The sequence below is a fragment of the Loxodonta africana genome, chromosome 1, assembly GCF_030014295.1.
Source record: "Loxodonta africana isolate mLoxAfr1 chromosome 1, mLoxAfr1.hap2, whole genome shotgun sequence".
NCBI lineage: Eukaryota > Metazoa > Chordata > Mammalia > Proboscidea > Elephantidae > Loxodonta > Loxodonta africana.
The window spans coordinates 27,736,835-27,881,013 of NC_087342.1; the positions used below are offsets into that span (position 1 = coordinate 27,736,835).

General features: G+C 43.9%; 2 protein-coding genes across 8 annotated transcripts in view; one reads left to right on the forward strand and one right to left on the reverse strand.

Annotated features, from left to right (window-relative positions):
- The first annotated feature begins 35,379 nt into the window (after positions 1-35,379).
- On the forward strand, positions 35,380-111,637 carry MASP1 (MBL associated serine protease 1). Of its 3 annotated transcripts, XM_023551595.2 has the most exons (15): positions 44,779-45,020; positions 65,765-65,942; positions 68,880-69,011; positions 72,237-72,433; positions 75,676-75,823; positions 77,069-77,187; positions 78,321-78,399; positions 86,369-86,506; positions 87,931-88,005; positions 101,643-101,780; positions 105,004-105,117; positions 106,044-106,229; positions 108,276-108,343; positions 110,446-110,545; positions 111,074-111,637. In XM_023551595.2, exons 1-15 carry the CDS (start codon positions 44,862-44,864, stop codon positions 111,262-111,264), a joined length of 2,022 nt encoding a protein of 673 aa, XP_023407363.2. In that variant the 5' UTR covers positions 44,779-44,861; the 3' UTR covers positions 111,265-111,637. The 3 variants fall into 3 exon arrangements, with proteins under 3 accessions (XP_010591138.1, XP_023407363.2, XP_023407360.2); XM_010592836.3 differs by lacking the exons at positions 101,643-101,780; positions 105,004-105,117; positions 106,044-106,229; ... (1 more) ...; positions 110,446-110,545; positions 111,074-111,637 and adding exons at positions 35,380-35,399; positions 93,255-95,649 and having other exon boundaries at positions 44,789-45,020; XM_023551592.2 differs by lacking the exons at positions 101,643-101,780; positions 105,004-105,117; positions 106,044-106,229; ... (1 more) ...; positions 110,446-110,545; positions 111,074-111,637 and adding an exon at positions 93,255-95,649.
- A 10,127-nt stretch (positions 111,638-121,764) lies between these two features.
- Positions 121,765-144,179, reverse strand: part of RTP1 (receptor transporter protein 1) — a 23,438-nt gene continuing 1,023 nt past the window's right edge. The window contains exons 1-6 of one of the 5 annotated variants that reach the window (XM_023551591.2): positions 143,681-144,179; positions 135,811-136,120; positions 129,688-129,848; positions 126,298-126,355; positions 125,371-125,568; positions 121,765-123,448 (exon numbers count right to left, since the gene is read on the reverse strand). The exon at positions 143,681-144,179 is cut by the window's right edge and continues 1,023 nt beyond it. In XM_023551591.2, the coding sequence (XP_023407359.1) occupies positions 122,929-123,448; positions 125,371-125,534 (684 nt within the window). In that variant the 5' untranslated portion in view covers positions 125,535-125,568; positions 126,298-126,355; positions 129,688-129,848; positions 135,811-136,120; positions 143,681-144,179 and the 3' untranslated portion in view covers positions 121,765-122,928. Of the gene's footprint in view, positions 123,449-125,370; positions 135,788-135,810; positions 136,121-143,680 lie in introns of those variants that run through there. The other 4 variants (XM_064274754.1, XM_023551590.2, XM_064274548.1 and 1 more) reach the window with 4 other exon arrangements.

The window sequence follows — 144,179 nt, forward strand, 5'->3', positions numbered from 1 at the left end:
TGTGCCAAAATATTCTCTTTCCCTTTTCCTGCCCCATCACCTCATCACACACAGTATAATTTGCTTATTTATGTTTATCGTATAGCTTCTGTCTCCCTATGTATGCCAGAATGTAAGCTCTGAATTTATTTTTCTGTTCTGTTTACTTGTATATGTAGTAAGTGCCCAATAAATATTTGTTGACTGAATATAAAATGTTTGGATTAGAATCTGCTACAAAGCAAGTGCTTAATAATTATTGGCTCTCATCAGTATTACCACCCATTATCCAGACCAGATTCTGTACCATCAAGATCTGGGAACTTGGCTGACAGAGCTCCCTTTAAAGGAGCAGGGTTGGGTGAGAGAGAAAAGGCAGGGAACAGTTGCAGGTTTAATGAAGCTTATTCAAGATCCACTTATTTCCATTTGACTTTGCATGGGCTCTTTCAGTGTTCCCTAGCTGCTCTCTTGTGCCAGCCTTGGATGGATCCCCTGGAACTATCCTGGCAAGGCCCTACTAAAATTGCTGCTTTGGGCTTCTTGGAAGAACCACAGGCCCAATTTAGCTAGCAGGAAATAAAAATTAATAACCTCAAAGAAATCTCAGCCTATTTCTGCTGTTTTTTCATTTCCAGGATTTTTCAGCCTTTAAGAGTAAATCAGAGAATTAAGCCCAAGTGCATGAGCTGGTATTGGTTAATTCTACTAAACAAGGGACAGCAGAGCCTGTTATTCTGATGGTCAGAAGAGTACAAATGAGTCTTAATTTTCTTTTTCTGATGGCAGGGTTATTCAAGGGAACTGTCTTCACCTGACGTATGCGTTACAGGACTGCTCTGGCTATAACTTTGAAAACAGAGAGCAGGGTGCAAGGGTGGAAGTAGGGAGACCAGACAGGAAGCAGTTGCGCCATCCTGGTGAGAGGTGATGATGGTTCAGTCACAGATGTGCCAGTCAAGGAGATGGGAAAGGGCTGGATTCTAGTTATGCTTTGAAGTTGAGTCAACAGGATTTCCTGATGGATTGGATCTGTGGCATGAGAGAAAAAGAGGAGCCAAATGTGACCACGTATTGTCTGAACTGAGCCCCTGGGAGGGTGCAGGTGCCCTTAGCTGAGATGAAGGGAGCCTTCACAGCACCTCACACAACATCCAGGTGATGTTCAGAAAATTTGGGGTGGGGGGATTACCTTAAACGCACTGTTTTGTGCATAAGCATTTTACCTATGTCTTTATTTACTTATTTATTTTTAAGCAGAATAGGAAAACACTCTTCCATTTGCTCAGAAACAAGAGAGGAAGGGTTCATTCTTAGAGTCCCTGATCATTCATTCCTTCTTACCCTGTCTTTTTACTCCGTCCAGGAAAATTAGTTTTCTGAGTGATTTCCATGGGACAGAAATAGCTCAGGTCTGACAAACTCTTCAATAAAAACACAGATGTTAGTGACTTCCACACACTCAAACCCTCCCCTGAGGGACCACAGGCTCTCCACAAGCATGTCTTTTCTGAAAGCCCCGTTGTCAAATTAAAGCCCACTCACTAATGGGAAGTGGGCATTTAAATGACTAAGAGGGGCTGTGGGGAAAGGATAAGGAATCATATTTGTTATGGACTGAATTGTGTTCCCAAAAAATGTGTGTCAACTTGGCTAGGCCACGATTCCCAGTATTGTGTGATTGTCCACCATTTTGTCATCTGATATGATTTTCCTGTGTGTTGTAAATCCTACCTCTATGATGTTAATGAGGTGGAATTAGTGAAAATTATGTTAATGAGGCAGGACTCAATCTACAAGATTAGGTTGTATCTTAAGTCAATCTCATTTGAGATATAAAAGAGAGAAGCAAGCAGAAAGACAGGGGGATTTCATGCCACCAAGAAACAAGAGCCAAGAGATCTCATTTTTTGAACCCAAGATCCCTGCACTGAGAAGCTCTTGACCAGAGAAGACTGATGACAAGGAAGTGGAATGAAAGCTTTAAGCCGGAAATTTTTGTGACCCTGGGAAGTTCCATGGGAACAGGTCAGTCAAATGGCCCTCCCATGCTGCGTTTTAAGGACGGCTGTCTCAGGAAGTAGAGGTCCAACCAACCTCTCAAACTTAAAGGGGCCCGGGCTTATCTCTAGGGAGAGCAAAGGAAAGCAGGGGAAGGGTGGATTGGAGTGCTGGGGGAAGCTGTCACTTTGTAGAGGTGTCTCTGGGAACCCCTGCTGCTTAGCATTGCATGGGGAGCAAAGGAGGAAATGCCAGCCTAGGGAACCCTTCTGTTCTCGGGCAACCACACTCCAGACTCCCCTGGTATTTGGTAGAATATCTGAACTTCCAAAATGGTCCTTGGTGAAAAAAAAGTAGCCATTTTCTACCAGGAAACCTGATATGAGATGGACACTTGACAACTGTAAGAAGGAAATGAGTTACTCTGAGCAGGCAGCACATTTCCAGTGCAGAGAAAAAGACTCAAGCAAGGAGTCTAGAGATTTAGATTCCACTCCTATGGTCTTCATGAAGTGGGACAAGTCACTTTACATCTCTAGGTCTGTTTTCTCATCTGTGAAATGGACAAGATGACCTTTATGGCCTCTTCAGGTAGTAATTCCGTTCAGTCCAATAGTAACATGATCAGATCACTGTGACTGAAGGATGGAGGATGGAGGAATGTGGCCTGGAGGCCAGAAGATGAGTTATCATTGAGTTACCAATGAGTTACCATTACTACAGCCAAGGAAAGACATACAATGACCTGAACAAGACAGTTTATCAGCTAGCTACTGCTATGTAACAAGTCAGCTTACAGGTCGGCTGGGTGGTTCTGCTTCTCTGGGCTGGGCTTAGCCAATTTGCCTGGACTCGCTCATGTGTTTGTGGTTGGTCAGCTGGGCAGATGGCTGGAGACTCTCTCCATTTTACATATGAGGCCCAAAGTCCCACAGTAAATAAATGGCAAAGCCAAGACCAGAACTGAGTCTCCTAATTCCAAGGTCATTGCTAGTTATTTCATCCTGCGATGCCTCCAGGGTGCTGGGAAGTGAGGAACCCCAAAGCATGAGTGTAGGGAACAGCTATACCATGGAGAGAAAAACAGGCAGAACCCTGAAGACTTCCAGCACAGAGACAGACTGTCTTAGGCTGGGTTCTGTAGAGAAGCAAAACCAGTAAAGCATATGAATATATATAGAGATTTATATCAAGGAAATGGTTCACACAGTTGTAGAAGCTGGAGCTTCCCAAGTCTGTGGATCAGGATAAAGGCTTCTCCTGATTCACATAGCCACAGGGGCTGGCAAACCCAAGATCAACAGGTCAGAGAGAAGGGCTCTTGCTCTCAGGCTATGAAGATCGACAGATCCCACGATCAGCAGACGAGACTGCAGGCAAGCTGCTAGTTCAAGTCCCAAGAACTGGAGGTCAGACGAACAGGAGCCAGATGCAGGATCCAGAATGAGCACAAGCTCTCGGGCCTTGCCAGGATGTCCACTTATATTCACATGCTTCACACATGCCCAAGGAAACTCCCTTTCAACTGATTGGCTACTCACAGCAGATTCCAGCATGGGGGTGACCACATATCAGATCTCAACAGGGAAGTGATCAAAACATTATAAGACTGCCAAAGAAGGCCCATTCCCCCCTCCTGTGCAGCAAGGACACCTCCCCACAGGCAGGCCTTGGCTGGAGAGCCTCAGAACACAGCTTCTCTGCACAGCTACAGGGGATCATTGGAAAACCCAGTCCAAAGGACAGAGCAACAACACATGATAGTTATATCTAAATGATCCTTGTCCCTGGTGGTGCAAACAGCTAACTGAGAGGTTGGAAGTTCAAGTCCACCCAGAGGAGCCTTGGAAGGAAGGCCTGGTGATCTACTTCCAAAAGCTGCTGAAAGCCCTATGGAGTACAGTTCTCCTCGGACACAGGTGGAACCACCATGAGTTGGAGCTGACTTGATAGCAACAGGTTTAGCAGCTTTAACGGTTCCTTGGACGGCTCACTATATAGGTGTTATCCATCTTAAGGCTCTTCGCTCATCACCCTCACCAAGAGTTTGAACTTAGTGTAAATTAGAAGCTAATATACCCACCTCATTGGGGAGAGAGATTACACATTAAGTTATTAAGGCCTTAGCCTGGGCTCATAGAGCCTGGGAAGCTGCTGAGATAACATGCCTGTCAGTAGTATTCTGGAGGAGAGAGACTCTACCTTTCATCCAGTCCTCAGATGGGTCTTTCATTCACAATCAGCCACACAAGGATCTAGAATTACCTCTTCAGCACCCCCGACCAGAAGACTGTCCAGCTTCACTCAAAGCCCCCCGGATGGGTAGTGAGAGCTTGTCCTGTGATTAATGCCTGGTACCCACAGAGTGAGGGATTGGCAGGTGGTCCCAGTAGGACAGAAAAGGACATCTCTCTCTCTCTCTCTCTGTCCATCACATGGGGTCGGAACCAGAGCTGTGGGGGAAGAATGATGGGGCAACCTCCAAAACCTGCCAGCAGCCCTGTAAGGGGGTTGCTTTTTAAATTTATGCAAAGAAAGCTCATGACTCGTTCCCTTGCTTCCCCAAAGTGAGGCTTTCTAACGGGAATTTCTGCTTATGTACCTCAGAAAAACCTTACACAGAGCCCAGGCCTAAAGTTGGAAGCACCCACCAGACCCAAATTCTGGTGGACCACCCTCCAGAATGTTAAGTACTGGAGGCAAAGAGTTGGCGCGGAAAGAGATCCTCTAGTGCCCTCTGGTGGATAAAACTTGTTATTGCATCTTCCACAATACATCAAGTTCCTATTTCTGATCTTTCTAAGGATTTTAAAACTGAAATCAGTTCACACTCCTCCCTTTACTTGCATGTAATATGGGGGCTCAGAGATTGACTAAGTAATACGTCATACAGATTGTCAGGATGGTGGCAATATTGGGGCTCAGGCCTTCCCATCCTTACCCGGAGCTCTTTCCCCCTGTCTGCCTTGCTGCCGCTTCACCTTTCCTACCTTTTCGCTCCTTCCCTGGGATGAGAATTTTCCACATGAGATCCAGGTTTTCCTTTATGCTCTCACCAAACCAGAAAACCAAACCCGTTGCCTCCGAGTCGATTCTGACTCATAGCAATCCTACAGGACGGAGTAGAACTGCCCCATAGGATTTCCAAGGAGCGGCTGGTGGATTCGAACAGCTAACCTTTTGGTTAGCAGCCAAGCTCTTAACCACTGCACTACCAGGGTTCCTATGCTCTCACAGTTCCCTGCACTTCCCTCTGTAGCAGCATTCTCTACCCAAGTTTGCACTGTGGAGTTTTCTGTCCTTCACTCAGCAAGGAGCCCTGGTGGCACAGTGGTTAAGGGCTGGGCTGCTAACCAAAAAGTCAGCAGTTCAGACCCACAAGCCACTCCTTGGAAGCCCTATGGGGCAGCTCTACTTTGTCCTATAGGGTCACTGTAAGTTGGAATAGACTCAGTGACAACGTGGTATCAGTCACTCAGCTGGAGATGAGTGAATCTGATGAGTGAATCTTTCCCACCACCCAAGTGAACAGTCTGGGCCAGGACATCCCTTGCCACGCCTGTCACCATGACCATTTTAGACAACTGTGACCTGTGCTAAAAAAAAAAAAGAAGAAGGAGCCCTGTATTTCTGGGGTCCCAGCAAAGTAAATCATTGATCAAGGGACTGTGTACACGGTGCTCCAAGGGCAAAGAGCAGAGGCACTGGGATGAGGCTGTGAGGCTCAGGGCGGTTTCGGAGCAGAGGTGACTTAACTGAGACATGAAGATGAGCTTGGGTGAACCTTGGTGGAGGGCATTCTAGCAGCAGGAAGCAGGAACAGCCAGGCGCAGAGGTGTGAACGAGCAGATGTGTTAGGCATACACCTGGGACACAGTGTGCATTTGAGAGTTGTGGGGGAGAAACGCCCACCTTGAAAGATTCACGGAGAGCCAAAGCATAAAATACCCTTTATGCCAGGATATGGACCTTAGCCCGTCTCTCGAGTGAGATTCTCAAGAAGGATTTTAAGGAGGAGAGCAAAGGGGTGAATGGGGTCTGGGCAGCAGTAGGAACAATGAATTGGAAAACATTAGAATAAAGGATGTGGCCCCAGGGAAGTCCATAGAGCAGTTATTCTCAAACTTCAATGTGCTTTAGGAGCTCCAGGAAAGATTGTTATAAATGCAGGTTCCCAGGCCCCCTCCAGAGGTTCTGATTCACTAAAGTGAAGAGCTAAACACTAATTTCAATAGCGTAAACATAAAGTCTGCACTTGGCTTAAAAATTAGCTTGCACAAGTACGGGAGGATACTTGACCTAGTGGCAGCCAACAATTAAAATGATTAATTGATGATACTCTCCATTTGATTTAAAAAAAAAAAAAAAAGGCTATGAGATTTTAAGCTAGCATTGTGAGGTTACCATTGTGGGCTCTTAGAGGTTTACGAAATTCTAGCCTACAGCTGTGACTCCCCCTCCTTCTAAAGGTATGAAGGCAAGGAAGAGCAAGTGGTGGTGCCCTGGATGTAACGTGGACTCTACTCGGCTTCATAGACTATTTTAAAAGTCACTCATTTGCACACCATGATGTATTAAGTGTCACTGGAAACCAGTTCTTTGTGCTCTATCTCACAACGGGTTACACCACAGGGCAAGGCTCCAAATCAGGCTCCCAATCCTCTCGGACCACCTGGAGAAGCTTTGTGAGAATGAAGAGGCTAAGATCCTCCTCAGAGGGGTGCAGGCCTACGGTTGGGTCAATGACTACTTTCTCCCTCAGATCATCCTGATGGTCAATTAGGTTTGGAAACCACTGAACTTATTAGGGAATCCTTGGATGTGACTGGTTGCCATGCTATGGGGGTGACCATTCCCATTCTAAGCTACCAAGGAGAGACAGAACATTCTTCCTTATGCTTCACAACCTTTTAAAACCATTAGAATGTACCTTCAGTGAGTATGATAAACTTATATGCTTACAACTGTGGCTAATTATGGTCCAAAAAAACCCAAACCAAAACATCGCTGTTGAGTCCATTCTGACTCAGCAACCCTATAGGACAGAGTAGAACTGCCCCATAGGGTTTCCAAGGAGCAGCTGGTGGGTTAAATCGCAGAGTTTTCAGTTAACAGCCATAGCTCTTAACCACTGCACCACCAGGGCTCCAGTTATCGTCCACTAGCATCACTTGTGGAGCCCTGCTGGCGTAGTGGCTAAGAAATTGGCTGCTAACCAAAAGGTTGGCAGTTCAAATCCAGCAGCCGCTCCTTAGAAGCCCTTTGGGGCAGTTCTACTCTGTCCTATAGGGTCACTATGAGTCGGAACCCACTCAACGGCAATGAGTTTTTTTGTTGTTGTTGTTTTGGTTTTAGTGACTTATGTCCGTATTCAGTATAAAAATGTAGGAAGGCTTGTTGAGATGCATAAAACTCCTTTTCTTAAAACAGTTTAGTTTTCAATATAAAACTGGTCAGTATTGTATCAACTCTTTTCAAGTCTTTTCAAATGACTAAAAAAAAAAAAAAACTGTAGCTGTAGAGCCGATTCTGACCCTATAGACAGAGTACAAAGGCTCCATAGCGTTTTCAAGGAGCAGCTGGTGGATTCAAACTGCTGACCTTTTGATTAGCAGCCGTAGGGCACCGTAGCTCTCAACCACTGTGCCATTGGAGCTCCTTTCAAAAGACTAGCCCTATACAATCAATACTATGTATAATGACGCTGTGGGTGTTATGAAGACACACTAATAAAGTAGCAAGAGATGGTTTGGAACTCATCACGCCCCCAAGAAACACGGCTCAAGTGAAGGAATCATTCATCATCTTTATCCTTTAGGTTGTTTTACTAGCTGTCATGTCTGTTAATTGTGCTGTAATTTACATACCATAAAATTCCCCCGTTATAAGTATGCTGCTTGATGATTTACAGTAAACGTATATGGCCGTGAAACCGTCACCAGTTTTCGAATGTGTCCTTCACCCCACAAAGTCCACTCATGTTTGTGTGAAACCTTTCTGCCCCAGTCCACCACCAATCTGCTTCTTGTAGCATTTTGCCTTTTTTAGAAACCTCATAAATGGAACCGTAAAATATTTAGTCTTTCATCTTTGACTTCTTCCACTTAACATAGTGTTTGTGCAACTCATCCCTGTTGTTACATGTAGGAGCAGCTCATTCTTTCTAACTCTTACGTTTCACCATATGATCCCTTTTGAATTACCTTTTGGGTCTCATGTGAAGTAAGTGTCTAAGTATACATGTATGTTGTTGTGTGCCATCAAGTCAATTCCGACTCATAGTGATCCTATAGGACAGAGTAGAACTGCCCCATAGGGTTTCCTAGGCTGAAATCCCTATGGAAGCAGATTGCCAGGTCTTTTCTCCTGAGGAGCAGCTGGTGGGTTCAAACCTCTGACCTTTTGGTTAGCAGCCAAGAGCTTAACCATTGTGCCACCAGGCTCCTGTATGTATATATGTGTATACATATATATACACACACACACACAAATGTATGTATGTGTATATATGTATGCATGCTTTATGTACATATGTATATATATATATGCAAGCATGTATGTATGTATTTTTGCATGTGGATATCCAATTGTCTCACCACCATTTGTTTGAAAGACTGTCTTTCATCTTTAAATTGCCTTGGGGACTTTGTTGGAAATCAAATGGCCATAAATGTGTGGGTTTATTTCTGGATTCTCTATTCTGTCCACCGACCTATATATATATGTCTATCCTTGTTTGTCGTTGCTGTTAGATGCCATTGAGTCAGTTCCAACTCATAGCAACTCTATGTACAACAGAACTAAACATTGCCTGGTCCGTGCCATCCTCATGATCACTGCTAAGTTTGAGCCCATTGTTGCAGCCACTGTGTCAGTCCGTCTCATTGAGGGTCTTCCCCTTTTTGGTTGACCCTTTACCAAGCATGGTGTCTTTCTCCAGGGACTGATCTCTCCTGATAACATGTTCAAAGTATGTGAGATGAAGCCTCGCCATCCTTGCTTTTAAGGAACATTCCGGCTGTACTTCTTCCAAGACAGATTTGTTCATTCTTTTGGCAGTCCATGGTCTATTCAATATTCTTGGCCGACACCATAATTCAAAGGCGTCAGTTCTTCTCTGGTCTTCTTTATTCATTGTCCGGCTTTCACATGCATATGAGGTTATTGAGTACACCATGGCTAAATATTGACTTGCAAAATCTTTACATCAGTTGCATATACCGGGCTACTGTGTGAGAAGCATCTCCTACTAAGAATTGTGGTAAAATAGTTTTTGGAAAAACACTTGTCTAGGCAGTGCCAGATAATATTCACAATAAGACACACATTGAAAAAAAGATTCCAGAATAGGCTCAGTCCCTAGAGAAGGACATCATGCTTGGCAAAGTACAGGGTCAGTGGAAAAGAGGAAGACCCTCAACAAGATGGATTGACACAGTGGCTGCAACAATGGACTCAAGCATAACAACGATTGTAAGGACGGCACAGGACTGGGCAGTGTTTCATTCTGTTGTGCTTAGGGTCTCTATGAGTCGGAACTGACTCTACAGCACCTAATGACAACAACTGAATAGGCTGTTAGGACCACAAAGATCATGGAGCAAAGCACAGCCTCCCACTTTGCAGAAAGGGACACGGAGGCCCATGAGGAAGAAATATCTTACCCAAGGTTATGCCAGAATGCAAAGCCCTGACTGGGACTCCCACCCTCATCCCATCTTCCCAAGGCACCAGGTGTCCCCTGAAGATCCCTGCTCTTCGGCAACTACTTCAGCTATTCCGCTTCTTCCCTTCTAGCAAGGTCCTGCTGTTAGCTGCTGGAAAAGCCCACTCAGGCACATGCCTGGGCAGGAGTCCCAGGGGCAGGAGCTCACTGGAGTCCCTGTCTTTCCCTCTCTCCTCTTCCTCCCCTTTGAAACTCACTAAAAACCACCTCCCAGACAAAACAGTTCCCTCAAGGGTCCAGCCCCAGAGTGACTTTTCCCTGAACACCCACCCCTCCTTCTTCAGGGATGGTGGAGTTGGCATTTCTTCAGGGACTCCTCTCAGAATGGAAAAAAGAAAGCAATGCCATCAACATCAAATGGCTCTTACACAACAGAGGCATCTTGCTGAGAAGTATGTAAATAACCCGGGAACATATGGATTGAATTTCCCTCAACTTACCCAGGAATGCAATAAGTGAAGGCTGTGGAGGAGGGCTACCACTCAGCCCTGGAACTCTGAGCACTTGGAAGAGATATCATGTCCCCCGCCCCAGGGACTTCTTCCCCTGGAGCGTCCCATCCCTCTCAAGTTCCAGGGCTCCTGCCCTCACCAAAGCAAAGTCGTGGCTTGGTTCTGCCAGGAACAGGCTGGAATCAGCCATGACTGCAGAGTCCCAGGCAGCTGCTGTCCCTCTTCTTCCCTCAGAGGAAGACTTCACTTCCAATCTGTCCAGCTAGGCTGACCATCTGTTCATTAGTCTATCCATCCGTTCAACTGAAACTCATTGAGCATCTGCTTTCTGTCAGGTACTGTGTCAAGGGATAGGAATTGTAGCAGTGAGCAAGAAAGCATAGACCCTGCTTGCGTGGAGCTTGCAGGCTAGTGAGAGAACATTCTAGCTCTCCCAGTTATGACAGCTTTTGAATAGGAATGAGATCCCAGCAGTGAAAGTATACAAGCACAGGCTGATGGAGACACAAACATCAGGTGACTGACCTCCAAGATCTTACCCAAGTACAAGGTTTCATGAGGTTTTAAATTCCTGTAACATATGCCACTAGGGACTTCCTGGGTGGTGCAAACTGTTAAGCACTTGGCTGTTAACCTAGAAGTCGGTGATCCAAATTCACCCAGAGGGGCCTCAGAAGAAAGGCCTGGCAATGTACCTCCAAGAAATCAGCCATCAAAAGCCCTATGGAGTGCAGTTTTACTGTGTCACACCTGAGGTTCCCATGAGTTGGCGTCAACCTGAAGGCAACTGGCTTGGTTTTAACATGTGTCAGTACCCTCTTCCTGCCTCCTGTCTGCACAGTTCTCTTTGGAAGGCACCTCTCAGAAATTTAGACCTAGAGGTTTTTGTTGGAATTCATGGGAGATCCCTGGAGAAGCACTCATAGGTCCAGGAAAAGCAGGTGTCAACTTTTCTGCCTGAGAAAGCCCTTTTTGATGTGATTTCTTCTCGTTTCCTGGTCCCCTCTATCCCCTCAGAAGAGATCCGAGAGCTTTCTCCTGGGGGAGGATGAGCCTGAAGAATGAAACAAAAACATATAAACAAACATAAAAGTTTTCACCAAGATGTTGCCATTGGAGAAAATTGGATAATGGATACACAAGAACTCTCTGCATTATTTCTGATAATTGAAAGTAAATCAACAAATATCTCAAGATAAAACATTTAACTCAAAGTCCAGAAAGTTCTTGATAACAGTACAATGGGTAGGTAAGCTGTTACCACTAAGGAAAGCAGGGGGTGGGGTGGGGTGGGATGTAAAGGAACTCTGTACTCTTTATAAATCTAAAATTACTTCAAAATAAAAAAAAAAAGTTTAAAAACCAACAACAACAACAACAAAAATACCAGAAACTGCTTATTGACAGGGTAGGGAACAGAGCACTGGGTTAGGAATTGGCAGACACTGACTTTGCATGTGACCTTGGGCAAGTCTTTTCTCCTCTCTGGTCCTCAGTTTCCTCATGTGTAAAATGAAGGAATTCAAGGAGACAATCTCTAAGCCCAGCCCCCTTCATAGACAATGTTCTCTGCCATCTATGTTCCAATCTGTGGCCCTACAACTGTATCCCTCCCACCTCCTCTCTTCACCCCTTTCCCAGCCCAAGAACCCAAAAAAGCAAACCCATTGCCTTTGAGTCGATCCTGACTCATAGCGACCCTATAGGACAAAATAGAACTGCCCTATAGGGTTTCCAAGCAGCAGCTGGTGGATTCAAACTGCCGACCTTTTGGTTAGCAGCCAAGCTCTTAACCACGTACCAGCAGGGCTCAGAATCCCCATCTATAATGTAGGCATAAATAACACTTACTTTAGAAAGCTGTTACCTTAAAGATTAAAGAGCGTTGGATGCCAAGTACCTGGCATATAGCAGATGCTCAGTAAACATTCACCGCTGCCCCCTTGTTATTGTTGCTGTGTGCTGACTCATAGCGACCCCATAGGACAGAGCAGAACTGCTGTGCAGGGTTTCCAAGGCTGAAATCTTTACGGAAACAGATTGCCAGGTCTTTTCTCCTGTGGAGCAGCTGGTGGGTTCGGTTAGCAGCCAAACGCCACCCGGGCTCCCAGCTGCCCCTCTACCTCTCCTTCCACGCAGAACTCAATCTTTTAAGCTCCCGCCTTTCCCCATCCCCCAGGCTCCTGTCCCTGAATCAAGCCTACGGCCTTTAACACACACCTTAACACACATTGAGGTTCTCTCAATGGTCCCTGGGTGACACAAAAGGTTTGCGTTCAACTACTAACCTAAAGGTTGGCAGTTCCAATCCACCCAGCAGTGGTACCACAGAAGAAAGGCCTGGCAACCTGCTTCAATAAAGATTACAGCCAAGAAAATCCTATGGAGCAGTTCCACTTGTTAACACATGGGATCGCCATGAGTTGCCTTGACTGCAACGGGGTTTTTTTTTAGAGGTTTGTACCTTGCTTGGCAAGAAGCAAAGCCAAATATTCAGGTACTCCCCCTTCCTTTTCTGTTGTTTCCTTAGAAGAGTGGTTTTCAGACCTTAGTGTGCATCAGATTCACCTGGGAAGCTTGTCAAAACGACCCTCCCCGCCCCCCCCACCCCACACACATACACGCTTCTGATTCAGTAGGTGTAGGGTGGGACTTCAGAGAATTTGCCTTTCTAGCAAGTTCACAGGTGGTGCAGACACTGCTGCTCTGGGGACCATGTTTAGAGACCCACTGCTTTAGACTTCTGCTAATAGAGATGGAGTTTTTGTGAGCCCACAGGACAACGGCCCCCCCCCCCACATTCCAGAGCAACAGCCCCCTGGGCTGGACCAAGGACTCTAAGCAAAGGAAAAGTAGGACCAGGTCTAGGGGAAGGCATAACAGATGGGATGGGGTCTGGGAGACCAGAGTAGGGGTCCCTCAGGGAGAAGGGGAGGAGGGAGGTGTTGCTTCAGCTTTTCCACCTTTGCTCTCCCTCCCACTGGCAATGAACTGCCCCCTGCCTTCCCCACTCCTTTCCCTGGAGAGCTCCAGAGCCAGGCAAGACTGGGACCTGGGTTTCGGAGAGGTGAGGCTCGGGCTCAGCTAAAGCACCTGAAAGGGAGGGTGGAGGAAAATCCCCAAAGTCCAGGATATACATGCTGGGAGGGAATCGGGAATCTAGTCAATTCTGGGCTGGGTTGCTGGGGGAGGTTCCTGGGTGGTTTGGGGAACTTCCTAAGCTGGAGGTTGCCTGTGGACATGTTTGTCAACACCCAAGTGCTCTAGTGGAAAGTGAGATGGAGGAAGAAGAAGAATAGCTAACTTTTAGTACAACTTGGAATAAGTGCTCTACCCAGCGCTGAGAGTTTGCACATTTTATTTTCATGAAGTAGGTATTATCCCTCATTCACACATAGTAACTGTGCCCCGGTTATGCAGGTACCCAAGCTGGCTGACGACCCTTGTTTTAACCACTGATACTGTCTCATAACCTCTACGGTTACCTTCTACCAGCCGCGTGACTTTTAGCAAACCAACTTTTGAGAAAAGAGCGTGACACCCCATTTTTTCTGTTGGTAAAAGCAGCTGATGACCAGTGTTGCCGAAAGGGTCTTGAGGCTCAGGTAAACCAGCAAGGTGAAACCGCTAGGTAAAAATGCAGGTTGCTGTGTGAGTCTCAACCACCCACCTAATGGATAATAGAAAAGACTAGTCTCTGACACCCACGAGGCTAGCCACTTAGAGATCTTGCATTTGGTTCTGGACACCTCTGGGTTAACATTCTCATTCTGTTTTAAATAAAACCATTACTCACCAGGGTAGCTAATGTTTTATTATTACTAATTCCAAAATCATTACACCATGGAACCAGAGTTTTAAAAGAATTTAATTGAAGACCAGAACATGCCCAGTAGCAAATCCCTGCTTTATAAATAATTTCTGTCCCAAATCCTACCTGGGTACAAAAAGTTTTTTGGTTTCTTTCTTTCTTTTTTTTTTTTTTTTAGTGTGTGTTAGACAATGGGTTCATTGTACCTCTTTGCAGAGTCTTGAGATATTTAGAAAAATAACAGCAATGACACTGATAATCCTTCACACTCGAATGGCACCAAACAGTAGGATGTACAGTGTTTCATGCCCCCTCACCATCAAGGAGGAAACAGGTCCAGGTGAGTGGCAGGTGATGCCCAAATTCTTGGGCAGGACCAAAGGTGGGGCTGTCCACCCCAAGTAGCTTGAGTCCAAACATGCTCTTTGTCTTATCAGCCAAACCAAATCCATTGCTGTTGAGTTGATTCCGATTCATGGCGACCCCATGTGTTACAGAGTAGAACTGCTCCATAGGGTTTTCTTGGCTGTAATCTTTACAGAAGCAGATTGCCAGACCTTTCTTCTGCAGCACCACTGGGTGGTTTGAACCTTTAAGTTAGCAGTTGAGTGCAAACTGTTTACACCACCTAGGGACTTTTGTCTTACACCAGGCTACTTTCACAGGGCATTTGAGAAAAGAGCATACTATCCCCCATGCTGTCAACCTTGCTCTCCGCAAGACAGCTCTCTCTTCATGTGTGTATTTCATGTGTGCATTAGCCATATACTGGGAAATGCTCCAGAGAACCAAGACTACGTCAGAGTTCGAAGGGACCTTGGAGATCGTCTAATGATTGATATGATCCCTAAAAGTTCTTGAAGCAGTGGTTAAAAGCTGTGACTGATAATCAAAAGGTCAGCAATTTGAATCCACCAGCCACTCCTTGGAAATTTGGCAATTCTACTCTGTCCTATAGGCTAGCTATGAGTCTGAATTGACTCGACAGCAACAGGTTTTCTTTGTAAAAGTTCTTAGAAGGCAGGAAACCTGCCCAAGGTTACACCACCATAAAGACGCTGCCTCCTCCCAGTGCAGCATCGGATACCTAACAGGGCATGTTCATCCAATCAACCCCAGGACTCCTGAGAAGAGAGGGTTCTGAGCTAGGGGGCAAGTGTTTCTCTCCACTAAACCCTGACTTCTCAGTGAGCAGCTGCCAAGTGTCAGGGGATTTCTGGAGCATCAGGATGTGAAAAACTATAATTTTTTTCTTGAGAACCCCAAATCCAAATTATAATTCATGTCATTGAATTGGCAGTCCATTGATAAAATCATCAACTGTTGAAATTTAATGGGATCCTTTTATATAATGTATTCATTTTTCATATGGGAAAAGTGAAGTTCAAAGACCAAATGTAATATGTTCAAAGCCACGTAGAATTGACTGTGACAAAGATAGGAATTAGTAATAATAGCTAATATCTAAGGACATGGTTAAGAGCTACGCTGTGCTATGGCTGCTGAACAAAATCCACCAGCCAATACTTGGAAAACCTAAGTGGCAGTTCTACTCTGTCCTACAGGGTCACTATGAGTTGGAAACAACTTGAAGGCCGATTTTATAGAGCCATCCCTTAGGCTCTGAGAATGACTTTGGGCTGGTCTTGACCAACTAGCTGTGCTATGGAGAGCCATTGATCATGTTCTTGATTAGCATACGGGTTTGGTTTTTCCTGGGGAATATGAATTCTTAGGACCGCAGGAGTTTCCTGTTGAGACCATTTGTTTAATAAAGACTCTGGAATGACTCAAGTGATGAGCTTTTCTCAGAAATGCACACATGAGGCATTTCCTGGAGTACGTATTTGCATGTCTTCTAACTTTTTTTCTTCATAGTCACATTGTGGTTAAGATTACAGAGTCATAAGCGTTTCACTTGGTCACTTGCTAGGTGTGTGACATTGGACAACTTACTTAACCTCTCTGGGCCTCAGTCCCCAAATTTGTACAACGGAAATAAATAATAATAATACTTAACTCAAAGATGAATGACTTGTAGTGAGTCTTGTCAGATGTAAACTATCATTTGAATTGTGTTCTTACCCTCAAAACAGTAGACTTCTTTGCTTCCAATGAAAGTACCTTTCAAAAACAACGTAAAATAAAGACTTTTCCAGATATGCAACACCTGAAAAAAAATTCATCACCAGCAGGCTCATGCTATAAGAAATGTTAAAAGGAGTCCTTCAGGTGGAAAGAAAATGGTACCAGATGGAAATATGGGTCTAAACAAAGGAATGAAGAGAACCAAAATGGAAACTGCGTGGGTGAATATATAAGATTGCTTCATTGTGACTTAAATTTATTTAAAAGATAATTGTCTGTTTGAATAAAAAGATACCAATGTATTGTGGGGTCTTATAGCATATGTGTAAGCAAAATTAATGACAGCAATAGTATAATGACACAAAGGGGATAAATGGAAGGATATCATTGTAAAGTTTTTATAGCACACATGAAGTTGCATAATATCCTTTGAAGACAGACTGTGATAAGTTAAACCCTAAAGCAACTAGTAGAATAATAAAGCAAAGATTTATAACTAAAAGCCAAGAAAGGAAATAAAATGACATCACAAAAAGCATTCTAATTATAATCTAAATGAAAGTTTTAAAAAAAATAACAAAGAACAGATGGGACAAATAAAATATAAAGGGCAATATGATACACTCAAACCCAATCATATCAATAATCGTATTAAATATAGATGGTCTAAACACCTCAACAGAAAGGCAAAGATCGTCATATTGAATGAAAAAGCAAGACCCAACTCTATGCTGTTCATGGGAAACATTTTAAACACAAAGACACAAATAGGTTAAAAGTAAAAGGATGGAAAAAGACATGTCATGCTAATACTAATAAAAAAAAAGAAAGAGAGAAAAAAGTTGGAGTGGTTGTATTAATATCAGATAAAGTAGGTTTCAAAGAAAGAATATAACTACAAATAAAGAAGGCCATTAACAATCCTAAGTTTATTGACATTATAACAGAATTTCAAAATAAAAAAAAAAAACCCACTGCCATCGAGCCAATTCCAACTCACAGCAACCCTATAGGACAGAGTAGAACTGTCCCATAGAGTTTCCAAGGAGCACCTGGTGGATTCAAACTGCCAACCTTTTGGTTAGCAGACATAGCTCTTAACCACTGCACCACCAGGGTTTCTGAAACTTATTGCCATCCAGTCAATTCTGACTCATAGCGACCCTATAGGACAGAGTAGAACTGCCCAATAGGGTTTCCAAGGAGTGTGTGGTGGATTCCAACTGCCAACCCTTTGGTTAGCATCCGAACTCTTAGCCACTACACCATCAGGTAAAAAATACATAAAGCAGAAACTAATAAAACCACAAGAAGAAATGGACAAATTGACAATCAACATTAGGGATTTCAATAATCCTCCATCAGTAGTCGATAGAACAAGCAGACAGAAAATCACTAATAATATAAACACTTAAGTAACACCCAACCACATCAGAATACATATTTCTTTCAAGTTCACATGTAGCATTTACTAAGATCATATTCTGGGCTATTTAACTGGTCTCAATGAATTAACATGATTCAAGTCATTTAAAGTAGATTCTCTGACGAGAACACAATTAAGTTTGAAAGAAATAACAAAGATTTCTGGGAAATCATAAAATGTTAGGAAACTAAATATGTATTTCTAAATAACCAGAAGTCAAATAATAAAAGAAAAATCAGAAAGTATTTTGAAATAAATAAAAAATACCTATATTTGCAGGAAGCTTTTAAAGCACCATTGAGGGGGAAATTTACAGCACTAAAACTCAAATCCAAATTAAGCTCAAAGTAAGCAGAAGAAAGGAAATACTAAAGATCAAAGAGGGAATCATTGAAATACAAAAATAAATATACGAAAAAATAAGTTCTTTGAAAAGATTAATAAAATGAATAGATTGATAAATTTGATAGAGACCAATCAGGACAAAAAAAGAGAAGATACAAATTACCAAAATAAAGATTGAGAGAAGTGCCATCCCTAAAGATTCTACAAATATTAAAAGCCCCAAAGGGAACATTATGAGCAATGTTATGCCAACAAATTTGACAAATATTGATGAAGTAGACAAATTATTTAAAAATACAAACTACCAAATTACACTCAAGATGAAATAGATAACCTCAGTAGCCCTATATCTATTAAAGAATTGAATTTTTAGTTACAAATCTTCCCACGGAGACGGGGAGAGCTGAGGCCCAGATGACATCTGGGGAACACTTAAGAATAAAGTCAATTCTACACGAGCTCCTCCAGAAAATCGAAGAGAATAGAATACTACCCAATTCACTCTATGAGGCCAACATAGTCCCAAGACCAAAACCAGAAAAAAATGTTACAAGAAAAGATCACTATTCATAATGAACACAGATACAAAAATTAACACATTTTTTAGCAAATTGAATCCGACAACATGCAAAAAGGGATAATACGCCATGAGCAAGTACAGTTTATCCCAAGAATTAACTTCATAGAAAAGTCAAGAAAATTAATATAATTATATTAAAAAATTAAAAATGGAAAACTATATGATCAACTCAATAATTGCAGAAAAGGCAATTGATAAAATCCTACAGCCAATCATGATATAAACTCTCAGCAAATTAGGAATATCCTTGTTGTTGATAGATGTCATCCAATCAGTTCCAACTCATAGTGATAACAGAACAAAACACCACCCGGTCCTTTGCCATTGTCACAATCGTTGATATGTTTGAGCCCATTATTGCAGCCACTGTGTCAATCCATCTCCTTGAGGGTCTTCCACTGTTTTGCTGATCCTCTACCAAGCATGGTGTCCTTCTCTAGGGACTGATACCTCCTGATAACATGTCCAAAGTACATGAGGCAAAGTCTTGCCATCCTCGCTTCTAAGGAGCATTCTTCTTCCAAGACAGATTTGTTCGTTCTTCTGGCGGTCCATGATATAGTCAATATTCTTCAACAACACTATTATTCAAAGGCATCAATTCTTCTTTGGTCTTCCTTGTTCCTTGTCCACCTTTCACATGCACATGAGGCAATTGAAAATATGGCTTGGGACAGGCACACCTTAGTCCTCAAAGTGACACCTTTGCTTTTCAACACTTTAAAGAGACCTTTTGCAGCAGATTTGCCCAATGCAATGCATTGATTTCTTGACTGCTGCTTCTGTGGGCGTTGATTGTGGATTCAAGTAAAATGAAATTCTTGACAATTTCAATCTTTTCTTCATTTACCGTGATGTTGCTTATCGGTCCCATTGTGAGGGTTTTTGTTTTATGTTGAGGCATGCTCCACACTGAAGGCTTCAGCCTTTGATCTTCATCAACAAGCGCTTCAAGTTCTCTTTACTTTCAGCAAGCAAAATTGTGTCATCAGCATATAGAATTTTGTTAAGTAGCCTTCCTCCAATCCTGAGGCCAAATTTGTCTTTAGATAGTCCAGCTTCTCAGATTATTTTCTTAGCATACAGATTAAATAAATACGGTGAAAGGATGCAACCTTGAAGCACACCTTTCCTGATTTTAAATCACACAGTATCCCCTTGTTTGAATGGCTGTCTCTTGGTCTTGTACAGTTCCTCATGAGCACAATTAACTGTTCTGAAATTCCCATTCTTCACAATGTTATCCATAATTTATTATGATCCACAAAGTCAAATGCCTTTGCATGGTCAATAAAACACAGGTAAACACCTTTCTGGTATTCCCTACTTTCAGCCAATATCCATCTGACATCAGCAACGATATCCCTGATTCTACCTCCTCTTCTGAATCCAGCTTGAACTTCTGGCAGTTTCCTGTTGATGTACTGTTGCAACCATTTTTTAATTATCTTTAGCAAAATTATACTTGCATGTGACATTAATGATATTGTTTGATAATTTCTGCTTTTTGTTGGGTCACCTTTCTTTGGAATGGGCACAAATATGGATCTCTTGCAGTTGCTTGGTCTTCCAAATTTCTTGGCATAGCGAGTGAGAGCTTCTAGCATTGCATCCGTTTGTTGAAACATCTCAATTAGTATGCCATCAATTCCTGGAGCCTTGTTTTTTGCCGATACCTTCAGTGCAGCTTGGACTTCTTCCTTCTATACCGTCAGTTCTTGATCATGTGCTACCTACTGAAATGGTTGAACTTCAACAAAATCTTTTTGGTACAATGACTCTGTGTATTCCTTCCACCTTCTTTTGATGCTTCCTGTGTCATTCAATATTTTACCCATAGAATCCTTCAGTATTTCAACTCAAGGCTTGAGTTTTTTCTTCAGTTCTTTTGACTTCAGAAATGCCAAGGGTGTTCTTCCTTTTTGGTTTTCTAACTTCAGGCCTTCTCACATTTTATTGTAATACTTTACTTTGTCTTCTTAAGCAACCTTTGAAATTTTCTGTTTGGCTCTCTTACTTCATCATTTCTTCCATTCACTTTAGCTGCTCTACCTTCAAGAGTAAGTTTTAGAGTCTCTTCTGACATTCATTTTGGTCTTTTCTTTCTTTTCTGTCTAATGACTTTTTGCTTTCTTCATGTATGATGTCCTTGACATCATCCCACCACTCATCTGGTTTTTGGTCATTAGTGTTCAATGCATCAAATCTCTTCTTGAGATGGCCTCCAAATTCAGGTGAAATATACTCAAGGTCACGTTTTCGTTCTCATGGACTTGTTTTAATTTTCTTCCACTTCAACTTAAACTTGTATATGAGCAATTGATGGTTTGTTCCGTAGTCAGTCCCTGGCCTTTTTTTGACTAACGATATTGAACTTTTCCATCATCTCTTTCCACAGATGTAGTTGATTTGATTCCTACATACTTCCATTCACTGGGGTACAAGTGTATCATCGCTGTTTATGTTGCTGAAAAACAGTTATTTGCAATGAAAAAGTCATTGGTCTTGCAAAATTCTATCATGTGATCTCTGGCATCATTTCTATCACCAAGGCCATATTTTCCAATTACTGATGATTCTTTGTTTCCATCTTTCACATTCCAATTACCAGCAATTATCAATGCATCTTGATATTATGTTTGATCAATTTCAGACTGCTGAAGTTGGTAAAATCTTCAATCTCTCCATCTTTGGCATTAGTAGTTGGTGTGTAAATTTGAATAATTATCATATTAACTGATCTTCCCTGCAGGCATATGAATCTTATCCTAACTCTGGCCAGGTTGAAGTTTTTCTTCTTACAAAATAGATTTTACATTTGGCCACTGGGCTCCATGTCCACTGCCACCACCCAGATCTATCCAAGCATTCTCTTTTCTATCCAGGGCTGCCTTGTGGCTTTTGCAGGCCATGGGCACTTTTGCCTTCATGGACCCCTTCATCCATAAAAAAATATTAAAAATTATATTTTAGGACTGTGTTCACATAAAGATGAATATAATCCAGGATGGATTCATTACTGGATATTTATTATTTTTTTCTTCTGATTTTAAAAGAAATTAAAATTTAAGCATTTTGTGGGCTTCTAAAAGTATCAGGGTCTCAGGCTTTGCGCCACTGTGCCTAATGGATAAGTGAGCCTTGTTCCTAAATACTACCATAGCCTTCGCACTGGTCTCCCTGTTCCACTCCTCCAAAGTCATTCTCCCCGCAATACCCAGAGGGATCTTTTGTAATTGTAAACTTGATTGCACTACTTCCCTACTTAAAATGCATCAGAGATTTTGTGTTCCATTGAGCATACAACTAAATCCCTGACCATAACCTATAAGGCCAGGTAGTAAAGGCTTTGGATTATTGTAAACCAAAAGAAAACCCATTTATATTATTGGATTATTATAGATAAGAATAAAGCCTCTTTTGACCAAACCTTCCATACAAGTAACTGGTTATGTTCAGTATGTCTCCTTCCGCTCTTTCTTCGGATATATAAAATATATACAGAATTTCTATTGTATATAAAAATCATGTATTGTTTTTTGGAAATTTTTTTTTCATTAAATATATGGTAGCCTAATGTGGGTATGAAGCCCTGCTGGCACCGTGGTTAAGAGCTACAGCTGCTAATCGAAAGGTTGGCAGTTCAAATCCACTGGCTGCTCCTTGGAAACCCTATAGGGCAGTTCTACTCTGTCCTATAGAGTTGCTGTGAGTCGGCATCGACTCTACAGCAGTGGGTTTGGCTTTTTTTTTTAATGTAGGTATAATTCTTCAACTTTCCATTTTCACTCAATAATGAGTCATGGAACTAAATCTACATTGATCTTTCTCATTTCTTTTGTAATGGGAAATACTGTTACTCAGTATCACATAGTATGAATATACCCCATTATCTTTAGTCATTACCAAGGCCCATTTTTCACCTTACAATAATACTACAATTAACATGCTTGCACAGATAAAAGCATTTCTCAAAGACAGATACTTTTAAGTAAAATTGTTTATTTGGGTGATACGTAGATTTTTATTTTATTAATACTCCCAGATTGCCATAAAAATGGCCATGCCACTTTATATTCCCATTTGTATGGGTATGCCCATTTCTCCACAATTTCACCAATACTAGAATCTTCTGAATATATACTCCATTTTTTTCATCATATTCGGAACTCTTATCTTGAGGAATTCCTCAACTTGTTTTCCAGGTCTTTGTGTACATTCATCTATTCATACTTACTATTGTGGATTGAATTGTATCCCCCCAATATCCTAACCTTTATGTCTGTGGTTATAAGCCCACTGGGAATGGGTTGTCTCTGTTATATTAAGGAGACAGGATTAGTGTAGCGTATGTCTTAAATCAATCTCTTTTGAAATATAAAAGAGATTGAACAAGCAAGCAAAAGAAGCAGAGCTGGGGAAAGAGAGATGCCAAGCCACACGAAGACTGCCCAAGAGCAGAAGCTCAGAAGAGACAAGGATCTTCCTCCATAGCCCTTAGAGAGAGAAAGCCTTCCCCTAGAGCCAGCATTCTGAATTCAGACTTCTAGCTTCCTAAACGGTGAGAAGATAGATTTGTGTTTGTTAAAGCCATCTACTTGTGGTACTGCTGCATTTTATTTTTAACTTCAATGATTATATTTAATAAATTTAAAGTTTTATTTTCATTTCAATCATTATCCAATTGATTCATTTTGCATTTCAAGTTATTCTTGCTTCATATCTTCCTCTTCTTACTTCATAAAAAAAATTTTTTTTTTTTTTAGATGTTACTATTTCAAGAACTTATTTTAAAATCGTTTTCTTATGGCTGTACTAACTCCATTGTTTGCATGAACTCTTCCTTTATTTGATTTATTTTCTCTTTTCCATATACAGGCTTTTAAAAACAGTCATTGATTCTTGTTCAAGTACTTTTCCATGGTGATGGTTCCCCTTCTCCAGTGACTTCTTGTTACTACCTTGTCAGTTTCAGCTTCCCACTGCAAGCTTGATGGCTTCCCACATGGTCAAGGTGGGTTCCCACTGTGGCCTCAGCTCCCTGCTATAACTTCTCACCTGCTAGCCTCCTTTTACAGACCTTCTCACTTTTTCATTCACAGAGAATTCTCCCTCTTGTTTCCGAGTGCTGTTCTTCATTTACTAATCTAATTTACATATTTTTCCCTATTATCTGTATGAATTGGTTATAGAAATGGGGAATTTCCACATTTGTTGAAATCCAGACACTTACCTCTCTTAGTGTCTTTTGGGGGCCCTGGTGACACAGTGGTTAAGAGCTCAGGATGCTAACCAAAAAGGTGACAGTTCAAATCCCCCAGTCACTCCTTGGAAACCCTATGGGACAGTTCTGCTCTGTCCTATAGGGTCTCTATGAGTGGGAATCAACTTGAAGGCAATCGGTTTGGTTTTTGGATTTTGGTTTTTTGGTTTGGTTTAGTGCCTTTTTTAAAAAAATTATGTAAACATCCATGTAGTCAAAAAACATTAATGATCCCAAGGTACAAGGGACACTGTTCAGGCCCTCAATTGAGTTATACAAATGAAAGAGTGACACAAGTAGACAAATATTTGCTCTATAACTTGGCATATGGAATGATTTAAAGTATGTGTAAGACACAGAGTTAGTGTTCACTTCTGTCTTGGATATTCAGGAAATACTTTCCAGGGAAGCTGACATTTGAGCAAGATTTTAAGGGATGAATAAGAGGAAATTCTCCAGACAAATGAGAAAGGAAATAGTATTAAGGACCAAGAGAACAAAATATATAAGTCCCTAGAGACATGGGACAGTATGATGGAATCTGGAGTATCCAACCAGTTTGTTATCAGTTCTAGACATTAAAGAGTGTGTGTGTGTACAAGTACACAAGTGTGTGTGTATTCAAAGGTATTGTGTAAGTCAAGATAGGCTAAATTATTCTGCAGTAACAAACAATATCAAAAGCTCAGTAGCTTCACATAACAAAAGTTTTTCTTTGGTTTTGTTTTGTTTTGTTTTTCCCACTCATGTAAAGTCTGCTATGGGTCCAAGTGACTCGGCAGGGAAGCTGTTCTCCATTTGTTGGCTCAGCACCACAGGCTACTTCAATCTCATGGCACCTCATGTTAACGCAAGGCTTCAGAGTTTGCTGCAACAAAGGAGTAGATTATTATGGACCGCACACCAGCTCTTGGAACCACACACCTGCTCTTAGGCACTTGGGCATGGAAATGATATGCATAACATCTGGACATGGCCCATTGGCCAGAAGGAATCCAATGTCCCTACCGAAGTGCAAAAGGAGCAAAGAAATGTCATCTTCCGTATGATCAGAATGGATAAAAGAAACCAAAACATTGGTGAGAAATAATAAGGTCTACCACATGTCTTAATTGCAATTCTAAGCCATTTTTTATTTTATCGTGTAAGCAAAGGAGAGGCCGGAAAGGTTTGACAAAGAGAAAAAGTTAATGAGATTTCTATTTTTATGAGAGGGGGCTAAAGGCAGAGAAACAAATTAGAAGGTTGTCGAAATAATCCAGTGAGAGCTAATGAGGCCGTCAGTTAATGCAGGGGCAGTCAGAAAGGGGGAAAATGTAGGATAGTGGATTTGAGAGACAATGAAACCTATTGATTGATGGCTTCTTGGGAGGAAGGGAGTAAATAAATCAAGAATGACAAGTTTCTGGCATGGGTTCCTGAGAAGATAGTGGTTCATGGATATGGTTGCCATAAGAGAATGAGCAGCTTGGGAATGGGAAGATAATGACCTCTCTTTCAACGGAAACTTTAGATGGAGGTGGGAATAGACACTTGATTTGTGGATGGGGAACTTTGGGGAGATATTTAGGCTAAAGAAGTAGATTTATAATTGATCAGTATGTAATGATATTTAAAGCCGTAGAAGAGGAGTGTATGAGAAATATTCATAAAGAATACTTAAAACTGAGCTTCACAGGTTCAGGACCTCAGGGGAGCCATCAAGTCTTTGAAATTATATGTCAAGTGTTGAGAATATATGCATATTTAAAATTTCTAGGAAGAAGACCAATTCCACAAATGTCCATTAAAGTCCTACTATTTATGTGTAAAGCAGTGGCCCTGTTCTTGAAAATAGAGCAGTCAACAAAAAATATAAAAGTACTTGCCTAAATAGAGATTATATTATTCTAGTGGAGTGGGGAGCAAGCAAAAAACAAATAAATAATTAAAATAAGTGACATGTTAGTGATTTGTGAAAAATAAAACAGAATATGGGGGACCACCAGTGTGGGTAGAAGTTGTAACTTCAAATAGAGTGGTCAGGAAGAACCTCCTTGAAAAGGTGACCTTTTTTTGGAAACAATTGCAGGAGATGAGGGAGTGAACTCTGTGGCTTTATTTGAGGTGTTCCAGACAGAGGGAATCTAGCTTTCATTAGATTTTCAATGATTCACCAGAAAAACAAAAACCACTGCTATAAAGTAAGAGAGCCAAGAAAGAGGTGGAGAAAGAATAATCTAAAAAAGAGTTCCTGTGATTGGTCATGAGATTCAAGAAAGATGTGAAGCCAAGAGGGTCTGATAAACTAGAAGAAAGTAGAATGGTGTCAGAGGGCTGGATGTCTTGATAAGGTTGTAGTCTAGATACAAGATTATTGAAGGAGTGAAAGACCTAGAAAGACAGGAGATTGTGGTAAGAGAATATAGCAGATGAGTTTAAGATTTTAAAGATGGATGATGTGACTATGAGTGTTGTAGACGGCTGAGATGAAGTGAAGGAAGCCGTCATCAAAGATGAACAGGTGAAAGAACTGAGAGACTAGGGTTACCCAGGTCATCAGGAGCAATCGGAAAGGAGAGATAAGCAATGGTGCCAAGTGCCTAAGTTCTTAATGAAGGAAATGAAGGACGTGACCTAGAGGTTGGAAGGTGACAATAACAGAGAAGAATAGGGTAAGTAATAGCCAGAGTGTTAGGAAAGCAGGGAAATTTGGTCATGAAACAGCAATATAGAGTGAGGAAAGTGAGATTCCATGACCTGTATCCTGCCCCCAGTTCTGCCTGACCCCCGTTGTCTGATTCTTATGCCTACTTTCTTCTGTCCCGTGGTTGGGTCTACTTAGTCTGTGTGGCCTCAGCAACTGGAAAACTTCTGGGAGAGAGGAGACCGAATATGAATGGGTGGCAACTATAGTTGGTATAAAAAGAACTTCAGTGAGCAAAGATAAGGGAGATGTGGATAGCATACATCTCAAGTGCTTCAGAATCCCAGAATTCTTCTTTATACATCACTCCTACTACTATAAGATTGCCACAAGGGGAAAAAAAAAAAACTAACCAGAAAACCAGGTACCCATTATTATTAGCTACACTTGTATCTGATTTCACAGAACTGGGATCTCTGGTAATGCTGGGTTAGATGACAAGGCTTCCTTAGATCAAACGCTTAAGTGGAGCACCCTATCCCTGACCCCCCACCAGAGCTTAAATCCTAATCTTGGTGTCCTATCAGCCTTTGGCCAGTTACAGGGAGAAAGGTTAATGAACAAGCTGGAATGGCCTGAAGAAGGCTGGTCCTAAGTTTTCTTTTCCACTGTATGAAATAAGTCAGAAAAAAAGGAGAAGCTGATTTGTGTGGCCACTTCATACACACTTCCACCGCCCACTAGTAAACTTAAACTCTAGCCTGGAAAAGACTGAGGAAGGAGGTGGGAATCCAATTGAGTTGAGAGGTACAAAAGGGGTAAAGTTGGTTCCTCCTTTATATTGACTGAAGTGGATTCTAGAACCAATAAGCCTAATGGAACTGAGAAATCATGAAGATTTTGCTCTTCAAGACAGATCAAAACATCTCAGTGACATAAATCCATCCACATGTGAACAGTTGATATTTGACAAAGGCGCAAAGTCAGCTAAATGGGGAAAAGACCGTTTTTTTAACAAATGGTGCTGGCATAACTGGATATCCATCTGCAAAAAAATGAAACAAGACCAATACCTCACTCCATGCACAAAAATGAACTCAAAATGGATCAAAGACCTAAATACAAAATCTAAAATGATAAAGATCATGGAAGAAAAAATAAGGACAACACTAGGAGCCCTAATACATGGCATAAACAGTATACAAAACATTACTAACAATGCAGAAGAAAAACTAGATAACTGGGAGCTCCTAAAAATCAAACACCTATGCTCATCCAAAGACTTCACCAAAAGAGTAAAAACATTACTTACAGACTAGGTAAAAGTTTTTAGCTATGACATTTCTGATCAGCACCTGATCTCTAAAGTCTACATGATACTACAAAAACTCAACTACAAAAAGACAAATAACCCAATTAAAAAATGAGCAAAAGATATGAATAGGCGTTTCACTAAAGAAGACGTTCAGGTAGCTAACAGAAACGTGAGGAAATGCTCACAATCATTAGCCATTACAGAAATGCAAATCAAAATTAAAATGAGATTCCATCTCATTCCATCAAGGCTGGCATTAATCCAAAAAACACAAAATAATAAATGTTGGAGAGGTTGTGGAGAGACTGGAATACTTATGCACTGCTGGTGGAATGTAAAATGGTACAACCACTTTGGAAATCGATTTGGCGCTTCCTTAAAAAGCTAGAAATAGAACTACCATATGATCCAGTAATCCCACTCCTTGGAATATATCCTAGAGAAAGAAATAAGAGCCTTTACAAGAACAGATATATGCACACCCATGTTCATTGCAGCACTGTTTACAATAGCAAAAACATGGAAGCAACCAAGGTGCCCATCAACAGATGAATGGATAAATAAATTATGGTATATTTTACACAATGGAATAGTACGCATCGATAAAGAACAGTGAGGAATCTGTGAAATGTTTCATAACATGGAAGAATCTGGAAGGCATTATATGCTGAGTGAAATTAGTCAGCTGCAAAAGGACAAATATTGTATAAGACCACTATTATAAAAACTTGAGAAATAGTTTAAACAAAGAAGAAAATATTCTTTGATGGTTACAAGAAGGAGGAGGGAGGGAGGGTGGGAGAGGAGTATTCACTAATTAGATAGTAGATAAGAACTACTTTAGGTGAAGGGAAAGACAGCACACAATACAAGATAGGTCAGCTCAACTGGACTAAACCAAAAGCAAAGAAGATTCCTGAATGAACTGAATGCTTCGAAGACCAGCGTAGCAGGGGCAAGGGTTTGGGGACTATGGTTTCAGGGAACATCTAAGTCAACTGGCATAATAAAATCTATTAAGAAAACATTCTGCATCTCACTTTGGAGAGTGGCTTCTGGGGTTGTAAACGCTAGCAAGCACCCATCTAAGATGCATCAGTTGGTCTCAACCCACTTGGATCAAAGGAGAATGAAGAACACCAAGGACACAAGGTAATTATGAGCCCAAGAGACAGAAAGGGCCACAAGAACAAGAAAGACTACATCAACCTGAGACCAGAAGAACTAGATCGTGCCCAGCTACAACCGATGACTGCCCTGACAGGGAACACAACAGAGAACCCTTGAGGGAGCAGGAGAACAGTGGGATGCAGACCCCAAATTCTGGTAAAAAGACCAGACTTAATGGTCTGACTGAGACTAGAAGGACCCCGGTGGCCATGGCCCCCAGACCTTCTGTTAGCCCAAGACAGGAACCATTCCCAAAGCCAACTCTTCAGACAGGGGGTGGACTGGACAATGGGATAGAAAAAGATGCTGGTGAAGAATGAGTTTCTTGGATCAAGTAGAAACTTGAGGCTATGTTGGCATCTCTGGGACTCAATTACCTTATCTCAGTATTATTAGTCCTTTATTTAAAATAAAAATGATAATGTATGGCCTTTCCTTGTTGTTGTGAAGATGACATGAGTAATAAAAGGAGGAGCATTCTTCTTGGGAATCTCTCGTTCTGTTTCAAGCCAGAGAATACCCTTAACTATTTTACGATCCTCTAAAACTTTAATCCAGTCTTAATAGTATGTAGTAAGTATAGTTCCACACACTAAAACAGGGACGTCATAAAGCTTTTGAGTAGGAAAAAATCACCAAATCCAACAACAGCATCCCGAATTAGAAATCCAAAACCCAAGGTAGGTAGACCAAGAGCTCAAGGCTTCACACTGGGTTGGGGCAGAACTTGGCCTCCATTCCAGGTATCTTGACTCACAGGCCAGTTCCACCATGTTGGGTTGCTTTTACTGAGTCTATCCTCTAGAGCAGTATTTCCAACATTTAGTCATTCGTCTTTATAATGTTTAATGCATATGTATGAATAGCACCTATCTGATCATTTATTTTATGTTTTCATTTAAATCTATTCTGGGTTTGTTTGAAAAAAAATAAACTGAAATCCATATACTTGAAAGCATGTCACTACCATAAATGTAAAAAGAAAGATAATGGATTCAAAAAAATTGTTTAGAGTTCTACCAGAATACTATCACCTCCACAAAACTCTGAACCTGAGACCTGCCGCAACTTGTTAAAAGAGAAGTTACTGTTAAAGGCATAACTGCCCCCCCCTTAAGACTTTCTACTCAGGAGTAAAAGAGCAACAAAAACGACAGGGCTTTCTTGGCATATGATTATGGCAAATATTGAGGACTGACTCATCCAACCTGCATTTCTAAGCCTCCCGTCTTCCTTGCCTGCCTCTGTTATATAAGTTGTAAAAGTAACTCAGCTTTCCTGCCTCCCTTGCAGCTAGGGGTAGCCACATGATCAAGCTCTGGTTTGTGAGTTGTTGTTGTTAGGTGCCATTGAGTCATTTTCAACTGATAGCAACCCTACGTACAACAGAACAAAATACTGCCTGGTCCTGCGCTATCCTCACAATCATTGTTATATTTGAGCCATTGTTGCAGCCACTGTGTCATTCCATCTCATTGACGGTCTTCCTCTTTTTTGTTGACCTTCTACTTTACCAAGCATGATGTCCTTGTCCAGGGACTGGTTCCTCCTGATAACATGTCCGAAGTATGTTATCATATCAGATAAGGCTTAGGGCTTACGTGTGGTCAGTGAGATATAAGCAAAAATCTTCCAGTGCCACCTCTTCCTCTTTCTCCCTTTGTCCTTCTTGGAATGTGGTTGCACATCTAGAGTTAAAAAGTTAGAGTAGCCTTTTTGTGACCATGAGGAGAAAAACATGAGGCTGAAAGCCCATATTCTAAGCCTGGCAGAGCAGAAAGAAAGAAACCCACCTACCTTCTGAATTCTCGCTACGAGAGGAAGGAAACTCTATCTGCTTCAGCGTCAAAGTTTCCACTGTTTCAAAGAATCTTAACTGACCCCGTGTTTTTTTAATTCCACGTGTGTGAAGCCTGAAATCAGCTTGACACCACTGCGTGGTATGAGCCTCATACTCTGAAAGCCTTCCTGTAACAGAGCCTCCTGGTTTTTTTATTTTTCCATTTCCTTTTATTTCACTTGGATTGGAATGTCAAAATCAACTTACAAAAACAAAAAGCTATTAAAATTAAAAAAAAACAAAAATCTTGTGCTTTAGGTGAAAGTTTACAGAGCAAATTAGTTTCTCATTAAACAATTCATACACAATTGTTTCATGACATTAGTTGCCCACCCAATGATGTGTCAACACTCTCCCCTTCTCCACCCCAGATTCCCTATTTCCATTCATCCAGTTTTCCTGTCCCTTCCTACCTTCTCATCTTCGCTTTGGGACTAGTGTGCCCATTAGTCTCGTATACATGATTGAACTACAAAGCACATTCCTCACGTGTGTTATTGTTTGCCCTATAGACCTGTCTAATCTTTGGCTGAAGGGTGAACCTCGGGAGTGACTTCAATACTGAGTTAAAAGGGTGTCTGGGGGCCATACTCTTGGGGTTTCTCCAGTCTCCGTCAGACCAGTAAGTCTGGTCTTTTTTGTGAGTTTGAATTTTGTTTTACATTTTTCTCCAGCTTTGTTCAGAACCCACTATTGTGATCCCTGCCAGAGTAGTCAGTGGTGCTAGCCGGGCACCATCTAGTTGTGCTGAACTCAGCCTGGTGGAGGTTGTGGTAGTTGTGGTCCATTAGTCCTTTGGACTAATTTTTCTCTGTGTTTTTGGTTTTCTTTATATTCCTTTACTCCAGCTGGGATCTGGTTTATTTTTTGAAATAGAGCTATTTTTCCTTCTCTGAAATCTAGCAATGACATGTCAACACAACTCATGAATGTTCACTGTCCACAGATAGGATCAGGAGTCTGCAGATGAGGGAAAGGACTCTAGACCTGGGATCAGGACGCCTACACTCTAGATGGCACTGGCTGGCTATGTGGCCTTTGCAAAACGCATAGTCTCTCTGGACCTCAGAGTCTTCTTCTGTAAAAAGCTATGAAAAATTACATGCAGTGATGTATCTGGAAGTATCTGGCATGTACTAAGTGTATTTCATCAAACCTAAGACACCATCAATTGTAAGATGCACAATTATGTTCTACATACCAAAAGGACAAAATCCTAGCAGGTAACTTTTAAAATTATGGATTCAGGGGCCCCACCCAGGTTTTTTCAGTTTGAATCTCTTGGACAGAAGCTCAGGGGTTGGTATGTTTTAAATTTCCCTAATTATTCTGATAGTTCAACAAGTTCAGAAGCCATGGCTTTCAATAAACTGCCAGACAATGTGCTGAACAACTCAATGCTCAATTCTAAGCTGTAATCTTTGAAGCTATTTCTCGGTTTCTTGGATATTCTATAGGAAGCCTGGATTTCAGGCTTTGCCACCACAAACCCATTGCCCAAATTCTTTACATTTCTAACTCAGTCATGGAATTCCAGAGACTCTCAGCTCAGGAATTTCATATAATAAATAACTTGGTAGAACATGTAAACCAAGACTGTTCTAGTAGTAGGAGAGCTGTACCATTACTCTCTTACTAGCTGGTTTTCTGATCCCTTACTCTGACTAGAACTAGAGGGGGCTGAGTCCACCTCTATTGTTCTGCACATCTGGGATTCTAACTGACATACTGTTAATTCCATGCATACAAACTTTAACTCTTTCTGCCACGCTTTCTAGGAACTGAATCCTTAAAAAAAAAAAAAAAACAATTCCCTAAATATTTATGATTGAATCCCAAGCAATGGTAGCAATACTATGACCACAGAAAGAGCAAGTCTCAAGATTACGAGGACCACTCTGGAATCTTCTACTCTTTTTATAGGTCATTAGCCATCCACCTGACCACCTCCACCACAATAGCATTTCATAGTCTTCACACCCACATTAATATGTGCTCTGTGATCTCATTTGGGTCCAATTCCCTGATTTTACAGTTGAACAAACTGATATCTCTCCCCCTCCTCAAATGAGAAAGCAGGTGACTTGCCCAAGGTCACATAAGTTAGCCGACAGATGTTAAGCCCAGTTCACCTCCTCCCAGACCAATGTCCCTCCCATACCTCCCACCCACAATGACCTGTTAATGACACCTCAGGAAGTTTTTAATCTAAAGTCCAGGATAATCTCACAATCATCATCCAGCCCAATGAGAAACTGTCCTGAATCCCATCTAGATCATTCACCGAACCACAAAGTTCCCGTTCTCAGGCAGATTTCATCCGAGCTTTGGCTAACTCCCAGGGAAGCACAAATCAGATCTGCTGTGTATTGGCAGAACTTTGGCTTAGAACATATTTCAAATGCCGCCCATTGAACATTGGCAGCCTTGAAAAAACACGGCCAGGAAATTATTCCAGGAGGCCCAATTGCTCTCTGACATTTTACAAGGAGAGGCTGATGGCTTTCCCTCCCAAGCTCTTCCCTTTGTGCCCAGAATAAACACCGCATTCCCTGTATATGCCCCAAATTAGGAGAGGGCAAGCTTAGCTGTGGCAAGAATCAAGTGAATGTCTTTGATGGGCAGGGCCCTCTGCTCAGTGCAGAAAGCATTTTGCCAAGTTCTTTCTCCTTCGGTTTTAAAACCCTTGTGTATTCCAAGAGAAACGTAGTCCATGTGTTTCTGATTCATTTACACTTAAATCATTAAAATGTTTCGTGAGAGTTATTTGATGTCTGAGGAGCCTGTGAGTCTTCTTAAGAGGACTTTTTAAGGATTTTTTTTTTTTTTCCACCCTGCCTGAAACAGAGAGCAAAGTTTGGCTAAAACAGTGCCTGAGTTCAAACGTATTCTCTCATCGCATGACTGTACTTGCATCCGAGTTACTGACCACAGCCTCTTAACAAAGCCAGGCTTGGCGAGGCCGACATCAGAAAGTGTTAAAATAGAGACTGGAGAGAAAACGGAGCAAAGAGGATTCCAGGGAGATTCAAGCCACTGCTCCCGCAAAAAATGTGCCAAAGGGGAGCTATATGGCCGGTAGAGGGTACGTTATTTGTCATCTTGGCTAGAGAGGGTGGAAGCCCTCTCTCACGTACCTCACTGGGCAACTGACAAAGCACTTCCATAGCCATAATCTCAGTTAAACCCCATAGCAACCCTCATTTACAGATGAGGGAACAAGATCAGAGATGTTAGGTATTGTGTCCAAAGTGCACAGCTGGTTTGGGTAGTAAGGAAAGATTACAGCCAGATTCGGACTCTGAGTCTAATGCTCTTTTCAAGTATGCCTCAAATTGAGTTTCTCTGTGAATGTTGAATGTGTGTGTGTGTGTGTGTGTGTGTGTGTGTGTGTGTTTGAAATTCCATGTGCATTAAAATATATTAGTGAAAGGCAGTATAATATAGTGGTAAGAACTCAGGTTCTTCATTGGTTCAAAACTTCCTTCATCACTTTCTAGCTGTGTGATCTTGAGCAAGTTTCTTAACCTCTCTGGTCTGTTTCCTCATCTGTAAAATAAGGATAATGTTACTGAACACCTGGACAAAGTATAAAGATAATTGAAGGAATTAATATGGTAAAGTGTTTGGAACAGTAGTGTTCAATAAATGTTCGGTACGTAGCAGGAGGAATAACAAATCACAATGTACTCATGACAAGCTGTATAACCTCTCTGAGTCTCAGTTTCCTCATTTGTAAGGTGAAGATAACATGATGACCCTCAGGATTTTGTGGAGGTTTGAGATGAGGCTTGTGTCTGACAGAGTGCCAAGTAAAATCTGTTTTTAACACCAGACACACCCCTCCATGTTCAGTGTTGGTTGTTATTGTGTGGGTGGGTAATTTTCCTATTATTCAGCTCAACTTAAACCCTGTGTGCATTTCTCCACAAAACAGTGTATAGACATGGCTGCAGGTCTAGGTCTTTCTGCACCCACAGGGTACCTGGTTTCCTGCTGTGAGGGACCCTGTCTGGGCTGGAGTAGACCTCTGAACGCGGAGGAGTTGTTAAATCGCGTGACAAATGTCACCCTTGAGTGGGAAAGAACCACTAGCCAAGAGCAGGACTTGGTGCTTCCTCACATTCTGAGCCCGCGACTGTGTTCACAGGAAAACCTGTAGCTGTTTGTTTGCGGACAGACAGAGGCTCTGGAATTTGGATCCTTTTTCTCTCCCTGTGTTGATGTTAGAATTGCCTTCTTAGTTGTTTCTGTTTAATTGGTGTTCTTTTGCCGATGTCCTGAAAAAGACCAGAAAATTATAGCCATCTGGCAAGAGAAATTAAACTCCGTCCCCCTCCAGCCCCTAAACACACACACACACACACACACACACACACACAGTGATACAAATACCAGTTTGAGCCTCTCGGTTATTTTCTCTCAAGGGCTCGGGCCAGCCAGTCACACGGGAGAAAGGAAGGAGCTGGAGGAGCACATTTTTTAATCGAGAGGAGAGATTCCATTCTGTCAGGTTCCTCTGAGAGTGTGTGAAAGCCAGTCAGAGGAGGGAGAGAGGAGAGAGGAAAAGCCAGCAGGAGAGAGGGGGCGAGGGGATCTCTCGCAGGCAGGGGAAGGCGTGACCTGAATGGAGAATGCCAGCCAATTCCAGAGACACACAGGGACCTCAGAACAAAGATAAGGCATCTCTGACAGCACACTGGGACCAGCTCACAGACAAGTGAGGCCAGGGGCACAGAGGCCAGGCGTCCAGCAACACCCAAGGCAGGAAAATGAGGTGAGTGACAGTCTGGGACAGGGCAGGGGTTCCCTTTCAGGGATCAGGTGTCAAGTAGCCTGAGAAGGTCTGACCTTGTCTCTGGGCAGACTCACCTCTGTGTGGTGTAGGTGGTGGTGACTGGCTTTCTCATCAACCCCTGGGGCTCTGAGGAGGGAGAATTGGGCTGGGCGCCTTCCCTGGGACCTGCAACTTGAAGCGGGAGACTTCGTGCAAATCCTGCCCCAGGCTGCTGAGGCTCAGATTTCTCTCTGCCAGCAAAGGGTGCTGCCTACTGGCGAATGGGGCTCACCCCCTGTTGCCCACAGGGCTGATTTTCCATTTTCCTTCTCTGCAAAGGGCATTGATTGATCTCTCCCTACACTTTGTGAGTTAGATATGTGTTTACCCGTTCTGACCGAAAAAGAAACCAGCTTCCCACAGCTCAGCTCTGTGGCTTCTTATACCTTGAGAAGTTTGCCAGTTAAAACCTCAATTTAGAAAATTAAAGCCTGTCCCCATTTTACAGTTCCTCATAAATTTCTACATTTCTCCCTGAAATCAGAGGCAGCTGGTGTCCTGAATCAGGATATGAATTGCACCAAATGGCTCTTAAAGGGATACCACAAATGTTAAAAAAAAAAAAAAATAAGAGGAGCCTTTGGCATTCTGACACCTAGGATTTTAAATTCCAATTGGTTTTAAGTTCCTCAGTCTTTCCTATTCCTTTCCTAAGCCTACAGTTAGAGTTACTTGATCCTTCTTGGAAACCCTGGAGGTGTAGTGGTTAAGAGGTATGGCTGCTAACCAAAAGGTGAGCAGTTCAAATCCACCAGGCGCTCCTTGAAAACTCTATGGGGCAATTCTACTCTGTCCTATAGAGTCATTATGAGTTGGAATCAGTTCAATGGCAATGGGTTTGGTGAGTTGATCCTTCTTACCAGACAGTCCTTGTAAGTTTTCCTCTGAGTCTCAAAACCCAACCACCCTAATTATTTTTAGGATTTCTAAGTGTTAATGTTATTTAAAAAACAAAAAACACTTTGCAGATGTGTGAAGTCCCTAAACACCTCTCTCCCCATTTATTTTCTGTTCAGTGGAAACAACACTTCTATTTGTTTCTTTTCTGCAAAGTCAACTAGCAACTTTGCTGGGTATAGCAGAAATGAGGGGCCCTGGGTTGTGTTAGGAGCCCTGGTGGCAGAGTGGTGAAAAGCTCGCCTACTAACCAAAAGGTTGGCAGTTCGAATCCACCAGCCTCTCCCTGAAAACCCTATGGGGCAGTTCTACTCTGTCTTATAGGGAGCTATGAGTTGGAATCTACTGGCCTGCAACAGATTAGGCTGTGTTAACCCTTTAAACTCAGATTACCTGTGGTTCAGGGAGATAGATATTAAGGTCTTTAAGGTTAATTCAATCATTCTATTCTCGATAAATCCATTGTAATTTTAATCCTGCTATCCAGCTTCATTGTCCTTTCTCCTAAAGCAGATGGAATTTATTTATGCCCATCTGCTTCCATGAAGATTACAGCCTTGGAAACCCCATGGAACAGTTCTACTCTGTCCTATAGGGTTGTTATGAGTCAAAATTTACTTGATGGCAATGGGTTGTTTTTCTGGACATGGAGCGAGGATCTGACCTTTGCCTACCTGTACTCCATCCAAATCCCTCCCTACACTCTTGCCCCAGGCGTACCAAACCACAGGGCTGAGTAACAGTTCTATATCTTTACATATGCTAGTCCTCAACCTGGAACATCCCTCCCCTTTATTTTTCACCTAGAGGTCCCAATGGTTCAAGTCAGTTCAAACATCACCTCCTCTTCCCTGGCCACCATCTCCAGGGTGAGCTTCTCCTCCTTTATGCCATTTCTGTCCTTTGAGATTATGTCTCTTACTGGCATTATAAAAAGAGGAAGACCCTCAATGAAATGGATTGACACATTCGCTGCAACAATGGGTTCAAACACAGCAGCAATTGTTAGGATGGTGCAGGACCAGGCAGTGTTTCCTTCTGTTGTAGATGGGGTCATGATGAGTCGGAGCCAGCTCCACAGCACCGAACAACAACAAATAATGAATTGTCATTGTAATATCTATTTGTTTAAATGTTCATCTCTCCTTACAAGAGTGATAGCTCCTTGAGGGATAAGATCTATGTCTTATTCACCTTTGTATGATCAGCACCTAGGATAATGTCTGTTTCCTACTAGGCACTCAGTAAATATTGGTTGAATTGAATTCAATTGTTGAAAAGCAAAACAATACAGAAATGTATTCTACTAGAAAAGTTTTAAATGGTCTTGCCTCACATAGATAGAGCGCCTTGGAGTTTATAAACCACTTCCATGGGCACTTTTTCAGTTGGTCCTCAGATTTCAGATGAAGTAAGGATTGATGGATAAGGGAGGGTAAAAGCAGCTAAGAAAATTGCCGAAAGCCACATTGAGGATCTTGAAGAGGTCCAGACTCAAACTTGGGCCTTAGGGCTCCAAGTCCAGAATATTTTTCTAGTATCTTCCACTTGATTGTCAACCAAGTATATTATTCTACACCATTTAATCTGGGGGCATTCAAGCTTCACTACATATTAGAATCACCTATGATCCCTCAACAATTACCAGTGTTCAGGCCTCACCCCAAACCAATTAAATCAGATCTCTTGAGGAGGGGCTCTAGCATTAGCATTTTTTTTTTTTTTTAATCTCCACATAAAGCCACAGGCTTGTTGCATTATTTCTCACAGAATCAATTGCTTTGGCCAGATGCCTGGGTATTATATAGGCATGAACCTAGCATCATCTGTGAACTTCTGTTTTCCCTTCTTCTGTTAAAGCTAATTCTCCATATGGTATTGGGCACAACAAGTCGTCTCTTGGGGTATCATTTCATCGTCTACCAAATAAGGGTGCCATCTAGGAGATCTACACAGTCCCTTTCAACTCGAATACTCAAAACCTTCAAGTCTTGGTGTTGTTTGGGTTGAAATAAGGAGAGTGAATGGACGGCATAAAAAAGACTACTCATTCCACAATCATGGATATATTTAGGCATTTTTATGTGTTCCTAGTAGCTGCTCCTACAGAAAAGCTTATGAAATCCCATCTTTATATATTACTTCTGACATTTCAAGCAAATGTAGCTAGACTTTTTTGATTAGCTAGAGGATAGATAGCAGGTGTTGTGAATTGTACAGCAGGTGTCTGGTACATAAGAAGCCAAAGACATTTAGTGAGTGTGATGGGGAATGAAAGCTGCCATTTACATTCTTCAATTTGCAGCCTAAAGAACGAAAGCAAGCAAGCATATGCTCAAGTCCATAATATGCATGGAGCTATTTGTTTCAAATGTTTAAGCCAGTTTTGAGATGCAAACGAAACAGAACAGAAAGCTTCCCAGGCCTTCCTCCCACGCTGACCAGTTGTCTGCCACACAAGGCACCAGGCCTCTGGGGCTAAGATGGAGCTGTCAGTCACCAGCCCTTGAGAGAATCACCCTTAGAAGGATCAGTGTCTCCTCAGTATGGTCTGGAAAAAGCAGGCACGGGGAAAGTTGATCTTTCAGCCTTGCATAATCTGGGTGTCTCTATTGCAGGGAAGTCCAGTTTGGAAGCCAAAACTCATTCCTAATCCCTGCTTTTCGGGAAACAGTGTGACGGAGTAATCATCATTAATGTTTGCCTAGGGCTGGACAGTTAACAAAAGGCTTTCCATTCCTCCTTTACACTGATAGCAGCCCTGTGGGAAGTCCTCATTATCACCGCTTCATGGATAAGGAAATGGAGGCCTGGTGTGACTTCCCCAAGGCGGGTCAGATAAAAAAAGCAAAACCCTGGACCTAGCTCTTCTGACCCAGAACCAGTGGGCTCTCCTCCCAGGCAGAACTAAGCCACAACTCACAGTCTTGTTAACATCGATCCTTTTCCTGAGGGTTGCCTAGGCTCTGCAAGTTAGAGTTTCTAGACTCGGCTTTCCTACTGGTTCCCTGTAGAATTTGGACCTATGCCTTCCCTTCTCTCTGCCTGTGAGCCCCACCCTCCACAGATTAAAAAAAAAAAGTTGCCATCCTGTCAATTCCGACTCATAGCAACCCTATAAAATATATGTATGTTGACACTGGCTATTGGACTAAAATGTGTTGTTTTCTTAAAAGTATCTCATATGTTGCTATTGGAGGGGCCTTGGGAAAAAATTTAAATATTATCCTCTTTCTATTGAAAAAAAATACACAATTCTTCTAGACAAATTTGAATATTTCGTATACACAAAAATAAAATCAAAACACTCATAATCCCACTTCTAGTGATAGTCATTGTTAATGGCTTGGTATATATCATCCTAGACCATTTGGGAGCCCTGGTGATGCAATGGTTAGGCACTTAGCTGCTAACAAAAAGGTTGGTGATTCATACCTACCCAGCAGCTCCATGGGAGAAAGACCTGGATATCTGCTTCCTTAAAGATTAGATTACACCCAAGCAAACCCTATATGGGAGAAAACGCAGAACAGAATTTCAGATTCTAGTGGAATTCAGAATTTCTGAAGCCATGAAGGCTGGATGAACCGCTGAAACTATTTTCCTGGCATATATTCTAACGTGTGTATTCTCAGCAACAACACAAATAAAATGAATTTTTAAAAAGAACATCTCAAGGCAGTGGGAAGAACTTTGGTTTTAGGGTGTGGGCTCAAGGGTGACGTGGGTTCTCTCAGCCTTTGCTTCTTCTTCTGTTGAGTGGGGATCCTCACCCCGGCTTATCTTACCTCAGCAAGTTGTTAAATCTATTTGCTATGGAACTGACTCGTGGCGACCCCATGTGTGTAGAATAGAATTGCACACCATCAGGTTTCCAAAACTGTGACCTTTCAGAAGCAGATAGCTAGGCCTTTCTTCTGAGGCAACTCTGGATGAGTTCAAACTTCCAACCTTTGAGACAGTAGTCGAGTGCTTAACCATTTGCCCCTGTGCACGGACTTCCCAGCAAGTTGTTAAGAAGGTAGAAGTCTTGTATATTGTGTTCTTTGCTGTATCTCTACCACCTACTTAGTGCCTGGCATAAAATAGATGCTAAAAATTTGGTGACTATGTGGTGTCATTTCACTTTGAAACTATAAAACTCTGTGATTGTTCATGTGTGTCTCTGACCACTGTGGTTTGAGATAATATGTTATATTTTGGGGCATACTGCAATCTCACTTATTTACACCTTGAACTCACTAAGAAGCTAATGCACTGAGCCAGTAACTGCACTTGTGGAAACTATTTCCACAGATAAGGTCACGTAGGGACAAAATGACTTAGGGATAAGGTTATTCGCTACAACTTGCTTGGAAAAGGAAAGACTGGAAACCACCTAAATGCCCATCAATACAGGATTTGGTTAAATAAACTGGGGTGCACGTACACGATGTAATTCAAAAGAATGAGCAGGTCTTTACGTACTGATGTGGAAAGATCTACAAATAAGGTAACGTCATTAGACAAGGAACCAAGGAGCATAACAATGAGGATAGAATGTCACCAATTGTACGAAAGAAAGAAAAGGTGAAATACATGAGATGTGCTTATTTATGCAAAAATATATCTGTAAAAGTAAATTAAAAATTAATCCTATTGGAGAATGGAATTCGGTGGCTGGGAGATGGTGGTGGAAAGGAGACCTTTGGTACATTGCCGCTTACTCCTTTGTAGTTTTGAACCATATGAGTGTATTACCAGTACAAATATTAACAAGAAAGATACTGAGTTCCTTTAGTATTTGACACACACAAAAAAAGACACCCATGGGACAGTTCTACTCTGTCATGTGGGGCCACTATGAATCAGAACCAACTCGATGGCACCCAACTACAACAAAATTTATATGGATTATATCAGGACTGGGCAGCGTTTCGTTCTGTTGTACATAGGGTTGCTGTGAGCTGGAACCGACTCAATGCACCTAATGACAGCAACAGGTAGATAACCTATATATATAGTTTATCTTGCTGTGTTTATATACCCAAACATCTATATACATACGAATACATACACACACACACACGGATACACACATGAACACAAACACACAGATACACGCATGCACATGGAATCCGTGGGTAGTGCAAATGATTTGCTCTCAGCTACTAACCTAAAGGTTGGCAGTTCAAACCCATCCAGTGAAGCTGGAGAAAAAAGGCTTGGTGATCTCCTTCTGTAAGATTATAGCCAAGAAAACCCTATGGGGCAGTTCTACTCTGTAGCACATGGAGTCGACGGTGAGTCGGAATAGACTCGACCGCAGTGGATTTGGTTTTGGGTTTGTATATACCCACATACACATCCGTAGACACACAGAGAGGAAGATAACATCCTACTGGTTAGCAAAGATACAGCCATCAATCTGGAGATGCTGGTACTGTTTCCTATAGCACTGACTTTTTAGACTAAGACTCTGGCTCAACTTTTATTCATTCATTCATCATTTATTATATACCAGGCTCTATCCTAGGTCCAGAGTCCCTGAGTGGCACAAACAGTTAAGCAATCGGCTACTAACTGGAGGGTTGGCAGTTCAAACCACCCAGAGATGCCTCAGAAGAAAAGCCTGGTGATCTGCTTCCGAAAGGTGATGGCCTTGAAACCCCTATGGAGTGCATTTCTTCTCTGTAATACATGGGGCTGCCATGAATCAGAATCGACTCCACAGCAACCGGTTGTGCTAGGTCCTTTACATACACCTCATATGAACCCTGTAATTTAGGGATTGGTGGCATAGTGGTTAAGTGCTACGGCTGCTAACCAAAGGGTCGGCAGTTCGAATCCACCAGGCGCTCCTTGGAAACTCTATGGGGCAGTTCTACTCTGTCCTATAGGGTCGCTATAAGTCGGAATCGACTCGACGGCACTGGATTCTGGATAGTCTCCATTTTACATATAAGAACACCGGAGCTCAGAAGGACTAGTCACCAAGGTTCCACAGCCAGTAAGTGGAAGAAGTGCACCTAACTTCACAGGCTGAGCCTAGAGCAGGGCAGTGAGATATTCCCTCTAACAGAGGTAGGGAACTGTGGAATCTGGGGAGTAGAAGGGCACTTCACAGGCTGGGAGATAGTGGGAGAGAAATAAGACATCAGCAGGAGAGGAATGGGCAGAGCGTGTGCCATGGAACTCAGGCATGGAAGGGCATGGCAGTCTCCCAGAACAGCAGGAGGCCAGCATGACTGGCATTGAGATGAGGCTGGACTAGCAGATCAGCACCAGATCAAAAAGGACCTCTCTGACCATGCAGGGGGAGCCCTGGTGGTGCAGTGGTTAAGTGTTCAGCTGCTAACCAAAAGGTCAGCAGTTAGAATCCACCAGCTGCTCCTTGAAAACCCTATGGGGCTGTTCTACTCTGTCCTATTTTGTTGCTATGAGTTGGAATCTGCTCAAAAGCAATGGGTTTGGTTTGTTTGCTTGTTGGCCGTGGAGGAAGCAGATAGATGCTTTTTCCTGCAGGCGCAGTGGAGCAGCATGGTCACATCTGTGTTTAGGAAATCAGCTTTGATGGCAAGTTGTTAAGCTGTGTAAAGTGAGGGATGCAGGCAAGGAGACCAGGTAGGATGCTATAGCAATAGGCCAGAGAAGAAAGCTTAAACAGAGTACCTAACTGGATAGGAGGATATGGATTTCCAGAACAAGGGAGGTGAATAAATAGGACTTGGTGACCGTTGAATGGGAAGGAAGAGGAAAGAAGAATGATAAAATTTCAGGCTGAGAGAACTGGTAGATGGTCATGCCAGTAACAGAAATCAGAAATGAGAGCAAGATCCTGGAGGGGAGAGTTTGGGATGGTGAAGTTCAAGGTCCCTGGGTCTTGCAGGGGGAGTCGTGTGTTAGATGCCTGAGTATTCATGTTTTGACCAGCCTCAGTCACTCCAGGAGCCCTGGTGGCACAGTGGTTAAGGGATTGGCTTCTAACCAAAAAGGTGACAGTTCAAATCTACCAGCTGCTCCTTGAAAACCCTAAGGGGCAGTTCTACTCTGTCCTGTGGGATTGCTATGAGTCGGAATTGACTTGATGGCAACAGGTTTAGTTTTTCTTTGTGGGGAGGGATGGGGGCGTTTCAGTCACTCTACTTCTTTATTGGAAACTGTGGTGGTGTAGTGGTTAAAAGCTACAGCTCCTAACCAAAAGGTCGGCAGTTCAAATCCACCGGGCGCTCCTTGGAAACTCTATGGGATAGTTCTCCCCGTCCTATAGGGTCACTATGAGTCCGAATTGACTTGACGGCAACGGGTTTAGGTGTTTTGGGGGGGGGTCGGGAGGGAGCGTTTCAGTCACTCTACCTCCTTATTGGAAACCATGGTGGCGTAGTGGTTAAGTGTTACAGCTGCTGACGAAAAGGTCGGCAATTCAAATCCACCAGGCGCTCCTTGGAAAAGCTATGGGACAGTTCTACTCTGTCCTATAGGGTACTATGAGTCGGAATCCACTTGACGGCAAAGGGTTTGTTTTTGTTTTTGTTTTTTTAACTTCTTTATTGCATCAGTCACACTTGGCACATTCTGTAAGTTTTATTGAGTTTTCCTTGTCCCTTATGCAACTGTTTTAATAGTCCATGTTCTCTGATTTCTAAGTCACAGGCCTTTGACCCTTTTATTAGAACAGTTAGCAAGAGGAGAAAAAAAAAACTTGTTTTGCTCATTTTTTCTTTATTCAAGATTTTGTGTACATTGACTGATTTTGTAATGAAATACCTCATTCAACATGCTAAATCTGTTTAAGGTACTGAGTATTCCATCACTGAGGGTGATCAATCTCATCCCAATGTTAAAAACCAGTTGACGTCCAGCTGATCCCAACTCGTGGTGATCCCATGTGTGTCAGAGTAGAACCGTGCTCCATAGAGTTTTCAATGGCTGGTGTTTCAGAAGCAGATTGCCAGGTCTTTCTTCCGAGGCTCCTCTGGGCGGACTTAAACCTCCAACCTTTTGGTTAGCAGCTAGTGCACCACCCAGGGACTCCTATTCCAGTTTAACCAAGTTTTTATTACTTACTTTCTCAAAAAATGACTCAAGGGTATATGATTTTTAACATGAAGCCAACCTGAATAAATTATATCAACTTTTACCTAATCACAAAAATTTATATTTTCCACAGTAAAAGGAGATGAATGAGAGTCTAAAATGTGGTGTTTTCAGGAAAAATTTAATACTATTATCAAATCTTCAAAAGAGCAAAACAAGAAGAAAACTTAGGAATCATCTAGTTACCACCTTCCTTGTATTGTGGGATGGGTAAGCAAGGCCCCCTGAAAGAGGAAGTAAGCACAGCAAGTCAGTGGCAGAAATACGCTAAGGACTTGGTTTCCTACCTGCTGATTTAGTTAAAGCTGGGGACCTGTGTCCATGGATATAAGCAGACCCGTCTTCATATCTTCCAGGTGGCTCCTTCTTTATCATGCTCTGTGCTTCTCCCTGTTGAAGGCTTCAGCCCATACCGTGGAGCTAAATGATATGTTTGGCCATATCCAGTCACCGGGCTATCCAGACTCCTATCCAAGTGATTCTGAAGTGATGTGGAATATCACTGTTCCAGAGGGATTTCGGATCAAGCTTTACTTCATGCACTTTGACTTGGAATCCTCCTATCTTTGTGAATATGACTACGTGAAGGTGAGATTCCTGGATGCTCCCCAGATGGACATGGCTTTCTACTGGGAGTTAGAGAAGCCTAGAAGAATTAGATGCTGTCCTCCCGGGGTGGCAGCCTACTGGGGGAGACACACAAGGTCACACTCTGATGAATGAGGGTTGCAGATGGTATGTTTCCTGAAAGCTGAGTGGGTAGAACTAGAAAGGACCATCAGGAAAACTGAGGCTGGCAGGGTGTGACTCAACCAAACACAACCTCTTCTTTTTCTTTCAGTTCTCAAAGCCTTCAGTGTTTACTGCCTCTGCTCAAAGGCCATCTTTAACCTAACAAGCTGCAAATGGCAGAGACTCCAGAGTAAGGAGCATCAGACAGAAAACATAGCCATAATTATGTTCAAATCTGAAGCATTAGAAAGCACTGCCTAATTCTGCAGATGATGAACAATTCGGTGTGTGGAGAGTACAGGCTATGTGGTGGTAGGCTGCAGGAGGTGAATTTGGTTGGGATGAGATTCTGAAGGACCTTGGATGTCATGTTAAGGAATTTGGATTTTATCAGCAAGAGGCATGGACAGGGGTGGGAGGTCACTGTCTTAGTCATCGAGTGCTGCCATAACAGAAATACCACAAGTGGATGGCTTTAACAAAGAGAAGTTTATTCTCTCATAGTCCAGTAGGCTAGAAGTCTGAATTCAGGGCATCAGCTCCAGGGAAAGGCCTTCTCTCTGTCAGCTCTGGAGGAAGGCCCTTGTGATGGGAGCATCTCAGTGCAGCAACCTCAGGTCTAAAGGACACGCTTTGCTCCTAGTGCTGCGTTCTTGGTGGTATGGGGTCTTCATGTCTCTCTGCTCACTTCTCTCTTTTATATCTCAAAAGAGATTGGCTTAATACGCTACCTAATTTTGTAGATCTCATCAATGTAACTGCTGCTAATCCATCTTATTACTTCACAGTGATAGGATTTACAACATATAGAGAAATCACATCAGAAGATAAAATGGTAGGCAATCATATAATCATACAAGGGGATCATGACCTAGCCAAGTTGACAGGTATTTTGGGGAGACACAATTCAATCCATGACAGTCACTATCGGAAATGAACGTAAAAAAATTTATGGGAGGAGGAGCACACATATGGATTTTAGCAAGAATCCACAAAACATACCATGAGTGGGAAGTTGTTGTCTTTTTAAAGTGGGGCTGAGAAAGGTCAGAGTATTTCTGAGAGATCGAGTTTAAGGTTGTATTCCATTTAAAGAGATGAGGAGACCTAAGAGCTTATTTTCTAAGCTCTCTATGGCTTCATGGAAGGGGTTCTCATCAAACAATTCTAGAGTGCGCTTTGTGTATTTTTAGCATATTATAGTCTTGTTTCTCCATATTCGACAAGCGTTAACCTTGTATTACCCAGACTATTTGACCAGCAGAAAAGTAGAGAGTTTACAAGGTGCTTTTACACATATAATCTTATTCAACCTCTTAAACAATCCTGTGAGATGGGTACTGTTATCCCACTTCACAGGCAAAGAAACAAACTCAGGAAGGTATGGCAGCTCACCCAAGGTTGTACAGCTTGTAAGTGAAGGGCCAAAGTCCCAAACCCATGTCTTGTGACTTTGAATTCCGAGCTCCCTTGGTTACACCAAAAACTCCCTAGCTATGTTCCACTGAGCCCCAAAGGGGCCACAGAAGGGGCGGAAAGAGGCCCTGGAAGTGGGGCTCTGGACCCCTACCTTGTCTAAGCTCATTTTATACTTCTATGATCTGAAACAAGTACTGTATGGCAGAATTCCTCCACCTCAGCACTATTGACATTTTCGGCCAGATATTTCTTTGCTGAGGGGAGCTGTCTTGAGCATTGTAGGTCATTGAGCTGTAAACCTGGATTCTACCTACTAGATGCCAGTAGCAGCTCCTCCCCAACCCCAGTCATGACAACCAGAAGTATCTCCAGACATGGCCAAATATTCCTAGAGGAGCAAAATCACCCCAGCTGGAAATTATTGCTGTGTGGGCTACGGCCCTTCCTGAATGCCCTGTGCGGGACTGAGGGTGTAACGATGCAGGTGACCTGGTTCCTGACAGAGAAAAGCTGGACAAATAGTCATCGCATACAATGAAAAAGGGTAATGACTGACAGATAAAGAATGCAAGGAGGTGAAACTGGTCTCTGTAAGAGATGATGTGGGTTGATAATCTTGATTGACATACAGTTTCTATAAATTCTTTAGAAATGAAGGCATCTTCTCAGGGGTCACAAGGATCAACCAGAGGCTATCCAGAGACCCTAAAGTGCTCATCATACTAAACTGAACTTTCTGACACAAAGGTTGGTTATACCTTCCAGGATATAATCTAGCCTCCATCAGAGCCAAAATTTCAGGATAAAATTATAAATGTGGGTTATTGGGTTAAGCAAAGCCCCCCAGCCTATTCCCCCAACTAATACCAGTCATCAAACCATGTTATTCTTGAACATTTTAGTTGAATAATATGATGACAAAACTTTTTTTTAATGTGACAGTGAGTCCTATAAATTTGGACAAGCTAGATGTGAACTTCTTAACCAATTTTTTCTCTAGTTTCAAATGCATCAACCATCTAGAAATTCTGACAATGAAAACACTTGCTTTTATTGGTAGCTGAGCCCTCAGACCACAGAAATCACAGAATTTTCTTTTCTTGAGCTGTAACAATGACTTCTCATTACTCCTGGTCTCTTCCATCCAAAAACTGACTCTTAACTTTGTATTTATCAGGTAATAATTTTTCACAAGTTTTCCTCTTGTTTAGACAGATGCCAAGGTTAACCTTGTTAGGATTCCTTTATGAAGACTATAAACACACAATAGAAAACTTAAGTCACCCTTCTGCTTCAAATAAATTGAGTCTTCAGGCAAGGCAAATTAAGGAGTGGACATCAGCTGTATTTTATAATGGGAAAAAAAATGACAAGGTGCTTTTTAAGGGCAACAATTGCATCAGAGGTAAAGTCACCTTCTGAGACTGAGTTAAAGACTCTTGAATACATTTCTACCCAAAGCTTGGCCTTTCTGACTGGAGAATATTTTGGAAATTGATTAATGGTTTCTATTCAGGGTGGTGGATAAAATAAGCAACATCATGATAAACAGAGAAAATACTGAAGTTGTCAAGGATTTCATTTTACTTAGGTCCACAATCAACACCCACAGTAGCAGCAGTCGAGAAATCAAATGACATATTCCATTGGGCAAATCCACTGCAAAAGACCTCTTTAAAATGTTAAAAAGCAAAGATGTTACCTTGAGGACTAAGGTACACCTGACTCACGCCATGGTATTTTTAATCACTTCATATGCATGCAAAAGCTGGACAATGAATAAGGAAAATCAAGGAAGAATTGATACCTTTGAACAGTGATGTTGACAAAGAATATTGGATATAGCACGGACTGCTAGAAGACCAAACAAATCTGGCTTGGAAGAAGTACAGCCAGAGTGCTCCTTAGAAGCAAGAATAATGAGACTTCACATCATGTGCTTTGGGCATGTTATCAGGAAGGACCAGTCTCTGGAGAAGGACATCATGCTTGGTAAAGTAGAAAAAAAATAGAGGGTCAGTGAAAAAGGAAGACCTTCAATGAGATGAATTGATAGAGTGGGCTCAAACATAGCAACAGTTGTGAGGTTGGCGCATGACCAGGCAGTGTTTTGTTCTGTTGTACAGAGGGTTGCTCTGAGTCAGAACCAACTCAATGACACTTAACAAAACCAACATCCTGGGTGGTGAGACATCTTCCCAAAACCCCAAGGAGATGGACCTAGGCCCTCTGGAAGGGGCAGCCTGGTCCTGGCGTCTTGCCTGACATTCAGGAAATGCTCGTCCTGGTTCCAGATGACCTGCAGTAAGAAACCTTCCCTTTCTAGACCTAAATTTGTGCATCTGTAAAATAAACCAAAAAAAAAAAAAAAAAAACCCATTGCCCTTGAGTTGATGCCGACTCACAGTGACCCTATAGGACACAGTAGAACTGCCCCACAGGGTTTCCAAAGAGCTGCTGGTGGATTTGAACTGCAGACCTTTTAGTTAGCAGCCAAGCACTTAACCGCGGCAGCACCAAGGCTCTGTCTGTAAAAGAGGGATGAGAAAATCTTATAGGGCCTTTCTTCTCCAAAATTAGAATCCCTTTAGCAGGCCAAGTGATTTCTGGGCACAGCAAAGAAGCAGTTCACTTGAGGCAACTTGGACTGAGCTGCTGCCTGAGGTGCCTACCGTGCTTGCCTCTCTGACTCAGACATGTTTTCCCAATTCTTTTGGAAGACGGGTTAACACTGGGGGGTGGGGGAGTGAGGGGCGGTAAAAACGTACATCTGGATTTATGCTTACACAGCTGTCTTTCAGAATACCATCCTGGCGTGGAGCTTTGCCTCCCTGAAGAGATTTCAGCAGCTGTAGGGTATGAGCAGGCCTCCCTTTGCCGGAGGCTGCGCCCTCAAAGGTTGACACCTGGTGTTCACGTGGAGACGCCAGGGCCCTGTGCCCTTGCCCACACATGCCCAACAGAGCTTCCCTCTAAAAGTCACAGACAAATCATGGAATGTCAGGGATGCAGGGGTGCTCTGGAGACTCACCGAGTCCCATGCTGTTGTTATTATTGTCGTTTTTCAAATATTCTCTCCCCAGTGACCCTTTTCTTCTTCTAACAAATCTTTGAGTAGCCTCAAAATGGAAAACTAATAAAAGGGGAGCTACTCAGGTTGAAAGTGGCCCTGAAGCTCAGTCTGCTGGTTCATGCTTGGAGATCTCCCATACAGTACCTTTGAGGAGTTACAGCTTGAATATTGCTGCACTAGTCAAGCAGGGTCGCTATGAGTCGGAATCAACTTGATAGCAACGGGCTTGGTTTGGGTAGTCAAGCAGGAGTGGCTATTTTTGGCTCCCTGGTGGCACAGTGGTTAAGAACTCAGCTGCGAACCAAAAGGTCAGTGGTTTGAATCCACCAGCTGCTCCTTAGAAACCATATGGAGCAGTTCTGCTCTGCCCTATAAGGCTGCTATCAGTCAGAATCAACTTTGATGGCAACAGGTTTGGTTTGAGCTTTTTAGTCAAGTTCTACTAGACAGAATAGGAGTCATAAGCTCAGAATCCATGGACAGAACTGGCACTCAGACCTCTAGGTCCCAAACCCAGAAGCTTTTCACATACAGTTGAAACCTGTTTGTTACTTCTAATTGTGACCCTCCCTGACCAGACTAGATGCTTTCTCTGGCTACGAATTAAGAGAGAAGCTCTTCCTTTTCCAACTGAGTAAAAGCACTAACGTGCCATGTGATCCCTGGGAAAGTCAACACCCCCCACCAAAATTCTGTTTTCCCGTCTGTTCAATGACAGAGTGCGATGAGATGATTCCTAAATTTCCTTAAATCCTAAAATTCTAATCTCGATCCTCCTTGCCAGAACTTTCCCAGTTACCCCACCAAACTCTCATTATCCTAGTCAGGATAATACCAGAAAATGGTAATAACATGTTACAATAGCCTCTTCTCAAAGTCCCAAGGCCATAAGCGCTCCATTAAGAGTCTGCAGTCTTCTGGGGATGCCTTGATGGCAGATCATCTGAAGAGAACTTGTAAACATATCATGCCACTGTCCTTCCCCAAGCAACTTTAAATAACATTGGTTGTCCTTTGACAGAATAGCATCCCCTGTTTTGAAGGTTTTTCACTCTGTGACTAAATTCCTCTGGCAAACTTGTTAAAAAAAAAAAAAAAAAGTTGCTGTTGAGTTGGTTCCAACTCATGGTAACCCATGTGTGTCAGAGTAGAACTATGCTCCATAGGGATTTCAGTGTCAGATATTTCAAAAGTAGATCACCAGCTTTCTTCCAAGGTGCCTTGAACCACCAGCCTTTCAATTAGCAGCCAAGCACGTTAACAGCTCGCAGAGTCCAGCTCACAGGAACTCTTTCTGGACCAGCAGAAGCCCACAAACCACTCTTCCCACCCAGGTCCATCAGGGTGCTGAGGATAGAAGAGCTGACACTGAACATCAGTCACTTAAAGAAGAAGAGCAGGACCCCAAGGCTCTTGTCCAGATGCTCAAATTTTATTAAAATTCCTCTCCAGCCTGATTTCCCGCAGTCCTTGGTCTTCAAGGCATGTGCACATCTGCACAGCAGCATCTGCTTCTTTGGAATGTGGCTGCAATGTGTGGATTCCTGCAGCGCACAGATGAGGCATATGGATCACAGCTTGTTAAAGCTGCAGGCAGCCTGGTGCAGAGGACAAATGCACGGACTGGGAATCAGAAGGCTTGGGTTCTGGTTTTCATTTTTACTAGCTCACAGTAACCTTGAGCAAGTAACTGCTTCTGGAGAGGCCTGTTTCCTCCTCTGTCAACTATAGGGGGTTAAATCAGATGGTCTGTAATGCCCACCTAGCCCTGATAGTCTATGAATCTAACACTTTAGAAATCATTACCTAGCTCCATGACCATCATGTCTAAAGGCCAGGGAAAATCCATTTATTGGCCTAGGTCACACTGGGACCAGAATTTACATCTCAAGACTTCCAGTCCAGTGTACTTTAAAATAAATTAAGCTACGGCGGGGTATCATCTTGTAGGTGCTTCCATTTTTAAGTTACAAGGTAAGGAAAAAATCATCTATAGTCAAACTTACTCTCGAAAATCCCTGAGTATCATTTAAAGTGTGAAAAAGCAAAGACGTCACCTTGAAGACTAAGTGCACCTGACTCAAGCCATGGAGTTTTCAATCACCTCATATGCATGTGAAAGCTGGACAACAAATACAGAAGACAGAAGAAGAACTGACACCTTTGAATTGTGGTGTTGACAAAGAGTACTGAATATACCATGGACTGCCAAAAGAATGAACAAATCTGTCTTGGAAGAAGTACAACCAGAATGCTCCTTAGAAACAAGGATGGTGAGATGACATCTCACATATTTTAGACATGTTATTAGGAGGGATCAGAACCCGGAGAAGAGCATCATGCTGGGTAAACTATAGGGTCAGCAAAAAAGCCTAAGACCCTCAATAAGATGGACTGACATAGTGGCTGCAACAATGGACTCAAGCATAGCAACGATTGTGAGGATGGCGCAGGACCCAGCAGTGTTTCGTTCTGTTGTGCATAATAGGGTCTCTATAAGTTGGAATCAACTCGATGGCACTGAAGAAGAACAACAACCATCTTTCAGTAAGTCCAGAAGAGACCTCCCCACCCCCTCCCAACACAGAGAAATGGAACAATTTACAGTTTCCTTGGTTGAACACCAGATGAAGAGGTCAACTTGCTTATAAAGAAATATAGAGTTTTCGTTACTGAAGAAAGTTCTTAGGAACCAGAACTACCAAAAGAACAGCAGACTCACACATCCCATTTTCAAGCTCACACCATGGCCTCTACTCATTGGAAAAGGAGGCAAAAATCACCTTGCATTCCTTTTTTATTCTCTCTCTCTCTTTTTGATTTCTCTCATTGAGTGCATATAGTTGACATCTGTTAAATGCTCATATGATGCAACTCCGTTGTACTCTTATTAATCCTATATTCTTGATGCATCCAACATTTCTTCCATCCTTTCCACTGTTAGCTCCGTAGTTCCAATTGTTATTCCTCACCCAGCCTAGCAGCCACCAGTCTTCCCCCATCCAGTCCACCCTCTACATGCTTCCAGTGGGGTCTTCCTAAACAATTACTTTGAATGTGTCACCCTCGAATTCTTTCAATGGCTCTCCATTGTCAATGGAATGAAGCCCAAGAATCCTACTGAAGAAGTGTCATAAACTAGACACTGTACAAAGGACTATTCCTGCAAAGGAGAGTAACACAGTTGCTGCCCTCAAGAAATTCACAGTTTGACAGAGTGTGATGAGTCAAGTGCATCATAAGTAAATTAGACCCAGGTTAAGTAACACAAGAGGTAAGAGGCAGTACGTAAATTTGGGAGTGGTCATCGCCGGGTGGCCAGAAAAGGCTTCTGGAAGAGTTGATGTCTGAGATAAGTCTCCTGGGATATATAGAAACTCAGCAGTGCAGTTCCCTAGGCAGAATGTTCCAGCAGAGCTACCGTAAAGGAATGGAGGCTGAAAAGGATGGGAATGATGGAGAATGGAGAGTAGACAAATTGGCATGTTTTAGGAAGATATAAGAGAAAAACCTAGAAAGATCACCTGAGGGATAAACTAAGAAGATCCTTGATAAATTTGGGTTTTAACATGCGAAGCCAAGTTTGTAAATAAGTGGTTAATACGTTGAATTAATTCTGCAAATGTATTTTGTTGGGCTCCCTAATATTGGTTCACACTGTGGTTGGGGGTGGGTGGAGGAGCGAGGAATTAATGTCAATGTTAAAAAATTTCTGAACTCATCCAAAAATCCACATTTCCGAGTTTCCTTAGAAAATCTGGCAACTCTGGCATCTTTCTGCCTGGCAACAATCAGCTGGCACCAGGAGGAGGTCAGCCCTGAGATAGGGTCCCCACCATTCCCATTTCCAAGGAAATTCTTTTCTTACATCTTGCTTGCACCATTGCTTCTCTTTCAGTAGAGAGAGTGAAACTCACTCCTCTCGTGTCTCTATCAAAAGCAGAAAAGATGAAAGTAGCTGGGAAGAACATATATTTCAGGAAAACTGGTGAAAACATATTTTTCTTAAGAAGTGAAGAATATTCCTCAGTATTTGATGCGCAATGTGTGTTTCTGTCTAAAGAATATCAAACAGCCTATTTCACTCAATTATGTTTTCTGTATTTGAGTCTAGGACCTCCAATCAGAAACAATGAAGTGGGAGTGGGGGTAATGGGTGACCTTCAGGACATGCTTGAAGAAGGTTAATCTGGAGCCCTGTGTAAGGGAGTTAATCACAGGCTAAGTCAAAAGAAATTGAAACCATCAAAAGAGGCCATTTGGGTGACTGCTGCTACATTGAAAGTGGCCATACTGAATATGGTATGTTCCAAGGAAGACGATGGGCATCTAGGAGAGCTATGGAGACCCAGACAGAGATATATGGAGGTGGACTCCACAGGAATGGCTGAGTATAGAAGAAGGAGAAGGAAGAATCACAGGTTTCAATCACAGGTTTTGACACGATGGTGGCTACTTTCCCAGAAATGAAGATTAGGAACATGAGGAGAAGGAGGAGGTATAGGAAGGATCAGAATTTGTTGAAGTGCACTGAATTTGAAGTACGGTTGGAAATGCTGGTCTAGATTTTGAGACAGGGCTTAAGGGCCATAGAGTAGATGTGGAAACAGCATGGAGACAAGAGAAGACAGTGATGGAAAGAGCCCAGCACTGAGGGTTAAATCCTGTCCCTGTCACCATCTTAATGAGAGACCACAGCTAAGCTTCTCAACCTCCCTAAGTATTGGTTTTGTTAGCAGTGAAATAAAGCTCATGTGATACAATACCTTCCTCCTAATTTGTGGAAGAGTTTAAACAAAATGACAGATATAAGTAGAATCAAAACTTCAAAAAGCGATCGAATGAAGTGGTTAGGGTCCAGGCATTACAGCCAGTCAGACCTGAGGTCAGGTCCTACACCCACCTCTCACTGAAGCAGTTGCTCAACCTTGCTAAGGTTTCCTTTCTCCATCTGTAAAATGAGGATAATGATAATGTCTATCTCAAGCATGTAATGATTAAGTACAAGGCCCAACATATATATAATTAGCTTGATAAATACTGCAATTATAGTGGTTATAATGGTGACAGTAGGCATAACAAAGTCCCTGCCTGGTATCACCAGACCCTCAAAGAATGTCATTTTTCTTATCTACCCTGAGTCCCTGGGTGGTTCAAATTGTTAATGTGCTCAGCTGCTCACCAAAAGGATGGAGGTTCGAGTCCACCCTGAAGGGCCTCAGAAAGGCCTAGAGACCTGCTTCAGAAAAATCAGCCACTGAAACCCTAAACCCAAAAAACCCAGTGCCGTCGAAGAAGCACAGTTATTCTCTGACATACATGAGGTCACTGTGAGTCTAAGTCAGCTCAACAGTAACTGGTAATTGATACCCTGACTCTACCACTAACTGGTTATGTGACCTTATTCATGTCCATCGGCTTTATCAGGCAGTTGATGGAAAAATACTTTGAAAGGATTGTTCAAATGAGACAATTGTTTATTTCTCCGGTGTGTTTACCTTATAGTAACACAAATTCTGTGACAGTTTCTAATTTATTACCTCATTTAGTTCTTATGGAATATGAAGGGCAGGGGGGTATTAATGCCTCAATACAGAGAAGGAGAAGAAACTGGTACCAAAGCATTTAAATGGATTTATGTATTTCTCTACAGCAAAGCCAGGTATTAAACCCAGGTCTTCCTACTCCCCAGTCATGGTTCTATCTCTCCACGGGGCCCTTCTTAGAACAGGCTCTGTGCTGGGAGGGACATTGATTTGCTTCCTAATCATGCATCATTCCTAAGTCAATGCTTTGCCTATTGGGGTAATTTAGTAAACTTTAGTAAAATGGAAGGTCCTTGAAGGTCTCTAAGGGTCCCTTATGTTGTCAAGATTTTGTTAAAGAATTTTCTCTTTTATCTCATCTTTGTGATGAAAAATATCTTGTAAAAAAAATAATAGATGGAGTCTGAGCCACGAAGGATGGGAAAGTGCTTGATGTATCTGGTTGTGGTGCACAAGTTTTAAATGGTGAACTCAGGGTCGTTCCCACTAGATCATCAGCCTCATCAGTTCAAGGCCCATGTCTTTGTTCTCACCAGCAGCAGGCGCAGTGCTGAGGCAGAACGGGAAAAGGCATGTGTCTCCTGGCAGTGGGAGAAAAGGAAGGTACTCTGGAGTAGAAATCAGCCACCGACTCCTTCAGAGACCTTGGACAAGTTACTGCTTTACTGTGGGCCTTAGTTTCCACACATGCCCAATGAGGGAGCTGGACTAGCTGGCCTCTCCAAGCCCTTCCGGTTCTGAGGGTCTACCACTTCCAGTATAGTGCTCCTGCCCCCAGGCCACAGAATGTATCCTGCCGGGTAATTAAGAGAGAAATCCTTCCCAAGCCCTCCTTCTCCTCCAGGACTGACTCTACACACTCCTAATTTCTGAGCAGCCTCTGTGTTTACTTAGAACATGCCCTCAACCTTCAGGCTACCACTGACCCCAGCTTCCAAAGCAGCTCTGCTCATTCTCTGGGAGCCGACAGGGCTTGCTCCAGGGACTGGGGAGAGGAAGAAGGGCCTGGGCCCCAAAGGAAATGAGAAATGGATAAACATTTTCATGTATTTCATTTCTAGTCTCCAGCAGGATTCTTCCACTCCAGAGACATGGGTGGTGGGGTGGGGGAGCAGGTCCCAAACACCTCTTCTAGCTGATTCAGAAGGACTGGGAGGTGAAAACGAGCTTCAGAACAGTGTGATAAAAGCTCATTTTGTGCAGGAAATGCAAACAGCACAGGCTTTAGGGTGATGGAAAACAGAAGGAAGCTCCCCATGCTGGAGCATAGAATGCCAGGGTGTGAGGCAGGAGTGCAGTGGAGTAGGGGTGGACCTGTGTGTTCACAGCTGCCCTTGGGTGCACCTTTAGTCTGAACAGTAAAAGCGGGGCTAAGATTCAAGGAAAGACACCAAGCTGTTACTTTGGTATGCTCATAGAGAGAAAAGGCAGTGTGGGAAATGCATCCATCTATTCACTGAGTCCACAAATAATCATCGAGTGCCTGCTATTTACAAGAGCTTGGAATAGAGCAGTAATTAAGAAGACAGAAATCCCTGTAGTTATGGCACTTACATTGCACTGGGGAAAACAGACAGCAAACATTAAACATAGCCCTTAGGTAAATTGTAGAGTGAGCAATAAGATGACAGGCAAAGAAATGAAATACAGCAGAGAAAAAACCAAAACCAAACCCACTGCCGTTGAGTAGACTCCAACTCATAGCGGCCCTATAGGACAAAGTCATACTGCTCCATGGATTTTCCAAGGAGTGCCTGGTGGACTCAAACTGCGGGCCTTTGGGTTAGCAAATGTAGCTCTTAACCACTACACCACCAGGGTTTCCCAGCAGAGAAAAGGGGATCCAAAAAGCCAGGTGCCCATCAAGTTAACTAGGACCCATCGCAACCCCCTATGTGTCAGAGTAGAACTGTACTCCACAGGGTTTTCGGTGGTTAGTTTTTTTTCGGAAGTAGATAGCCAGACCGAGTCACCTCTGGGTAGACGCAAATTGCCAACCTTTCAGTTAGCAGCTAAGCATTTGCACCACCCAGGGACTCCTGGGTGGGGGTGTTTTTATTGTTGTTAGGTGCCCTCGAGTCAGTTTTAACGCATAGTGACCCAATGTGATACAGTAGAACTGCCCTGTAGGGTTTTCTAGGCTGTAACATTTATGGGAGCAGATCAGCAGGTCTTTTTCCCGCAGGTGGGTTTGAACCACCAACCTTTTGGTTAGCAGCCAAGTGTTTAATCATTGCACCACCAGAGCTCCCTTGGGTGAGGGTAGGGATTATGATTTTAAATACGGTTGTCAGGTTAGGCCTTATGGAGGTTACATTTGAGCAAAGACTTGAAGAAGATGAAGTTAACCATGTAGCTTTCTGTGGGAAAAGCATTCCAACCAGAGGGAACAGCTAATGCAAAGGCCTTAAAGGTGGTGAAGTGTTTGACGAACAGCTGGGATGGCCTTGTCACTGAGCTGAGAAAGAGGGATAGAGAGGGGAGATGAAGGCAGACAGGTACAGGTGAGACGCAAGAAGGGAGGGGTCAGAGCAACGGGGGGGGGGCCTGGGAAATAGAGTCCCTGCTCAATGCCGATAAGCCATCCCAGAGCTTGCAAGCTGCCTTCGTCCCCAATGTCACATTTGACCCCCTGACTCTAACCAGTTGTTACAGAGTCAGCTCTGACTTATGGAGACCACAAGACCCCATGTGTGTCAGAGTAGAACTGTGCTCCATAAGGTTTTCAATGGCTGGTTTTTCACCAGTAGATCGCCAAGCCCTTCTTCCAAGGCACTCTGGATGAACTCAAGCCTCTAACCTTTCAGTTAGCAGCCTAGTACATGGTAACCTGGGGAACTCCAGTAACTCTTTAGAGGACAGTATTAATGCCCACTGAGGCCTGGGGAGGGTAATGTGCTTGTAAATGCTTAACAATCGGTGTGGGGAGGATGAGGGGGTCCTGACTTGCACCTTAAATACTCCCACCGTGGCCAATTCCAAGCCACCAAGCTGATGTCACTGATCACGGAGTTGGAAAAAGATGCTCAGTAGCCCACCGTTCACCACGCAGAAGTAGTAGACCTTAACAGAGCCAAGAGCACAGTAAAGCACTAAAATAATTAGAAAGGTATGAGTTTTAATATGATTTGTTTTTTTAATATAATTGATTCAGTTGTGAGTTTAGGAAACTTAATGCTTATTGGCAGCTGTGTTTAACAACAGGGTTACAAAAAATTGACAATTTGCTCTTGTTAGCTGGTATTAGCCGACTCCAGCCCACCACCGCCTGGAGAGATGAAAGTGACACACAAGCAAGTGGGTGAACGATAACTAGGACCCAGGTCACTGGCTTCCTAGTCCAGAGCTCTTGAAGGATTCCCATGGCAAGATTTGAGGATATAGATTTGAGCCTGGGAGAGGCAGGCTCCTGGGCAGTCTCCTGGGCACCAGCTCACACATTCCTGAAAACTCCTCTAGTGACTGAGCCCAACACAAGTCCCTTCTCCAGCTCCAAATCCAACCAGTTGCCATGGAGTGGATTCCAACGCCATGTGTATCAGAGTAGAACTGTGCTCTATAGAGTTTTCAATATGGAGTTTTTGGAAGGAGATCACCAGGCCTTTTTCCAAAGCACCTCTGGGTGGACTCGAACCTTCAACCTTTCGGTTAGCAGCCAAGTGTGTTAACCGTCTGCACCAAAGGGACCTTCTCAGAGCTCCCAGCTCAGCACTTGCCTAATCACAGCCTTCACCCCAGCCCCTACTGAAACACACCTTGAGCCAGCCTGCCTGGGCTGCTGAAGAGCACAATGACCCTTTGTTTTTTCCCCCTTCCTTGGGCTATTTTCCTGTCTCTGAACTGTTTGGGGCCCAGCCTCGGATCTGCTGAGGGGATTTGCATGTGAATGAGTCCAGCTCTGAAGTCCCAGAAGGGGTGGGGTGGGAGAGTCTGAGCCATTCACCAGTCAAAGAGAGTGTAAATCCTGCCCTAACCCTCCTACCCAGCCAGGATTCCCAGGCTCTCCTCACCCACCACCCCCCACGCCTCTCCCACTGGGACGGTGGGCACTGCCAGTTTCCCACCTGCGGGATGCTGGCTTCCCATGCCTGAAGCAGAACCCCCGCCCCAGCCAGCTCTTTCTTCTCCCCAGGTTCATGCTGCCTGGAGACCATCCTGCAAATGTGCCATCTTTCCTGGCAGCAGTGGAATTCTTGGGCTCCCTAGCTCCTGCCAGCTGTTTCTTGGGCTCCCATATTTTTTTTTTATGTTGTTTATCATTTGCATGTACACAATACCTTATTAGGGACTTACTCGGTTCTGTCAGGAAGATCTTATTCTAATTAAAAAATAACAAATAAGAACACTACGAGAAATATTAGTATATCTGAGTCCTGGTCTTGGTCCTGCTGTTAACTGGCTATGTGACCTTTGAGTGAGTTACATAACTCTTTGAGCCTCAGTTTCCTTGGTTTACCTCATGTCTTAAAGAAGCACTGGCTTAGGAAATCGGGATGCTGCAGTTATGAACCTGGGTCCATTACTTGCTAGCATGTGACCTTGCCCAATTCACTTAAACTCTCTGGGCTTCCATTTCCTCCCTCAAAAAATGAGGAAAAAGCATCCATTTCTATACATTGCTCAGAAGAACAAATTAGCAGCATTGCTTGTCAGTGCACTTTGGAAACTCAGATGTGTTGACTCTATGGACAAGCAGGGAGCCATCGTAGCTGTCCTCCCACGGAAAGCTGGCCAACCGCCTGCTGCCCTACCCTGATTTTGCCAGCAGGTTTGTGCTGTTTCTGCTGAGTCAGAAAATACGTGGAAAAAAAAGACTCCAGCTTCTTAGATCTCTCCTTTCAGCTCTGTGTCCTCAACAGAGCCTCTTCCCTACAACCCGGGGAGATGGCGAGACCCTGAATACCCCTCACCAGTAAACCGGTTGCCATCAAGTCCACTCCAACTCATGGCGACCCCATGTGGGTCAGAGTTGAACAGTGCTCCATAGAGTTTTCAACGGCTGATTTTTCAGAAGTAGAGTACAAGGCCTTTCCTCTGAGGAGCATCTGGGAAGACTCGAGCCTCCAACCTTTCTGTTAGCAGTGGAGCACATTAATCTTTTGTACCACCCAGGGGCTCCTGAATGAGTATAACAGCCCTTGGCTATTCCCTCTGTCTGGATGGTCTCCCTACAACCCCCCAGCCCTCTACCCGTGATCTCCATCTACCTAAATCCTGGTAGTCACCTTTCAGTCTGCAGCTCAAAGGGCATTCTATTCTACTAAATGTTTTCAGATTCCTGGTAGCGTAGTGGTTAAGAGCTATGGCTGCTAACCAAAAAGTCAGCAGTTTGAATTCACCAGGTGCTCCTTGGAAACTCTATGGGGCAATTCCACTCTGTCCTATAGGGTCGCTATGAGTCGGAATCAACTTGATAGCAATGGGTTTGGTTTGGTTCAGCTGGATATAATTTTTCCCTTCTTTAAACCCCTGGGCTGCCTGTCTTTCATTGCAGTTACACAGCCTGACACATACACATTTGAGTGCTCATCTAATTTTCCTCATAAATCTCAATGTCCCCGAGGTAGGTGACTTGTTTATTAAGCTCATGCAACAAATAAGTAATTCTTGGCATCCCCCACATTATAGTCCTCACAGAACTTTGTATATAAATACTTGTTGAAAAGAATTGAGAGGAAAATGATGAGGCCATACATTCACCTGTTGGTATCCTAAATAACAATAGCCTAAAGGAACATGGTTGCCAGCAATGAGAAATAGAAAACTGAAGAGCCTGTGATCCACAGCCACTTGAGTCTCTATCGTTAGGAATTTTGTATCTGCATTTGATAGGGCCTTTCCCTCCTTCCATCATGTTAGCACCATGACCCCAGAGATGGGATAGTCAACAGAAACCAGAGCTTAATTACTCGCTGTATTCAGAGGTAAATGATCTTTGTAGAAATTGACAATCCACAGCAGGGCCTGACAAAGTAAACCAGGGCCGCTGACCCCTCCGTTTAGGTTATGGCCAGAGCTGTCACTGAGCCACATCCTCTCTGGGAGACAGTCCATTCACACAAGATAAGGTTTCAAGAGGTCCTTGAGCTAGAAAAATTGTTTGGCCAAGTGTCTGTGTCTTTTGTCATGTATTCTCTGGGTTGGTGGGTCCCTTTCCCCGGGGTCAGAACAGTTCCATAAGCAAAGCTGATATCGGAGGATGCTCATGGTTTTCTTTCCTTGGGCAAATCGGTTTCCCTCTCTGAACCTCAGTTTTCTCTAGAAGGAGGATTAAAATAGCTCTTAAAAGTCTCTCTAATATTCCAGGATTCTGTTCTGGGCTGCAGGCCGAATTCCCAGGGCTCCAGGCTACTTACTGGCTTTCTCTTCCCGGCTCTTAAAAGTGTATAGGGCTCAGATTTTCCCATGGTCTCCCCTGGGGCTTGCTTACCTGGTCTCTGGAATAGCACCACTCTGCAGGAGATGACACTTTAACAGCCATCATGAAATAGTTCTTCAGCCTAGAAGTTACAAGGAGGGAGGTTATTTATCACAGACTCTCATGAGGCCTTTCCCTTAATCCAAATTATCTCTGGTTGGTTTCACTTGAACGTATTCATCCTACAGGCAGTATAGAAGCCAACAGGCCATGGAGAAGTTACAAGAAAGAGGTTGCTGTGGCTGAAGCTGTTAATGCTAAAGGCATGACTATTCATTCATAATTGATTCTGTGTTACATTGTTATAGGCCGCAAACAAGTTCAAGTTCATCAGCAGGCAGTAATCTGTGTCTGTTGAAACTCCTGTTCATCGTCTTAGAGCTGGTTTATTTAATGTATGATTATGATGATCTGTCATTAGTATACAGTTATTGTTGTTAGGTGACTTAGAATTGGTTCTGACTCATAGAGACCCTGTGTACAACAGAATAAAACACTGCCTTGTCCTGTACCCTCCTCACCATCGTTGTTATGCTTGAACCCATTGTTGCAGCCACTGTGTCAGTCCATCTGGTTGAGAGTCTTCATCTTTTTCGCTGACCCTCCACTTTACCAAGCATGATGTCCTTCTCCAGGGACTGGTCCCTCCTGAAAACGTGTCCAAAGCACGTGAAACGAAGTCTCACCATCCTTGCTTCTAAGGAACGTTCTGGTTGCACTTCTTCCAAAACAGATTTTTTTGTTCTTCTGCCAGTCCATGGTATATTCAATATTCTTCACCAACACCTTAATTCAAAGGCGTCAATTCTTCTTCGGTCTTCTTTATTCATTATCCCGCTTTCCCATGCATTTGGGGCAATTGAAAATACCATGGCTTGGGTCAGACACTCCTTAGTCCTCGATGTGATATCTTTGCTTTTTAACACTTTAAAGAGGTCTTTTGCAGCAGATTTGCCCAGTGCATTGGGTCATTTGGGTTCCATCATGTTGGCATGACGGCCCCAGAGACGAGTAGTATACTAGGACGTCAGCATTAGAAGAGAACCTAGAGCTCAGCTAGTTCAAACCCCTGGTTTGCAAGTGGGTAACTGAGAGCTAGGTCCAAAAAATCCATTGTTGTTGAGTCGATTTGACCCATAGAGACTCGACAGAACAAAGTAGAACTTCCCCATAGGGTTTCTAAGGGGTACCCGGTAGATTTGAACTGCTGACAGTTTGGTTAGCAGCCAAGCTCTTAACCACTGCACCACTAGGACTCCAAGAGCTAGATAGGGTACAGTTATACAGCAGTTTATGGTAGAGCTGGGAATAGGCCCCAGGTCCTCCAACTGCCAGATTCATACTCTTTACATCACTCCAAAGCAGAGGTCCCAAAGTTGGTGCCCTGCAGTTCACACAACTCCTCATAGAAGAATGCCTCCCCCAGGTCCTCACTCTAAATCAGTCTTGGTTTTGTTAAGTTCTAACTTAAATTAAGCTCTAGAAGTTTAACTAGTTTCTATTCTACAATGTATTAGAAATAAGCAAACAGAAGTGCAACTAACAGGCTAATAAAACATTCCATAAGGAAGACTGCAGAATTCCAAAGGCCTTATAGCCTGGGGACACTCAGTGCAGGACAAGCACACGACATAACTGAGTGTCTTGAGAGTCTCACTTTGATACGGTATCATGATGGTTGGCATTCATAGTGACGTCTCCAGATCACCAAGAAAGGGCAGTATGTTTCACCTAAGAAAGCAGGGGTTTCTATAAAATACTTTTGAAAAGCATTACATCTAAAATATTTTCATTTTATATTATTATTAGTTGTTAGTAGGTAAACCTTCAGCTACCTGGAAAACTCAGTTAACCAAAATAACATACCATCTGAGATGTTCAAAGAAGGGACATCTCAGTCGTGTGCAGAAAGGCACGTTCTACAATATTAAGGATGGTGTGAGTACAGCTTGTATTGGCAGCAAAGAGGAATAAATAGCAAAGCCGTGATCTCATCTTCTGTTTACACTTTAGTTCCCAAAGTTAGTCATTAATTGTCCTTGTGTTTTGTTGCCAGGGGAAATTGTTTTCCTTTAAAACTCCAGCTTATTTTAAATAAATAAACCATTAGTTTCAGAATAAAAGTGTCAAGCCTCAAGATACTTTTGACATACTAAGCTAAAGACCAATGATTCCGTTAGTAGCTACTACAGATAGGCAGCCTTTGAGAATTCTGCTATAACAACTTTGAAAGGCAGCAGAAATCATTCTTGGTAAGAGATTTTCTCATGCATCTGGATGAAAGTGGCTACCCAGAGGTTGCAAACACAAACACAAGCCTGAAAGAATTGGGTTAAGTATAATAGAGTACTGGGTAGACCAGCCAGCTACCATGTTGTTTCCCAAACCCAGCCCACATAAAATCAGCTTTAGGTGGCCAGTTTAGGATCTTTGCTTGGGTTTCTGAGTTTATACAGGGACTCTGGCTCCTCCAAAGCAGGGAATTATTTTAGCAGATGGGCAATTTTTTGTGTGTCTTAACACACGCACACACACACAATTTCTGGATGATTCAGCAGTATCTGTGTTACTTAAGCTAACTGATTACATAGCTTCCTTAATCAAATGCTTTCAATGTCTTCCCTTTACCGCCAGAATTAAGAATCACTTCTTGTCATGGGGAGACCTGGTGGCACAGTGGTTAAGAGCTCTGCTGCTAACCAAAAGGTTGGCAGTTGGAATCCACCAGCTGCTATTTGGAAATCCTATGGGACAGTTCTACTCTGTCCTATAGGATCACTATGAGTTAGAATCGACTTGATGGCAATGGGGTTCTTGTCAAGGCATTATTGCATTCAAGGTCAACCATCATCTCAGAATATCTTGCACTTTTAGTTCTTGATAACAAGTATTTATTGGATGTCTACTATGTGTCAGGAGCCCTGGTGGCACAGTGGTTAAGAGCTTGGCTGCTAACCAAAAGGTCAGCAGTTGGAATTCACCGGCTGCTCCTTGGAAACCCTATGGGACAGTTCTACTCTGTCCTATAGGGTCACTATGAGTCGAAATCAACTCAAGTGCAACAGGTTTGTTTGTTTCTTTCTTTCTTTTTACTGTGTGTCAGGCCCTGTTGCATGCAACAAAATCACATTTGTAAGGAAAACAAAGTCCTGCCCTTCTGCATCTTACATTCTAATGGAGTTCATTCACAGTGAGTTAAAGCACTTGTCACACTATGACACTCTCTCTGTGTCTGTTTTCCTCAACCTGAGCACTGCGATCCTGTGAACAGGAATATGGCTTACTCCTCTCTCATCACCGTTCCTTTGTTCAGTGCTGGGCACACACCCGGTGCTCAACAAAGGGCTTACATTCTGAATACATTTTCTTGCCTTTGGGAATGCGGTAAGTTGCTATTGCCTATGGAACCCATATAAGCTATCTAACTTCTTTTTTATTTTAACGTTTAATTATTTTCAATAAGTAAATCATTTAGTTGTCCATAGGAATGACAAATGTCAAGCTACTTTTTTTTTTTTTAATTGTACTTTAGGTGAAAGGTTACAGCTCAAGTTAATTTCTCAAGTGAAAATTTATACACATATTGTTTTGTGACATTAGTTGCAATCCCCACAATGTGAGAGCATACTCCCTCTTTCCACCCCAGGTTCCCTGTGTCCATTTGACCAGTTCCTGTCCCTTCCTGCCTTCACATCCTGCCTCCAGACAGGAGCCACCCATTTGGTCTCATGTATCTGATTGAACTAAGAAGCACATTCCTCATGTGTATTATTTTTTGTTTTATAGTCCTGTCTAATCTTTGTCTGAAGAGTGGGCTTGGGGAATGGTTTTGGCTCTGGGTTAACAGTGTGTCTAGGGCCACAGTTTCAGGGTTTCCTCCAGTCTCTGTCAGACCATTAAGTCTGGTTCAAGCTACTTCTGATGGAACTAAACAAAATAAATGGAACAGTGACCAAGGGCTGCATTGACTTAACCTGTAATGTGCCTTTCAAATCCCAGAACCCCTAGTCCCCTTCCCTTGGGTTTCCCAGGTTGCCTGTTCTGCTCATGAGCAGCCACCACCCTTTTTCCTCCTGGAGACCAGCAGAGAAGCAAGCACCCTTGGGAATCTGCTCATCTTGTTGCATTTCCTTTGACTCCCAAGGTAGAAACTGAAGATCAAGTGTTGGCAAACTTCTGTGGCAGGGAGACCACGGACACAGAGCAGACCCCTGGTCAAGAAGCAATCCTTTCCCCTGGCTCCTTCATGTCCATCACTTTCCGGTCAGATTTCTCCAATGAGGAACGATATACTGGCTTTGATGCCCACTACATGGCTATGGGTAAGTTAGAGCTGGGTGACTTAATCCTGGGACTTCCTCTCTCTCTAAAGATTGAAACTGTCTTGTGCTCTCTCCTCCTCTTCCTTTTTATTTCCTTCCCTTCCCTCTCACCCTTTTGTTCCTACTTTTACTGCCCCTCCCCACTCCTTTCTTCTTCCAGTGAAGAACACTGTAAAGAGGCTATTGCCTATGAGATTCTTTATCATTCCTTCTCCACTCACGTCCCCTCCCCTGCCCCCATCTCCCCAGACTCCACCCTTCTAGTTCCAAGCTCCATGCTTCTTCATCTGGCACTCAAAGTCCTCCACAATCTGGCCTCAGTCTCTTTGCCAATTTGGTTCTCAGTACTCCTCTTCACAAAGACCGCTTCCATTACTTTCTAGCCAGACTAAAATACTCTTTACTCCCCACTTTCCAACTTCCTCTCCTTGACGATTTGGTTTCCCACTTCTGAAACTCCCTTTTGCACTCTACTTTCATCACATCATGACTCAGTTCTACACATCCTTGAAGATGGGGATCAAAGTCCACCACTGCTTGATGTTCTGTCCTTTACCTGGAAGTGGTTTCTCCCTTCCCAATAGAGTGACAGTCTTCTCCCTCCCTCCCCCCACCATGCTTTTCTAGCTTGTGATGAACTTATTTCTAAGCAGTATCTGAGAGGCAGTGTGTTATCATGGAGGAGACGCAGGGCTGGCAAGAGAATTCCGGGGGGGTGGGGGGCGGTTCTGCTGTGACTTGCTGTGTGACTTTGGACTAGTCACTTACCTGGCCTGAAATTTGGTTCCTTTCTCTGTGAAGTAGGAACAATCCCATAGGTTCTACCTTCCTCACAAGGTTGCTGGAGGATCAAATGGGAAATAATGCCAATGAATATGCTTATAACTTCCGTCATGAAATACAAATGGTGGTGATTCCTCAGTGTCCTCCTTCCTCTATTGTGAACCCCTCAAGGGCAGGAACTGCACTCTTTTTTCCCAACAGTATGAAAAGTGTCAAACACAGAGTAAAATTTAAAGATTTTACAGTGAACACCTGAATTCTCACCACATAGATATTACCATTTATTTTTTACTGCATTTGATTTATCCCGTATCTATCCATTTATCCATCTACCCATCCATTAATGGAGCCCTGGTGGCACAGTAGTTAAGAGCTTGCCTGCTAACCAAAAAAGGTTGGCAGTTCAAATCCACCAACCACTCCTTGGAAACTCTACTCTGTCCTATAGGGTCACTATGAGTTGGAATCGACCCAAAGGCAACGGGTTTGGTTTGGTTATCCACCAATACGCCTTTTTAAGATGCATTTTAAAGTAAATTGCAGACATCAGTACACTTCTTTCTAAATCCTTCAGCATGCATATCATTAGCTACAGTTCAATATTTGTTCACCAAACCCTTAACGAGACACTGAATTTAACCTTTAGTCCAGAAAATTCCCTTATGTCTTTCCCAGTCAATCCTCACTCCCATCCCTCTTAAAGACAATCACCGTTCTGATTTTTTTCCACTATAGGTTAGTTGTGCCTCTTCTAACTTCATATAAATGAGCACACAGAGAACATATATTGGGAGTAAGACTTCTTTTACTCAGCATATTGTTTTTTATATCTATCTGTATCCTTATATGCATCAGTAGTTCACTCCCTTTCCTGGCAAAGTAAATTTCCATTGTATTACTATACTACAGTTTGTTTATCCATTCTCCCATTGATGGACACCTGTGCCCTCTCTATTTTTTGTCTATCCTGAACAAAGCTGTTATAAAGTTTCTTGTACAAGTCCTTTTGTGAACTTATGTTTTAATTTCTGTTAGATGCATACTACCTGGCTGTGGGTAAGTTAGATCTTGAAGTTGATCCAGATCTTGAAGGATAAGTAGAACTGAGTCATGATGTGATGAAAGTGAAGTGCTGGGCCCTAGGGTAGGTATGTATTTAGTTCTATAAGAAATTGTTAAACCTTTTCCAAAGCGTTTATGCCATTTACACCCCTCCATCAGTATGTAAGAGAGAGTTCTGGTTGCTCTACAACATTTGGTGTTGTCAATTCTTTTTAATTTTAACAGTTCTGGTGGGTCTGTAGTATTACCTCATTTTGGTTTTAATTTGAATTTCTCTAACGACTAATGATGTTGAGCATCTTGTCATGCACTTATTCGTCATGTGTATATCTTCTTTTGAGAAAGATATGTTCAAATTTTTTACTTATTCTTTTTAAATTGGATTGAGAAGTTACATCTTTTTATCTTTATATTTGCAATGCCTGGGACAGGATTGGCACACATTAAGGACTTAGAAAGGAAGAGAGAGGAAGCATGGAGTAGTAGTTAAGAACCCAGGCTCTGGAGTAAGCCTAGCTGGATTTGAATCCCAACACTGCCACTTACTATCTATCTGTAGGACTTTGAGTAAGTTATTTAATACCTCTATATCTCAGTTTCATCGTCTATGTAAGGTGGATAGTGACAGTACCTGCCAGCACATGGCTGTTATTAAAACTGTGAGGGCCTAATGGCACCACCAAGAGTCAGGTTGCTTGGGTTCGAAACTGGCTGTCTGTGATCTTGGGTAAGTTGCCTAACCTCTGTGAGTTCGAGTTTCCTCATTTGTAAAATGGAAATAAACCCTGGTGGTGTAGTGGTTAAGTGCTCCAGCTGCTAACACAAAGAGCAGCAGTTCAAATACACCAGACACTCCTTGGAAACTCTATGGGGCAGTCCTACTCTGTCCTATAGGGTTGCTATGAGTCAGAATCAACTCAACGGCAATGGGTTTCGTTTGTTTTTTTTTCTGGGTTCCAAGCAAGGGTTAAATAGGAGAATGTATGCACCTCCCAACACAGTGACCGGCCCATAGGCAGTGCCTGTAACTGTTGCCTGTTTTCATCAGCCCACACGTGTGTGTTTGACTGAGAGCTTCTACCTGTCCCGCAGATGTGGATGAGTGCACGGAGCGGGAGGATGAGGAGCTGTCCTGTGACCACTACTGTCATAACTATATCGGTGGCTACTACTGCTCCTGCCGATTCGGCTACCTCCTCCACACAGACAACAGGACCTGCCGAGGTAGGGCCTAGGGGTGATCCTGTATATTACCCTTAGGTGTACATCTTCCAAAACAGATTAGAGAAGGCTCAAAAGAAAAACACATATGCATTAGCAATAATTAAAATGGAATTCATAGAGATGCGCCTGAGATACTACACAGATGAAGATGCTAGAATGCCCACCTAGTCAGGAGCCTGGGCTCGGGTTGTCAAAGGACAGCATGACAGAAACTCTGGCTGATTAGCCCATCTTTATTCCTGGGCAGCATTTCTACTCTATGCCCCTGTCTCCTCTACTACTATAGGTTATGAGCCTGGTCAAGTGAAGGGAAAAGCTGGGTTCCCCAGTCCTCTCTCCCTGAGCCATGAGCTATGCCTCACACAGCAGTTCCTTTTTCATTTCTCTTCCACTGCTCCTTAAGTTCCCCTTACACAGAGAGTACCTCAGTCCAAAAGAAGGAAGAGAGAGTAGAGAGGCAAGGACAGAGACAGCAAGCTCTTACTCCTTCTCTCTCTCTTTGTTTTCATTCCTTTATCAGCATACGTACTATGCTGCAGTCACTGGGCTGGGGCCAGGGATGGAGAAAGGGAAGGGTTCAGACACTTTCCATGAGGTACTCTAGGAAGGGTGGGGTAATAGCCACGTAAACAAGTGTTGAAATGCAGGAGATGCTATAAAGGAAATACGAACATAGCACAATCCAGTCTAAGTCTGCCTGGGGAAGTCACCAAATGCTTCTCAGAGGTGTTAACCTTGAAGGAGGTCAATGGAGAAGGAGAAGGAGGCATCTTAGGCCCAGAAAGCAGCTCTGCAGGCGTTCAGAGGAACAGTAGAACGTGGAATGTTTGGAGCTGCCAGTGGATAGTGTAGCTTGGGGGCAAGGATTCCTGTTTTAGAAAGATCACTTGGAAAATCCTTGGAGGAGGGCAAGGCTGGAGACAAGGGCTCTTTTTTTCTCCTCTTTCACAAACTGCTACTTACTTCTCAATAAAATCCTTATAAAACAAAAACAACAGGCCTATGTAGGCATTTTCTTGAAGAGGGTTATATTTTCTATTGTTTTCATTCAGTAAATATTTATTAAGTATCTGCTATGTGCTGAGTATATTGGGAACTAAGAATGATGTATTGCACTGGGCAAATCTGCTATAAAAGATCCTCTGAAGTGTCAAAAAGCAAAGATATCACATTGAGGACTAAGGTGTACCTGACCCAAGCGATGGTGTTTTCAGTTGCCTCATATGCATGCAAAAGCTGGACAATGAATAAGGAAGACCAAAGAAGAATTGACACCTTTGAATTATGGTGTTGGCAAAGAATATTGAATATACCATGGACTGCCAGAAAAACAAACAAATCTGTCTTGAAAGGAGTACAGCCAGAATGCTCCTTAGAATCGAAGATGGCAATACTTGTCTCACTTTGGACATGTTATCAGGAGGGACCAGTCCCTGGAGAAGGACATCATGCTTGGTAAAGTAGAGGATCAGCAAAAAAGAGGAAGACCCTCAATGAAATGGACTGACATAGTGGCTGCAACAATGAGCTCAAACATTGCAACAATTGTGATGATGGTGCAAGACTCAGCAAAATTTAGTCCTGTTTTACATAGGGTCACTATGAATCGGAACCAACCTGATGGCACCTAACAACAGCAAGAACGCACAGAGTCGAGCAGAGTCTCTCAAACGTTTTTTCATTTTCACCCACACCACAAGCCTTTTTAAACATTATTTTCATATTTGTCCCCTCCATAAAATTTTAATGCCACAGATATACTGTATATCTGTTTACATACCATATGCATATCTGTGCATTATGTATGAAAAGAGTAAAGCTTTCCCCTTGGGCTACTTTAGCCCCCTTGAGTGTGATATTGCCTCCATATGCATGGGGTAGAAATGAAAACACATCATAATTCAATAAACCTGAATCCAAACCTTGCTCTGAAACTCATAGCTGGGTGACTTTAAGTTAGGTACACCCCCTTTTCTGGACCAGCTTTCTTATTTCCAAATAAGGAGAATGGGGTTCAGAAAAGATTGACATCTCAGTTGCAAGATAGTTGGCCCAAGGACTGTCATGGATTGAATTTTGTCCCCTAAAAATGTGGGTCATTTTGGCTAGGCCATTATTCCCAGTATTGTGTGGTTGTCCACCATTTTGTGATCTGGTGTTTTATCCTATGTGTTGTAAATCCTAACCTCTATAACATTAATGAGGCAAGACACAATCTACAGGATATAAAAAAGAGCATTGAGCAGAGAGAGAGAGGGACCTCATTACCACCAAGTCAGAAGAGCCAGGAATAAAGCACGTCCTCTGGACCTGGGGTCCCTGCACTGAGAAGCTCCTAGACCTGGGCAGATTGATGACAAGGACCTTCCTCCAAAGCTGACAGAGAAGAAAAGCCCTCCCCTGGACCTGGCATCCTGAATTTGGACTTCTAGCCTTCTCAACTATGACAGAATAAACTTCTGTTTGTTAAAGCCATCCACTTGTGATATTTCTGTTATAGCAGCACCAGATAACTAAGACAGTGGCATAAAGGAGCATCAGCAGGGCTAAGACATGTCTGGCATCCCAGGACACTGGGTCCTTCAAGGTAGTAAATGCAGTGGGGCAACAAAGCAGAATCCCTGGGTTCATGGAACTTATAGTCTGTGGGGAGGGGGCAAGAAAATAAACAAACATATTACATAATATCAAGGAGTGGTCAGCACTACGAAGAAAAATAAAGCAAGGTCAGAGGTTAAAGAGTAAGGATGCGTATAGTTGGGGGGGAAGCCTGTGTTAGATGAGGAACCAAGAAAGGCTTCAAACAGAGACCTGAATGAAAGTCTGGGATGAGGAAAAAGCAAGACAAAAGAAGTCCAGACATTCCCTCTGACCATTTTATCTCAAAACTCTCCCATATCTGAGCTCCCTTTTATTCCCCCCCTCCCCACCCAGCAGTATCAGAAAATCTGGTGAAAAGAGTCATCACACAGGGCAAAGAGCCCTGGATAGAGATCTAGAAAGCCTGGGTTTGAGTCCTGACTCTGAAAATGACTAGGTTTACTACTTTGGATAAGTTACTTCCCCTCACCGAGCTTTAGTTTCCACATCTGTAAAATGGGATAATGATTCCTTCCCCAATGACCTTCTGGGTCCACTGGGAAGATCAAACACAGTAGCAGATAAGAAGGGGGTGGCTGTGGTGAGGCTGTGGTGTGACATTTTGCTCTGGTGTATTTCCCATAGTGGAGTGCAGTGACAACCTCTTTACCCAGAGGACCGGCATCATCACTAGCCCCGACTTCCCCAACCCTTACCCTAAGAGCTCCGAATGTTTCTACACAATCGAGCTGGAGGAGGGTTTTAGGGTAAGCCTGCAATTCGAGGACCTTTTTGACATTGAAGACCATCCTGATGTGTCCTGCCCCTATGACTACATCAAGGTAAGCTTGCAATGGACACTTGCTCTGGTGAGGCTGGAAAACCTTGGCTGGCTTAGGCAAATTGGTATTCTGGGCCCTTTGCCTTCTCCCGGGATAGGAGACCAAGCAGCTAGTTTCCAAAAAAAAGTAATTATTTAAAATAATATCCACCAGCTTAATCGGATCCAATCTAGGGATCTTCTTGGGCCCAAAACTGGACCCCTGGCTACCTCCTGGTTTAAGCAGGAGAGTTTCTGGGTCAAATCTGCTAAAAGGCCAACTTCACAGGCATTCAACTTGTGCTGTTACCTGGGACTCTGTGCTCAGAAAGGTTCGGTTTAATGATCTGCTGCCACCACCTTGAAATTCTCCATAATTTTTTAACAAAAAGCCCACATCTCCTTTTGCACTGGGCGCTGAAATTATGTAGTACTGCTTGGGGAAAGGAGCCTATGTAAAAGGCAAATAGAGTAGAAAGAGAATACCCACAAGTCAAAGATTACTCAACTTGTGCTTTTTCCAACGGTATAAGTAAAATGTGAAGTTAGCCTGAATTTGAGCTGTGGTGAGGGTGGCAGGGAGATATTTTTAAGATATATGAGAAGTAAAATCAGCAGTTCTTGGAGAGTGATTGACTGAAACATCCAAGTGGAGCACCATCTGAATATTGCAGTCTCATCTCAGGAGAGATGCTGAGTGGGGATAAAGACAGGCACCTACAAGTGTATAAATATGTGGTGGTTTAAGCCCTGGGAATGGGAGGGACCTTCTAGAAAGACAAGGAGATGGGGGAGCACAACAGATTTGGAGAGCTGGGCAGAGGAAGAGGTGCCCACAAATGAGGCTGAGGGGGACAGTTAAAGGGGTTGAAGAGAGCCAAAAAATGAAACCGTGAAAGAGGGAGTCTGTCAACAGTGGCAAATATCAAAGAGGACTCAGATAAGAGAGGCAGAGAAGCCTGAGAGCCTATGAAAGGAAACTTAAGGACTTAGATACTTGGATAAAGAGGCTAAGAGGCAGCTTGACTCCAGGTAGGCTAGCAGAAAGCACAGACCATTAGTTTCTATTGCTGTGTAACAACACCCATTTATTAGCTCACAGTTCTGTAGTTCAGAAGCCCAAGCGGGCTCACCTGGCTTCTCTACTTAGGTAGGGTCTCAAAAGGCCAAAATCAAGGCGTTGGCCAGACTGGGCTCTTTTCTGAAGGCTCTGGGAAGAGTTTTCTCCCAAGGTCATTCAAGTTGTTGGCAGCATTCAATTCCTTGTGGTTGTAGGATTGAAGTCCCAGGCTTCTTGCTAGCTATCACAATCGCTAGCAAGTCCTCCCACGTGACTCCCTTCCTCCTTCCATTGGAGAATCTCCTCCCACTGAATCTCTTCTGCTACCAGCTAGAGAAAATTCTGGCTTTAAAGAGTTCATGAGATTAGGTTAAGCCCATCCAGATAATATCCTTATCTCCAGGCCAATGGATTAGTAATTTTAGTTACATTTGTGAAATCTCTTTTGCCTGTAACTAACATAATCACAAAGTACCACCAGGAGTGAAGGGCATGGGATGCCTTTAGAATTCTGTCTACACACAGGAGCTCTATGCATCTGAGTCTTATCTAGGCCTTAACCTCTGGGGTCTTTACTTTTTTCCCCCCTTGTCTTATTCATCTAGTGCTGCTATAACAGAAATACCACAGGTGGATGGCTTTAACAAAGAGAAGTTCATTCCCTCACAGTCCAGTAGACTACAAGTCCAAGTTCAGGGCTTCAACTCCAGAGGAAGGCTTTCTTTTTCTGTTGGCTCTAGAGGAAGGTCCTTGTGATGCATCAGCCTTCCCTTGGTTTGAGGGCATCTCAGCACAGGAATCTCAGGTCCAAAAGACACACTTTGCTCCTAGTGCTGCGTTCTTGGTGGTATGGGGTCTTCATGTCACTCTGCTCACTTCTCTTTTCTATCTCAAAAGAGATTGGCTTAAGACACTACCTAATCTTGTAGACCTCATCAACATAATTGCCAGTAACCCATCTCATTTCATCATAGTGATAGAATTTACAACACACAGGGAAATCACATAAAATGGTGGACAATCACACAATACTGGGTCTTATGGCCCAGCTAAGTTGACAGATATTTGAGGGGGACACAATTCAATCCATAACACCCCTCCTCACAGTAAAGATGACAAGACAATAACAGGACAGATGAAGTCACCAAATGAGAGTTAAGGAGGCCTGGTCCTCATAGATGGAAGGAAACAGGGTAAAAAGCATAAGAAGGACCCAGGACTGGGAGTTGAGAAAGGTGGATCAGCTAGTAACACCTATTCCCTTCTTTCCACCTCCACTGCCTCCATCCTAGTCCAAACCACCACTATCTCTCTCATGATCAACTCTGAAGCTTCCTAACTGATTTTCTTGCTTCCATTCTTGCCCTACACAATCTATTCTCACGTAACATCCAGGCTTACCTTTATAAAAGCTGGATTAGAGGAAGATTGCCCTTAGAATGAAATATAAGTTCCTTAACACAACATGTCCTCTGCCTGCTTTTCCAGTCTCATACCATGACACTCACTATCATACTCCCTCTGGTCCAAACACACTAGCTTCCTTTCTCTTAAAACTCACCAAGCTTTTTCCCACCTTTGGCCTTGGCCTTTACATACGCTGTTCTCTCTGTCTGAAAAGCGCTTTCCTCTTTTCGCATGACATGCTCCTACTCATCCTACAAGTCTTAAATCCAATGTCACTTACTTCAAGAAGCCTTCCCTGACCACCTACCTAAGTGACCCCATTCATGTTATTATCTATCTAAATGATGAATTACGTAAGTGATATGAATTTTACTATATAAATTATAAATATACATCATACATGATATATCATATATATATCATCCTGATGACTTTTTATAACTCTTACCATAGCCTGTAATTATTTTATTTATTGTTAGTCTCCCCTGACTAAAGTGCCAGTTCTTTGAAAGAGAGACTTTGTCTACCTGGTGCTCATGGGTGGTCACAACATGTTTATAATAACAAAGGATCATAGGCCTGCCTTGTCCACTTCCAGAGCCATTGTAAACTGCACATGGGAGAGTGCAGGTGAAACTGTTAGGTGAATGGTAGCACCCACCAACAACATGAGTGAATACTGAGGGTTCACGCCAGGGCCTCCAGAAAATCCTGGAGTGCAGTAGCTGGGGTTGTCCTGTAGCAGCTTCCTTGGCCATTCCAAAGTAACACTTCTTTCTCTACCTCCTCCTTCATAGATTAAGGCTGGTCTGAAAAGTTTGGGACCCTTCTGTGGAGAGAAAGCCCCAGGACCCATCAACACCCAGAGCCACAGCGTCCAGATCCTGTTCCACAGTGATAACTCGGGCGAGAACCGAGGCTGGAAGCTCTCGTACAGCGCAGCAGGTAACGCAGCAGTCCCTCCCAGGTCACACTTAGCCACAGTGCTCAGCACTCAGGGGAGCCAGGGTGAAGAGGGGTGCTGGCCTGGTGCTCCTCTGGGGACCTGCCAGGACTCCCAACTCTCCCGGTGAGTATCTTGGGGCTCTGCCCAAGGCACATTTGCTTTCCTAACTCAGTTCCCTGTCTATAAAATCGGGGTGGGGGAAGGCAATGATGGTGGGTTTGGACTAGCCTGGTAATTTTCAAAACTTATCATACTTCAGAATCATATAGGGAGCTTAAAACAAAAAACCTTGTTTCTAAATCCCACCCCTTATACTATGATTCATTAGAACTAGAGAGGGCCCTTCCAGTTCCAAACTTCTCTACAGTTGGGCTGTGGACCTGTAGCTCAGAATGTTTCATTAAGGCTGTGGCCTTGAGGCAGAGGGGAAAAGTCAGTGATAAGAAGACCAGAGCTGATCACAACTAATTCACAGTTCATAGGTTCTTGGATTCTGGTCCTGCATGCCTTATCACATTCAGTGTCCAGTTCTGGAGAGAGGGGAGAATAGGATATTAACAAACAAATGTTTGTCTGGGAAAAGCAACAGGGAGCAGTCGAGGCTTGGGAGCCTTGTCAGATTTAGCCTCGTGAAGAGATGACTCAGAGGCATACAATCACAGTCTTGTGTTGGCACTTTGAATGATGGTCTTGGAAAGAAAGAGTGACTGGGGTCATTCTGAGTGGCCCAAGAGGGCAAACTATGCCCAGTTAGTAAAAATTAAAACAATTTTATCTGAAAATTGAAACACTGCTCATTTAATCAGAGAAGTCCATGTATAAAAGGTACAGGTGTGGGAAGTGAGCAAACATACATCTACGAGTGTCTACTCTGGAGAATGTTGTAGAGGAATTGCTAGACAAGGGTTATATTCAATGACATTTAATATTCTTCCAACCCTGAGTTTTAAGGAAATGATCTAGCCAACCACCTCATTTTAAAGTGAAAGCCCTGGGCTGGATGATGACTTGCTCAAGACTTGGCCTTTACATATGCTGTTCCAATCCCTCAAGGCAGTGAGTCCTGGCCCAAACCCTGATGTGACCATTCGACCCAAGAAAAAGGTCTAGAAGTTCCAGGTCTTCCAATTCCAGTTCTGTGGTTTTTCCACCTCCATCAGGCCCCACTTTTTAGGCGCTGATCCACTCCCTACAAGATTTTTCCTATCTTCTCACCTGCTCTCTCTTCATTTGCTCACCACCAGGGAATGACTGCCCAGTGCTACAGCCTCCTGTCCACGGGAAAATCGAGCCCTTGCAAGCCAAGTATTCCTTTAAAGACCAAGTGCTTATCAGCTGTGACACAGGTTACAAAGTGCAAAAGGTACAGTGCCCTGAGTTTGGGAAGGGGAAGACCCAACCAGGGAAATTCTCCATAGCCTCATGGGGAAGATGGGTTTCTAGAACTCATAGTCCTGGCATGGTATTTCCTAGTTTCCCCATAAACCACCAAAATGTTCCAGAAGTTCAAGTCTTCTGAAAATCCAAATCATGTGTCCCAACCTATCTCTGACTTTTGGAAGGGACAGAACACCTTTTATCAGAGGATAGGCTGGTTTGAGTTTCAAAAAACAGGAACTGATACAGCCCTACAATCAGAACTAACAACCTTAGCAAAGTTACCAGGCTTATTTGGTGGAAACTGGAAATGAAGCAAAGAGTTTGTTTTGTTTTTCAATTGTGGAAAATATATATGTAACAAAATATTTGGTATTTCAACAATCTTCATTTGCATTGAAGCAAAGGGTTTAAAGATGGCAGATAGGCACCACCCACTCTCACTCTCTAGAACAATGGTTCTCCAAGGAATTACTGTTTAGCTTAAAAAAAAAAGAAGAAAAAAAAAAAACTTCCAGGCCTCATCTCAGATCAATTTAAGGAGAGAATCACTGGGGCTGGAGACCAAGTATTGGTTTTGGTTTTGTTTTTAATGTTCTCTATGTGAATCTAATTAATGCACAGAAAGAAAAGCTAGAGGACCACTGCTCTAAGTAATGGTCTCAAAGTGTGATCCTTGGATCAGCAGTATCAGTGTCACCTGAGAACTTGCTAGAAATGCAAATTCTTGGGCCTCACACCAGACCTGCTGAATCAGAAAGTCTGGGGGTAGGGCCAGTGATCTGTGTTTTAACATGCCCTCCAGGTGATGCTTGACACTTCCTCAATTTTGAGGACCACTGCGCTGAAAAAGGGGTCAAGGGTGCAGGTTTCCCTTCAGAGACGATTGTCCAATTAATTCCCTTCTTGCACGGCTCCTCCCTCTCTTCAGAGTGTGAGAGGTGACTGTGAGGTCAGCATCTATTTTTTTCTGATCTTCAGGCTTGCACTTGGAGGCCCATGGTAGGAAAATCCCAGTTGAGAACAGCCAGGTTTGGAGCTTAAGCTGGATTCGCTGAGAAACTGCTTGACCTCATATTCGCTTCCTTCTTCTCACAATTTCTTCATGTTTCTTACCAGGATAATGTGGAGATGGACACATTCCAGGTTGAATGTCTGAAGGATGGGTCATGGAGTAACAAAATTCCCATCTGTAAAGGTAAGAAAATCAAATAGGTTGGTTATAAGAATAGAGTTCCCCAGCAACGGTGGGACCTGACCGGAGACCAAGCAAGGTTGAGAACTTGGCAAGATTAATATAAAATGCCTGCTCTGCACGGCCATCCAGAAGTTTTTGTAGTCTCAGCACAGTATTTCCTGGCTTCCTCACAAACCTGTAAAATGTTTCAGAAAATTCAGAAACAGGACTGCAACAGACATGTGAGGGTTGTGCCAGAAAAATCTCCCGATGTCCCTTTCAGTAGTAAGACTTTAAGATTTCAAACAAAATGTCTTGTGAGCCCCACCTGACTTTATAAATATTAATTTTATCTCTGCCCTGCAGAGAGGTTGCCAAACTTCCTTTGCGAATGACATGCTGACCTGTTTGAAACTGTTGTTGTGTGCCATCGAGTTGATTCTGACTCATAGCGACCCTGTAGAACAGAGTAGATTCTGTCCCATAGGGTTTCCAAGGAGTGGTTGGTGGATTCAAACCACTAACCTCTTAGTTAGCAGCCTGATTGAGCTCTTAACCACTTCACTATTAGGGCTCCTGTTTGAAACCAGCTCCAGCAATTGTTCATTCAGGAAACCATTTTGCCATTGGTGCCTAGAACTGAGTGACATTGCCAGTCTCTATGTGGCCATCAGCCACAGCCACCGAATCTTATGGGACAGCTCGAGATTTAATGCTAGGCAGGAAGGGTTGTGGGGTCTCCACCATGCACCCTTGTGGGGTGGGAACACAACTCTGCCCTGGGTCTTGGGACCCAGAGTTCTTGTCTCAGCTCTGTCTGTGACCACAGGCGTTATTCTTAACCTTAATTATGAAATAAAGGATTTGGGCTAATTCTAATATTCTACAATATACGCTGGCAATTTTATAATATTATGTTGTTGTTGTTGTTAGGTGCCATTGAGTCAGTTCCAACTCATAACAACCCTATGTACAACAGAACAAAATGCTGCCCAGTCCTGCACCATCCTCATACTTGTTATACTTGAGCCCATTGTTGTAGCCACTGTGTGAATCCATCTTCCTCTTTTTTGCTGATCCTCTACTTGTAATATTATAGTCCATATAAATGATCTATATGTCTATAAAACCAAAACCAAAGCCATTGCCAATGAGTCGATTTTGACTCATGGGACAGAGTAGAATTGCCACATAGGTTTTCCAAGGAACAGCTGGTGGGTTTGAGCTACTGACCTTTTGGTTAGCAGCCAAGCCCTTAACCACTACGCCACCAGGACTCTGACATGTCTGCAGAGTCCATGTAAATTTGTAAAAATACAAATTTCTAGCCCCCCTAAACCCAGCCAGGTGATTTCAATGCAAGACTTGTAAGGACCACAATTTTAGAAAACTGATCTACAGTAACAGCGTAAAGAAGAGGCATGGTAACAGCAGAAGCTAGGGAAAGAAGAAAGATAGGGAGAGAAGGAGGGAAAGGAGAAAGGAAAGGAAAGAAGGAAGGGAGAGAGAGAAGGAGGGAGGGAGGAAGGGAGGGGGATTTACTTTAGAATGGAGAATTGGAGTCAGGAATTAGGGTTGGTCCCCCCAAGTCATGACTGTTTTGGTAAACTTTGGAGTGGTGCCCTCTTCTTCCTCCTATGGTTCTGATCCAGTAGGGAGAGAGATCACCCTCAACTGCCCAAGGAGGACACTATCATGCAGTTGAGACAAATTCCAGGCAGAACTTAAAAGCAGAATGTTCTTAATTTTTATATAAATGGTGATATATAAGGAGGGCTATTTCCGCCTTCAACTAAGTATTTCATAGACATTTGTGGGACGCCTTTGCAGAGTTCTGTAAGGAGTTCAGATGGAAAAGACAAGGTCTTAGACATCAAGTAACTCCAGTGTCAGCAGAACATCCACATCCTTCAATCCATGGCTGGATGAAGAAGTGCTGTGAATGAGTTCTAAGCAAAGCACAGTGCAGGGAAAAGCAACGAGTCATTTGGAAGAAGAAAGGAAAGGAGGATATGGAGTGCAGAGGACAGAATATGACTTTGGAGTCAGAAAGTTCTAGATTCAAATCCAGACTCTGCCAGTTGGATGCCCCTATGCCATTTACTCTTGGAAACCCTGGTGGTGTAGTAGTTAAGAGCTATGGCTGCTAACCAAAAGGTTGGCAGTTCAAATCCACCAGGAGCTCCTTGGAAACCCTATGGGGCAGTTCTACTCTGTTCTATAGGGTCGCTATGAGTCAGAATCGACTCGATAGCAACGGGTTTTTAGGAAATTTACTCAGCCTTTTTTAGCCTGTTTTCTGCCTTCAAGGTTTTTTTGAGAACTAACTGGGTTTATATATATAACATCCTCATGGAGCACAAGAAATATAGTAAGAGCTCAATAAAAGTTGATTCCAACCCCCTACCACCTTCACTAGGAAGAGGTTTGGTTTATCTCCTTCACACCTTTGGAAGACAGGGAACTTCGATAATAAATTTTCCCTGGTAAAAACGCACTCACATTTTGTTGTGATAGATCAGCTTATACAGTAAAGCACTACATATTTTATGGTACTATCTTATGTGCCTTATGTTAATATACAAAAAAAAAGGAAGAAAGAAAAGCTCCATCATTCTGTAATAAAGAAAAGAGGAATATTTTCCTCCTTAACATGACCTGGTTCTTACGTACTAGTCTGGAGTAGAACTATTAGACTTCCCATTCAGACATACCCTGCATCTTTGCTCATTCACTTAGAGGTATTTAATGAGCAGCTCTCTGTGCCAGGCATGCTGCTAGGTCCTGGCAGAAATGCAAAGACAAAGAAGCCTGAGAGTTCCAAGGGACTGTGAGGAAGGAGGTTGGGAACAGACAAGAAGTGAACAGTGTGAAGTAAAGAAAAGCCCACTGGAGTGAGAGGTAGAAATGTGGGTTCTTGCCCTGGCTCTGCCTCCGTCTTAGTGTGGCAACCCTGGACCAGTCCTGCCCCACTCAGAATGCCATCTGTCAAATGAGGGTTTGGACCAGATGAATGCAAAGGTCCCTCCACAGTCAGAAATTTATACTCTTCATGAGTCAGGGTGTATGACTGGGCAAATTCTCAGTACAAATTCCACAAATCCAAAACTGTCCTTCCCACTGGCTCTACCTAACCTGTGCACTCTTAATCAATTCTGGTGGAGTGATTTCTGTATTTCCTGCATGAACGGTTTCTGCTTTGCTTGCTAATTTTTCTCATTCTCTTCTCTCTTTCCCTCTCTGACTCTCTCGGCTTTCTTTCTCTGTACCATCTGACCCCTCTTTGATCTTCACCACTGTGGCAGGAACCGAAATCGATTTGGAGAGCGAACTCCAGTCAGAGCAAGTGACAGAGTGAATGATGGGACCCCACACAGTACAGACATCCAGGAATGGATCACTCAGAGAGTCTCCAGGGTCCCCGAGCGCCCCCACCCACCCCACTCGGCAAACACCCCATTTGCCATTTCTGTGTGGATTGTAATAGATGCTGAGCAAGGCAACACAATCTCAAGCAGATGAAGCTGCTGCGTGCGTGAGAACTAACTCTCCAGTTGAGGGTCTACGTTACCCGGGAAAATAATGAAAACTCAATGGGGAACTTTTTTTTTTTTTTTTTAATTACTTCTAAGTGGATTGTACTCTTCTCAAAGGACAAATGTCTCCCTGTCCTAGAGACGCTTGTGATTTAATATATAATCATGTGGCCTTAGGCTGACCAGGGTAAAGTGGACGCTGGTTTCTAACTCACTCCACACTCAAAGTTTGAGTAGGCCAGAATGCCTGTGACTTTCTGATTTTGAAGGTTTCTACTTTCCTAACAATCAAGAGTAGGGGAAATTAATTATGACTCAGATAGCGTGGATTTTTGGAGAATCTGGACATTTTCTCATGTCCAGAAGTATCCCTTCCATCCACACCTAACACCAAACCCAAAAAACCAAACCCAGTGCCGTCGAATCGATTCCGACTCATAGTGACCCTATAGGACAGAGTAGAACTGCCCCGTAGAGTTTCCAAGGAGTGCCTGGCGGATTCGAACTGCCGACCCTTTGGTTAGCAGCCGTAGCGCTTAACCACTACACCACCAGGGTCTCCCACACCTAACACAGGGCCTGAAATTCTGTCATCAAAGCAATTTTCCTCCAGGGCTTACAAATTTTTCATTTCTTAAAATTCATTGATTAAAAAATGTTTTCAAGGCTAGGTATCACACTTGAAAGCAGTGGCTCTCAGCTGTGGGGCTATCGGACATCACAGGGTCACAAAACGCAATAAAGAAAGGGCTGTGGAGTGGTGGCCAGCGTGCCGGGAATCTCTGCTTCAGCCTGAACAAAATCGAGATGCACATATCAGAGGACCCTGCACTAAAGTGTGACTGCCCATCTATTCTGGTGATTAAATGGCCACTTGGTGGCAGAATCCTGAAAAAATGGCCAATGATCGAGTCTGGGGATTGAGCATGGAGATGGGGCAGTTACCGAAGACAGGCATCTGTCGAATAAAATATTTTTAAGCCCACAAAGTAGAACAGACATTTGTACCAGGTGTGGTAGAGGGATTCACAACTTAGAGCAGAAGATTTGATATGGGCTTAAATAGTTACACGACCAGGGGGCGTAAGATACATGCCGTCAGACAGGAATGAACAAAGGACCCTGGGAGTAGAGCAAGGAAGCAGCCCTCTCCAGTTAGAAAAATTAGAACAGGCTCTTGAGAAGTGATGTGTGACCCAGGCCCCAGGGTGGCAGGAGCATGGACATGGAGCTGTCCCAGGCAGCGGAATTGCACAAGCCAAGGCCTGAAAGGGGAAGGTAGCAGGCAGTAAGGCAGAACAATGTGGGGTCTGATGATGCAGGATCCCAGGAGCACCAAAGGGAGGGGTGAAATGAGGCTGAGAAAGGGGCTGCAGCCAGATCCCTGGGACCTGAGTGCTGGGTGGGATGATTGTAAGCTGTTCTCTAGGAAGCCCCAGATTGTGGCAAAGTACTGCTCAGGTCAAGAAAAGTATGTCTGAAGGAAAATCCATATCAGCAAGAGATGACAGTGGGGAAGGGGTGTGGGGTGGTACACCCTATCCCAGACTATGAAGAGAAAGGGAGACTATAGAACTGGGGAAGGGAAGGACACTTTGGCTCCAGAGTGTGAAAGTGACTACAAGAAGCATTAAAGGCAGGATGGGGCCCTTTCTAAAGCAAAGAAGATTAACTGAGGAGGCAGGATCTGAGATATAGGATCTCTGAATGGGCCAGACAGAGCTGCTCAAGGCTCCTTAGAAAAGGAAATTGCCTCCAAGTCTCAGAGACTCATGGCTCTTTGCAGGCCACTGTAGACCTGGAAAGAAAGTACACCCCTTTCTCACTCAATATAACTTTTCCACTGTTTCTCATCTTCCCTATAACCAAAAAGTTGACAATTCAAATCCCCCCAGAGGTGCCTCAGAAGAAAGGCCTGGCAATCTACTTCCAAAAGGTCACAGCCACTGAAAAACTCTATAGGTCACAGTTTTACTCTGAAACGCATGAGTTTGCCGTGAGTTGGAATCAACTTGACAGCAACTGATTCGGTTTGGTTTTTATCTGGTTGTAGGACCAACTCCTCAGCAGGCAAGGTTTCTGCTCTAGATGATGGGAAATCAGGTGTTCTACCCAGAAAACATCTACTGGCCAGTGCCAGGGACATAGCAGGCTCTCAGTACCCTCACCGTCTAAACATGCCTGAAACCAACTCTGGGATTCCCCCACTAGGGTTTAGGTTGTTAGGTCTTGAGGGTACTTGAGGCAAATGAACGGCTGGACCCAAGCTGAGGAAAACAAGAGTCAGTCCTACCAAAAGTGAGAACAATATCTAAGTGCCAATCAATAGCATTTCACAAAAGAAGAGGAAATATCTGCTGTGAGTACCGGCAGTATAATAAATTTAAAACTGTTTGTTATCACCTCTTGTTATTCTAGTGTTGACCCTCACACTCTCACCTTACAGAGTATAAATGTGTCTCTGCTTTTCAGTGATCAAAATAAATGAGAATGAGTTGTTTAGGAGGAACAGAGGCCAGGACAAGACATTAGCCACTTTTCTTGGCCTGTGTCTTCCTTGTGGATACAAAAGGTACCTACGTTTACCCCTACCAGGATTCATCCCTCTCCACTCCCCTGAAGTGGCTGGGAAACATCTATATTTTAAGCTAAGCAAATTCTGCTCAATCACAGAAATGAATTTGGGTCTTAAAACCACAATGTCTGAATAGTGTCTCAACGGCAAGCTGTCCCCTCTCTGTTTCCCAGGTTAAATGCAGGAGGAGAAAGTCTGGAAATCCTACTAGGGCTTTGGAATGCTGTCCTCTGAAATTATCAAACGGGCAGCTCATGTCCACCAATAACCAGCTAATACTGAGTATACAAAAAAAATAAATAAATAAAAAACCAAGCCCGCTGCCATTGGGTGGATTCCAACTCCTAATCACCCTATAGGACAGAGTAGAATCGCTCCATAGGGTTTCCAAGGCTGTAACTTTTACAGAAGCAGACTATCACGCCTCTCTTCCGAGGACTCGTTGGTGGGTTCGAACTGCCAATCTTTCAGTTAGCAACCAAGCACTTAACCACTTTGCCACCAGGACTCCGTAATATCATACGTAGGCCATTTTAACAGCCTATACCAGAGTCAAAGAATCATAGAGAAATTCCAGAATTATATAGAGTATAGGCCATTTTGGAGCCCTGATGGCACAGTGGTTAAGAACTCGGTTGCTAACAAAAAGATGGGCAGTTCTAATCCACCAGCCACTCCTTGGAAACCCTATGGGGCAGTTCTACTCTGTACTATTGGGTCACTATGAGTTGGAATTGACTCAACAGCAATGGATTTCGTTTATTGTTGTTCATAGGCCATTTTAACTGGAAAACGGACCCTTGAGAACTGCCAGTTAGGTTTACTAAAAGAGCACTGAGATAGGTCAGGAAGCCTGAGTTCTAGTCCTCGGTCTGGCAGTGGCTTGCTGTGTGGCCTTAAGCCAGTCAGCCTCCTCTCTGGTCTCATCTGTAAAACAAAGAGGATGTTCTAGGTTGCCCACCTTTATGTTCTTTCCAACTGTGAAATCCTGGGGTTTCTCAGTGATTCTTTGACTCTGTTACATCTAAGACTGATGTTTCCTTAAAAATGAATGCCATCCCTAAAGGAGGTGCCTAAGAAGCCACTAGCAAATTGGGTGCTCAGCCTCTGACCTGGCTGGCTCACTCTGGACTCAGTAGAGGACTGAACATGTGGCTCAGTAGAGGACTGATGAGCTCCCCCTAAGACCACCTCTGAGAAGCAGGCATCTTTGGTCTTGTCCTACACTGGGCCTACTGCCAGCCCAAAGGTCCAGCCACCGCCAAGTGGAGAAAACAAGCAGAAGAAGACTAGAAGCTGGTCTATCCCAGCCCCACCTCATACCTTCTGTAGCCAAGTGAGCAGCCCAAGGAGGGCCAACAGGGTGGGGCATGTAATCACGCAGGAGCTGGTTTTTCTCTTTGTTTGGTTTTGGTTTTTTGTGCCAAGCTCCACTGAGAGCACATTAACTGCTTTTACTCAGCATGTGGTTGGGCCTGGAACAACTGAAGATTCCCTGGTTCTTGTCAGCCGGAATTTTCTCGCTGAGCCATGAGCTTCATGCTTGGGCAGAAGAGGCTGAGAGGATTGCATAAGAGAACTGGAAGTGGAGGAAAGGGGCCATGGTGGGGAAGAAACTGGGGTCTACTTAAATCTCAACAGACCTGTGCCTGCCCTGGAGTTGATATCAGGTCAGGTGAGTTGGCCATAGAAGCAGTACCACAGCGGACATGAGACACCCCAAAATCCAGGCCACAGGTGGCTGCACAGGTTGTGCCCTGTGCATCTGGAGTTTTGTGCAGTGCACAACCTGCACATCCATATGAGACAGAGCCCAAGATGGTCCCTAGAGAAAGAGCAAAGGGTATACCCGGAGGGTCTCACTCTTCTTCTCTCTCAGTTGCAGACTGCAGAGCCCCAGCAGAGCTGGAACATGGGCTGATCACCTTCTCCACCAGGAACAACCTCACCACATACAAATCTGAGATTAGGTACTCCTGCCAGCAGCCCTATTACAAGATGCTCCCCAATATCACAGGTGAGCCCTTCATGCTAAACCATCCCACACCCACCTCATGACCCTAGGCCTCAGAGTGAAGCTGGTATCTGAAACAACTGTGAAAAGACTAACTGGTCCTCATTGCCCATGAGCTTGTGTTATTGTGCCCATTTAGAGATTCAAAAACTGAGGCTCGAGCCCCAAACCCAGACCGTTTTTTGTTGTTGTTGTTTTAATTTAAACTAGCGCTGATACTACTGAGTCTAGACTTTGTTGGTGGGTATATAAAGGGGTCATATACAGACACAACTAAGGGGAGAAATGAGAACTCTAAAGGAAGCCTGGGACCTCGCAAGATAACTACATGTTGCCTGAGGCTGAGCTGAGGCCCCAGGGAAAAGGCCAGCATTGCTGCTTCAGCCAGGCTCTGCCTTGGCCTCTGGCCCACAGTAGCATCTGACCAGCCCAGGCCCCTTCGGCAGGCCTGGTGGAACCCTTCCCTCACAGACCTGTTCCCTGATACCCACAAGGGCCCTGGTGTGGTGGGGGCAAGAGAGGTGCAGATAGGCTGTCTCACCAGGTTAGGCCAGCAAAACCCCTGACTCAGATTCCAGCACAGCTGCAGCTGTTTCTGTCCAAACCTCACCCACGCCAGCTGGCAGGGAGACCTCTGACTACCCCAGGGTCTGGACAGCAGCATGAGGACCGGAGGGCAAAGGGCCAGCAACAGCCAGCCTGTTGGCCTCAATGGGGGGTTGGGAGGAATTGGGAGGAAAAACACATGCCCCACCTGTCCCTGCCTGAGGCCCACACCCCCAAGAGTTAGGCTATACAGCACCCAGATTCCCAACACTCACCAACTCACTCACTTACAACAGAGAAGGAACTTTCAGGGAGATGAGAGGGCCTTTCAGATCTGCGGCTACCACATTAGTGCTAAGAAAATTCTCCTAATTTCTCTAGACCTCCAAGTCATTGCTTATCAAAAAGGGGACAGTGACAAAGCACACAGAGTGATGATGAGGCTCAAATGAATTGGGGATACGGAAGTGGCTCATTCAAGAGCATGTTAAGTGGAGAAGGGCGGGGAGCATCTTCGGCACAGATGCCTGGGTGACTAGTCACCAAGAGGTGCCTGCCAGGGGCTGGGCAGTGCAGGGAGGGAGAGGGTAACACTTAGATGGGCAGTTTTGTATGCAGAGCCTCGGGCACCACGCTAAAGAGTTTCGGGTTTATTTCTGAGGACAATGCGGAGCCATTGGAGGCTTTAGCAGATGAGGACATGGTCAGATTTCCGTCTTAGAAAGACTCTGCCGGTTGCCATAGGCAGAGGACTGGCTCAAGAGACCATCTGGAATGTTGCCATGATCCACAACAGAGGAATTATAACCCAGATCTACCTCCTTATGTGCTACAAATCAACAATTTTCTCTCTCTTTCCCCACGATTTTTCACTCTCCCAGGTATATATACCTGTTCTGCCCAAGGCACCTGGACGAACAAAATACTGGGGAGAAAACTGCCCACCTGCCTGCCAGGTACCTCACCCTCCAAGTCTTATACTTCAAGGTCTCCCATCCAAGGCCCCGGGGCCCCAGGATTCTCTAGCTGTTGATGAGGTGGGAGGAGAAGGGAGGGGCTCCCCTTTGGTTATTTTTTTAAGAGCTGTCTTCCGAGAGTCAAAGGTCAGAGAAGCCCAGCGTCACACCTTCTCAAACCAACCTGCCTCTGTATTCGACCTGTTCTATCAAGCCAAGAAGTCTCCTGGTTCCTTTCTTTCTAGTTCTGCTCCCTTCCCACCAAGTTTTTCGTCCAACACAATTTGCGTGAGCACCTATCATGTGCCGGGAGAACCAAGAAAGAGGGCATCCTGTCCTCAAGCACCTACCATGCTAGAGGGGAGATAAACAACATAAGACAAATAATAAGGCAGTGTAAGAAGTTCTTTCCAAAATCAATGTGTTCGTCTTTCTGACTGCAGCCTTCTCTGTGGCTCATCCTCTGGCCCCACTATAAATGGAACAAGAATGTTGTGGTAACAGGAAGTGTCACTGCGCAACCGACTCCAGCGATATTTTGTGGATATCTGCTTTAGCATTGAGAGCATAGACAGCTCACACCGCAATCACAATGCATCCATAGGTTCACATCTACCCATTAGAAAATTACAGCCTCAAAATGCAGAGTTTAACAAATAACCCACACACACACACAAAAAACTTGATATTCACAACACAGTAATTTACGCTTAAAAAAACAAACAAAAATAGCAGTGATTGAAAGGTACAACCATTCAAGACAGCACTGAGGAGCACAGATAACTAAGTGTCCGTCCTGGTTCTAACTTTCCGCACATCCGCGTGAACAGCAGGAGCTCTGCAGTATGGTTAAGCTTGGGGTGGCATTTTACTGAATCAGAGTGTAGGCTAAACTGAGATACTGAGGTAGTATATTATTTTAACGGGACATTTTAGCAACTTTGATAATTCACTCAGTGGACTTCTAGTTGTGAGATAAGACATTAAAAGGAAAGGCTACGGCATTGTAGACTGTCAATCATTAAGGACTAAAGAAAGTTTTATGATTTGGGAGTAGGTTCTTCACCCTCACAGGTACCATGGGATCCTACTAAGAGGGAAGTAACTTACATGGGGAGCTCCTGGGTGGTGCAAACAGTTAACATGTTCAACTGCTAACCAAAAGGTTGGAGGTTCAAGTCCACCCAGAGGCACCTCAGAAGAAAAGCCTGCTGTTCTATTTCTGAAAAATCAGCCATTGAAAACCCTATGAGCACAGTTCTACTCTGACACACATGGGGTTGCCATGAGTCAGGGTCAACTGAACAGCAACTGATAACTATACATGATTGCACAGGAGTAGTGGGTTGAGAAACAATTAGGGTGACTTCAATAAGACGTCTTTATGCCTGAGAAGGAACTCTTCAGGAGGTGGAGCAGGGGAAAAGCCATCCCACCCACCATCTGTTGATCCCCATCATCTCAGTTAGGCTTAGCCAGGAGCACACCCAAGTAGTACAGATTGTGAAGCCTCAGAGAAAATGGGTAATGGGGAGCTGAGGCAAACTGAAGGGCACAGGTCTGGCTAAAGGCATTCAAATTCCCATTTTGCTAAAATACTACATGGACCAAAAAAAAAAAAAAAAAAAACACTGTGGGTGGATTCCATCCTGGCCAGAAATGTTGTGATCTCCAATGGGGAAGATGTACCAGGCTGGGAGGCAGAGGCCTGGGTCCTAGTCCTGCTGCTGGCACTTTCTTTCATCTTTGATAAGTAATCTCACCTCTCTGGGGCTAGGATTCACACCTCAGAAAAGAGGGAGCAAGCCAAGGTGATCCATAGTATTTTACAATGCTTAGTGATCGTCAGAAACGCTGGTGGCATAGTGGTAAAGTGCTACAGCTGCTAACCAAAAGCTCAGCAGTTCAAATCCACCAGGTGCTCCTTGGAAACTCTGTGGGGCAGTTCTACTCTGTCCTATAGGGTCGCCATGAGTCGGAATCAGCTCAATGGCAATGGGTTTGGTTTTTTGGTTTCGGTTTAGTGATCATCATGGAAACCCTGATCGCTTAGTGGTTAAGTGCTATGGCTGCTAACCAAAAGGCTGGCAGTTCAAATCCACCAGGTGCTCCTTGGAAACTCTATGGAGCAGCTCTACTCTGTCCTATAGGGTCGCTATGAGCTGGAATCGACTTGATGGCAACAGATTTGGTTTGGAGTGATCATCGTCTTCTATATTCGTACAAAGCATCTTGGGTACAGTGAGTCATGAAGCTCTTCAACATCTGTGTATTAAGCAGAGCATTGGTGTATCGTTGGGCCAAGCCAGAGATTTCTAAATTCTCTCCTCCTAAACACCAAGACTGAACTTCAGTAGAGCCATTTCATCTAGCATCATAATGTCCATCCTTCCAAGGGTCCTTCTAAGTAAATATTATTTGTTCCTTTATTTTAGAGATGTGAACACTAAGGGTCAGGGAAGTGTAGTGATTTGTTCAAGGCTAGACCAGGAAGTTAGGAGTAAAGCAGAAAGGTGAACCCAAGATTTTGATAGCAACACAAGCAATGCTGAGCAACTTATTTCAAATGTTATGAGAGCCATTCTTTGACTCTGACCATGCTTTATGCCATGCTCATGAACCCATAATTCCAGGATATCATATTTTTGTTCTAAGGGCCCTTCCTGTATTCTAGAGCTCAAATCTGGCTTCAGCATGGACAAGGCTATAACATGCCTAGAAGATTCCTTTACCCAGGAAAGGCTGAGTAGGAATGGCAGCAACCAATGATTGCACCATTTAAATGAGCTCTCCCAAAGGCTTGTTGCACCATTCAACACCTTGAAATGACAAAAAAGTACATCAAGAACGTTAGTGGAGAAAATGAAGGCTAGAGTCAAAGAAACGGTTTCCAGTTCTGACTCTGCCACTTATGACTTTGGGCAAATCACTTGCCTTTTGCAAAACTGTTGCTCCATCTGTAAATCATCTGTTCACTAAGGTTCCTCTAGCTCCAACATGCTGTGATCTGGGGTGTGTCCCTGGTACTTTGGTTAAAGGAAGGCACCAATCAGCCCTGGCTTCATCATGACCATGGATTTGAGCCACAGGCCTGTTCCTCACCACATGATAGCCTTTCAGCACTAAATGAGTTGTTATGCAGAACCAGCCACAGGTCTTCCTTGAGATGTTGCCTTGTACACTGCTGCTTGTAAGTGGGAAGTCAGGCCTGCTCTCAACTTTGGAAGGTCAGGCCACGGAGAATTAGCAAAGGCCAGCTCATATGTGACCAGAAGCAAATGACAGGGAGCCCCAGAATCACATAAGAAGCATTTGGCATCAGAAAGAAGAACATCTGAAAGTCATTAGGTGGCTGAAAGTCTGACCGCCCAAATTTGCCACGAAAATTCAACTGCTCCTTTCTCTACAAAGAATTGGTGAGATCATCCAGGGCCAAGGAGTGTAGCCTGACTATTTGCAAACAGGAGGAGGCCCACACTCACACCAGAATCACCTCTCAGACCTGAGCACCCTGCCTGGGAAGGGTCCATATGAGCTTGTTCTTAGCCATTAGGAGCCAGTGCTGAAGACCCTCCACTCATGGGCCAGAGGCATTTGGCTGCAGAAGGCTGGTGGTGCATGTGCATGCTCGGGGTTCAACTCAGTGGAATGAAGTTTTCACAGAATTTTCTCCTTCTCCTGAAGGTACTTCAGGGCTCCTGGGTGCAATGATGTGTGGCCCAGAGCAGGGTCCATGCATCATTGCTCATAGATTATGCCACCTTTTCCCAAACTTCAATACCCTGGGCCTTAATTCCACAGTGGCCAAGGACCATCAACTCATAGCATGAGTCCCTTAGGCCAGAAAAGAAAAAGTTTGAGGGCCCATGACCATAATCTTTATATGTCATGAGGTAGCATGGATATAGAACAAGACATTGATCTTAGAATCTGGTTAAACTCCTGCTACTCAACCTACTGGAGTCCCTGAATGGTGCAATTAACATGCTTGGCTACTAACTGAAAAATTGGTGGTTCAAGCCCACCCAAAGGCATCTCAGTGATCTACTTCTAAAAAATCAGCCAATGAAAACCGTGTAGAATGCAGTTCTACTCTGACACACATGGGGTTGTCATGAGTCAGAATGGACTCCATGACAACTGTTTGTTTTTGTCTTGTTTTGTTTTGTTTTAACTCAACCTACTAGCCATGTAACCTTGGGCTAGTCACTTAGCCCCCAGAGACTTTTGCCCACCTATAAAATGGAGGTCAGGAGGAAAATAAAAAGTTTTCAAAGCTTAGATATGAAGAAAAAGGAGTGCTTTTCTGTAAAGAAGCAAGTAGACTTGTTCTAAATGCCCTTAGAAAGCAGAACCAGGACCATGGGTGGGTATTATGGGAGGGTCATTTTCCTTATGATGAAGAAGAACTTCCTTTAGAGCCAGAGTCGTCACTCAGTGGAACAGTGCAAAGTAAAAATCAAAGGAATTTAGAATTTTAAGGACCCTTGGAGATCATCCTAACCAGCTTCTTTATTTCACAGATCAAAATTTGAAATCCAGAGAGGAAAAGTGACTCACTCAGAGTCAGACAGGAAATAGGAGAGAAAAGCCAGGTCAAGTCCCCAGGGATCTTAGCTTCTAGTCCAGTGTTTACTGTGACCTACTAGACAGTCTTTTAGGTTCCTTCCATTTCTCAAATTCCATGATCTAAAGTTTTTAGATGTTTTCTAAGTGCCCACAAAGTGGACCACTTCTGGGAAAAGAAGGGAAGAAGTGACCACAGCTAGAGATTGTTGTTGTGTGCCACAGAATCAATTCCAACTCATAGCAGCCCTATAGGACAGAGTAGAACTGCCCCACAGGGTTTCCAATGAGCAGCTGGTGGATTTGAACTGCCAGCCTTTTGGTTAGCAGCCTGAGCTCTTAACCACTTCACCACCAGGGCTCCTTACAGCTAGAGATAAGCTTGGCTAAAAATGTTCCAGGCCAAAAATGATCTAGGTCAGATGGTTCAAGATGAAGTTGACTCAAGCATGAAATGGTCTAGTCCATGAATGGTCTGACTACAGATGGGCCAGACTGGTCTAAGACAGACATTGAAAATGACCCCAGGCAGAGCTCTCCCAGGCTGACGTGTCCCGGGCAGGGTAGTGTCCCATGGTGGCATAATCTATAGTGGGTGAGAAGTGAATTTCCTATAGTGGCTGTTGTTTTACAGCTGACCTGACCAGTCTGTCTCTCCTCCCCACCCTTCCTTTTCCTTGCAGCATGCGGTCAGCCCTCCCGCTCATTACCAAACCTGGTCAAGCGGATCATCGGGGGCCGAAATGCTGAGCCTGGCCTCTTCCCCTGGCAGGCCCTGATAGTGGTGGAGGACACCTCCAGGGTGCCAAATGACAAGTGGTTTGGGAGCGGGGCCCTGGTCTCTGAGTCCTGGATCCTCACAGCAGCCCATGTGCTGCGCTCCCAGCGCAGAGACAACACTGTGACCCCAGTCTCCAAGGAGCACATCACTGTCTACCTGGGCCTGCACGACGTGCGGGACAAGTCGGGGGCTGTCAACAGCTCAGCAGCCCGTGTGGTGCTCCATCCAGACTTCAACATCCAGAACTACAACCATGACATAGCTCTGGTGCAGCTGCAGGAGCCGGTGCCCCTGGGACCCCACGTCATGCCCATCTGCCTGCCGATGCCCGAGCCTGAGGGCCCAGCGCCCTACATTCTGGGCCTGGTAGCCGGCTGGGGCATCTCCAATCCTAATGTGACAGTGGATGAGATCATCAGCAGCGGCACACGGACCTTGTCCGATGTCTTACAGTATGTCAAGTTACCAGTGGTGCCACATGCTGAGTGCAAAACCAGCTATGAGTCCCGCTCAGGCAACTACAGCGTCACGGAGAACATGTTCTGTGCTGGTTACTATGAGGGCGGCAAGGACACCTGCCTTGGGGATAGCGGCGGGGCCTTCATTGTCCTCGATGACTTAACCCAGCGCTGGGTGGCCCAAGGCCTGGTGTCCTGGGGGGGCCCTGAAGAATGTGGCAGCAAACAGGTCTATGGGGTCTACACCAAGGTCTCCAACTATGTAGACTGGGTGTGGGAGCAGATGGGCTCCCAGCAGGGTCTTGGGGAGCTCCAGGTGGAGCGGTGAGCTAAATTCTGTCCACAGGGCCTGCTGGCCTTACCCCAGCCCCGAGTGAGGCTGTACTACACACTCCCAACAGCACACTCCACGTTACTCACCAGACCAAAGGGAATGGAACATACTGGCCCCACGGGCCTCCCATCCTCCCAAGACAGCCCCCAGAGCCCCTGAGAGACAGCAGTGTGGTATAGGAGGAAGGCTCTGGACAACAGGCCTGGGAGAGTGACCCTGGGTGTGTGAACCTGGGCAAGTCCCTCTCCCCTCTGGGCCTTGCTCTCCCCACCAACACGATGAAGGGATTAGACCAGCTGACCTCTGGGTCAGTTCCAACACTCCTCTCCAGGCCACACTTGACCCTGGTGGCCTTACTCACTCCTGATCACTTATCAAATCCATTGGTCCCACTATTGATGTGACTGAGACTTGGACCTGATTACTAGAAAATGTGTCCTTATGTTGAGCTAAACTCCATGTCCAAGTATTTCCTAGCTCTGCCTTCTGGGCCTATGCCATGTCTAGTCCCTCTTCTAGAAGAAAACTGGCCCAGTATCAATAGACAGGGGTCATACACTCAGAGCCCCCACTTCTCCTAGTTTAATGTCTTAGAGCACTTTCATCCCTGGGGGTTCTCTCCCAAAGTCTACTTGCAGTCCAAGCCTTACCCCTTATGTACACCCCATTAAAGAAATTTCAAGGGCAAACAGAAAGCTGGAAAGGTTTGTGGAAACCGAGAATAGCAGTGGAAGGCTCCCTAAGCCCCTTCAGTTCCTGCTGTCACTCAGAACACACCATTAGGCCCATATCTCACTCTCAAATACCAGCTAACAACATTGGGAACCAACACCTGCTGCCTCAGACAAGCACAAAGCAACCTTCCTGCCTTAAAATGTATTCTCTGAAAAGGCTACCTAAACCACAGCCCAGATGTGGGACTCAGCCAGTAGCTTTAAAAAGAAGCCCCATGCTGGGCCCCACGCTGCTTCTGGGCAGGAACACAAAAGAAAGGGTGGATTGAGGACACTGGGAGTCACAGGAATCCTGCCAGACCATCCAGCACTCCTTGGCCTGAGCTCAGCAGAGAATCCACCCAGCAGATGTTCAGAGGGATCCACTCCTCCAGTTTCCAAGGGGCCCAAGGGAAGCAGAGACCCAACCATGAAAGGCAGTGAATAGTGACAAAGAACCAAGAATCCTGGGTTGTAGACCCAGCTCTGCCCTACTGGCTGTATAGCCTTTGACTTTACCACTCTGGGCCACAGTTTCTCCATCTGTAAAGGGAAGACGTCGGATTCCTCTGAGGTTCCTTCCAGCTCCACTATTCCGTGTCTCCCCGGGAACTTCTGGTTGGCCTTCACAGCACTGATTATCCTCCTTCTCCCGGGAGATCTCTTCCCTGAGGATTCTGCATCAGAGAAATAGCTCAGCCAGAGACGCCCTGAGGAGGGATTCCAAGAGAACAGTTGGGAAATATCCGCTTTTCCAATTGATTCATCAACACACACTCCCATGTCTAGGATCGGCACATGCTGTATTTTGTATACTTTATATCGCTGCTTCACTGCTCGGTGAGGTGCTTCTGCGCTCTGTTACTCTTCTCAGGGGTCTAAAGTGGAAATAAACCCTCTGTGGATAACCAACAGCCTTGATTTTGGGTTATTGTTGTTCTTTTGTACCTTTTCGAGAGAAACTGTCCCTTCATTAAGCCAAAATTTCCCCACGACAGGAGAAGTACAACTTTTGGCAGCTAAACATCATCCGAGAAGGAGTGAGGAGGAAAGGAGTTTTGTTACTGAGATGTTTTTTTCTCAGAGGCTGTATGTTCCTTCATTGACTTGCCTGCCATTTGAGTCCTTGACTTCACAGAGGTCAAACTAGCATGCAAGACCAGGTCGTGTGCATGTAAGTCTTACACAAGCAAAAGAAGTTACATATCACAAAAGGAGTAGAGTTTAAGTATTATGGGAATTTAAAGGAAGGGAAAGATTTCACATAGCTGGAAGGGATAGGAATAACTTTGAAGAGAAGCTTCAGAAGACATGCTGGGAGATAAGAGAGAAGGCATAGTGGATAAAGGTATAAAAGCAGGAAAGCGTTCTATGATTGGAGTAGCTGAATGAGAACAGTGGGAGTAGGGGAGAGTAGAAGAGTCTAGGAAGCCATTGTATATTTGAACTCTGTCATGCATCTAGTGATTCTTTAACTTTGGAGTCTATCAGGATCTCCTGGGCCTCACCCATTGGAAACTCTGAACCAGTAGGCCTGTAGGGTGGGCAAAAACAAAAAACCAAACCCATTGCCGTCAAGTCGATTCCAACTCATAGTGATCCTATAGGACAGAGTAGAACTATCCCATAGAGTTTCCAAGGACCGCCTGGTGGATTCAAACTGCCAATCTTTTGGCTAGCAGCCATAGCACTTAACCACTACGCCACCAGTGTTTCCAATCTTTATTAGCCAACAAGGGTGGGATTTGAAGCCATGCGTTCACAGCACAATGGATTAGCAATCCATCGTCTTAATCACTTGGCCACCTTGTCAGGTTGAGGGCGGGGAGTGGTTTATAAAGTGGAAGGGGAAGGGACCAAAGTTGGAAGAACAGCTAGGAGGCTACTGCAACAGTCCTGCTGAGAGATGGTGAAGACCCACCAGATCTAGGCTGCAACAGTGCAGACAGAAAAGACAGGAGGGGAGTTTAAAAACATGTGGTACATTCAGCAAGGAGCCCTGGTGGCACAACAGTTAAGCGTATGGCTGCTAACCAAAAAGTTGGTGGTTTAAACCCATCCAGTGGCTCCATGAGAGAAAGACCTGGCGATCCGCTTGTCTAAAGATTACAGCCTAGAAAACCCTATTGGGGCAGCTCTACTGTGCCACATGGGTTGCTATGAGTCAGAATTGACTGGATGGCACCCAACAATAATAGTATACAGGGCGTGGCACACAGGCATCACATGAAACAATGCAAGGGCAGAGCATAGAAGTTACCAGCCTGACTTGATAGTGAGGGCTCTGCCTGGGATGTGGTCATGGCTCATCTTTGTTTGGGGTTTGCATCATAATGAAAATGTCTTGCTTTTTACACTATTGTGAACTAAAAAAAAAAAGAAACCTTAAATTATGCTTTATACTTTATATGTAGCTGGCTTCAAAGGTTATCATGTCTCATGCCCTATTATACTTCATATTTTTATTTTTCTCTGGATATTTGGACCTTAAAGTGTAACTATTGAGACACTGAGGTGTCATGAAGTTATATGGAGGGAGCATTGTGATATGGAGTAAAAACCAAAAAAAAATTTTTTAAAAACCTGTTGCCAAACAAGTAGATTCCAACTCATAGCAACCCTATAGGACAGAGTAGAATCGCCCCACAGGGTTTCCGAGGAGTGACCGGTGCATTCAAACTGCTGACCTTTCAGTTAGCAGCTGAGCTCTTAACCACCGCATCACCAGGGCTCCGTGATATGGAGTAGGTGAACTCCTTACTCTCTGGTACTTCTGGTAATTTATTACGAGCTCAGTGACCCATTGAACATAAAGTTGGAAGAAAGGGGGGGACAACAAGGATATGGTTATTGTAGACATTAATTAAGAGACATCTGGAATAACAAAGGGGAAGGGTGGAAACTGGGACTTGCTTTCACTGTGTCTGAAGAGTTTATAAGCTATTCAGCTGGAGATGTAAGCAGGCAGTAAGGAATACGGGTCTAAATTTCAGAGGAACGTGCAGATGTAGAAACATTGACTTGAAACCCATCAGGGCTTAGGTGGTCCGAAGGCATGAAAGTGGATGATATCATCTAACAGAAGTTCACAGAAAAGAAAAGACACCAAGAACTGAACAAGGGAAATAACAGGCATAGACTGTATGGACAGAAAAAGACAAAAAAAGGGAAACACGAAAGACAAAAAAAAGTCAGAAACTCAAGAAAAGAAGTACTTCAGAATCCAAGGAAGGAAAAATTTCAAGAGGGATGAAGAGAAGAGGCCAGTTGAATGTGTCCAGGCCATAAATTCCCCAAGGACGAGGACCAAGTCTCTACTGTCAGCTCTGAGGGAAGATCTGGAAGCAGGTCCCACGCTTGTGTTTAACGTCTCTTGTACCTCTCTCCCTCTTTCTCAAGACTCCTCCTTCCGTCCAGGAAGTGCTTTTATCGCCTTTCTGGGAGACAGAAAATGGCCCAGAGTCTGCATCCTTTCTTTTCCATGGCTTAGAGTAAAAATTATACACCCAGTTCTCAAGGTTTTGCTTCCTTGAAACCTGCAAATCTTTTTAAAAATTGTTATTATTTTCCTTTTATTGAAGTAAAATTTACATAACATAAAATTAGTTATTTTAAAGTGAACAACTTAGTGCCATTTAGTACATTCACAATGCTGTGCAACTACCATGTCTATCTAATTCCAAAACATTTCCATCACCCCAAACAAAAACAACATACCTGTTAAGGAGTTGTTCCCACCCTCCTCCTCCCCCGCAACCCCTGGCAACCAGCAATCTGCTTTCTGTCTGTATGGATTTACCTGTTCCGGATATTTCATATAAAAGTGCTTGTTGGCCATTTGTATATCTTTGGAGAAATGTCTCTCCAAGTCATTTGCTCAATTTTTTTCTTTTTGTTGAGTTGTGAGAGTTCTTTATATATCCAAGATACTAGACACCTATCAGTTATATTATTCTCAAATATTTTATACCATTTTGTAGCTTGTCTTTTCACTTTCTTGATTATGTCCTTTGATATACAAAACTTTTTTTTTTTTTTATGAAGTCAAATTTGTCTTTTTTTTTCTTTCTTTCATTGCTTATGCTTCTGGTGTCATATCTAAGAATTCATTTTCAAATCCAAGGCCATAAAGATTCATCTCTATATTTTCTTTCAAAAGTTTTATAGTTTTAGTGCTTATATTTAGGTTGTTGATCCACTTGGAGTTATTTTTTGTATACGGTGTGAGGTAGGTGTCCAACTTTATTCTTCTGTATATGAATATTCAGTTGTTTCAGCACCATTTGTTGAAGAGACTATTTTTTTTTTCCACTCTTGTTGAAAGTAAATTGGCCATGGATGTATGAGCTTATTTCTGGATTCTCAATTCTATCCCATTAGTCTGTATGTCCATCCTTAGGCCAGTACCACACTGGTTTGATTACTGTAGGGTTGTAGTAAGTTTTGAAATCAGAAAGGTAAAACCTCCAACTTTGTTCTTCTTTGTCAATATTGTTTTGGCCATTTGGAGCCACTTCCAATTCCATATGAACTTGAGGATCATCTCTTCCATTTCTTCACAAAAAAGGCTCTTGGAATTTTGGTAGAAATTGCACTGAATCTGTATATAGCTTTGGGTAGTATTGCCATGTCAAAAATATTGTCTTCCAGTCTATGAGCATGAGATGTCTTTCCTTTTCTTTAGGTCTTCTTGAAATTTCAGCACAATTTTACAGTTTTCAGTATAAAAGTCTTTCACTTGCTTAGTTAAATTTATTCCTATGTATTTTGTTTGAATGCTATTATAAATGGAATTGTTTTCTTAATTTCCCTTCTGGATAGTTCATTGTAGTGTATAAAAACATAATTGATTGTGTATTGATCTTGTTCCCTATAACTCTGCTGAATTCATTTATTAGCTCTAAAAGGGTTTTGTCTGTGTGTTTTGTTTTGTTTTGTTTTGTTTTGTGTGTGTGTGTGTGTTCTTTGGGATTTCCTAAATACAGGACCATGTCATCTGAAATAAAGATAGTTTTACTTCTTCCTTTTCAATTCAGATGCCTCATTTCTTTTCTTGTCTAATTTCTCTGGCTGAATCTCCCAGTACGATGCTGAAGAGCAGCAGTGAAAGTGGGCATCCTTATCTTGTTCTTCATCTTAGAGGGAAAGCTTTCAGTCTTTCAGCATTGAGTATGATGTTAACTGTGGGTTTTTCATAAATGTTCTTTATCAAGTTGAGGAATTTCTCTTCTATTCCTAGTTATCATGAAAGGATATTGGATTTTGTGAAATGATTTTTCTGCATTGATTGAGATGATTATCTGTGGGTTTTACCCGTTTTTTCTATTAATGTAGTGTAATATGTTGATTGATTTTCTTATGTTGATCCACTCTTGCATTCCTGGGATAAATCCCACTATTTATGAATCTTTTATTTTCATCACAAACTCTGACTCTTCAAACAGAAGTCTGTGTTTCTAAACTTTGGTTTCTGCTTTGCTCTTTCAAAAGCCAAAACAGTATCTAGCATTTGCCTATAAGAATGGATTCTCCAGCTTCAATGGTTGAGGATCCACAGGGTCATGAGAACTCCTAGGGATGAGAAATACATCAGATAAAATTTCAATAATGGTATCCTTCTATAAGTATATGTAAAGGAGCCCTGGTGGCACAGTGGTGAAGATCTACAGCTGCTAACCAAAAGCTCAGCAGTTCAAATTCACCAGCCATTCCTTGGAAACCCTGTGGGGCAGTTGTACTCTGTCCTATAGGGTCTCTATGAGTCAGAATCAACTCTACAACAATGGGTTTTTTTGTTTTGTTTTGGGGGGGAGGGTTCTGGCAAGAGTGAGAATAGCCCAGAGTTGGGAGTCAGGAGCCTTAGAATTAGAGTCTTTCCACTAACTCATAGAATAACCTTCAACAAATCAATTTCCTTCTCTGAGACTTGGTTTTTCAGCTGTAAAATGAGAGGGATAGGCTAGGTGATTTCCAGGGGTCTGCTCAGTTGTACAAGTCCGTGTCTCCATGAATCCAGTGTAGTAGAAACAGAGTATGGAGCAAGCATATACTTGTTATGGGGATCTTCAACCATACAAGTTCTTGGAGAAGGGCTTTTCTGAGGAGAAAGAACATGAGGATTGTTTATTACTAAGGACTATTTCATTTGCAAGTGACAGAAAACCAACCAACCAGCTTAAGGAAAAACAAGAGAATTTATAGATTCACATAACTGACAAATCCATACCAAAAGCCTTCAGATGAGTTTAAACCAAGGAGCTCAAACCTGAGGATACAATCTCTCTCCCTTTATTCCCCATCTTTCAGCTCCACTTTTCTCTGGTAGTAGTGTCTTTCTCAGCAAACTCTCCGTGAAGTAATTGTCTGAAGTTATGTGTTTATAGCCAGCAGATTAGCAACTCAAACAGAGAAAGACTTTCTTTTTTTTTTTCTAATACATTGAGCAAAATTCCCAAATCAAGCTTTCATCGTCTTGGCCACATTCACATTTCCATCTCCCAATGATTGCTGTAACCAGGGGGTAGAGGTTTTAATTAGCCAGGTCTGGGTCATATTCCTACTCCTAGAACTACAAATGAGGTCAGCCCAACTCATACGGCATGGATTAAAAACGGAGAAAGTGTAGATCCCAAAGAAAAATTGAAGTGCAGTTACTGGAAGGGACATTGGATGCTGAGAGATCAAAAATAACAGATGTTCCTAACAGAGGATGAGGAGATGGTAGCTCTGACAAAGGACAAGATGGAACCCAGAGTTTGACCTGTCCCTCCCTCCCCTGGCTGCAGTGTGTGGGCTCCCCAAGGTCTCCCGGAAGCTGATGGCCAGGATCTTCAATGGACGCCAGGTTCAGAAGGGCACCACGCCCTGGATTGCCATGCTCACACACCCAGGAGGACAGCCCTTCTGTGGAGGCTCCCTTCTAGGTAAGGAGGTAGAAGGGGTGGGGGACGCTAAGGGACTAGACCCTATTCCTGGAGATTGACCAAGATGTCTTTGTTGAGAATCACTGCCCACACCAGTATCAGCCCAGAAGCATAGTGTGGTAGAAAAACCCTTGACTGGAACCAAGAGAAATGGGTATTCCTGTCTTAGCCAGTTCATCAATCAACAAACACCTACCTACGTCTGGTCAGTTTCTGACACTGGGGAGGACTAATTCAAGGAGTCAGAGCCTCAAACATGAATTATAACACAAGGCACTTACATATGGTTCAAGGGCAAGGTGGTCCAGGGCTGTGGGACCAGGAAGAACTAAGAAACTCCCCCTGAGAAGTCAGGGAAGGTAGATTTACAAAGACCTTGAATGTTGTGCTTAGGAATTTAAATTTTTTTCTGAATGCTACTGCAGGTTTATAAGCGTGTTCTGGAAAGTTCTTTCCAGAGGCAGCATGGATCAAAAAAAGTGTGAATCAGAGGCCAGGAGTTCAGTGAGGCGGCTATTGCAACAGTGAGGAAAGAAGTTATCAGCCTTAGAACAAGCATGGGTGGGGGGAGGGGGAAAATAAGGAGGCAGACTCAAAAACATTTGGAAATAGGACTCAGAACTTTGTGACGGATTGAATGTGGGTGGAAGTGGGAAGCGCGAGCAAAAGGAATGGCTAATGGCTCTTCCTGCCACCTGCCAGCTTTGTGATCTTATGCCTTTTGGAGCCTCGATATCCATCTCTGAAATGAGCAGTTGGTCCAGATGATATCAGGTCCCATTGCAGCTCTGCCATCCTAAGAATAAGGAATAGCAATCCAGAGTCCCAGACCAGTTTCTGATCAGATGCCTACACAGAGGAAGAAGGCTTGGGTCAGTCCACCTCCATCTGGGCAGTTCTGGGCTGCCCGCATGCCTCACACTCAATACACCCTCTGCCAGGGAGCGGTCAGGTGTGAACAGCTCCATGTCAGGGATACCCCTGGGAGGTCCAGCCCTGGGCTAGGGCTGCAGCCAGGCCGCACAGAAAATACGTGAAGCAGCAACCAGATGTAAGCCCTCTTCTGCAAGGAATTGATGCTTATATTCCCACAAACACAAAGATAAACCTCTTCACTCTACAGAGGGAGCCTCTCAAAGAGACAAGGAGAGTGAATGAAGGTGTTAAAGGAGGGAGGTGTGGGGAGATGGGGCTGAGTGTAATCCAGTGGAGAGCAGGGCAGGAGAGAGGACCAAGAAAGAGAAGGAAAGGAAGATAAAGAGTGGGAGAGGGACAGAGGCAGAATTAGAAAGACCAAGACAGAGAGAGAATAGAGAAATGAAAGACCCCTAGAAAATGAAAGAGGAGGAATTGAAGAGAGAATAAGAAAAAAATAAAAGGAATCAGAGGAAGAGAGACTGGTAGGGCAGGAGAGACCCGAGAGAGGTGAAAGAGGAAAGACAGAAAGGGAGGGAGGAGGCTGCGAGGAAGAGATGGGAAAAGAAAAGGAAGTCCACTTCATCAGATGTTGTGGGTTTTGTTAGAAGGCAAGTAAGAGACAGATTATGTGCCCACAGTGTTAAGAATTAAATTAGTTTTCTTAAGACTTGACCTGGAAAGTTCCACAGTGTTCAACACTGATTTGTATTTATTGCATGTTTATTCCCTATTATGTTTCAAAAGGTGTTTAAAACCTACCCTTCTACCCTCCGCCAGGCTGAAATTTCCCACACACTTCACCCTCCCCACAGCTCTCCTAATTTATAATCTCTCTCCTCCTTCTTTTGTTCAGTCTTGTAGAGGCAGGGAAGGGGTAGGGGAGGGCAGAGGATCCAGGAGGGGAGCTGAGGAACAGCAAAAGGAGGGAAAGCACCACTTACAATGACCACTCTGAGGCCTGGGTAGAGGGAGACGGGCTCAGAGACCCAGTATTTACAGAGCTGGGAGGAGAACCTGAGACTCTGGACTCCCCATGGCACAAATCTGGGTTCATCTAAACAGCCCAGAGCCTTGCCCTGAGGAGGCTCTCCTAACCTGGGTCCCTCCCTCACCCACTTGGAAAAACCTGGCTAGGGACAGGGATCAGAAATGCCTGAGGAGTGGAGATGGCTTAGGTGGAGGCTTACCCAGAACCATGCAGCCAAAAGACATAGCTGCTCCTTAGAGGGCCAATGGGAGCCTGGAATTCCTGCTCCAGGAGGGTACCTCTGCCCTGGACTCTGAACTTTGACCTGATGCCCCATCCCAAAGCCCTAGTGCCTTTCTTTCTGCTTGGCTCACCCTCTGGGCTCAGCTACCTACCAGCTTGCCATCTCCCGAATGATGAGCTGACGTCTGAGCCTATATTAAGCCACGGCCAAGACTGACAGATGGACTTGTCCATCTAGGGGAAGAAGACAGCTAAAATACAAGAAATGCAGTAGACTGGCCATCAGGAGACCCAGGATCTGGCCCTGGCCCTGCCACTAACCTGCTGGGTGGCCCTGGACATCCTTGCTTTCCTGCAGGCCTGAGGGTCCACGTCTATAAAATGAGAGGTGGATCAGAGTGGTGGTTCTCAGCCCCAGCAGCAGCAGAATCACCTGGGAAACTTTTAAAATCTATTTGTACCTGAGTCCCACCCCCATGACTTAAGTGGTTTAAGACACTGATTTTTTTTAATTTCCCCAGGTGATTCTAATGTACAGCCAGAGCTGAGAAGCACCATGCTAGAGCAGTGATTCTCAAACCTCAATGTGTATAGGAATCACTTGGGGAGCTTGTTAAAACCCAGGCTCTTGTTCAGAAGGTTTGCGATATGGGGCCTGAGAGCCTACATTTCTCACAAGCTCCCATGTGATGCTGATGCTGCTGGTCCATGGACCACACTTTGAGTAGCAAGGTCTGAGAGGCAGCCAGTGAGCACAAAGATTTTTCATGGAAACTCCGGGGCTGTGTGGAGCTCACCAAACCCAGGAGTTTAAGGGAGCCCTGAATCCTCTTTAACAGGCTTATTCTTGGCCTGGTTTGGAACAAGGAGATGAAATCATATTTCCACTCCTCATCTTCAGAATAGTATCATGTAAGTGTTGGATTTGAGGCCATGAAATGCAGTGGAGAGGAATGTGGGCATCTGCAGAGTCTTGAGGATGCTCTGGAATACTCTGAAGGCCATACCTGGAGACAAGGTGAAGCAGGACGGGGCAGTGCAGGATGGAAATGTGTGCGTGTGCGTGTGTGTGTGCGTGTGTGTTCTGTTCTATAGGCACCAACTGGATTGTGACCGCTGCTCACTGCCTCCACCAGCTACTTGACCCAGAGAACCAAATCCTACATGACTCAGACTTGATCAGACCCTCTGACTTCAAAATCATTTTGGGTGAGTGAAGTGAAAGCTGATTCCTGAAGACAGTCAAGGTCCCAGGGAACGGGTTACCACTACTGTCATTTTCCAAGGCATATCCACTCCCTCACTCATACTCTCACTCACACATCACAGCAGGAAGCCAGGATAAAAAGGAGCCCAGGGACCTGAGTTCAATTCTAAGTCTAAGATTTCAGATAATGTGACCATAAACAAGTCACTCAAGTCTAGACCTCGGTTTTCACGATGATAAAATGAACAGCCCAGTCAAGATAATTTCCAAAGACCCTTTTATTCAGGTTTCTGTGAAAACATTGTTTCAAGTGGATCATACACACGAAATCAAGGCTTTACTTCTTCTTCATAAAAGCAAGAGCATCAGCTGATTCAATTCAGTTCAGTACACATTTATCTACTGGCACTATTCCAGAGTCTAAGGACAGGAGTATAAATAAGATCATCTGGTTTCTGCTCAATGAGCTTACAGTCCAATAAAGGAGTAAAAGAACAGAGACCTCTGATATAAGCCAAGAAGTAGTAAGATCTGTAAGAGAAAAACAGATAAAGTGCCATGGGCGTTCATAAGGGAAAGACTTCTAACTGAAGGATCTAGCTCAAGAATCTGAGAGGCTTCATGGAGGAGGCAGGATATGAACCAGGCATTGAAGTGTGACTAGAAGGTTTGACATTTGGCAACAGGCACAGAAACGAGCATTACAAGGTAGAGGCATCAGCTCACGAGGAAAGACAGAGGTGGGAACCCATGAGAATACATAGGGAATGGCAGGTAGAGTGGGGTGATTATGGGAAAAAGTGGGTGAAGGGCAGTGAAAGAAGTAAAATTGGGCACATGGGTTCAATGGGACAGGGGGCTGACAGGGAACAAGGTGTGACATTTTCTCCCATTGCCCCCATGCCTCACATGTCTTCTTCTTGCCCAGGCAAGCATTGGAGGCTCCAGTCAGATGAAAACGAACAGCATCTCATGGTGAAACGCATCATTCTCCACCCCCTGTATAGCCCCACCACATTTGAGAATGACGTAGGTCTGGTGGAGCTGTTGAAGAGCCCGATGCTGAATGACTTTGTGATGCCCATCTGTCTACCAGAGGGCCCCCCTGAGGAAGGTACTACCCCCACCCCACCTCTGCAGGGCAGCTGGTGCCTCAGCAGGGAGTTTTCCTGCTCATTCAGTTCTTCCCCAGAGTTGGTGAGGCTCTGGTGTCAACACAGCTTGTAGCTGAATAACTGAGCCAGTAGACCGTGCCTGCATAATTCCCTAGCTGCCTCCCCTAAAACAGCTAAGTCAGAGCTGGTTCCAAAGCCACAAAGTGATGATACGCAGGTAGCAAACAGGCAAACCTAAGTACTATTTAAACTAGGGCCCAGATAGGAAAACAGAAAGCATATTAGTTATTTTAACAGAAAGAATTCAATATTGGGTATTGAAGGACTTAATAAGTAAAAGGAGACTGCTTTGGTAATAGCTGCAAGAAGAAATCACCCACCGCTAGGGCCAGAGGGGAACCTGGTGGCGTGGTAGTTAAGAGATTGGCTGCTAACAAAAAGGTCTGCAGTTTGAATCCACCAGCCACCCCTTGGAAATCCTATGGGGCAGTTCCTATGAGTCGGAATCAGCTTGATGGCAATAGGTTTCTTTTAGGTTAGGGCTGGGAGAACAAAGGGAAGAGGTTGTAGTTATAGAACCTAGAAGCTTGTAAAAGGGGGCCTGTAGAGCTGGAACTTAGATGTCTGCAGAAGAGGTCCCGTATAGATGAAACCACAGAAAATAACTAGGAGCTGGGGTGAAGAATCACTCCTGGGGTGATGGCAACAGTGGCAGCCAGCCTTCCAGTCTCCCTGAAAGTGCCCATGTTTTCAGGAAACCAGCTGGCAAGGCAGAACTGCCATTTCAAAGTCCCATCTCCAGCATCACAAAACAGAGTATACAAGAGCAGGTTTGGAGCTGAGGGATAACAACCAGCACAGGTTCAAATCCCAGTGCTGCCATTTCCTAACTGGATGACCTTGAGAAAGTTACTTAACCTCACTGAGCCTCAATCCCCTTACCTCTAAACTGTAGTAACTCCCATGGGGGGTTATGATGTGTAAATGAGATAATATTTAAACATATCCAACATGAAGTAAATGTCCAACCCATGCCAATCTGCTTCCATTTCACTGTGTTCTAAATTCAGTGATGGCATATCACAATCCACTTCCTGTAGTTCAAAGATGATGTAAAAAATGACCAGGATGGAATCAGAGAAGTATTTAGGGGGACTAAGCCAACAGGAAGGCACAGGTATAGCTGGCTCTGATTCAATGGACGTCACATGCCTACTACAGGCCTGCTGCTTCACATTCATTAACTTATTTACCACACATAAAAGCCTTGTGAAGTGGTTGGTATTATAGCCCCATTTTAAAGATAAGAAAATTGAGGCTCAGCAACATAAAAGGACTTACCCAAGGTACAGATTGTAAGATGCAGATCTAGGGCTAAACCCAAGATCTAGGGCTAGCATATAGGTTTTCAACTTTAACCCCAGTGCTGTTTTCAGTACCCAGGCTCTTTTTCCAATGAGAAAAAGAAAAATGTTCTACAAGCACTCAATCCATTGCCACATCACCCCTCAGATTTTCTTACTTCATAGACTTCTAGAAAGCAGAGCTGAGAGGAGAGACTTAAAGGATACCAAGTCCAGCCTCTTCATTTTATGGGTAGGGAAACTGAAGCTCAGAAGAGGAGGAGAGAGGGCTTGCTAAAGGCAGCATGGCTTATCGTTGACTAGGCTGAACTGTTTCTTTATTAGCCTTCATCGAGTGAGCATCCACTATGTGCCAGCACTATTGTAGACAGGGTGATACAGCCATGAACAAGATAGACGAGATTACTGCTCTCATGGAGCCTACGTTCCATGCTAGTTAGGGGTGGGAGAGAATAGACACCTAATATATAATCCAGATAATTTCTCCTGGAATCAAGTACCCCAAGATCTTTTGCAGGTAACCTCCAACGCAGCCGTCTTCCTCCCCCACCATGCTGCCTTTATTTGAGGGGAAAATCCATCCCTTCCTACATAGGCAGAATATGACGGAGCTCCAAGATGTAACCCCCTGAAAGCCCCACAGGCAGCCTCCCTGCTTTCATCACGTCTTCTCTCCTCCAGGGGCCATGGTCATCGTCAGTGGCTGGGGAAAGCAGTTCTTGCAAAGATTCCCAGACACCCTGATGGAGGTGAAGTTTAATTTACAGCCTATGAATAGTGGGCCTCCTGCCCAGTACTGGATCTTCCTGCTCCATACTGCCCCTCAGGAATTTGGAGGCTTGGGTGGGGGACAGCAACACCAGGGGCCCTGCCTCACCTCCAAAGCTCACCACGACTTTGAACATCAGCAACATTGATCTGTTTACTCTACGTGTCATGGGACTCGTGTCTGTAAACAGTGTTCAATGTTACTGGAGGTTTATGAAAGTCTCATCTATGGAAATTCTGCCAGAAAACAGCAGGTTTGGACATCCTAAACGGACATGATCCGTCTGTACACCATGAGGACTCACATATCAGATTAGCCAAGAATGGGCGAGGCTTTTGTGAGAGGCAGTCTTTCAGTAATGAACTTGACTATGACATTTACAATTCCACATTCTGTATCATTTCAGAAAAGAACGCTGAACTAGGAATCAGGATCCCTCGAACCATGTCCTGGCTCGTACCAACTTGCTGGGTGACCTCAAGTCATTTAGCCTCTTTTTTTTTTTTAGGCCCTGGTAGCGTAGTGGTTAAGTGCTATGGCTGCTAATCAAAAGGTCAGTGGTTCGAATCCACCAGCGCTCCTTGGAAACGGCATGGGGCAGTTCTACTCTGCCCTGTAGGGTCGCTATGAGTCAGAATTGACTTGATGACAATGGGTAATAACGGATAAGGCCATAGTATCTCAAGCTGCAAAGTCAGGGAGGCAACTCCAGATGTTTTCTAAGCTTCCCGACTCTAATATCAGGTTCTGTGACTGACACAGTTGATTTTTGAACTCTTCTACATGGTATTTTAACATTCTTTAAAATTTTGGATTTGCAACAACCATCCATTCCTTCATTCACTAACTCCTAGGTGTTTATTTGGTGCCTCACATCTGCCAGACATTGTACTAGCTACTAGAGGCGCTAGGGGGTAAAAGGACAGATTTGGTTCCTGGCCTCCTTGGGCTTAGAGTCAACTGAGAGAGACCGAAAGTAATTATCAATGTCATAAATGTGATAAAGGAGAACTTCAAGATGCTTTGGATCTTGGGATTCCAGGTGGGCTTCCCAGAGGAAGTAACACTTACGTGGTAACTGATCAATGAATAGAGGTTAATGAGGCGATAGACAAGTTGCTGAGGATGTGTCTTATCCTGACTTCCTCTTCTGACTTATCTGGGGAAGGCCATGGCCCAAGAGGGTTTTGGATGGCCACTGGTCCCCTCCCAGCAAGGGCCAACAGGAGTTTTTGGGGACACGTTTGTTCTTGGTTTGACTGAATGAGAGGTACACATTTCCTCTTCCTTCCTAACGTTATTCCAACATTTACCCCCAAACTGAATCAAGAACAAAAATAATCACCACACCTTATATTTCGGTATCAATGCACCACCTCAACCCCCAGAAATATTCCCTGAGTACTGTGTTCCAAGCTATGCAAAGCAGAAATGGACGAGATACTGACCCAGTGTCTAAAAGCTCACACTTCAAGGAGAGCGGGCAGCGCAAGTAAACGCTTGCTGCAAAGCAAGCAGTGATGACCCTTAAGTTACCTAATGTTTACACAGTTTGTCACTTACAAAGCACTCATTCGTCTCTTCTTTGTACAGCAACTCCGCATGACTGTCATGTCAAATATTGTGACTTCCATATTCCAGACAAGGAAAAAGTCACAGAGATCTAAAAGACAGAGTGATTAAGTCCCACATCCAAAGTTCACAGCCAGTAATGGTAGGGAGTGGTGGAAAAGAAGACTAACCATGGCTTTGGCCTACATTGCCATATTTGAAATAGTGCATGTGCTAGGCAAGTACTAGTTACCTCCATTTGACAGACGAGAGAACTGAAGCCCAGAGCAGGCAAGTAACTTGCCCAAGGTCACATAGCAAGTCCATGGCCAAGACTGTACCAGAACTTCGACAGCCTGATTCTCCATTCAGCGCTCCTTCACCAGCATCATAGGGTAGTTTCTGAGCTAAGTCTAAGGAAGACCCTTGCTGCTTCATTCAGGAAGGTGGGGGGGGGGGCAACTCCAGGGGTGTCAGAACAGCAGGGGTCCTCAGCCTGGGGTAGGGGCCAACAATGGCCTTGTGTTCCAGATCGAAATCCCTATTGTTGATCACCGCACTTGCCAGGACGCCTATGCTCAACTGAGGAAGAACGTGACCGCGGACATGATCTGTGCTGGGGAAAAGGAGGGTAAGTCAAGAGGCTGCAGAGGGGTGAGAGAAGACAGGGGCACCCCAGCCCAGGAACTGGTGCGGAGCCAGGCAGTGGGAGGGGAGGAGGTCCCGGAGTCTGGTAAACTGTCGGGAGAGGCGAGGAGGGAGGAGGAAGAGGAAGGACTTGGGTGGGGCGGGGCTTCCATTGGAGAAGCGGGGCCAGAGAGCGTGAAGGAGGACTCAGCGGAGGGCGTAAAGCTCTTGACTGTACTCTTAGAAGTTCTGTAGTTCAACGCACATCACTTCTATCATTCCCTTCCGCAAGTCCCACTTTTCCCCTCTGAAAAGAGAGAGGCCTAAAGGGCACTAAAATTTCAATTTCAGCTCTGAGAAGGTCTGACCTAGAACAGCTCTAAGCCCAGGTTTGGGTTAGACGGTCTGCTGCGCCCTCTAGTGCTCAACTCGCTGAACTACAAATCAGACTTGGGGAGAAAGAGGTCTCCTTAGACTTTAGTGCTGGGGGAGTGGGCACACTTTAATTATTCTGCATCTCTTATTCATCTAGGGGGGAAGGATGCCTGTGCGGGTGACTCTGGAGGCCCCATGGTGACTCTGGATAAGGAGAGAGGCCAGTGGTACCTGGTGGGCACGGTGTCCTGGGGCGATGACTGTGGGAAGAAAGATCGCTATGGAGTGTACTCCTACATTCACCATAACAAGAACTGGATCCAGATGGTCACTGGGGTGAGGAATTGAACTCAGCTCCTCAGCCCCCGCACCACCTGTCCGTGGTCAGTCAGCAGCAGAGAATAACTGATGCAAGAGACCCTTCCTTCCTCTGCCCCTCACCCTTCGCAGCCACCCCCCCTTCAGCCCATTCATTACTTGACCATAAAGGACACACCTCTGTCCCCTCTTCACTCTCTTTAAAAAGGCAGAGGACCTGAGTGGTCAGAGCGCAAGACTGAATCCAGGCTCCATCACTCACTGGCTTTGCAACACTGGGCCGGTGACTTCACCTCTTTGAACCTCAGTTACCTCATGCATAAAATGGAAATGGCATACCTTACCTACCTCATAAACTGTGATGAGGATGAAATCAATTATAGTGCTTAACACAGTGCATGGTATAAACTAAGTGCTCAACAAATGTGACTTAGCAGGAGACCAATGGGTCCACCAGGCAGACAAAGTTCTCTGACAAACCCCTCACTGGGTCTCAGGGCTGATTTGTGATACACCCTTTCCCTCAGCCTTGACCATCTCCATCTGCCCCAAAATGCTCTATGCTTCTTTGCTATCATCCACCTTTCCAAACCCCAGCAACCCCCATAAAAAGTTAAAAGAGATAAGGTTCTATGGTGTAACCTATAGCAATGTAGTTATGAACCCGAGCTAGATACCAAATTGTGAATGTTCCTGAGAGAAGCAGGGGCAGGAAGGGAGATGGAATGATGCAATGGGAAATCAGATGCCTGGTTGTAGCTCTTCCCCCCAGCTCCCTGCATGAACCTAGACAAGGTCCTTCCTTTTTGTCTCAGAGCATCTTTCCAGCTCTGACAGTATCAGATCCAATGAAGCCTTTCTTGTCCTGCCGAGGTTGAGTTAAAGCCAAAGCAATCAGAAAGTGAATTACATAAGTTCAGAAGAGTTTTGATGTAGACAAAATGCTGCAAATGCTGCAACACCCACCCTCATCCACCACACCCAGGTTTCTAAGGTCAAGGCCCAAGCAAAGTGCTACCCAAGGGGTCTCTCCCTACTGCTGAGTACAGCATCTGCTCTGGGCCCTGGCCTCCTTCCCTTCCTGGGAACCTGAACTGGATAAGATAGACAGAGACCTCAGGCCCCTGCACCATCCCCTTTGCTAAGTCCACAGACGGCACCAAAGAGCTATTCCCCTGCTTCCCTCCCCATACCCTCATTCCTCACCCTGAACTCCCTAGCCCTGCAAAGTCATAAGAGTTTCCCAAGAAGAATGCCCCTCCCACCCAAGAGCCCCCTCTTCTCTCAAGAAACTTCCAAAGACCTCATCCCCTCCATAACCGCGAGATGTAAGCCCTCCGAGAGATCAGAAGCCCATGCCCCTATGTTCAGCTCTTTCAAAATTGGTCTTCATGAGGGATTTCAGCCCTTGGTCTGCACTGCAGGGGCTGGGGTCATTTTGGGTGTTTTGCTGAAAGAAGAAGATAATGGTCAACGAGAACTTACAGACACTGAGCCATAGGCTGAACACTCAGGGACTACGATTCATATCCTGCCTCTGTGCTAACTGATCCTTGGTTCCATGCTCTGTGCTTTGTTGTTGATTCTGTGAAGGGAAGATGGCAATGGTACCCAACTCCATCAGACACTTGTCAAGAAGGCAGAGCACTATTTTAGACACCCAAGAAGAATCATGATGCAAAGTTTTAGAATTGCCCCCAAAGTAGTCTAAGACACCATACCTTCCTATTCCACAGCATAGCCCAAGCATCCCTATGTGCCAGGCTGTACTGGCTGCCACCAAGATAAAAAGGACATAATTTGTGATTTCTAGGAGTTCCTAATATAAGAAATGACACAGGCGCAAGTGACTACCATGCAACAGAATGAACCCTGCCAGGCGCCCTGTGATGGAGAAGCGTGGAGGCGGAAGAGAAACCATTCTGGTACGGAGGTGTGATGGGGAGTGGGGGGTTCCAGGAAGAGTTCCTGGAGGAGACAGTGTTGGAGCTGAGCCTTAAAGGAGGAGTTAAGGAAGATGGGCATTTCAAGGGGGAGACTAAGAAAGGATCTTCCAGATGAAGGGAGAAAAGAGTAAATGTCTACCCAAGCTTTCCTCGGATGACACTAGATCCTCCTGGAAGAATGACATGTCCAGTAGACCAGCGCTCTGGTTCTGGGGACAGATACAGCATCGGCACTACCTAAAAGAGCCTCCCTCCCTAAAGTCAGACAACTGAACAAGACTCGAAACAGCCTCAGAATTTGTGTGCAAACACTGGCTTCAGGCTGGACCCAGGTTATTCTGTTTATTCCTCAGTTGCTACTTCAGCCTTACTCTGAGGAAATGTCTAGATGGGCCATAGAACCTGTGCTTGCCCTTGATCTACAAGCATTTATTATGTATTCCAGCCTCTGCACTGGTGCTAAGGTCCAAGAGACTCAAATATCTTGCAGAATCACAGAAGCAGAGGGTAGGAGTGTCTATTAGGACCACCTTGTCTAATTATGACCTCATTCCTGAACCTTTTTAATGATGGAAAACTCATTACCTCCAGAAGCAGGCCATCCTAGCTTTAAAATAAGCTGCCTCTTAGAAAGGCTTCTATCCAACCAAATTCCATCTCCCTAGAATGTAGGTTGTGTAGCTGAAACTCTGAGTCCGTTACAACAAATGTTGTTGTTAGTGATAATGATCACACCTGGATTTCACTAGCAGCAGAAGCTGTTGTTCTGGGGAACTACGCATTTGTCTCAATAAACATCTGCATTGAGTCAAAGCTCCTCGCTTGGCTTGTATGTTTTTCATGCTCTGATGATTCTGGTGAGTTGTGTTTTCATTTATCAAAATTTTGCTGTATTCAATTAGAACCATCATACCATGAAGACAGAAAGAGAGAATGTAATGGGAAGATTGTATTAGAGATACAAAAGCGTGTCTTAGGTTTTTCAGGTCAGTTCTGATTAAATATCCAGTCCTATTATTCCTGTGGAACCCTGGTGGCACGTGGTTAAAAGCTCGGCTGCTAACCAAAAGGTGAGCAGTTCGAATCCACCAGCCACTCCTTGGAAACCCTATGGGGCAGTTCTATCTGTCCTATAGGGTCATTTTGGACTGGAATTGGCTCAATGGCAAGGGGTTTGGCTTTGGTTTTTTAGTTAATAATAACGTATTAATATTGCACTAACAATAATGTATCACAGTTTATTAATGGTGACAAATGTACCATACTAATATGTTAATGATAGAAGAAATTGGGTGCGGCGTATATGAGAACTTTCTGTAATATAGTCACAATTTTTCTGTAAACCTAAAACTGTTCTAAAACTGAAAGTTTATTAAAAAAAAAAAAATGTGGCCCAGATTGCTCAGCTAGCAGATGGGGGAACCAAGATTTGAAACCAGTCCTGATGGACTATGGAGCCCAAGCTATTAACTCCTAGGCCAGTGGTTCTCAAACTTGGCTGTGCACAGGGATCACCTGGGTCCTACCCTCCAGTGATTCAAATATAATCAGTCTGGAGTAAGGCCTGAGAATGAGGGAGGTTTCAGTGTTCCCCAGGTGATTACCATACACATACAGTTTGAGAACCAAAGTTCTAGGCTATCCTGCTGATATGTGAGCCCTGCAGAATGTTGGGAGCCTTGCCTCAGCTGCTAAGAGGCAGAGACAGCATAGGCATCCTCGTGTTCTGGCCCATGATCCAGAACTTTCTACGGCTCTCAACAGCAACATCATTGCTAAGACATATCTGCATTATTAGTGTCTTCCTTGAAAAAAAACGGTGCTATTTGACTTCTCAGTGGTCAACTGCAGAAGGGAAAATAGTTACAGGAATATGGGAATAACGTATGCGAGGGCGTAGCCATGAAAGAGCACTAGATGTCTGGGGGAAGCTGAGTGGCCTGGTGTCCCTGGAGAGCAAGACAAGGTGAAAGAAAACACCATTCAAGAAGATCTGCAGGGTCATGGAAAGGGGTGGATGCCAAGCCTGATTTGAGGAATGGAGAGACATCTGAAGTTTTGGAATTAAGGAAAGATGTTATCAGCTTTACTTTTCAAATGAGGCATCAGTGCAGAAAGTAAACTGAAGAACAGGTTAAAGTCAGGGAGATTCAATGTGGCTACAAAACATCAGGTAAATGAACCTGTAGTCCTGAATGAGGGCAGGACAGTGGAGAAGGAGGAGAGGAATCTGTTTCCTGGGCCTTCAGGAGCCACTTTTCACAGATTCCCGACCTCTATTAATACCTTACTAGAGAGGTAAGAGGGCAGGGACCAGTACTCAAAGGCAATAATGGTTTTCCAGGTCCCTGCTCCTCCTGTGACGTGCTGGCATCAGTAGGTGGCTCCGGAAAGGAAGCTAAGGAGTTCTGCAAACTTGTGGGAAGGAGCCAAACACGGCCTTTTCAATGATTTCCTGCATCTGGTATATGTCTGCCTTTTTGCCAGAAGATAAGAAAAATGTCATTTGGGTGCAAAAACGCAGGCTCGGTTCCCAGCAATGAGCTTCTGATCACAGGCGGAAAGAGCCAGGACAGTTAGAACACATAGGCAGACCCCAAACGCTCTGAGAGAGTCCTCTCAACAGAGTGGGGTATGAGGACAAGGCAATGTTACAAGGGGAAGGCATCCAGAGCTGAATGATGGTTAGATCAGCGTGGGTGGGAATGTATCTCCCCTGCCCAGGTCTGCCAGGCTCAGTGGAGGCCTCTACAAAGCAACAGGTTATGATATCTCCATCCACACCCATGGACCAGCACCAGCCAGAGCAAGCCCTGGGGAGCCGAGGGTGCAGTGTGGGTGCAGTCCAGGCCTGAGGTCTTAGAAGTTACTGACCTATATTAAAAGTGAAGACTCTGGTCACCCCTTGAATTTGCTTGTCCTTATTCCATCTTGCCCATCTCACGGGACCATCTGGCTTATTTAGTCCATGCCTATTAAACACTCACACACAGCCCAGTCCTGCCAACAGGATCCAAGACAACAAAATCCCTCCTTTAAACATCTCCGACAACATCTCCCTTTGGTCTGAGTTGGTGTCCAACGTCCAAATCCATGTTGGCAGCCTGGGCCTCCCACTAAGTCTTTTTATTTTAGTGCATTTTTAAATTATGAAGTATTTCAAACACACTGAAAAAACAATAGAGACAAAAAACCCATATCCTGCTAGGACTTGATGAAGCAACACATCCCAGGCAAAGGTTGACAGAAGGATTCCAATCCAAGGGCTGAGTTGGTGCCATGAGAGAGGGTTGGTGCTTTGAGCCAGTGGAAAGAGCTCTGAACCTAGCCCCAAGGACCAGGGTTGCAGTCCTAGCTCTGCTGCCTAATGGCCCTGAAAGTTCAGGTGAGTCACCTTCTCTGTGTCTGTTTCCTCATCCTCCTGTTGGTTTCTCCTGATTTTTCCAACTTCTATCCATGGAGCACTGGTGGCACAGTGGTTCAGTGTTAGGCTGCTAACCAGAAGGTTGGCAGTTTGAATCCACCATCTGCTCCTTGGAAACCCTATTGGGGCAGTTCTACTCTGTCCTACAGGGTTTCTGTGAGTCAGAATCGACTTGATGGCAGTGGGTTTGGGTTTTTATACATGGAGAGTACCAGGGCTCAGCCCTTGGGCCTCTTTTCTTTTTTGTGTACTCTTACCCCCTGCATAATCTCATCAAGTCTCATGACATTAAATATCATCTCTATGCTGGTGATTCTCCCATTTTATCTTCAGTTTGGGCTTCTCCTCTGAACCATAGACTTAAATATTCACCTGCCACCTTGGCATTTGCAATGTCTAATGTCTGAGTGTCTAAAAAGCATCTCAAACTTTATATGACCAACCAAGCTCCTGACATTGTCCCCCCAAATCTGTTCCTCACACTGCTTTCCTTGTGTCAGAAAGTGATAACTCCATTTTTCTAGTTGCTCATGCCAAAGATCTTGGGCTCCCTTTGACTCTGTCTCTCACCGCCACATCTGAGTCACCAACGGACCTTATCAGTTCTACCTTTGAAGTATATCCAGACTCAACCATAGCTGCTAACACCCAGTTACAGGCCACCACTCTGGTACAAACCACTATCACTTCTTGGCTGGATTACTACAAGAGCCTCCTGGCTGATCTTTCCTCTTTCATCCTAGCCCCACTATGGCTTCCGCTCAGCATGGTGGCAGTAAATTGGATTACTTCACTCCACTGCTCAAACCTTCCAGTGGCTTAGTGATTCATTCAGATTAAAAACCAATATCCTGCCAACGACCTATGGTGTCTGTGCTCTGATCTCCGTTACTCCTGTGCCTCCACTGCATTCCCACCACATTGGCCTCCTCATTCCTCATTGGCTCCCACCTCAGGGACTTTGCACACTCCATTCCTTCTGCCTGGAACACTCTTATTCCTTTTGTTCATTGTCCTTCAAATGTCACTTTCGTAGTGAGGCCTCCTCTTGCTACCCAATCTAAAATTATAACTGCATCCCCTACTCTTCCTATTCCTCTTCCCTACCTTATTGTCCTTCTTAATATTTCATAGGGATTGAATTGTGTCCCCCAAAATTATATGTATCAACTTGATTAGGCCATGATTCCCAATATGGTGTGATTGTCCACCATTTTGTCATCTGATGTGATTTTCCTGTGTGTTGTAAATCCTACCTCTATGATGTTAATGAGATGGGATAGGTGGCAGTTATGTTAATGAGGTAGGACTCAATCTACAAGATTGGATTTTATCTTGAGTTAATCTCTTTTGTGATATAAAAGACAGAAGGGAGCAGAGACGCAGGGGGGACCTCATACCACCAAGAGAACAGCGCCAGAAGCACAGTGTGTCCTTTGGACCTGAGGTTCCCAGGCAGGGAAGCTCCTAGGCTGGGGGGAGGATTGATGGCAGGAACCTTCCTCCAGAGCTGAAAGAGAAAGCCTTCCCCTGGAGCTGATGTCCTGAGCTGGGACTTCTAACCTGCTAGACTGTGAGAGAGTAGGCTTCTCTCTGTTAAAGCCATCCACTTTTGGTGTTTCTGTTGTAGCAGCACTAGATAACTAAGACAGCACTCAACACGATGTAGTATGCCACAGTCTTACTAATCTTGTTTACTGTCTACTCCTCTACTATCATATAAGTGCCACAAGGACAGTGATTTGTTTCACTCATTGCTATATCCCCAGTGCTTAGAACAGTGCCCAGCATATAATATGAACTCAATAAATATTTGTGAATGAATAAATGTCTAAAATAGGAGATATTCTATTAAGTCCCCAAAATATCACTATGACCCTATGGAAAAGGGGTAAGGAAATACTCGGTTTGATTTATAAAGAAGAGAATAAGACACAGGCTGAAATTCCACCATTGCCACTCAAGTCCTTGTATAAGAAAGGAGTCGAAGAGTAAAATGTATCCAAGTTTGCTTCCAGACAGGAAGAGAAAGGAAGATTTTTATGAAAGCTTTATAAAAATATCAAGGATATCCCCTTAATAGGATATCCCCTATTGGGTTAAACTCCAAACCGACTAGGCAGGCTAAGATCTGGGGGTACCAACTAGATGGTCTGTTAAAGGAATGAGGGTCAAGAGACCACTGCAAATACGCAAGGACAAATAAGGCTAAACAGCAGTTTGTGAGCAAAATCAGAGCTGGCAGGGACCCTTCAGATCACCTTACTTCTTTCTTTACAAATGGGGAAACTGAGATCCAGGGGAGGGAAAAGATTAAGCTACCCAAGGTCACCAACCTAGATAATTGTTAGACCAGGGCTGAAAGTCAGGTTGCCTGAGTCCCACACCAATAAGCTTTCTGCCTCACCACCCACCCTCACAAGGCTCTGTCACAAAACAGTCACACAGCAGGTGGATTCCATTTTCCTGGTGCATGTGGCAGTACCCAAGCAATGACAAAAATTGATTCAAAGGGAATTCCTTAGCTGGGAGTCTTATAGAGAACCAGGACGGGACTTGGAAAAGAACTAAATTCCTCCTTTAGTATTTCAGCCAATGGGAATGGAGCCCAGAAATCATTGGTGTTTTCTTTTGGGAGAGATTTTTCAAATAGCTATTTTTGAAGAATGAAGAGTGGCTCCCATAAAAGTGTAAAAATGAAGTCATTGCTTTGAAATAAATGGGAATGGAGGAAAAGTAATGACTGTACATATAGTGAAATAAACCAGTTCTAATCCTTGGGCTGGGAGGTTAACCCTTGCCTTCCACTTTTTTCCTAAAGCATTTGCCAACTGTTTAATCTGAAATCACAAAAGAAACAGCCCTTCAGGACTGAAAGGGGAGGCTAAAATCTCAGAGGGAAAGAGGAAAGAAGAGGATGAACACTCAGTGAAAATGTGCTCTGTATCAGGCATGGTCATAAACATAATCCTACTCACTTTTTTATAATAGCCCTCCAAGGCAGATACTATTATTCTCATTTTGACAAGGAGGAAAAAGAGGCTTAAAGAGCTCATATAACCTGCCTAGGTTCACAAAGCTAGTAAGTAGGAGAGCCAAGACTCAAGTGTTTCCATGGCCCTACATTTCATCTCTTTTCTTTACCCCATGCTGTACAATGCTGGTCAAGTTCCTGACTTTATTTAGGCCTCAGTCCCTCATCAGTAAAATAAGAGATCTAGACTGGGAGAATCTCTAGTTTGTTTTACAGCTCTGATAGTCTATGGACTTGCTATGTTAGGCATTTTTCTTAGTTGGTGAGCTTTTTGGTTCGTAGGGTTCCTGACCACCAGGAGGAGTTCTCCCATTGGGCTGGTCTCCTGTTCAGGTGGACTTGAGGAAAGAGATGGAGGCAACACTTCTTGCTGAACTCACACTAAGGATTGCAGCCTCTGGAACCACAATTCAGTGCCTGTAGGTCTCCTCGAAGCTTGAACATCTAGACCAGTGCACAGAAGTTCTAGTGGGAGAGGCCCGGGATCCTGGAATGTCCTCAAGGCATTTATTTACAACATGTAGAGTACATCTAACAAGTTCATCATGTGGCGTGACGCATTGTGTGCAAAAAAGAACTGTCCCAGAAAAGTCTTTGCCAACACAAGGACTAAGCCAGTGAGCAAGCCAAGAAATCTGCAACTGTAGCAATATGGGACAATAATGGGAGGGAAACAGATAGGGCTTCCTTAAATTGCACATCTCTTCCTCGCAGAGCAGAGAAAGTCCTGGAAAATAGTTGTGGACTAGGACTAGGTGAAGGTTGGGCTCCTTGCTCTGCTACTAACTGACCATGGGACCTGGGGTAAGTCACTTCCGTGTTCTGGCCATATTTTGTCATCTGCAAAATAAAGTAGTTGAGTCTCTAATGGTTCTTCCAACTCCAACGTCCCATGACTCTGAAAATACTTCCTTCCCTGAATAGACTTTAAAAATCACAGAGCCCACCTTAGAGTTGGAAGGGGAAATATGGAATAAGGAAGAGGATGGGACCCAGGTTTCTGACTTGACCGGTGAGATGGTGATACCATCCTCTGATGTACAGAAATCCAGACGGGGAAGAATACTTTAGAACTGGTTTGGACATGTAGGCTCTGAAGTGCCTGTGAAACAGTCAAATAGAGATGTCAAATAAGAAGGAGACATAAAAGAATCCCAAAAGAGAGTTCGGGCCTAGAAATACAGATTTGAGCCATCAGCATATAGATATTAAATGTGGACAGATAAGAGAGAAGAAGACATAGGACAGAACCCTAAAGAATGCCAACATTCAGGAGGTAGGCAGAAGCAGCAAACCCGATAAAGAAAATGGGAAGAGGCCATCAGAAAAGATGAAGGTAAATCAGGAGATGGCAGTGCCCCAGAAACCAAGTGAAGAGAATGTTTGGAGTCGGTCAGTCATGCTGAACTCTTTTGAGAGGTCAAGAAAAACAAAGTTTAAAAGCGTACTTTGGATTTATTTAACCATAAGATGGCCATTGGTGACCTTGGTGAAGACAGTAGTATCTACAGAACTGTGGGAGTGGAAGCCAGCTTGTAGAATTAATGGGAGGCAAAAATGTGGAGACCGGAGTACAATCTTTTGAAATACGTGGTTGTGAAAACAAGGAGAAAAGGCAGGTTTTTTAGAGGCAAGTGTAGGGTCAAGGAAGAAACTTAAGCATGGAGAGAAAGTTTCATCCCTCCTGACTACAGACAGGATTGGCCCAGAACTCAAGGCTGGAGCTAGACAGAGCCTTAAGTGGGGTCCCCAGAAAGGGAAGAGGGGGATGGAAAGGTGGGGAGACCGACAGCCCATTATAGATAAGGCACAGTGTGAGGAATCTCAAATACACATTAATGTCCACTAAGCCTGATGAAAGATATCCCATCTTTATTAAAGTATTCCATCTTTATATAAATGGCCCTCCTCCCTCCACCACCACAGATGACCTTCCTTTAAAGAGGCAGTGGTGGGGAAGATGGAATGGGAGTCAAGTCATTAACAGAGGTGGGGTGAACAAGTACCCTCAAAAGTCCAGAATGGCATCCCATCTCCTGCCTTCTGCCTCCCTGTCCCCTAACCCATTCCCTGCCACCACTATCAGAAAGTCTTCTCTCTTCCCACTCCAAAGGGTACTAAAAAAAAAAAAAAGGGTACTACATCCCCATTTTATACAAATGTAAGATTCTGCTGTGTATCTATGCACTTCTCTACGGGCAAAGCACTTCACATCTTTAATGCCCCCTCTCTTGCCAAGAACCCCCCAATCCTGTGGTTCTAAGCAGAATGTTGGTCTTTGGTAAGAGGGTCCACACACGGGCAGGATGCTAAAGCTGCTCAACTATGGTTTCAGTGAAGGACCCATGAGGTCAGTCCTCTTCTGCATTTTTCTGGCCATTAGAATTGCTGAGAATTAGATTTGGTCCCTGAACTCTGAAGGCCCTAGAGATACACTCATTATATTTGATTTCCTGGGATTTTGTGCACCACTTCTAAACCTCTCCCCTAAATTCTCTGCTGGCTGTTATTCTCTGCAATGGGTGGGAAGCCTTGCTCTGTGGGACTCCATCCCAACCACCATCTTTGAGCTAGGCAGACCCAAAAATCCTGAGGAGAGGGAAGCTGGAAGCTGGAGTCCTGGGGAACAGAAGTAGGGGGACCTTTGACAGTCTGGTGCTTACTCCTGCCTCTCTCCCTTCAAGAGAAACCTTTGCTGCGTGCATGGGACAGAGCCATGAATGAGGCTTCTACAGTGGGCAAAAAGGTTTATTTAAGGCTGCAGTTACAGCTAGTGGGAGATGATGGGGTGTGGATGGGGCTTTACAAGAGTAAGGATGAGAGCGTTCCTGTAGAGAGGCCTTTTGAGATCACCTACTTCTGCTATTTTCAAACTTTTTAAAAAGCAGTTGAACCTTTTTTCCTTTAAAAAAAATCTTAAATGGAACTCCATCTAAGATGGAACTGTTCTGATAAAAGCAAGAGGAGGAAATAGGAGTTGGGGATGGGTAACTGGACAAGGTGTCAGAAACCCACTCACTCAATCTACCTTCTGAATTCAAAAGTCCCTAGGGTCCCTTACAGAATTTGGGGGCCCAGGGTTTCACTTGGAAAACCACTGATGTAGCCTGAACCCTTCATTTTACAGATGGAAAACTGGGTGATTCTCCAGAGTCCTCACCGAGGCAGTGGCAGGAACAGCTAGAAACTTGACCCTGCTCCCAATCCAGGTCTCCCCTGATCCCCGTCACCAGCCGGCTGGCTTCCATGAGCTTTGGGCCCCTAGTCCCCCAGGGCACACCAAGGGGATCTTAGAAGGAGCTGCGGAAGGAGAACTGCAGGTAGATGAGAAGCAGCAGGACCGTGGCCCAGAACAAGCACCAGGGGATAGAGCAGAAGTTGCAGCCCGAGCCGCCCTCGGCTTGCGGCTTGGTGGGGCTGGGCGCCCGGGTGAAGGTGTAGGTGGTGGCCTCCTCCTCCAGCAGCTTCTCGCTGGGCTTCCAGTGCACGATGCCCTCCTGGCAGGCCTCGCAGAACTCCCCTCGGTGCCTCCGGGTGTCTTGGCGGCTGGCCACGTGGATGCGGTACTGGCCGCCCGGCTCGCCGTAGCACTGCTCGCGCAGGCTGGTGATGAGGTTGTCCACCAGACTCTCGATGTTCTCCTCCAGCATGCTCGACTCGTCCAGGTGCGAGGTGCCGCACTCGTAGCACAGCTGCTTGAAGACGCGCATGCGCACCGAGCCCATCCGCTGGGCGCGGTCCAGGTGCATGTGGAAGAGGATGACCACGTGGGGCGACTGCCAGGTGTGCCAGCACCAGGAGCAATGGAACCTGTGGGGAAGCGGAAAGGAAGGATGGAGAGGCGGGGGTGGCAGCTATGGAAACAGCCCAGGAAGGCGTGAGGGGAGGTGGGCAGAGGCTGGAAGCTGAGGCCTTGTGTTCACAGCTCCCTGGGCTCATTAGCGCCTCGCCCCCTTCCCCAAGCGGCCTGCCCCCTTGTGAGCACTCTGGGACAGAACCAGCGCTCTCCTCAGAGGCCACCTGGCATCCAGCAGAGCTCTGCCCTCAGGGCCTGCCTCCTCAGCGCTCTCTGGAGGCCTCAGCTCCCTCCACCACATGCCTCCTGGGCCGTTCTCTGGGCCTCACTCTTCATCTCTAAAATTAGCAGAGCAAACTAAATGAGTTCTTCCTGCCCAGACCTCCTGTGAATCTGACAGGGAGAACGGCTGGCACAGATGGGAAACCGCATACTCCACCTGCACATTCTTGTCTGTCAACACTGACTGTGAACAGGCTAGACCCAAATGCGGAGAAAAAGGCACAATTATCACCCATCAGCCTCCGGCGGGTGCCAGCGTTAACGCACCCCAAGGCCTCCAAGTGGAAGCTGTCTGTGCTAAGACTGAGCCCTGTGGGCCTAGTTCCCCAAACTAGGGCCAGCTGGGGATGACAGGTCACCAGCCAGATCTGGGAGAGCCACAGCCCTCCTGGCTCAGCCCCACTAGCCTTCCAAGCACTGGGATCCCTGCCAGCAAGCTTCCAGCCCCTTGCACCCCTCCCATCAGCTAGCTTAGGGGCTTCACGATTTCATTCTCATGTCTTTTCTGTTACCTCCTTTGGGGACTGTTTCTCTCTCTCAGATCAGACCACAAAACTCAGCACATAAGAAGTGCTGGCTAGATGTTTCTTGAATTTAATTGAATGGACTGAATTCAGAGTGGGAAGGAAGGTCTTGCTTCTGACCCCCAGGCTGCACCACTTGGCGTCCCCCATCTTTCATCCCAATGATGAGTCTTTGCATTATAGATCATGGACAAGACTGCAGAAGGGAATGAAGCAGGTCATCTCAGACATTCTTGTACCTATGAATCACTTAGAGATCTTGTTAAAAGGCAGACTCTGATTAAGTAGGTCTAGGATGGGGCCCAAGATTCTGCATCTCTAACTCCAGTTGATGCTGATGTGGCTGACCCATGGACCACACCTTAAGTGACAAGGATCAAAGCTAACCCCTCATTCTGCAAATGGAGAGAGAATGTGAGGGCCACAGAAGGAAACTAAATTGCTCAAGGGTCAGAGCTAATAGAGCCTGTTTCTAGTACACTTCATATGTTCAATAATTTTAAAGTAAATCAAGCTAAATTAAAGTGTTTTAAACTGAACTGTCCCAAGTCCAGGGCCCTGGTGGCACAGTAGTTAAGAACTCAGCTACTAACCAAAAGGTCAGCAGTTTGATCCTGCCAACTGTTCCTTGGAAACAGTATGGGACAGTTCCACTCTGTCCTATAGGGTTGTTATGAATCAGAATCAACTCGACAGCAACTGGGATGTGTGTGTGTGTGTGGTCCCAAGTCCAGAGCACAGGCCTCTTGACCCCCCATGGAACCTCAAGCCTCCTTCCCTTGGGTTTCAATCACTTTTTAGCCGATTACTAAAATCTGAAAATATGTGAAATGTCGGAATTTAAGACTGTTTAAAATATCCTACCTCTTTATTTCCCAGATGGGGACAGCGTGGCTCAGAGAGGGAACATGACACAGATGCTCAATGGCAGATCTGGCATCAGAACTTGGTTGTCTTAACTACCAGTTAAGGGCTCATTCTCTGCCTCTCTGTTTATGCCTGGCCCAACAGTGAGATCGACCCTAAACACCTGGCTTCTACATGGTTCTCTCTCCTCTCTGAAAGTGCTCCCAGGGCTGGCTGGGGAGTCAGGGGCTGCCTGCAAGTCCCCTACTTACTGGGCTACTCACCTGCCTGAGGCGTGCAGCTCCAGGTACTGCTTCCAGCCAGGGGCCAGGACATTGTGTTTGAGGTTGGGGTCTATGATGAGGTCCCAGCTGTCTGCCGGCTTCGCCTCCTCCATCTTTTCGTAGAAGACTTTCTTCCACTCACCTGTGGTCACACTTTTACACATGGTCTTGTCAGGGACGAGGGAGGGCAAGCTCCACCTGAGTGAGAACACGGGGAGTGAGGGCAGGTGCAGCACGGGGCAGCGCAGTCTCCACGGTCTAAAAATCCTCATCGACAGGACCAGGAGGAAGCAGGACCCAGCTCCCTCCTTTGTCCGCAGTGGAACCTGTTTCCACGGCAACCAGGCAGGGTGCCAAGAGACAGGGCTTGGGGAGGAGAGTGTCTCCAAAGAGATGTTCCAAGGCCCTAAATTGAGGCTGCAGAGGCAGAGTTGGTGGATCAAAGTTACCTGGGACAAGGTGGGGACCCAAAAGAAGGCTGAGCTTCAGCCCAGCTCACCTCAGCCTGCAAAGGGCATGGGGAGGCGAAGATCTGAGCTATCTCAGCTTTGCCTTGCTGCCCTCTAGAGACATCATCATTATCTGGCTGCTATGGTAACCATGATGCCTTAGGGAGCCAAGGAGAAGTAAGTAATGGGAAGAGGTAGACCTGTAATAGATGGAGCAATAATAGTAACCTCTTCTTCTTCACCCCCACCCGTCTGGTGACCATCCCTTAGACATTTGCAAAACACGTTTGGAGGTCTCTTGACCCTTTCGTTGTTATTATTGCCACTGTACAGATCAGGAGCCTGGGACTCAGCCTATAAATGGCAGAGCTGGTATCCAAACCCAAGGCTATTGACCCCATACCCATTCACTAATTCATTCATTTCAAACATACCCATGTGCCAGTTTCTATACCAAGCTATGCTAAGTGATACTCACCTAATAACCACAATGCAATGAGACCTATGCTGCAACAACTGTGTCCAAGAGCAGCCACCTGTGCACAAAGGTAGGATCCATTGCATCAGCCTGGCAGATGCAGTCAAGACAATTTTCAAGCTGATATGGAATAGGAGCACAAATCCACGGGCAAGGCAGCTTTTACCATAAGTCCTGCTTCTGCTGCTTTTTAAATAAATTATTTCCTCTTTATAAAAGTAATACAGGTTTAGTATATAAAAATTAGAAAATATAGGCGAAATGAAACAAAAGACTCCTCCATAATACCTCTACCCAAGATAACCACTGTTAATACCATGATATATACACCTTTCCTGCTATTTTTCTGTACATGTATGTCTATTTATATATATGCAAGTTTTTACAAATCTTGAATCATATTCTACATACCATAAACCATACCATATCATGACCTATTTTTTAGATAACAATATATCATGATTATATTTCTAGGTGGTTAATGTTATTCTGCAGTAACATCTTGTAGACTGCCTATATCCTGATTGGGCAGAATTTATTGAGCCAATCTTCTATTTGGGGACAATAAGTGTTCCTTTTTTTTTAACATATCACAATTACACTCTGGTCATCTACTTATATAAAAATAATTGATGATGCTCACGAATCTGCACTCCAAGCATCACAGACAACCCTTCCTGCAGTCAGAAAACAGTATCTCTTGACTCTGTTCTCACAAAGGCTTGACGTGGCTGCAAGAATCTGAGTGAGCCCTCCAAACAGTGTGAATTATGGACAGCCTGCAGATCCTGAAGGACAGGGATGAGAAAGGAGAACCTGAAAGTCCAATCTCCCATCTGATACCAGAGCCTTCTTCCCTGATACCTTCCAAGTGCTCCTCCTGCTTTTGCATGGATGTTTGAATGCTTCGATTTGCATTATTTTAACCCTCAGTTTACTCATCTTGGCAACAGGGTAATAAGAAAGTAGTATCTGTAGTAATTAAAAGCAGGGGCTCTGAAACCAGCTTGCCTGTTTGTTTTTGTTTGTTTTTTAATTCCCTTATATCCTCTTTGGTAATCATTCTAATATATTTAATGTGCATCTTTTCATTCTGGCAAACATGTGTTGATGTTTTATGTAAATATATTTTTAATTTACATGGTTGCTTACTGACTGTGTGGCCAGAAGTTCCTTTGTCTTTCAAGTAAAGACAGTGCCAGCCTTGCAGGATGGTTGTATAACGAAGGAGAATATCAAATATCTTTGAACATGCCCAACAAGGGATCTAGAGTGTAGCCTTTGCTGAATAAATGCATGTTTCCACCTTCACATCACTGGATAGAGCCATTCCAGGCTCCAAGAATTGGAAGTAAAATTTACACTCTTTCAGCAAATGGTTCACTAAGCTATGCTGAGGTCACACCCCCCCAAAAGAAAGGAGTTTTTTCTTGCCCTCCATGTCCCTGTTACTGTTGCCACAGACTGTTGAACCCCAGTGTAAAAATTTTAGAGCTAAAAGGGAAATTCAGCTTGAAATCTTACCTAAAAGAATACCAAAAGCCAAACCAAACCAAACCAGTTGCCGTCAAGTCGATTCCGACTTGTAGTGACTCTACAGGACAGAGTAGAACTGTTCCATAGGGTTTCCGAGGAGAAGCTTGTGGATTCGAACTTCAGACCTTTTGGTTAGCAGCCGTAGTGCACCATAGCTTTTAACTGCTGCACCACAAAACATCTCTAGGCACACCATATGGGTAAAGCTATAATCATTGGTGCCGGACACCCTGGCTTATTAGAAAAAGGACTCAACAGGGAGTCAGGAGGTATAAATACATATCTTAGCTCTGCTATTGGGTGGCTTTGTGACCCTGGGCAAGTCACCTCCCTTCTCTTGGCCACAGTTTGCCCATCTCTTCAATGAAGAATTATGGTAGATGACAACTCTAAGGGCCCCTCTGACTGTAGCCATATATGGTTTCAGAGAGCTTTATACTTAGAAACCTGAATCCTTGGAGGTTGAGAAGTAGGTTGGAAGCAGCTGGATCAAGGAAGAAAGTTTCTAATGAGGCATGCCAGGTTGTGCCCAGAGTCAGGGTCTGTCTCCTCATGAGCTGCTACAGAATTGAAGAGCTCTGGGGAGACGTCACTTTGGCTTTAAACTACAGACAATGAAAAGGACAGAAATTAATTCTAAATCCATTGTACACTAACACTGGAAGGGCTGTTTAAGTTCTTTGGGACCCTTTGTTAAACTTTAAATCCTTCAAGTCCTTTTTTCTTTGCCTCTGAATTAAGGCAAGCAATACCTAGAGAAGTAAACTGGCTTAACCAGCTTCAGAGTTGGGGTGGGAGCTAGTTCAGGTGGCAGCCACAGGCCAAGGTGAGAAAGGAGGCAGAGGACATTCCCAGAAAGTACATGAAGCTGAGTGGACCTTATAATTTACACTGGAGCCTAAGGGTATTACCCAACATCAGGAAAGAATCCTCTGGAAGTATTTTGCTCTTGTTGCTACAATAAACACTGTGATGAAAAACAAAAAGCAAAAGGTAAGAATCACCAGAGTGGAGTGTGTGTGTGTGTGTGTGTATGCATGAGTGCTTTTAATCAGCTGATGCAATCCCCATTGGCACACATTAAGGTTAATTTAGAACCTGCACTTGCTATCCAGAGGCCAGTGTAATTCATCTTCAGTGTAAGAGAGTTTTTCTCTAAGAAAGTAATATTTCTACCAGGACTGGTAACCCTGCGGAATTGCAACTTACTCTGTATCAAATATAGGAGCCCTGCTGGTACAGTGGTTAAGTGCTACAGCTGCTAATCAAAAGGTCAACAGTTAAAACCCACCAGCTGCTTGTTGGAAACCCTATGGGGCAGTTCTACTCTGCCCTATATGGTCAGAATCAACTCTACGGCAACAGGTTTGGCTCTATCAAATCATCTCTGATGCCATGAATCCAAAATTTATAGATTACCATTCTGGGCATCTTTAAAGTTATAGAACCCCACCAGGTCAATTTCATAGTGTGCAGTCATATTTTAAATCCATAAAATGGTTTAAAAACTAAATCTCCAACTAGAAAATACAGTGGTGAAAAGAAAGGAAACCATGCTTCTAGTTTTTATTTAGCTCAATAAGAAATATTTTATAAAGCTTATTGTTCTATTATTGCTTACCAAAATGTTATAAAAAATAAACATTGTCACTCTTGAAATGATGCACTAATAAAAAGTGATTCTCAACCACAGGCAGTTCCATATCCCTAAGGGTTTGGAAAGGGAGGAGTAGTATGTTTTGGGCCTGGACCAATGACTAGAATTTGATACTGGCATTTAGTGCCCAGTGACTAGGGATTTAAATGTGCCCAACTGTCCCACATCAAAGAATTTCCCCTCCCAGAATGCCCTACCTTCACAGAACCAAAATAGTCAGCTGCTCCATTGCCTGTTGATTTACTGATATAAAGAGTCCAAAGTGGCCGGGTAGTGGTCTCAACTTTCAGCTTAATTGAACCATCACTCTGTAGGAACATTCTTCTCTTGAGAACCAAGACCTCTAAACCAGAAGAGCCTAAAGTTGTGGGGACAGGAAGAAAAACAGATCACTAGTGTACTATTAGGAGTAATTTTGAGAGAGCCATTCCATTTTCCACTCTTTAATTACTGGAACTGGGATATATTGATTGCTAATTCAGAGCATATACCACAACCTGGAGGACACTTTCCAGCTATGCAAGGAAGCTGGTTCCATAACTGAGTCTTCCAAAGGCCATCCCACTGTTCAGTCAAGCCAACTGCTTCTGGATGATGGAGAATATAAGACAGTAAATTCTGTAAACATGAGCCTATTGCCGTATTTCATTTGATGCAAAATGAGTTCCTAATCAGAAGCACTTCTCTATGGAATATCTTAATGATAATGAGGAATTCTGTAAGTTCGCTACTGAGTGCTCAATCTGCCAAGAGTGGACATCAACACTAAACCCTTAATTATGGCATAATTCCATAGGGGAAGCAGCCAGCTACCCCTTGGCAGATTGATTACATTGGACCATATCCATCAGGAAAAGTGCAGTACTTTTTTCTCACTGGAATAGACACTGGATGTGGATTTGCCTTCCTCCTCCACAATGCTTCCACCAGAATACCTTTTATGGACTTAGAGAATGCCTTATTCACTGCTATGGCATTGTTTATGGCATTCCTCCACATGGGCCTCTCCACTTAGCTGCTTGACCTTCCTCATTGCATGGTGACTTGATTTCCAAGAAGCACCATTCCAAGAGGAAGAAAACAGTATTTGCTAGTCCTTTTAAGGCCTGGGCTCAGAAATCCCCAGCATCGCTCCCATCTAATTCTAGTGGTCAAAGTAAATACAAGGCCAGCCAGATTTAAGAGGCTGGGAAATAAACCTCGTCTCTTCATGGTTAAGTGACATGTGCATACTGGGAGGGAAGGAATTGAAGGCAGCTATCTTTTTTTTTTAATCTTTAGAGACTCTGTATCACACTGCCTGATCATTTTTCCTTGGCCTCCAAAAAGCTTAGTTCCTTGAGAAAGATGTATCAACTTCTATGAGGTAAGTGGGAGTTGACAATATTTTGCAGAAAAGTAAACTAAAGATCAGAGAGACAAAATAACAAAAGAGTAAACCAATCTAGCAAACCCAACACTTCTACAGTGCTTCCACAATGCTTTTATCAACCCCAAAACATGGCCAAAAAGGAATAGACCAGTCCTGCAGTGGGGATGCTCACCCTTGAACACAGAAAAGAAAAGCATTACAGGTACTCAACCCATCACTACCCCCCCTCCACTACATGCCAAACCATGATGTATAGGAAACGCTCCCTACCTTCTCCCCTAACCACAGCCATTGAGCTTCTCTTCCAAGATACAGCTCAACTCTGTGAGTCCTGGAAATTCACTGTCTTCCAGGGCAATGTCAAAGCTGCATCCATGCCACATTCCCCGTTCATCTCAGTCACAGTCCTAAGTCTAAATTTTCCCAGTCTTTGCACTCTTGAACTCTTATTCCAGTGACATTCTCTGTCTCTTTTGTGCTTATTTTTGAGTTCCTGACCTAGTCTTTGAGAAAGTTATTAATCAGGAAATATACTATAACTATAACCAAACATGGTCTAGTAACTAAAAGGAGGGCATAGTCAAGAAAAATGGCCCAGCCTTCAAAAGTTATCATCTCCATTTTCAAGATATTTGATCCAGAATAAAAAAAGACAATGTATTTCCCAGAACCATTACTTGTGTGGAAGTAGCAAATTTTTTGCTCATTAATTTATTCAAAAATTCTGAATTCTCAACTATTATTAGGCTCTATGCTAAGCACAAGAGATACAAAGATGAATTATTCCCACCCATTCTGTGCCCAGTGAACACTGATCAGCCAGGTGACCTAGACTAACCCAGAGCCTTTTTTTGGCCTAGGAAGTGAAAACTGAGCCTTATGCATGTTCCTGTTGCCTAGCAGCCACTACCATGTATCTTCTTCAAGATTGGGTTATACCCCCCCGAGATGGACTTCCCGAGGTGGTTTTAAAAAGCCATGCATTTGTTCAACTCTAACAACTTGGTTCTTCATGGAATGTATAGGAGGGAATGAAGGCACAATACATTATCAGAAAATCTTAACGTTGTTTGACTGTCATACTCATGGGGTTCAGAGGGTGGAGCACAACCTCCCTGTACTTGTCCATCAAATTATTCATCAGTTTACAGAGGGCCCACCAAGGAAGAGTACTCAGAACTTTCCTTTCTTTCTCTGGTCCCTTTTCTGTGTTCTCTTCAGCCTCCTTTGTCCCTCTGCTTTCCCTTCAGGAGCCTAATTCAACTTTCAGAGTGAAACATCTACAAGCAAGTAAAACCTTTCTTCCGCTAATACTGACCACTTCCCACTACATAAGCTTGATTGATTATTATACTAACAAAGATTCTGTCCATTCTATTATGTCAAAGACCCTCTACTCACCAGGAGAAAGGGAGCAAGGCAAGTAGGAGGTGGAAGAGAAGGGAAATTTCATCCTGCCACACACCATCCTCCTTCCAAGGATGACTTTTCCCAAAAAAGCAATAAAAGAGAAAACATAGTTTCTCTCCTCTGGAAGTAAGGAGGAACTGCTCTGGATGTGATTTCACAGAAACCACAAAATAATCCTGGATCACGTTAAATCGTTCGATTGTATTGGCTGAACCTCCACCACATAACTTGGTAAACACAACAATGTATAAAACAGAGTCAAGGAGTGGAAGGGCTCTTGGAGATTATCTAGACCATCTCTGATCAGATGCACTATTAGCAAGAACTGTGTGAAGAGGACAAGAAGGAGAGAAAGGAGGGCCTACATTCTGTCATTGACTTGCTGTATGACCCGGGGAACTTGGCCTCTCTAGTCCTACATTTCAGCATCCCTAAACTGAGTAGAACTGTACCACATGCCCTGTAAGTTTTCTCCCTCCTATAACAATCTGTGGGTCTGCAATTACATGAAACACCTATAGCTTTGGTAAAGACAAGATTCCCCTCTCCAAAACCCCCTAGGTACACAAAAATATCATATATAAAGAGCTACTGTCTGTTTTTCCAATGAGGAAATATTGCAAGACTCATAATTTTTCCTTACTAAATATTTTCTAAATAAATAAGGGCTGATAGTTATTTAGAAATCTCTTCAAATCTTTAAATGACCAAATTATAAAATTACCACCCCATGCAGACAGCTCTAGGTTATATCTTTACATGAGTCAAAATGTCCTCCAAACTTTTCTGATTCCAAGTAAACTTAGCAGAGCCTACAAAAAGAATGCAAAAAGTGTCAACTCCTGCTCTAGGACTGCCCTCTTGGGTTAATTGCTCAGCCTGTCACTCTAGTTCCCCATGATCTGGTCTCAATCTAATTTACCAATCATAGCTCCTACCACCTCACCCTTTCTCAGTCCACCTGTCTGACTCTTCTCCTTCCCACAGGGCCTAGAATCCCACCTCTCTGCTTTGTTCTTGCTGTTTTTTCCACCTGAAATTCTTCTTCCCATCTTCATCATGAAGCGCTTTACCCAGCCTTGTATGCTTATTCCCTCACACTGGACATAGGGAAAAGTTCCTGTGTGCTCCATAGCAGTATACATTTTCCATGCCCCAACATTTATAAAGATTTCTAGCATTCCCCGAGCATTTACAATGCCGGACAGCGACCTTGCTAAGTGTTTACATTTTTCCTCCCAATAACTCTATGTAGAAGGTTATTTTACCTTTACGTTTTATGAATGAGTCAAATAAGCCTTGAAATGGTTTGGTAACTTGCCCTGGGTCACTTGGCCAGTAAGTGGTAGAACAGGGATTTGAACCTTGGCAGTCTGATGCCAGTGTCCACTCTCTTAACCACTGTCTGTGTAATGGCAGGATTAATTATCTGTCTTCCCAAGAAATGGTAAGCTCTCTGAGAACAGGTTCCGCATCCTGCTTATTCGCTGATGCAATCCAGGCATTGAGAACAAGTATCAAAAATTGATGTTGAATGAATGGGCTAAAATCCTACCAAAACTGAGGAGATTCCCCAAATGTTTTCGGTAGAAAATATGTTCTCATCCTTCCAGGTAAGTTCTAAAAACCCTTTTTGGCACCTGTATTGCGTCTGCCATGTTCTTTTTTGTATTAGGGTAAATGGCGACTATGACAATTCTAATAGTTCATAAGCTCCTTGAGGGCAAGGCTGTGTCTGCCAGAATCATGTCAGCTCGGTGCTCTTATCTATGAACCCAGGGTGACTTGTTGTAGGTGAGGAGGGATCTGCTGGGTTCCATGAAACATGGCTGCACTTCCTGCTCTCACAGACTCTCTGGTCAGGTTGGAAAACTCGGTCACACAAGCATATTCCCTCTAACCTCACAAAAGAAGCAAAAAAACACACCTGTAAGGCCAAAAAAAAAAAAAATTTTTTTTTTTTTTTTAAGGCCACTCTACACGTTCTAAGTGCGGACTAACCCATCACTTAGAAACTGTCAAGAGTAAGATTATCTCATTCTGGCTTGAGGTAATAGGCAGTGAGGTGTCCCTTGGGTAATAGTACTTGTAGACATTTCAGAGATTACCGAGCTAAGTAACTCACTGAGTGAAGGGGAACTTGTCAACCCATCAAAGTCCATCACTATTGCCCCAAGGCTCTTCCTGCTGATTGTCTTAGCACAATACCTGTTGAGCAATGATGTCAAAGGTTCAGACACCTCAATCTCACTGAAGATAAAGAGTGTGGATTCTGGAATCAGCCTGTGCTATTCAAGTCCTGGCTTTACATCTTACCGGCCATGTGACAATTGGCCAAGTGACTTGACCTCCCTAGATCTTAATTTCCTATCTATAAAATGAGAAAAATAATAGTGCCCACTTCATAAATTTGTAAGGATTAAATGAGACAACTTATTCAGACTGCTTAGAACAGTGTTTGGCTCATAAACCAAAAACTTGCCATCAAGTCAATTTCCAGTCATAGCAACCTTATAGGATAGAGTAGAACTGCCCCATAGGGCTTCCAAGTCTGTAAATCTTTATGGAAGGAGACTGCCACATGTTTCTCCCATGGAGCAGCTGGTGGATTTGAACCAATGACCTTCCAGTTAGCAGCCCAGCAATTAACCATTGCACCACCAGGCCTCCATATTTGGCTTATAAACCAAAAAACAGTCCTACTGCTATCAAGTCAATTCCAATGCATAGAGACCCTACAGGACAGAGGAGAAGTGCCCCATAAGGTTTCCAGTGCTGTGATCTTTATGAAAGCAGCCTGGCACCTCTCTCTCCCGTGCCGCAGCTAGTGAGTTTGAATGCTGACATTTCAGTTAGCGGCCGATTGCTTTAACCATTGTGCAACCAGGGCTTCTTTATTTGGCTTAAAAGACCAAAAACCAAACCCATTGCCATCGAGTGGATTCTGACTTATAGTGACTCTATAGTGTTAAATAAATGCTAACCGTTACTATATCATCTTTAAGCTACAATGGGCTTTAAAGGCTATCTAGGTCAATAGCCCATCCCAATAAAAGAATCTTTTCTATAACCTTGTCTGCATTTCCCTGCATTTCCAGCTTCTGCTTGAATACCATCACCTACAGTCAACTCAATACTTCATACTTAGCTTGATTTTTGACCAGCTTTCTTTAAATACTTTCATTCTATGAAGTGAGTCGTCTATTTTTCTGTTTCATTCATGTACTGATCTTAGGTTTGCCTTCTGGACCCACAATGATTAAGTGTGTCACCCCCCACCCAACTTCATGACTGTTGAAATATTTAAAGACACCAGCTGTTATGATTTTGGGAGCTTTCTCCCCTCTCATTTTCCTGCCTCCCCCCCAGGCAAACTGGCACAGTTCCTCAAGTCATCACAAATTATGGAGAATAAGAAAGAAGGCATGAAGATTGTCTGGGAGGCTGCTTTACTGACATCAGAGTTGGGCATGCCTCTGATCTAACAGCAGGTCTTTAACTCTCCTTGACAGTCTCGATGACACAGAGTCCTACCCACCTGAGAAGCCCATGGGCAGCAACTCTAACAATCTGGACATGCTCCCATATATTGAAACAGACCAGTCTAGCTGGGATTTCCATCCTTGGGTCTTTGTTCTGCTCTCTGGGACCACACAGAACAAGCCTTTTCCTTCTTCTTCAGGGTAGCCATCCCTGGCCACCCCTCCAAGGATCTTCTCTTCTGCAGTCTAGACACCACCAGTCCAGCAGAGCAGACACATCTGAGCCAAAGAGACCCCTGCTTGGTCTATGCCAATTTTTTTCATTTGTCCAGTGATGTCCTGATAGTTGTTTAACAATCAGCTCATCTGGAGGGGAGAAAAAAAGCCCCAATTTGTAGTGTTTCCTGATTCCCATGGTACAAATATTCCTACCTTGGCTAACTTCAAACTACCGAAGTGTTATCACTGAACTCAGAATTGGGAAGAGATTTGCATGTTGGCTTTCCTGAGCTGATAGGAGTCAGCTTCAGCACACCATTGTATCGGCCCCCCAAATGCACTCTCCACCCTTCTCCACCTTGCTCCATGCCCTGGGGCACCAGTGAGCTCCCTTGTCCTCTTACTTCTGGTTGTGATTGGCCAATGGGAGACAAGAACAAGAGAAAAGAGGCAAGAGGGAGTTTACAAGATTTATTTTAAACCCATAAGATTAAAGCAAGTAAGCCTTATCCATTTATATGTCAGCTATACCACAACCCAGTGCTCATGATCCTAGATACTCAGCGTCAAAAGCAGCATTCAGGAGGGGTGAACAACCCTTTGAACAATGGTCAAGGCTGAAGGGGGTCAAGGTATGCGTGTCTCCAAAAAAGTAGCAAAACAGAAACTTTCTAAAATTACCAAAAATTGCTGGAAAAGATTGAGGGTGAGAACCATAAGAGAAATGGCAAAAGCTTAGCCATTACGTATTTTCCAGACAGTTCGAAGCACATAGAACATCCTCAGAAAATGTCTGTGTGACTAAACTTCATATAAATACAGTATGCTAAAACCATGGGGGAAATGAGAAAGGGTCTCCAGGGAACACCTCAGCTTCCTGGAGCCCTCAAGGTATTAAAACATGGAAACTTCTCTAGGGCAAGGCCCCTTGGGCTTCTCTTCCACTCCATGCTACCCACTCTGCTCTATCTCATGTCTTCAGGGGACATTGACTTTGAGGAATCGAGGAGTCTTTATTCACAAAGATCTGAGGCTTGAAGATCTTTACAAGCTTTTAAAAAATTTCAGAAAGACTCCGTGAACCTTCTTGCTGCTCTTATCTCTACCTGTCAAAAATCTAGCCTTTCCCTCAAACCCAGCTCAAAGATACCTTCTCCAGGGAGACTTCTCAGATCTTCCCTAGAGAATGCTATCTCCCTTTCTTGGTCTTTTTATTGCTCCTTTATTAATTTCATCATTATCTCTTTGTGCCTTGTATGAAAGCCAGATATGTCTGATTAACTTCTGTCTCGTTCATAGGACTTGTCACTGTGGCTGCAGAAAGAAGTATATTGAATGGGTGAAAATAAAACACCTATATTACGTACATCCTCTAGATATCACTCCATATCTCCATCCAGATCCCCTCCTCTCTGCAGATGCCCCATTTTCCAGCAAAGAGTATGGGCTGCTGGTGGTTCACTGGGAATTGCCCTTCACAGCAAGCTCCCCAAGGCCAATGACTGGCTGATTCAAGGATCTATAGGAGTATCTCTTGAGAGCACCTCCCTGTAAACTCTGCATGCAATTCTCCATCTCAAAGTCTGTATCCAGGAAACCCAATCTAAGACACCCTTACATCCTACATGGGACATTGCACTGCCACAAATTTTCTGCATCTTGATTTTCTTAACAAGCCCCAACAAGTGAGAATGGAGCCAAGGGACTGCTGATGTAACATAGGAACTCAAATGTTGCAAGGGAGGGAGCCGCAGGAATAGAAATTTCCCCCAGGAGGCTTGGAGACTGAGAAGGCCTCTGCTTCAGACCCCAAAAACTCTCTTCATTGATACAGAATGGAGAATGAGGGGAAGATTTTACAATATCCACCATGCCATTCTTAGCTGGGACTACATGGAGGGAAAGTGAGAAATAGGGAGATTAAGACCAAAGAAGAATTGATGCGCTTGAATTATGGTGTTGGTGAAGAATATTGAATATGCCATGGACTGCCAGAAGAAAGAAGAAGTCTGTCTTGGAAGAAGTACAACCAGAATGCTCCTTAGAAGTGAGTATGGTGAGATTTCGTGTCACGGACGTTGGACGTTTATCTGGAGGGACGAGTCCCTGGAGAAGGCTGTCATGCTTGGCAAAATAGAGGGTCAGCAAAAAAGAGGAAGACCCTCAACAAGATGTATTGACACAGTGGCTACAACAATGGCTCAAGTATAACAAGTTTCATGAGGATAGTGCAGGAGCAGGCAGTGTTTCGTTCTGTTGTACATAGGGTCATTATGAGTGGGAACAAATTCGACTGCACTTAACAAGAAATTACTATGGATTGAAGGTTAGATGATTCTAGAAATCACAGTGAAACTTGTGAGAGTCAGAACTCAATGAGACTACCTTGCTTTTCTGAGTCTCACAAGTTTTCTGCCTTTGATGGGGTACATGCTTACCATTTTTTTATTAGTGGAAAATATTTTAGCTTTCCGTCTCTGACAGGTTTCTGCCTTACATAGGTTCCAGCTTTCACAGGTTTTACTGTATTAATAATTTTGTTAGTTGTGATAATGTCATTGTGGTTTTTCTTAAGAACAGGTCCATGATTTTTAGAGATGCACACTGAAGTCTGTAAGGGTGAAATGACATGACGTTTGGGATTTCCTTTAAAATTCTCCAACTATGAATAAAATTAAAAATAAAAGAAACCAACTTTGCAAAAGTGTAGAATCTTGAAAATTGTTTAGTCTAGAGGAATGGTACATGGAGTCTTATTGTACTATTCTCTTTATTTTTGTGTATGTTTGAAATTTTTATATTAAAAAAATTAAATTACTCCATACAAACTTTTAATTCAGTACTGAAGTCATTCCTGAGATTCACACTTTAGCCAAAGATTAGACAGGCACACACACTGAAAAATGGGACTAAATGGGTGCACACCATCCCAGGGGCAAAGATAAGAAGGAAAGAGGGGACAGGGAAGCTGGTAATGGGGAACCCAAAGTCAAGAAGGGGAGAGGGTTGACATGTTGTAGGGTTGGCAATCCATGTCACAAAACGATATGTGTATCAATTGTTTGGAAACCCTGATAGCATAGTGGTTAAAAGCTATGGCTGCTAGGTGACATGATCTTATACAGAGAAAACCCTAAGGAATCCTCCAGAAAACTACTGAAACTAATAAAACAGTTCAGCAGAGTATCGGGATACAAGATAAACATACAAAAATCGGTTGGATTCCTCTACACCAACAAAAAGAACATCGAAGAGGAAATCGCCAAATCAATGCCATTTACAGTAGCCCCCAAGAAGATAAAATACTTAGGAATAAATCTTACCAGAGATGTAAAAGACTTATAGAAAGAAAAATACAGTACACTTCTGCAAGAAACCAAAAGAGACTTACATAAGTGGAAGAACATACCTTGCTCATGGATAGGAAAACTTAACATTACAAAAATGTCTATTCTACCAAAAGTGATCTATACATTTAATTCCGATCCAAATCCCAACGACATTCTTTAATGAGATGGAGAAACAAATCACCAATTTCATATGGAAGGGAAAGAGGCCCTGGATAAATAAGGCATTACTGAAAAAGAAGAACAAAGTGGGAGGCCTTACTTTACCTGATTTTAGAACCTATTCTACCACCACAGTAGTCAAAACAGCCTGGTACTGGTGCAACAACAGATACATGGACCAATGGAACAGAATTGAGAATCCAGACATAAATCCATCCACATATGAGCAGTTGATATTTGACAAAGGCCCCAAAACAGTTAAATGGGGAAAAGACAGTCTTTTAACACATGGTGCTGGCATAACTGGATATCCATCGGCAAAAAAATGGAACAAGACCCATACCTCACTCCATGCACAAAAACTAACTCAAAATGGATCAAAGACCTAAATATAAAATCTAAAACAATAAAGATCATGGAAGAAAAAATAGGGACAACGTTGGGAGCCCTAATACATGGCATAAACAGTATACAAAACATTTTAAAGAATATGGAAGAAAAACTAGATAACTGGGAGCTTCTAAAAATCAAACACCTGTGCTCATCCAAAGACTTCACCAAGAGTAAAAAGATTACCTACAGACTGGGAAAAAGTTTTTAGCTATGACATTTCTGATCAGCGCCTCATCTCTAAAGTCTACATGACGCTGCAAAAACTCAACTGCAAAAAGACAAATAACCCAATTAAAAAATGGGCAAAAATTAAAAAAAAAAATGGGCAAAAGATATGAATAGACACTTCACTAAAGAAGACATTCAGGTAGCTAACAGATATATGAGGAGATGTTCACGATCGTTAGCCATTAGAGAAATGCAGATCGAAACTACTATGAGATTTCATCTCACTCCAACAAGGCTGGCATTAATCCAAAAAACACAAAATAATAAATGTTGGAGAGGCAGTGAACACTTCTACACTGCTGGTGGGAATGTCAAATGGTACAACCACTTTGGAAATCGATTTGGCGCTTCCTTAAAAAGCTGGAAATAGAACTACCATACGATCCAGCAATCCCACACCTTGGAATATATCCTAGAGAAATAAGAGCCTTTACACGAACAGATATGTGCACACTTAGATGGAAGCAACCAAGGTGCCCATCAACCGATGAATGGGTAAATAAATTATGGTATATTCATACGATGGAATACTACGCATCGATAAAGAACAGTGAGGAATCTGTGAAACATTTCCTAATGTGGAGGAACCTGGAAGGCATTATGCTGAGTGAAATGAGTCAGTTGCAAAAGGACAAATATTGTATAAGACCACTATTATAAGAACTTGAGAAATAGTTTAAACTGAGAAGAAAACATTCTTTTGTGGTTAAGAGAGCGGGAAGGGAGGGAGGATGGGAGAGGGGTATTCACTAATTAGATAGTAGATAAGAACTACTTTAGGTGAAGGGAAAGACAGCACACAATACAGGGGAGGTCAGCACAATTGGACTAAACCAAAAGCAGAGAAGTTTCCTGAATAAACTGAATGCTTCGAAGGCCAGTGTAGCAGGGGCAGGGGTCTGGGGACCATGGTTTCAGGGGACTTCTAAATCAATTGGCATAATAAAATCTATTAAGAAAACATTCTGCATCCCACTTTGAAGAGTGGCATCTGGGGTCTTAAACGCTAGCAAGCAGCCATCTAAGATGCATCAATTGGCCTCAACCCACCTGGATCAAAGGAGAATGAAGAACACCAAGGACACAAGGTGATTACGAGCCCAAGAGACAGAAAGGGCCAAATAAACCAGAGACTACATCATCCTGAGACCAGAAGAACTAGAGGGTGACTGGCTACAACCAATGACTGCCCTGACAGGGAACACAACAGAGAACCCCTGAGGGAGCAGGAGAATAGCGGGATGCACACCCCAAATTCTCATAAGACCAGACTTAATGGTCTGACTGAGACTGGAAGGACCCCAGTGGTCATGGCCCCCAGACCTTCTGTTGCCCCAGGACAGGAACCGTTCCCGAAGCCAACTCTTCAGACATGGATTGGACTGGACAATGGGATGGAGAGGGATGCTGGTGAGGAGTGAGCTTTTTGGATCAGGTAGACACTTGAGACTATGTTGGCATCTCCTGACTGGAGGGGAGATGAGAGGGTGGAGGGGGCTAGAAGCTGGCAAAATGGACACGAAAAGAGAGAGTGGAGGGAGAGAGTAGGCTGTATCATTAGGAGGAGAGTAATTGGGAGTGCGTAGCAAGGTATATGGGTTTTTTGTGTGAGAAATTGACTTGATTTGTAAACTTTCACTTAAAGCAAAATAAAAATTATTAAAAAAAAATAGCTACAGTTGTTAACCAAAAGGTTGGCAGTTCGAATCCACCAGGTGCTCCTTGGAAACTGTATGGGGCAGTTCTACTCTGTCCTATAGGGTCGCTATGAGTTGGAATCAACTCGACGGCAACGGGTTCGGTTTTATTAATCGTTTATTGAGAAACTAGTTTCCTCTGTAAAGCTTCATCTAAAGTACAATACGAAAAAATTAAATTAGCAAAAACAAAATAGAGGGTAAAAAAGAGAGTAGAATTGTAAGATGGATACAGGACTGAGTTGATGCACACATAAGTTCCATATACCACTATACAGTTGTTACCAGAGTGGTCGCAAAATAGGCCCTGTGTTTTTAGCCTCCCATGCAATGTAATGGGAATAGGGAAAAGATCATTAGTGTCTATACGGTAAAAACAAAAGATTTTCTTGTAGAGCTCCATTCCTGGTGCTGAGTCCTGAGCAAGCCTCTCCTACTGGATCCTCTTCATTAGAGAGCGACGATGAGGTATCGTGAGAAGCATCCTCAACAACACACAACAACTCAGAAAGGCTTCCTGGGACTGCAACTGACCTCTCTGGCCTGCCCTTCACCATGTAGGTCTTTCAGTTCTGTAAGACTGTGACCCCAGAAATTCCTCGAGCTCCAGAGAGAACATAGAAGGGATTTTCCATGCCATGTTCCCTCTGTTTTCTGTGAAATGCCCTGGACAGAGGGTTGCTGTGTGTTCTTTCCTATTAGGAATTATTTGCAGGGCCTGCAGTTGGCCCATTGTAGTACTCTGCAAATGAATTAATACATATTTAGGAGCTTCCTCAAGTACCCAAAGTCTCCATGCTATCGATTTTATGATGGTTTCCAACTCAAGTTCTGCTGAGCCCCAGAAATACGTTGAACATGCTCTTTATCAGAAGTAATTTGTTCAGCCATACTTTGTCTTTGAAAATAAATTTAAAATTCTATCTGTCACTACAAAATACAAACCTAAACTACAGACTGGGAGATATATATACAAGGCATGAAGGGCCCTAGGTGACAAAGGAAAGAAATAGTCGTCCTTGATGATGGCTAAATCAGAGGCATAATGAATAATGACCTAGAGAAGCATGCCTTCTGTACCAAGATCCTGCACAGAGAAAACAGTGGCTTCACCCAAAAGTACAACAGTAATTTCTGGGTGGCTGTGTGAATAGATTTACTTCAGGATGATTAAATGAATGATGTTTCCAAGAAGTGCTGGAGAGGCTAGCCTGGCCCAAACACTTCACTTGCTAACCGTGACCTCCAAGCCCACTGCCATGGCTTTGATCATGATCTCCCCTTCTATTTTTCCTTAAACAGAGAAACCAGCCTCCTGACAGGTAAGGGAACTAGTCACGGCCACAGAGCTAGTGCAAGGCAGAGCTCAGATTCAGAGCCTAGACCCCTTACTCAAAGCAAAATGCTGTTTGCACAAGCCAAGACAGTTCTGGAAAGAGACAGTTCGAGAGAAATGAAAAGAGCTAGAAATCCTGTAAAAGGAAGAAGAGGTTAAAGAGAGAGTTGAGGGGCGCCCAATATTTTGCCAAGTCCCCCGTTATGATGAAGCCTCAGCAGGATTCCCAGTGAACCAAGCTCAGGGCTGCTGCCTAAGGAAGTAGGAAGGGGTTGGAAAGAAGAGTAACATTTCCTCAAAACCCAAGACCTCCCTAAGTTGGACCCAATGATGTCATCCACCTTGTCCACTTTTTTCCATATCAGATTTTGAGTACACCTGCCGTTGGCATTCTACAAGGCATCAGCAGGCTGATATAATTGAGGGGTTAAGGCTTTGATGTGTCTGACCCCGTAGATTTGACTCACAAGCCTTCCTATTCTCTACAGTAGACAGGAAGCTTTGGAGGGTAGAAAGGAGAGAGGGCTGGGTGAGCCTTATATACCTTGTTTGTTTTCCAAGAGTGCAGTCAGTCCCTTTCTGACACCCTTTCAGCCAGAGGTTCTCAAGTCCCTCCCCCCATGCATATCAGAACGCAATGTTCCCCAGTCCTGTGCCAGCTTCATGATCACTGGATGTTTGAACCCATTGTTGTGGCTATTGTGTCAGTCCATCTCATTGAGGGTTTCCCTCATTCTTTGCTGACTCCCCTTTACCAAGCACGAAGTCTTTTTGTAGCAATTGGTCTTTCTTGACAACGTGAGCTGAAATGGACGGGTATCAGCTGTTTTGAATCCAACAATCATATGGTCTACTCTGCAGGGAACAACAGATTGAAGAGGAATGGTGTCACAGTCATCGTGAAAAAGAACATCTGGAGATCTATCCTGAAATCAGAGATGGGTTAATATCTATACATCTACAAGAAAGATCAGTGACTATGACTACGATTCAAATTTATGCACCAGTCACAACCATCGAAGATGAAGAAATCGAAGATTTTT

What these genes read in the sequence shown, in the direction of transcription:
- MASP1 (XM_010592836.3), top strand. An exon ending in TGCCCACTACATGGCTATGG is followed by an intron (nt 65,943 to 68,879) that starts GTAAGTTAGAGC and finishes CCTGTCCCGCAG; the next exon opens with ATGTGGATGAGTGCACGGAG. An exon ending in ACTGCCCACCTGCCTGCCAG is followed by an intron (nt 88,006 to 93,254) that starts GTACCTCACCCT and finishes TTTTCCTTGCAG; the next exon opens with CATGCGGTCAGCCCTCCCGC.